A 144,179-nucleotide genomic window follows, 5' to 3' on the forward strand; every position below is an offset into this window, starting at 1 on the left:
CCGCACAAAAACCATGGCAGTTGCTCTCTCTCTCAATGTCGTCGGCCCCCTCACACCTAAAGCGGGATACAAATATATCATCACCTTCGTAGACGTTTACTCCAAATTCATCATCGCCTGCCCCGTTAAAGACCACAATGCCGTTTCAGTTGCTGATGCCCTAGTCCGCCACGTTTTCCCCTATTTCGGAATCCCACAGGCCTGACATTCAGACAACACACCAGAATTTATAGGAAAAATCTGGGAGGAACTCGCATCAATATTTGACTACCGCATCTCCCACTGATTTCCATACTGGCCACAGAGAAACAGCATCTGCAAGAGGAGTCATAGGTCCCTCCTAAACCAAGTAAGGACGAGAATTGTACAAACTGGAAATGACGATTGGCCGGTGCACGTCAAAATCGTGCAATGGGGTTTGAACAAGTTCCCCAGAGAGGACAGCATCACCCCCGACAAGCGAGTTTTCGGGGAAACCCCACTCCTCCTACCCCTCCACCACCACCTCCAAACTCCCGCCCCACCCTCCACCACCGACCCCCTACACCACCTCAAACGACGCCTCCATCACCTCCAAGCACAAGAGGACCTGCAACCTGACACTAACCCCTCCAACCCCTACAAGCCAGGAGATTCTGTGGCACGTCTGCCTACCCCCACCAAGACCTCCCCACGTCTTGATGGTCCCTTCACCATCATCAATGTCCCTAACCCCTATCAAGTCACGATTGACCACCAGGGACAACCACGAACCTACCGAAACAGACACGTGCGTCCCTTCTCACCCTTCAACAATGACCCCACACTCACCTGTGCCACACACCACCCACCGCGCAACTACCATCGCAGCGTCTTCCGAGAATTACCCCCCAGACACCTACTCCTTCTCACCCCCCCCTCCACCTCACCTACAGTCACGCCACCTCCCCCCACGCAAACATCTGACACACCGCCCCCTCTCCCCGACCCCAATCCCCCACCACCAACAATTCTCCATGCCTCTCCTACGCCCACCCTACCATCTCCAAACCCATCTCCAACACCACCCACAGCACCCACCACCCTGTCCATCCCCCACTAACCAACACAGTTCACGCCCACCCCCACCTCACCACCGCGTCCTACCACCCACCCACCTCACCCCACCCCACGCACTACACCTGCTGCCACACCGCCCTCCAGCCAACCACGTGCGCCCACACCACCTCTCGCACACACCACCCACACCACCACTTCTGCCCCCCCTTTACCCACTGACCATTCTTACTACACACGACGTGCCACACCACCGCCCATGACCTCCACCACCCACAGTAACACCCCAACACCACCATGTGTCCACCCACCCTCACCACCACGACCACCAGATCAGGACGCCTCTCCCGCCCTCCATCTAGATACACCCCAACACCCCCATCTCCTCCCAATCATGCTCCCCATTCCCCAACACATGCCACCCTCTCCCCAAACACCACCCCCATCACCCTCCCCCTCCATCAAGCAAGGTGGAAACTTTCCACTTCCCAATTCCCCAAAGGAAAACGCTCCTCCCACCAAACCATCCCCCATATAAACCCCAAGATCTCACTCGACAGCATACAGCTTCTGCCCCTGTACCAAGCACCACCACCGGAAATGAAGATTGAAAGAGTACTGTGGCGCCCCCACGACTCACCACCATCAGGATAAGGGTGACACACCAGACCCTCCGTCTCCTACGCCAGACCACCCAGCCATCGTCTCTACGCCTCACCCTCAACCCCCACCAGGAGCCAAACCTCACCATCTGCCATTGGACCAACCTCCTCAAACATCTCACACCGGCCCACCAGACTTCTAACGCAACAACATACCACCTCCAGTCAGGGGGCCGTGACTTCTCGACTGCGGAAGGCGGTGAAATACCAGCCGCTGCAGGACCGACCACCCCACCACGCCCCACCCTATCACCAAGCCACCGTCTCACCACCACCCCAGGAGGACACCACGGAGGGCCAGATCACCGAAAGGTCAACCCGGGGCAAGAAGGGCGCCGGTGCTCGCCTGTCCTAAGTCCCTCTGTACTCAACTGGTCCGACAGAAGCTATGCCGGCAAAAGACACAATCCTGCAGGCGGGGCAGCCTTCACCAGGTTTGGGGTGGGACTGAGACAGATTCAGTCCCAGACAACACCGCAGTAACAGCAACTGTACATGCCGGGGAGGGAGTGGCCACTGTACCCCCCTCAGTTGCTGCCCCCTGTAGCGCCGCCACAACGGCCACTGTACATGTAGGGGAAGGAGCGGCCACTGTACACCCTTCAGCTACAGCCACATCTGGAGACGGCCTCAGAGTGTTAGCTATTGAGCACACTCCTACTGGCAAAGGAAGGAGGAGTGGAACCACGATAACGGCCACTGTACATGTCTGGGAGGGAGCAGCCACTGTACACCCCTCATCCACTACCTCCTCCTCCTACGGGAGTAACACTGCGGTAACGTCCACTGTACATGCCAGGGAAGAAGTGGCCACTGTACACCCTTCAGTTACTTCCCGTGGGACAGGCAGACCCGTAGTAACGGCCACTGTACGTGCCAGGGAGGGAGCGGCCACTATACGCCCCTCATCTGCCTCCTCCTCCTTCGGGAGCAGCACCGCCACAACAGCCACTGTACGTGTGGGAGAAGGAGCGGCCACTGTACGCCCTTCAGCTGTGGACCTTAGGAATTGTGGAAACGCCACAAAGGCCACTGTATGTGTGGGGGAAGAAGCAGCCACTGTACGCCCTTCATCCATGATTCCTGAGGTCCTCCCGAAGAAGGAGGTCCCTTGCGCGGCCGGCCTTTCACCTCTCGGCTGCATGTGATGCCCCTCACTTACTGCCTCCAGGTGTGGTTCCCCGGGGGTGCTGCCGGAGTGGTGGCGCGGCCCTGTGTTGGTCCTGCCGCCTACCCCTGGTTGGCCGCGGTCCCTGACAGATGCCAGACAGAACAGGTGCCGCAGTCTGCCCCTGACAGTGCCCCTCCCTACAGGCGACCGCAGCACCCAGGCTCCCAGACCGGACCAGTGGGCCCCAGAGCCAGGACGCTTGGGCTCCACTCCCTCACGGCTCTCTGCCCGGAGTAAGAGGCGACAGGCCCGCCTCCTGCAGCTGTTCGGCCCCAGCCCCAAGGGCCGCCCTTCAGGTCGAGGCCCCCAGGTCGGAGGGCCTCCCTGCACCCCAATGACGAGGCTCCAGCACGAGGGTCTCTCAGGTCGAGGCCCCCAGACGGGAGAGCCTCCCTGCACCCCCCTGACGAAGAAGGCCCAGGCAGTGACACCCCTGTGGGTAGTGGACTGTCTCCTGCAGGAGGGCTCCCCAGTAGAGCCCCCTCCCACGCCCGGACGCCTTCTCTGTTAAGCCCAGGAAACAAGGGCAAGTAGTGAATTTAACGCATCTCGTGTGCCTTGAAAAACCTCAGAGACGGGAGTGAACAGTGACAGTGAAAGAGTAAGGCCAGAATAATAGGACACAGTGAGACAAATACCCAGGCAGAATAGAAAAGACTAGTAAACGGGTACAGAGACATACGGAAACAGTAAGAGCGCGAGGAAAAAACAAAAATCTGTGAAGAGTCTCCGCGACTAACTATCCCGAGTGTCGCGACTCGCGCTCTGACAAGTTATAGTAATATTCACTCTCTCGACCCCTGGCCCTCTTTACCCCTAGTGCCACTGGTTTAGACTATTAAATGCTAATTCTGCCTATGGAGATAATACGGGTATAAAGAAATTACAACTCACCATCGATGTATTATTGCACAACTCCACTCTCTGCTGTGGTGATACATTATATTGAGAAGCTAACTCTGTAAACCTGTTTCCATCATATCCTGTAACTCGTTGTTTTTATATTGTAGCAGTGTATTAAGACAATAGATGTGTTAAGGTGTACTGCCTAGTTTTTATGCCCTGCTTCTTTGTGAGTGCTTTATTTCCGGTCCGGAAAGAGGACCCCGCTCAGTCGCGGGCGTTTTTAGGACGAGGAGTCGGACTAAAAACATCCCGCATATCAGTTCTGCTGACAACTCTTGTTTGATTCATTAATGTAATGGCAGAAAGGACTGTTTTAAGTGTTTAACTAAACCAGGCCTAACCTACTGTAGCTTAACTGTACCTAATAATTTAACCTAACCTTACCTCCAGTTGGGAAACTGGGAAACGAAATTCACCTTCGAGTACGTTGTGTTTCTTCCATTGCGCTGGCAACAATCGTAGGAACCGGACGATAATAAGAGGTAAGAAATTTTACAGCGAGAAAAAGTAATTTACCAAACTTAAAATAATAAGAAAATTACAGAAACAAGCTGTAAGAATGTGAACTGAAGTGGAAAGGCCTTTCTGCTGTTGAAAGTTTACATTTTCCAGTAAATAAATCAGTCTAACAGTGCTTGTGTTTTATTTCCGCAGGATTAATTGTGATTTTGGACTATTTAGGCATCCCTTCACACCATATAACCTGGATAAAAGGGCTATCTCTGTACACTGTATATGTATATAGACACAGTGGAACAGTATCTCTCATATAGTTCTCTGAGAAATATACGTCAGAAGCAAATTTTTCATGGTTTTATTATAAGCATGAATTACAGTATAAAAAAAATGTCAAAAAATGGATTTCAGTTTTTCGTGGAAAAATTTTTTGGGGTGACTTAGTCATTCAAAGTTCCCCCAAAGTGAAATGGTTGGGATCCACAGGGTTTTGGAAATTTTAATGTATTTGAAACCTGGAATTCTTTATCCTTACCATTAGTTCTGGTATATGTATAAATATCTACTTGCTTGGCATTCTCATCTGTAATCACTGTATCCATTCTGTAATTTATCCTACAATAATAGTTTTGATGGTTCAGGTTCGAAACTTCTGCAATAAATGATGATGATTTTTCTGGCTTGGGTGACTCTAGATAAAATGCCCCCCGTGCCCGCCGCAGGACCTCCCACCTCACCACCCCCCACACCACCACCGAGCCGCCACCCCACCACCATCCCAAGAGGACACACTGGAGAGGTTAGTAGTTCCGGGCAAGAGGGTCATCGGGGCATCCCGGCCCTGAGCCCCTATTCCCCGCAAGTGCCCCAACCTCAGGCGTTCAGGGAAACTGAACTACTGTGCAGGCGGGATAGTGATCGTCAGACCAAGGGTGGGACTGAAAAGAATTCAGTCCCAGGTAACACCGTATTGACGGTCTTGTTACACCCCCTAGGGCAGGAGGCCCAAGGGCAGGAGGCCCAAGGCTACGGCCTAAAGAAAGAAAAAGTGATAGACATAGGCTACGGCCTAACACAGTGTGTAGAGGGGAAGGTGACCCCAGGCTCCGGCCTTAACACACTGAGGAGAGAGAGTTGCCTGTGTGCATCCCTCTCCAGTTGCTCTTTGGCTACGGCCAGAATGCGGTCCAGGGTAGAGAGACCCTGCTACCGTACGTGTAGCGCTACCCAATTACGGAAGCGGCGTCCCGGGGTCGGTACCTTGCCGCAACGGACGGGCGAACCAGTTCACCCGTTAGTCGCCTTCCGTACGGGCAGACACTCGGCTCCGGCCGGGGCACGTACCAGGGTGGAGAATTCCCTGGAGGTAGGATCTGTCCGTATTGGAGAGAGTGTGGCTTCTGAGCCTCTCACTCCGGCTTGTCCCCTACTGCGGGAGGAACACCACACCGGCGGTACCTTGCCACGGCGAAAGGGCGACCTCGATCACCCTATAGGTGTCCCCCGTACGCCGGGCAAGTTCACGGCTACAGCCAAGGTGCACAATAGGGGAAGGAGAGCCCCGACTCAGACCTATAGACACACTCAAGGGACCACGAAGAGCGTGAGTCTCCCTTTAGCCTCTTTCCCTTCGGGGAGCCCTTCGTCGCCATCCGGGCTTATAGGCCCGGAGAAGACACTAGAGTGGTGGCAAGGCCCGATAACGGACCTACCGCCCACACCCGGGAGTTCTTTGACCCTGCCGGAGCCCTGCAGGAGACGCTGCCGCAGTCCAGCCCTGACGGCGCCTCTCCCCCTGAGCACCCGCAGTCCCAGGACGCCCAGGCCCGCCGCTGCACTCTACAACGACGGAGATCCAGGCTCCCTCACTCCCCGGAGGCAGAGGAAGCAGGCCCGATTGCTCCGGCTGTTCGGCCCTAGTCCCGAGGGCCCCCGATCAGGTCGAGGCCCCCAGACCACAGGGCCTCCCTGCACCCCACCGGCGCGGCCCTAAGGTAGGAGCCGCCCCTCAGGTCGAGGCCCCAGACAGGTGAGCCTCCCTGACAGTAATTGAAACAGTGATCTAACAACCCAGGAAACAAGGGTAAGACGGTGACAGTGACAGTGATCCAGAGTACAGTGACAGTGCTTACACGGAAAATATATTAAACAGTGGCCTAACAGAAACTCGTGCCATCAGGGTAAGAAGTGTCTATTGATAAATAATTCAGTCCCTCCCCGCATCAAGGAGCCAGGGAGTTTTCTGTGAATCTAGAGGTAGGTGCGCGGGTGAGCCGAAAGGCAAGTGTATGTCCCCCCGCGACCTGGTGACAGCGTCGAGTGTCGCTATCCGCACCCTACCTCTATTATGGTAATATCCTCGAAACAGACTCCCAATCTCAGTGATCTTAAGTGAACAGCCCCAGTTTATTATTATCTTGAAGTGACATAATAATTAATTCAAACGAACAACCCCAGTTGCATAATTACCCTCCAGGTGACATTAAAGAATACCCGCGATCTCCCTGTGCCATAGTGTTAATATATATGTGATCATTCTGTGAAGCCGAGTGTAATCCTGTATCTCTGTTCCCCTATATGCTAAATATCATTGTATGTACACTGTAATGAGTAGGACCTAAGTAATAGATGCGATACGGTATACTGCCTATTTTTATGCCCTGTTCCTTTGTTAGTGCATTACATCCGGTCTAGCAAAAGGACCCCGTTCCAGTAGCTCCTGTTTTTACGATGAGAAGTCGCCTTAAAAACACAGCATTACACAGGTGGCAAGCGGTGGTTCTAGATCCGAGTAACGCACGGAGGAACGCAGAAAGGGAACTTACAATGGCAGCCAAACCACACATCCAATTGCCGAGGTTCAACCCGGACCAGTGCAACATAGATGTATATTTAGACATGGTCAAACCCCTCCTGGACATAGGGTTCGACTCAGACAGAGAAAAGATCGCAGTCACACTACCTAACCTGGGTAAAATAATCACTAGTGTCGCACCAAAAATCGTCCCAGAACTGTCATGGGACCAATTCTCACAAATAGTGAGACAGGCATTCACGCCATCAATAGGCCGAGTTGTCGCTCTCTCTCAACTCGACGCCCTCACCTACGACGGAAACCTGCATGACACATTCACCCAGGCTCGGCGCCTCGTCAGCACTGCCTATCCTGAGGCACCTCCAAATGCCTGGGATATCCATACATTCAATGCTCTATTGAGGATCGTCCCCAGCATAGTCAGGGAGCATTTCTCAATCTACGACCCCTCAGGGGACATGGAAAATGACCTACAACTCGTCCGACGTCTGCTCGCCACCCGCCCCGCACCACAGCCACTCCACGCGGTGACACGTTTTCCAACAAAGCAACACCCCCCCTCCAAACCTAAGCTGCCGCCTTACCAGCCAACTACTGAGCCGCCTCCCACAGTCCCTAGAGCTTACCCGCAGAAGAAGCGACCAAACCTCAGGGAACAAGGAAACCTCATCACTATTAATCCCTGGGAATTCACGGCTTGCAGTCGCACCTGCCCTCTACACGACATTAGGGAGCAGCTTAAAGCTAGCAGGCGCAGAACCTTTCAACAAGGGCGCAAGAAAGTCTCCTCCTTAGAACGACGCCCCGGAAGACGACGCACCGCCACAACTTTACTCGGGAACGGACGACGACGACCAAGAAGACACCACTCCACAACAGATGGATTTTTAGGCACGCCCCCGCACCTCCCCACGGTGGCGGGGGCCACCTCACAGAACTACAGACCCCCAGTTTACGACAAGATTTGGCTAAACGGGGTCAAGGCACGTCTACTAGTGGATACGGGAGCAGCCAGATCGTGCCTCTACTCCCACTTCTACTCCCGCCACATGGGTGCATTCGGCCCTCTCTTCCCCACCTCAGCCAACCTCGTCGACGCGGGGGACGGCCCCCTGCCTATCCGTGGGGAAACTCGGGCCCTTCAAACCCACACCCACCAGCAAATATCCACTAGCCACCCATTCATCATATTCGACTCGACATGCAGTCAATATGATGGATATTTAGGGCTGGACCTCCTCCAGAAATTACACGCCACCATTGACTGCCATCAACGCCGCCTCCACTTCAGTCCAGCCCACCCCAACCAACCAGCAGTCAAGAAGAAAGAAGAAGAAAGAAAAAAAAAAACAACATCGAAGGCACAACAAGAACACCCACCCTCACACACTACCATCAAACACTCACCTGTCCCATACCACACACACCTAAACCCAACCCAACCCCTCACACCACTAGACCCCCGTCACCACCACCCACCACACATCATCTGCATCCCTCCCCATCTTTTCCTGCCACTGTCGCCTCCTCTATCACCATTCCACGACACCATGAAGCTTGGGTAAAACTAAACAAACCTTCCCATACCTCCGTTCTCTTCTCACCATCCATCCCCACCGGACCACTCTCTTCCTGTTTAGTAAGCCCCACCTTCCTCCCCCCACATGCCCATCAAATCCGTATCGCCAACCTCGCTACTACACCACTAACCCTACCAAGAGGACTCATCATCGGCGATACTGAAGAAGCCGAACCATGCCAAACGCCCCCCCCAGACCCACCCACTCTCCCCGCCCTACCATTACACCTATCCCCGACCCAAACCAACAGCCTCCGACAACTCCTCCTGGATTTTCAAGACCTATTCTCCTCCGGCCCAACCGACCTTGGCCATACCACCTATCTCAGCCATGAGATACACACGACCGGACCTCCAATTTGCCAACCATCGTGACGAAAGAATCCTAAGCAACGAGAGGAAGAAGACCGGCAGGTCCAGGACATGCTAGATGCCGGCGTAATCTCCAACTCTACTAGCCCATGGTCCTCTCCGCTGGTACTCGTAAGGAAAAAAGACAGGACAATGCGTTTCTGTGTTGACTACCGCCGAGTCAACGATGTCACAATCAAAGATGCCACTCCCCTACCACACATCGACGACTCACTAGACTCGTTACATGGCTCGACATGGTTCTCCACCTTAAACCTGCAGTCGGGTTACTGGCAAGTCTCTGTACATCCCGACGACAAACACAAAACCGCCTTCTCCACATTGAATGGCAATCATTATGAATTCAACGTCCTCCCTTTCGGACTCTGCAACGCCCCTGCCACATTCTCCCGTTTGATGGAGTCCGTCCTTAGTGGATTAACCTGGGAGACTTGCTTGGCGTACCTCGACGACGTCATCGTTTTTAGTCGTACATGGACCGACCACCTTCATCGCCTCAAGCAAGTGTTTCACCGCATACGCCAAGCAGGACTAAAGCTGAAACCAACGAAATGCGTATTGGCGGAGAGATCCGTGTCTTTCCTGGGACATCTTATTAATGCCGAAGGCATCTCACCAGACCCAGATAAACTTCGAGCCATCGCAGACATCCCCCTGCCCCGCGACGTGCACAAAATCAGAGCCTTCATGGGGTTAACATCGTACTACAGGCGATTCGTCAAAGGGTTCGCTGACATCGCAAAACCCCTTCACGAGCTAACAAAAAAAGGTGAGCCTTTTGTGTGGACCGAGACAAGAAAAACGGCCTTTACCACCCTCAAATCAAAATTAACCACCGCCCCAGTAGTCGCGTTCCCAGACTACAACCTCCCATTCCGCCTGTATACTGACGTGTCCCTCATCGCCATAGGAGCTGTCCTTGCACAAGTACAAAATGGGAGAGAACACATTATCGCCTGTGCCAGTCGCACCCTGAATACGGCAGAGCGAAACTACGCGGCCACAAAGCGTGAGTGCCTAGGGATCATCTGGTCCCTACAATATTTCAAGTCCTACATCTCAGGCACCCACGTCATAGTCATTACGGATCACCAATCCCTACAATGGCTACGGCAATCAAACACCAACAATGCCCAACTGATACGCTGGCAAGAAACCCTCGAAGAGTATGACTTCGAAATCGCATACCGACCAGGCAAACTCCACACCAACGCCGATGCCCTATCCCGTCTCCCAATCAATGCCATCAAGACAGAACGCGACCTGGTCCAAATGTGGAACAATAAACAACGCCCCACCTGGATTCCACAGACCACATTCACTAAACACCACCCACACGGCGAACATCTCTTTGACCCGAAAGGACACATTGTCCTCAGCCCAGCCACTGCCCACGACACCATGCTCCACCTCCATGCCCACAACGGCATCCACCTGGGAGCGAAGAAGCTGCTACAAGTCTTTAACGATATGTACTGGACCCCAAACCCATCCACCATCGCAAAGAAGATCATACAATCATGCCGAGCATGCGCCCTTGGAAAGGACATCACCCGAACGCCAGACCCTACAGGAAAACTCACAGCACAAAAACCGTGGCAACTACTCTCCCTAGACGTCGTCGGCCCCCTCACACCAAAAGCAGGCTACAAGTACATAATTACCTTCGTGGATGTATATTCTAAGTTCATCATTGCCTGCCCCGCCAAGGATCACACCGCACTATCAGTCGCCGACGCCCTCACCCGACATGTTTTCCCTTATTTAGGGATTCCACAGGCCCTTCATTCGGATAATGCTCCAGAATTTACGGGAAAAATCTGGGAAGAACTAGCTAGCATATTCGGATACATCTCTCACTTATCGTCCTACTGGCCCCAAGGCAACAGCATATGCGAGACAAGCCATCGCTCCCTCATGAATCAGGTCCGCACAGGCATTATGCAAACGGGGAACGAAGACTGGCCTGCACACGTCAAGATCATACAATGGGGACTAAATACGTGCCCAAGAGAAGATGGAATAACCCCGCACGAGAGAGTCTTCGGAGAATCACCCCTACTCCTACCACTCCACCACCACCTACAACCACCCACTCCACCCTCCACCACCGACCCTCTCCACCACCTCAAACGCCGCCTCCACCACCTACACTCAAAACAAGACTTAGCACCTGACAACCCACTCCAACCCATACACACCTGGCCAGTCTGTTGTTGTTGCAAACCTGCCTACCCCACCGAAGACCTCCCTCCGATTCAACGGACCTTACAAAATTGTGCGAATACCCAACCCATACCAAGTCACTGTGGATCAACAAGGACAACACCGCACATATAGAAACCGCCACGTGCGCCCCTTCCACCCACCCAACACCACCCACCCCCGCACTAAGCCTACCTCCACCCCGGCCCGCACACCTGGCCAACCTGACCTTTCTCAGAATCACTCCCCAGACTCCTACTCCTACTCCTTCTCACCCCCCTCCTCAAACTCTCCAGCAACCAGCCCACCCCCCGATACACCACCACCACAGCCTGAAACCACCACCACTACTTCACAACCTGACATTCACCCACCGAACACCCCTCCACCCACCACCTCTCAACCCACTCCACTCAGGCCGGCCTCATCACCACAACCGCCCCCCCCCCCCAAAAGCCACACCACCCCCACACCCACCACCGCCCTTCCTCATGACCACTCCCATTATATGCGCCACACCGCACCACCAACCATCCCCCCCCCTCACCACCGTACACCCTCACCACCACCACGCACTCAACCAGCCTCACCACCCACACCCACCATAACCACTACCACCACCAGATCAGGACGACTCTCACGCCCACCCGCAAGAGACACCCCGACACCTCCACCCAGCACACACCCACCCGAAAACCCACCCTCCCCACCCACCCCCAACACCTCCCCCATAACCCTACCCCTCCACCAAGCACGTTGGAACTTTCCCAATTCCCAATTCCCCAAAGGACAACGCTCCTCCCACCAAATTAGCCCAAATAAAACCACCAACCTCCCATCACTCTCCAGCATTCAAATTTCATCTCCCCACCAGGCACCATTCCCCGAGATGAAGGTGACGAAAGTCTGATGGCAACCGTACAACCACCCACCAACCAGAGTCAGAGGCACCGACCACCTGCTACGCCGGACCAACCAGCCGTCCTCCCTCCACCTCACGCTCAACCCCCACCAGGAGCCCAACCAATTCACCACTCACTGGGTCAGTTTCACCCAACACCTTACCCCGGCCTACCAGACAGCCATCTCTACCACCTACCACCTCCAGTCACGGGGCCGTGACTTCAACGATGCGGAGGGTGGTAAAATGCCCGCCGTGCCCGACGCAGGACCTCCCACCTCACCACCCCCCACACCACCACCGAGCCGCCACCCCACCACCACCCCAGGAGGACACACTGGTGAGGTTAGTAGTTCCGGGCAAGAGGGTCATCGGGGCATCCCGGCCCTGAGCCCCTAGTCCCCGCAAGTGCCCCAACCCCAGGCGTTCAGGGAAACTGAACTACTGTGCGGGCAGGGTAGTGATCGTCAGACCAAGGGTGGGACTGAAAAGAATTTAGTCCCAGGTAACACAGTATTGACGGTCTTGTTACACCCTCTAGGGCAGGAGGCCCAAGGCTACGGCCTAAAGAAAGAGAAAGTGATAGACATAGGCTACGGCCTAACAGAGTGTGTAGAGGGGAAGGTGACCCCAGGCTCCGGCCTTAACACACTGAGGAGAGAGAGTTGCCTGTGTGCATCCCTCTCCAGTTGCTCTTTGGCTACGGCCAGAATACGGTCCAGGGTAGAGAGACCCTGCTACCGTACGTGTAGCGCTACCCAATTACGGAAGCGGCGTCCCGGGGTCGGTACCTTGCCGCAACAGACGGGCAAACCAGTTCACCCATTAGTCGCCTTCCGTACGGGCAGACACTCGGCTCCGGCCGGGGCACGTACCAGGGTGGAGAATTCCCTGGAGGTAGGATCTGTCCGTATTGGAGAGAGTGTGGCTTCTGAGCCTCTCACTCGGGCTTGTCCCCTACTGCGGGAGGAACACCACGCCGGCGGTACCTTGCCACGGCGAAAGGGCGACCTCGATCACCCTATAGGTGTCCCCCGTACATCGGGCAAGTTCACGGCTACAGCCAAGGTGCACAATAGGGGAAGGAGAGCCCCGACTCAGACCTATAGACACACTCAAGGGACCACGAAGAGCGTGAGTCTCCCTTTAGCCTCTTTCCCTTCGGGGAGCCCTTCGTCGCCATCCGGGCTTATAGGCCCGGAGGAGACACTAGAGTGGTGGCAAGGCCCGATAACGGACCTACCGCCCACACCCGGGAGTTCTTTGACCCTGCCGGAGCCCTGCAGGAGATGCTGCCGCAGTCCAGCCCTGACGGCGCCTCTCCCCCTGAGCACCCGCAGTCCCAGGACGCCCAGGCCCGCCGCTGCACTCTACAACGACGGAGATCCAGGCTCCCTCACTCCCCGGAGGCAGAGGAAGCAGGCCCGATTGCTCCGGCTGTTCGGCCCTAGTCCCGAGGGCCCCCGATCAGGTCGAGGCCCCCAGACCACAGGGCCTCCCTGCACCCCACCGGCGCGGCCCTAAGGTAGGAGCCGCCCCTCAGGTCGAGGCCCCAGACAGGTGAGCCTCCCTGACAGTAAGTGAAACAGTGATCTAACAACCGAGGAAACAAGGGTAAGACGGTGACAGTGACAGTGATCCAGAGTACAGTGACAGTGCTTACACGGAAAATATATTAAACAGTGGCCTAACAGAAACTCGTGCCATCAGGGTAAGAAGTGTCTATTGATAAATAATTCAGTCCCTCCCTGCATCAAGGAGCCAGGGAGTTTTCTGTGAATCTAGAGGTAGGTGCGCGGGTGAGCCGAAATGCAAGTGTACAGTATGTCCCCCCGTGACCTGGTGACAGCGTCGAGTGTCGCTATCCACACCCTACCTCTATTATGGTAATATCCTCGAAACAGACTCCCAATCTCAGTGATCTTAAGTGAACAGCCCCAGTTTATTATTATCTTGAAGTGACATAATAATTAATTCAAACGAACAACCCCAGTTGCATAATTACCCTCCAGGTGACATTAAAGAATACCCGCGATCTCCCTGTGCCATAGTGTTAATATATATGTGATCATTCTGTGAAGCCGAGTGTAATCCTGTATCTCTGTTCCCCTATATGCTAAATATCATTGTATGTACACTGTAATGAGTAGGACCTAAGTAATAGATGCGATACGGTATACTGCCTATTTTTATGCCCTGTTCCTTTGTTAGTGCATTACATCCGGTCTAGCAAAAGGACCCCGTTCCAGTAGCTCCTGTTTTTACGACGAGAAGTCGCCTTAAAAACACAGCATTACACTGGTGGCAAGCGGTGGTTCTAGATCCGAGTAACGCACGGAGGAATGCAGAAAGGGAACTTACAATGGCAGCCAAACCACACATCCAATTGCCGAGGTTCAACCCGGACCAGTGCAACATAGATGTATATTTAGACATGGTCAAACCCCTCCTGGACATAGGGTTCGACTCAGACAGAGAAAAGATCGCAGTCACACTACCTAACCTAGGTAAAATAATCACTAGTGTCGCACGAAAAATCGCCCAGAACTGTCATGGGACCAATTCTCACAAATAGTGAGACAGGCATTCACGCCATCAATAGGCCGAGTTGTCGCTCTCTCTCAACTCGACGCCCTCACCTACGACGGAAACCTGGATGACACATTCACCCAGGCTCGGCGCCTCGTCAGCGCTGCCTATCCTGAGGCACCTCCAAATGCCCGGGATATCCATACATTCAATGCTCTATTGAGGATCGTCCCCAGCGTAGTCAGGGAGCATTTCTCAATCTACGACCCCTCAAGGGACATGGAAAATGACCTACAACTCGTCCGACGTCTGCTCGCCGCCCGCCCCGCACCACAGCCACTCCACGCGGTGACACGTTTTCCAACAAAGCAACACCCCCTCCTCCAAACCTAAGCTGCCGCCTCACCAGCCAACTACTGAGCCGCCTCCCACAGTCCCTAGAGCTTACCCGCAGAAGAAGCGACCAAACCCCAGGGAACAAGGAAACCTCATCACTATTAATCCCTGGGAATTCACGGCTTGCAGTCGCACCTGCCCTCTACACGACATTAGGGAGCAGCTTAAAGCTAGCAGGTGCAGAACCTTTCAACAAGGGCGCAAGAAAGTCTCCTCCTTAGACGACGACGCCCCGGAAGACGACGCACCACCACAACTTTACTCGGGAATGGACGACAACGACCAAGAAGACACCACTCCACAACAGATGGAATTTTAGGCCCGCCCCCGTACCTCCCCACGGTGGCGGGGGCCACCTCACAGAACTACAGACCCCCAGTTTACGACAAGATTTGGCTAAACGGGGTCAAGGCACGTCTACTAGTGGATACGGGAGCAGCCAGATCGTGCCTCTACTCCCACTTCTACTCCCGCCACATGGGTGCATTCGGCCCTCTCTTCCCCACCTCAGCCAACCTCGTCGATGCGGGGGACGGCCCTCTGCCTATCCATGGGGAAACTCGGGCCCTTGAAACCCACAACCAGCAGCAAATATCCACTAACCACCCATTCATCATATTCGACTCGACATGCAGTCAATATGATGGATATTTAGGGCTGGACCTCCTCCAGAAATTACATGCCACCATTGACTGCCATCAACGCCGCCCCCACTTCAGTCCAGCCCACCCCAACCAACCAGCAGTCAAGAAGAAAGAAGAAGAAAGAAAAAAAAAAAACCAACATCGAAGGCACAACAAGAACACCCACCCTCACACACTACCATCAAACACTCACCTGTCCCATACCACACACACACCTAAACCCAACCCAACCCCTCACACCATTAGACCCCCATCACCACCACCCACCACACATCATCTGCATCCCTCCCCATCTTTTCCTGCCACTGTCGCCTCCTCTATCACCATTCCACCACACCATGAAGCTTGGGTAAAACTAAACAAACCTTCCCATACCTCCGTTCTCTTCTCACCATTCATCCCCACCGGACCACTCTCTTCCTGTTTAGTAAGCCCCACCTTCCTCCTCCCACATGCCCATCAAATCCGTATCGCCAACCTCGCTACTACACCGCTAACCCTACCAAGAGGACTCATCATCGGCGATACTGAAGAAGCCGAACCATGCCAAACGCCACCCCCAGACCCGCCCACTCTCCCCGCCCTACCATCACACCTATCCCCGACCCAAACCAACAGCCTCCGACAACTCCTCCTGGATTTTCAAGACCTATTCTCCTCCGGCCCAACCGACCTTGGCCATACCACCTATCTCAGCCATGAGATAAACACGACCGGACCTCCAATTCGCCAACCATCGTGACGAAAGAATCCTAAGCAACGAGAGGAAGAAGACCGGGAGGTCCAGGACATGCTAGATGCCGGCATAATCTCCAACTCTACTAGCCCATGGTCCTCTCCGGTGGTACTCGTAAGGAAAAAAGACAGGACAATGCGTTTCTGTGTTGACTACCACCGAGTCAACGATGTCACAATCAAAGATGCAACTCCCCTACCACGCATCGACGACTCACTAGACTCGTTACATGGCTCGACATGGCTCTCCACCTTAGACCTGCAGTCGGGTTACTGGCAAGTCTCTGTACATCCCGATGACAAACACAAAACCGCCTTCTCCACATCGAATGGCAAACATTATGAATTCAACGTCCTCCCTTTCGGACTCTGCAACGCCCCTGCCACATTCTCCCGTTTGATGGAGTCCGTCCTTAGTGGATTAACCTGGGAGACTTGCTTGGCGTACCTCGACGACGTCATCGTTTTTAGTCGTACATGGACCGACCACCTTCATCGCCTCAAGCAAGTGTTTCACCGCATACGCCAAGCAGGACTAAAGCTGAAACCAACGAAATGCGTATTGGCGGAGAGATCCGTGTCTTTCCTGGGACATCTTATTAATGCCGAAGGCATCTCACCAGACCCAGATAAACTTCGAGCCATCGCAGACATCCCCCTGCCCCGCGACGTGCACAAAATCAGAGCCTTCATGGGGTTAACATCGTACTACAGGCGATTCGTCAAAGGGTTCGCTGACATCGCAAAACCCCTTCACGAGCTAACAAAAAAAGGTGAGCCTTTTGTGTGGACCGAGACAAGAAAAACGGCCTTTACCACCCTCAAATCAAAATTAACCACCGCCCCAGTAGTCGCGTTCCCAGACTACAACCTCCCATTCCGCCTGTATACTGACGTGTCCCTCATCGCCATAGGAGCTGTCCTTGCACAAGTACAAAATGGGAGAGAACACATTATCGCCTGTGCCAGTCGCACCCTGAATACGGCAGAGCGAAACTACGCGGCCATAAAGCGTGAGTGCCTAGGGATCATCTGGTCCCTACAATATTTCAAGTCCTACATCTCAGGCACCCACGTCGTAGTCATTACAGATCACCAATTCCTACAATGGCTACGGCAATCAAACACCAACAATGCCCAACTGATACGCTGGTGAGAAACCCTCGAAGAGTATGACTTCGAAATCGCATACCGACCAGGCAAACTCCACACCAACGCCGATGCCCTATCCCGTCTCCCAATCAACGCCATCAAGACAGAACGCGACCTGGTCCAAATGTGGAACAATAAACAACGCCCCACCTGGATTCCACAGACCACATTCACTAAACTCCACCCACACGGCAAACATCTCTTTGACCCGAAAGGACACATTGTCCTCAGCCCAGCCACTGCCCACGACACCATGCTCCACCTCCATGCCCACAACGGCATCCACCTGGGAACGAAGAAGCTGCTACAAGTCTTTAACGATATGTACTGGACCCCAAACCCATCCACCATCGCAAAGAAGATCATACAATCATGCCGAGCATGCGCCCTTGGAAAGGACATCACCCGAACACCAGGCCCTACAGGAAAACTCACAGCACAAAAACCGTGGCAACTACTCTCCCTAGACGTCGTTGGCCCCCTCACACCAAAAGCAGGCTACAAGTACATAATTACCTTCGTGGATGTATATTCTAAGTTCATCATCGCCTGCCCCGCCAAGGATCACACCGCACTATCAGTCGCCGACGCCCTCACCCGACATGTTTTCCCTTATTTTGGGATTCCACAGGCCCTTCATTCGGATAATGCTCCAGAATTTACGGGAAAAATCTGGGAAGAACTAGCTAGCATATTCGAATACAACATCTCTCACTCATCCTCCTACTGGCCCTAAGGCAACAGCATATGCGAGAGAAGCCATCGCTCCCTCATGAATCAGGTTCGCACAGGCATTATGCAAACGGGGAACGAAGACTGGCCTGCACACGTGAAGATCATACAATGGGGACTAAATACGTGCCCAAGAGAAGATGGAATAACCCCGCACGAGAGAGTCTTCGGAGAATCACCCCTACTCCTACCACTCCACCACCACCTACAACCGCCCACTCCACCCTCCACCACCGACCCTCTCCACCACCTCAAACACCGCCTCCACCACCTACACTCAAAACAAGACTTAGCACCTGACACAACCCACTCCAACCCATACACACCTGGCCAGTCTGTTGTTGTTGCAAACCTGCCTACCCCACCGAAGACCTCCCCCCGATTCAACGGACCTTACAAAATTGTGCGAGTACCCCAACACATACCAAGTCACTGTGGATCAACAAGGACAACACCGCACATATACAAACCGCCACGTGCGCCCCTTCCACCCACCCGACACCACCCACCCCCGCACTAACCCTACCTCCACCCCGGCCCGCACACCTGGCCACCCTGACCTTTCTCAGAATCACCCCCCAGACTCCTACTCCTACTCCTTCTCACCCTCCTCCTCAAACTCTCCAGCAACCAGCCCACCCCCCGATACACCACCACCACAGCCTGAAACCACCACCACTACTTCACAACCTGACATTCACCCACCGAACACCCCTCCACCCACCACCTCTCAACCCACTCCACTCAGGCCGGCCTCATCACCACAACCGCCCACCCCCCCCGAAAGCCACACCACCCCCACACCCACCACCGCCCTTCCTCATGACCACTCCCATTATATGCGCCACACCACACCACCAACCATCCCCCCCCCCACCACCGTACACCCTCACCACCACCACGCACTCAACCAGCCTCACCACCCACACCCACCATAACCACTACCACCACCAGATCAGGACGACTCTCACGCCCACCCGCAAGATACACCCCTACACCTCCACCCAGCACACACCCACCCCAAAACCCACCCTCCCCACCCACCCCCAATACCTCCCCCATGACCCTACCCCTCCACCAAGCACGTTGGAACTTTCCCAATTCCCAATTCCCCAAAGGACAACGCTCCTCCCACCAAATTAGCCCAAATAAAACCACCAACCTCCCATCACTCTCCAGCATTCAAATTTCATCTCCCCACCAGGCACCATTCCCCGAGATGAAGGTGACGAAAGTGCGATGGCAACCGTACAACCACCCACCAACCAGAGTCAGAGGCACCGACCACCTGCTACGCCGGACCAACCAGCCGTCCTCCCTCCACCTCACGCTCAACCCCCACCAGGAGCCCAACCAATTCACCACTCACTGGGTCAGTTTCACCCAACACCTTACCCCGGCCTACCAGACAGCTATCTCTACCACCTACCACCTCCAGTCACGGGGCCGTGACTTCAACGACGCGGAGGGTGGTAAAATGCCCGCCGTTCCCGCCGCAGGACCTCCCACCTCACCACCCCCCACACCACCACCGAGCCGCCACCCCACCACCACCCCAGGAGGACACACTGGTGAGGTTAGTAGTTCCGGGCAAGAGGGTCACTGGGGCATCCCGGCCCTGAGCCCCTATTCCCCGCAAGTGCCCCAACCCCAGGCGTTCAGGGAAACTGAACTACTGTGCGGGCGGGGTAGTGATCGTCAGACCAAGGGTGGGACTGAAAAGAATTCAGTCCCAGGTAACACCGTATTGACGGTCTTGTTACACGCTCTAGGGCAGGAGGCCCAAGGGCAGGAGGCCCAAGGCTACGGCCTAAAGAAAGAGAAAGTGATAGACATAGGCTACGGCCTAACAGAGTGTGTAGAGGGGAAGGTGACCCCAGGCTCCGGCCTTAACACACTGAGGAGAGAGAGTTGCCTGTGTGCATCCCTCTCCAGTTGCTCTTTGGCTACGGCCAGAATACGGTCCAGGGTAGAGACCCTGCTACCGTACGTGTAGCGCTACCCAATTACGGAAGCTTCGTCCCGGGGCCAGTACCTTGCCGCAACAGACGGGCAAACCAGTTCACCCATTAGTCGCCTTCCGTACGGGCAGACACTCGGCTCCGGCCGGGGCACGTACCAGGGTGGAGAATTCCCTGCAGGTAGGATCTGTCCGTATTGGAGAGAGTGTGGCTTCTGAGCCCCTCACTCCGGCTTGTCCCCTACTGCGGGAGGAACACCACGCCGGCGGTACCTTGCCACGGCGAAAGGGCGACGTCGATCACCCTATAGGTGTCCCCCTTACGCCGGGCAAGTTCACAGCTACGGCCAAGGTGCACAATAGGGGAAGGAGAGCCCCGACTCAGACCTATAGACACACTCAAGGGACCACGAAGAGCGTGAGTCTCCCTTTAGCCTCTTTCCCTTCGGGGAGCCCTTCGTCGCCATCCGGGCTTATAGGCCCGGAGGAGACACTAGAGTGGTGGCAAGGCCCGATAACGGACCTACCGCCCACACCCGGGAGTTCTTTGACCCTGCCGGAGCCCTGTAGGAGACGCTGCCGCAGTCCAGCCCTGACGGCGCCTCTCCCCCTGAGCACCCACAGTCCCAGGACGCCCAGGCCTGCCGCTGCAGTCTACAACGATGGAGATCCAGGCTCCCTCACTCCCCGGAGGCAGAGGAAGCAGGCCCGATTGCTCCGGCTGTTCGGCCCTAGTCCCGAGGGCCCCCGATCAGGTCGAGGCCCCCAGACCACAGGGCCTCCCTGCACCCCACCGGCGCGGCCCTAAGGTAGGAGCCGCCCCTCAGGTCGAGGCCCCTGACAGGTGAGCCTCCCTGACAGTAAGTGAAACAGTGATCTAACAACCCAGGAAACAAGGGTAAGACGGTGACAGTGACAGTGATCCAGAGTACAGTGACAGTGCTTACACGGAAAATATATTAAACAGTGGCCTAACAGAAACTCGTGCCATCAGGGTAAGAAGTGTCTATTGATAAATAATTCAGTCCCTCCCCGCATCAAGGAGCCAGGGAGTTTTCTGTGAATCTAGAGGTAGGTGCGCGAGTGAGCCGAGAGGCAAGTGTATGTCCCCCCGCGACCTGGTGACAGTGTCGAGTGTCGCTATCCGCACCCTACCTCTATTATGGTAATATCCTCGAAACAGACTCCCAATCTCAGTGATCTTAAGTGAACAGCCCCAGTTTATTATTATCTTGAAGTGACATAATAATTAATTCAAACGAACAACCCCAGTTGCATAATTACCCTCCAGGTGACATTAAAGAATACCCGCGATCTCCCTGTGCCATAGTGTTAATATATATGTGATCATTCTGTGAAGCCGAGTGTAATCCTGTATCTCTGTTCCCCTATATGCTAAATATCATTGTATGTACACTGTAATGAGTAGGACCTAAGTAACAGATGTGATACGGTATACTACCTATTTTTATGCCCTGTTCCTTTGTTAGTGCATTACATCCGGTCCAGCAAAAGGACCCCGTTCCAGTAGCTCGTGTTTTTACGACGAGAAGTCGCCTTAAAAACACAGCATTACACTAGACTACTGCAGCACTTTGACAATATGGAGGTGACCCTGGAAACCAGCAATTGTATGGACTTTATATACGTTCGTTCAGTAAATATTGCAGTACTCCAGCTCTTGCACACTTCTTTAGGAAAACTGGCATTTTTGGAATATAGGGGGTGCTCACAATCCACTCACTGAATGTAGTGCTGCTCTCAGGTATCTGCTCTTTCCTCTCCTCGATCCTCTTCTGTCTTTCTTTTCCTTCATTTTTTCCTTGTCCTTCTGCCTAAGGGTGACTTTACACTCCCTCTTCTGTCTTTCTTTCCTTCTCATTCTGCCTGTGGGTGACTCTAAACTGAGTGACAAGCCAAACGGTTTCCTGTGCACCAGGAAACCATTTACTACGCTGGGTGGTAACCATATAACCCAATTTTGATGTCTGATGGTTTAGTGGGTAATTATTGCACTCCAATCGGATCTGAGCCAGTGAAGGTGAAGTTGTTCCCTACGCAGTCTGGCCGAACAACCTCGTCCAGTAAAGGTTTATATCCAAGGGATGGTTAAGGTTGACTGCTCATGCAATGCCACTCAGGGATGAGTGAGGCTGGTCACTCTCATCTTAAATGTCGGGATCAACTGCCTAGCCACAGGCTCCTATGCTTCTCATGGGGCAATGTAGGATTGGATGATGGATGGATAGGAATTCGGATTTTGGAAACTGCACGGTACTGAATCAAGCTTAGCAGCCAAAGCATTAACACAGTAACCTGTTTTTCTTCATCCTTTACTCATCTTGTACGTCATATACTGTTTATGTTATACAGGTACACGATCTTTTAATTGGCAAGCTTGGGACCTGACGGTTCCCGGTTTCAGGGACTTTCCAGTTTCTAGAATGAGCCCAAACTCTCATATGGCCAGTGGTGGGCAGCACAAACAAAAGAGGCCATTGCACAAGTGCAATGGCAGTCCACAGTTCACTACCTTGCGCAAGCGCAAATGCTCAATCTGACATATTTAGCTTGCGCAATGTCGCAAAGCACAAGCACAAACCATTTTCATATATTTGTGGGAATTACGGTAAAATACTGAGATTGTTATGCGGGGTGTTTTTAGTCCAACCTCGTCCTAAAAACGCCCGCGACTGAGCGGGGTCCTCTTTCCGGACTGGAAATAAAGCACCAACAAAGGAACAGGGCATAAAAACTCGGCAGTACACCTTAACACATCTATTGTACTAATTCAATGCACCTTACAATACAGAAACAGAGAGACACTGGATATGGTATGAACAGGAAGTCAGAGTGGGTTTGTTTACACACACTATACACACGAGAATGTCAAAGGCAGAATTCATACATATCTTACAAGTTAACAATCACTAGAGTATGGCATCGGTATTATGAATAGTGAAAAATTGTCATTTGGTGTTCTAGACAAGATGCACAGTACATACAGTAGTTGGAACAACGGGTCTGGTTGGCATATATTTGCATATATCTATTCTACCATGCGGCACGTCCTCAGGGATTGACACTTTGCCGCGGCGACACTGTTTTACTGGTTTCTGATCTCACCACTGAATTAGTTTCTCTACATTCAGTCACTTTATAAATATGTTCTCTGACCCTGATTCACTGCTTTGAGGTTCGTTACTATAGTGTATCACTTCACATTAATTTCCGCACTGTTTTACTGTCACTGTCTCTGAGGGTTGCACTTATACTTTACAGGCGAGATGCGTTGAGATCGTCACGAGTACCCGGTACCTGGGTTAGCAGAGGTGGCACCCGGGCGTGGGAGGGGGTCCTCCAGGGGAGCCCTCCTGCAGGAGGCAGGGGATTGCCCGCAGGGGCGTCGTCTCCCGGACTTCCTTCGTCCGGGGGGTGCAGGGAGGCCCTTCACTCTGGGGGCCTCGACCTGGTGAGAGGCCCTCGTGTAGGAGCCTCGTCGGTGGGGTGCAGGGAGGCCCGCCGGTCTGGGCGCCTCGACCTGGTAGGTGGCCCTCGGGGCTGGGGCCAAACAATTCTAGGAGATGGGCCTGCTGCCTCTTGCTCCTGGCGGAGGGCCATGGAGGAGTGGGGCCCAGACAGCCCTGCTTAGGGGCCTGCTGACCGGCACTGGAGGTCCGGGTGCTGCGGTCGCTTATAGGGCCAGGCGCCGTCAGGAGGGAACTGCGGCACCTCTTCCTTGGGGCGTCCATCAGGGACCGGAGTCGTCCAGGGGTTGGCTGCAGGAGTGGTACAGGACCGCTCCACCACTCTAGGAACGGCAGCACCTCCGGGGAACCACACCTGGAGGGACAGAGAGAAGGGCATCCCACGCAGCCAAGAGGTAGGGGGCTGGCCACGCAAGGGACCTTCCCCTCCGGGAGAACCCTAGGAACTGTAGATGAAGGGCGTACGATGGCCGCTTCTTCCCCCACACATACGATGGCCGTGTTGGTGGTTCCACAGCTCCTGAGGGTAGCAGCTGAAGGGCGTACGATGGCCGCTCCTTCCCCCACACGTACAATGGCCGTGTTGGCGGTGCTGCTCCCGAAGAAGTAAGAGGCAGATGAGGGGCGTACGATGGCTGCTCCCTCCCTGGCACGTACGATGGCCGTGTCCGCGGTTCTGCCTGCCCAACGGGAAGTAACTGAAGGGTGTACGATGGCCGCTCCTTCCCCCACACGTACGATGGTCGTGTTGGCAGTGTTACTCCCGTAGAAGGAGGAGGAAATGGATGAGGGGCGTACGATGGCCGCTCCCTCCCCGACACATATGATGGCCATGTTCGCGTTTCCACTTCTTCCTTTGCCTGTCGGTGGGCATTCAATAGTACTCCACCGAGGCCATCTCCAGATAGGTCTGTAACAGAAGGGCGTACAATGGCCCCTCCTTCCCCCGCACGTACGATGGCCGTGTTGGCGGTGTTACAAGGGGAGACAACTGAGGGGCGTACGATGGCCGTATCAGCAGTGTTGCTTGGGACTCTTTCTGGAGCAATCCCACCCCGAACCTGGTGAAGGCTGCCCCACTTGCAGGGTTGTTCCCTCTTCCTGTGTGGTCGCCGTTGAGTTGGTTCTGCGGAAGAGGGACCCAAGGTGGGAGCGTCCTGGCGCCCTTCTTGCTCCGGTCCAGGCTTACCTTGCCCTGGCCTGTCATGGTGTCCTCCTGGGGTGGTGGTGGGGCTACGAGTTGGGAGTGGGATGGGGGGTGGTGGGGTGGTTGGTCAAGCAGTGGCGGCGGTGTGTATTTTAGAGATATTTAAATTAACATACTTTTATTTATTATTTTCTATTATTTGTAATTTGCACAAGTGCGCAATCTAACATTTAGCTTGTGCAGTGTCGCCACCACTCTCGGTCATTTGAATTCCACACTCAGCATCTGGCTGCCACGACTGGGCAATACAACCGGTAAATTATTTGCTGTGAAATAAAATGATTCACTTGACACACTAAGTGACTAAGGCGGTAGGACTGGAGAAAGACGTTAACTCGTGGAAGTTTAAATAGAGGAGTGAGTGGAGTGGAGGACTGGAGGGACAGTGAAACAAAGGCTGTGATGTTGCTAGTTTTACTTTTATCTGCATTTTCTCAACACATTTTATTCAATAATTTAATATACACATACAACAGCATATGCAATGCCTTACAAAAATCATTAAAGCATATTATTTAAATCAAGTATCAACAGCCTAATAAATTATTATCCCGTGGATATCTGATTTAAATAATATGTTTTAATGATTTTTGTAAGGAAATACATATGCTACTCTTAATAAATAATGTATTTTTAATTGGTTATTATTCATTAATAATAATAACTTAAAAAATATTAAACAACATTATCTCTGTTGAGCATTTTAAGAAATGCTACTATCCTCCCGCCTCCCCCAACAACATAACCTCGTGACCCGCCCGAGCCTCCCCTATTCCTTGTCCAGCCATGCGCACAGCTCCCAAGACCACATGTCCTGTGGATTGCAATCTGCACAATTCACAGGACAGGTGCAAGGCAGGTGCACAAGTGCAAATTTAGTTGTGCAAGCAGAACTAAATTTGCACTTGCGCACCTGCCTTTCCATATGCAAAAGCGCAATATTGTGCAAGGTCTCGTGTGGTGTGCAATGCGCAAACGATTTTCACCGGAGCGCAAACGATTTTCACCAGAGCGCAACGGTGCATTGCGCAAGTCATTGCATGCCTGCCCAGCACTGAATATGGCAACAACAAATGTTCTCAGTAATTCAATACTAACAACTTGTAATTCAGCAGACTCATTGATAAAGCTTCTGTCACTTTTAAAAGTACAGGCAAACCCTGGTTTAACAATGCAATTGGTTAAGTAAAATGCTAGGTAGGGTATCGTAAATCAGGGACAATTTAACAGGTAAAGTGTACGGATGCATTTTTGAGTCTTGTTACCCCCCAGCAAAATCCTAGACCCACCCAAATGGGTAAAAAAAAAAAAAAAAAAAAAAAAAAAAGTTTAAAGCCAATCTAAATGGCCTAACAGCAGTAAAACAGGCTAACCTAGCCTAAAGCCAGTGCCCGTCTCGCTTGTACTCAGTCAAGATCACTGAAGAATGCAACCTTTGACTCATATTCACACTTGGTAGAGAAGTAGCAGCAGCACTGTATACAATCCCACCATCAGACAGTCCCGAGACAATTAAATAATTATCTGTTATGCATAATAACTGTATGAATGACGCAGAATCGTTCAAGGTGCGAATTGTTGTATTTTACTTAATTCTATTTTACCTAATTGTGATATACAGGAGATGAGCTACGCTTGTAGGGTCCCGTCTCTGTTTCTCAATGAGTCAAATTTAGCTTTAAACTCATTTAAGTTTTTAGACTGAACGATCTCTTTGTCCAGGCTATGCCACACGTCTATACATCTATAAGGAAAACAATATTTCTTGATATCTTTCAAGCAGCTTGGTTTCTTCAATTTCATTCCGTGTCCTCATGTTACTCTTTTATCCCATAAAAACAGATCTTTGTCAATTTTATCTACTCCCATCATAGTCCTGAACACTGTAATCATGTCGCCAAGACCAAGACCAAGAACTTATGTGTGAATGAAAAGTAGTTGCAGCCTGCAGGTGCTCCACTGCTGGTCAGTTTTCACAGGCATCTCGGACCCTCGAGTGAGTGCACTAGTACCCCAATCACCCAGTTGCAGATTATGTATCGATGTGATACGCAACACCTTTTAAACAAATTTAAGTTGATTATCGCACACGAGTTCAATGAAAGAGAGAAGAGGGCAACGGGGATAATTCCCGAGGCCAAAACTCAAGAGTATGGAGAGACCAGAGCCCACACCAGGACTGTGACAATATTGCTTCTTTTTCTGACCCATGTCAAATGTTTTCCAGGCACCCCAGGGCGCGGGCATAGCTCTCTACGGCCCTGCACACCGATGTTACGGCTTTTGAAAGTTTTTTAAGTTTTTCAACTTTTGAAAGGACGGTTTTGAAGTTATAATGTATGGTGTTGCATACTTTGTCAGTGCTATCGTACTCATGGATAACTATCTTCCTTATGTGAAAGCTGGCTTTCGGAAGACTAATTTTCACACTTCTCTCCGAGCTTTACCCGTGCCCAAACGTTCCATACACAACATATTCATCTTTCGTTTCTCGTGAACAGACGAGGGGGACTACCTATTTTTCAGGATAATTACAAGAAAGAAACTGAAGGGGTTTCGGGATACAAAGGTGGGAAGCAAAAAATATTCATAATTATAAAATATATAGTTTACTTCCATAAGCGCTCCAAATACTTCTTACAGTCATACCCACAATTTGTTTAAGAGAACAGTTTTCACTAACTTTCCTTCTTGAAAGGGGCTTCCATTCGAGTCTACTCACTGCCTGTCTTGCTACTACAGTTGATTTATCGGCCCCCAGGTGGCCCCCCTACTTTAGTGGGGCTAGAAATGCCACTGCGCCACATGGCCATGGCACCCTGCTCATAGATGAATAAATTGTATGAAATACGAGGGTGGCTGTGAAACACTACAAAATACTCTGATTTCTTCTAAAAAGGTCACAGAAGTCACTGCAGGTCTCCGTGAGAGCCATTTGGAAGCTCTGAAGGGTCATAACTCAAAAGGTTGGAAGCCTCTGGTGCCTAACTTGGCCCCTATCACTCCAAAATCCTGGCTATGCCCCTGTAAGGGAGGAAATATATTTACAAAATTTAATATATGTGAACAACTGAACATCTAGGTACAATATTCCTGCTTTCATTGCTTCACTGGCATGAAGAAACAAACATAGGAAAATAGAAATTTTTGTGGTTACATTTTCTGGGTGAACTAGCTAAACCTGTGGTGTACGTGTATGAAGGGTGAAGGACTGCATACACCATATACGTATATGAAGTCCACGGAGGTGAACAGAGCTGCAAACAGGCATGCGTGCAAACAGAGATTATCACTGTGAGAATGGCCACGTCATGCATGCTTTCTCAACTCCCACGCACTCTATCAGCGCTCGCAGGGCTCAGCTCATGCATCATCACCGTAGCGCTAGGCAGGCAGTATCTATTACCAGTACAACGCTGTATGCACACCGTGAATCGAATCAGCCATGATTTTTCTCCGTGTATGACAATAAAATTCCGACCTTCCCCACGCCACAATGTACTTTGTAATGCTGGTCTCGACCTGATCTCAAGCCAAAAATCCAAGACCAGAAGCTTAGAGACCAAGATCAAGACCAAGACCACATCAAACTGGTCTTGAGACCTACAACACTGATGTAAACACATGAATTATCAACATCACACTTTTCATCAATGCGGGAAATATTTACTCTTTAAGGCTTTTGTAATTATCAATATTTAAATAAAATTATTATTGTGTATTCCATGATAGGCTAGATGTTCGATGGTCAAACATGAAATATACTTTGTTGAGTCGCCTAGTTGTTCACGCTGTTTTGTACCTCGTCTGATGGGTGAGAATCTGTTCCCCAAATGACAGTGTTCACTCCACCTATGACTAAAACACATTATAATGTAAGTCTAAAAACAGTTTATAATTCAACCTAAACACAAAATTGAAGTCTGAAATATCAAAATCAGTAAAAAAATTAAAACCCATCATTAAACCGTAGCATGGCCATCATAAGGTGGGGTAGGGTGGTATTTCTATCTCTATCAGTATTTTGGGTTATCGCTTGTAGGAGTATCGTAAATCGGGGTTTGCCTGTACATAACCAATGTATTACTGTAATTATGCATTGCATCTTCCTTAATCTTTAGTCAGTTACACTTACGTAAGTGTTGCAGTCACCAAGCACCGTAGTTTCTACAGTCAGTACCATATTACATGAGTATCATTACCATACATAATTGCAACAAAGGTTGAGAAAACAGAATAGGCTAAACAGTTTTGAATACTGCATATTTTACTAAATTCCTGTGGAAATAAGTCAGGTAAGTCACAGTGTATAGGTAATGCATGCAGCTCACACCACTCATTTTGCCATCCCCTGCCTGGCTGGTGCAATGGATTACCAAATCAAAGGTCGTTTACTGAATCAGCACTTTTAATTGGAAAATATTATCATTTTTATCACTGTATAGGTTCATACACACCTAATTATCTGAAATCTGGTTAAAAAAAAAAAAAAAAAAAAAAAAAAAAAAAAAAAAAAAAAACACCACATTTAACTACCAGGTATTAATAAAAATTCAGGATTCTGAGCCAAAAATTGCCTTTAGCTTGAAGCTCGCCTTGACAGATTTCTGTTTTGCATAAAGACCAAATTTCAGATAATAAGGTGCGTATGTACCTATATGGTGGTAAAAATTATACTTTCCAATTAAAAGTACTGATTTGGTAAATGACCGCCAATTCAGTAATTCCTTGCACAACTGCATGGCCACCAACTCATGTTATGTTTCCTCCATCCTCATGCAGCCACATTACTCATCCCAACCACATTTCCAACCTAATATAATAAGAGCCACAATACATTACTAGGTGATAGTTTTCTTCATGTAATCTGAATATGAAAGACAGAATTGGAAATGGAAATGAATGGAAGAATAGGACAGTGTGATAATGTTTGGCTGTTTCCTTACCAAAAAAAAGTAGCCAAGTTAAAACGTAACCAATGGTTTGTAAATCACTGTAAGAGCTAATAGCACATATTCAGAGGTAGCCTTGATCTATTAAAAAAAAAAAAAAAAAAAAAAAATCATCATCTTCTGGACCTTCTTTCCCACCCTAGGGCAGGGTGAGGAATAGCAATGACCAGACAGCCCAAATTTGCCCAATCCAATGGTCCATGCTGCTAGTCATTCACCATTCAGGCCTCCAGAATCCTGGCTCTACCTGATACACCAAAAACATTCACCACATTCTGTTGCTTCATATAAATGTATCCAATAGTCAATCCGGACGCTGTCACATTAAAAAGGGGTGCCAAATCCCTGATCATGTGCTTCTCCTCACAATTTTCGTCCAGCCAGCTCGATCTCTTGTCAGTCCCCTAGCCTCACTGACTTCCAAACCTCTCTTTCTCACACACTGATCCACCATATCCCTCCACCTTCTCCCTGGCCTACCTTGTCTTCTCCCTCCTTCAAATTCACTCAGATATACGTTTTTCACCATTCCACTGTTATCCATTCTCTCCACATAACCATACCATCTCAGTACACTCCATTACATAGTGCTTTCACCGAGGCACCTGTCAAATTTCTTTAATATCTCCACCTTTTCATTATGGAGTGATATGTGCTTCCTCTATACACCACCAAGGCCCTCACTCTTTTCACCAAGTCTTCTAGGCACAGTGAATTGATGAATATTGACGAGATATGCAACGCTACATACTGGCAAACATGCAGCATCGTGACTCAAGCCTTGACTGAGGGAGTGGGAGGGAACAATTGAGGGAGTGGCTGAGAGGGGGGAAACAGAAGCCGCCCAGTGAATTAGGCAGGAAACACCACACCACCACCAAAACACAGTGGCAAATATATGAACTAAGAAAATAACAGAATCTTCCATTTTCCTTCAAACTTAAGTGTTTTCATTGTTTACCTGAGAAAATGGCTAGTCTTCAGAGAGACCTGGCTTTTGGCTTGCCGGTTAAAAGGTCATGCACCTGTAAACTGACAGTTTTTCTCCTCCAATTTCTTTTCCTAATATATTTCCATTTAGAAAGAACATGTTTTATCTAACATAGTAATGATAGTCTTTGTCTTAACAACTTTAATTTGCACAGAAGAATGCCCTCTACTTGTACTCTGAGAAACAGTGTGCACTCAATCAAAAAACTATTACTTTATTACCCAAATGACTGATGGTTTCAATTGAAGCACTGTTGTTTATCGTATTTTTTCTTTAAGTGAATACTTCTGAATTAACTGCTTATTTTATATGTTGCACATTGCTGTAATGACAAAATTACTAGCCATATACAATTATGAGTAGTTACTGGGGAGTATTTTCACAAGTTTCATCCACTGTATCAAAATGTAAAGACAGAAGGTTGTAAAGACAGTTTTTTGATCAACCTTTTATCGCCTAAATATGTAACTGATTCAGTGTCAAGGTATAATCTCATATGTTCTTGCTATCACTGGATGATTGTTTTCAGTTTAAGGAATACTTTTCTGACTGGAGGTCAGGTATATTGTAGTGTTCTTTAACCCTCTCACTATAGGAAATCTCCCCAAAGTTGAATAAGATTGTCTAGAAAACCAAAACTTTGCCATAACTTATTATCTTCATCACCACCCAACCCACTGTACCCTATACAAACATGAGCATAGGGGCCCAGGGCTAGGTTACTCAGTCCCAACATAGGCAAGGGCAACCAGCCTCACTGCCTGACTGGCATTACATGAGTAGTAAACCCCAACCACCTCTCATATGAAACCCTTACAGGTTCCATCTGGCTGGAGCATCAACCATCAAACCACCAGGCATCATTTGGTTATGTGGTACCACCGCGCGTGATAAACATAACCATAATGTAATTCATCAACAAACTGGTGGGGTTAATTATTCTGATGTAATTGTATAATCCTTACCACTGACACTTATCCCCAGAAGCTCCACAGGATTTCCCAATGGAACTGATAGTATACACTCTGGAGGGACTATTGGTTTAACATCCTCAGAGTCGAGGACTTCTTCTTTAATTTCCACAGCAGTGGGGACTTCTAATTTGACATCTTCAGCAGCAAACTCTTCTGGCTCAATGTCCTCAGGAGTGGTGTCTTCCAGCTGGACATCCTCACTAGTGGGAATTTCAAGCTTGATGTCCTCAGCAGTGAACTCTTCTGACTTGATGTCCTCAAAAGTGGTGTCTTCCAGCTGGATGTCCTCACCAGTGGGGACTCGTACCTTAAAATCCTCAGCAGTAAGGAATTCTGGCTGGGTACGTTCAGAAAATCGAGGGATTTTCTGGGTTACACACACTGGGCAGGAATTGATCTGAGAAGGTAAATTATTTTAGGCTATGACATCATATTAACTAAACTGTATTTAAATCATCATCATCATCATCCAATCCCATGAGAAGCGTAGGAGCCCGGGGCTTGGCAAGTTGGTCCTGACATTGAAGATGAGAGTTAGTGAGTAAATAACCTATATGCATTCTTCCAGTGGTGCTAATATAAGTGGGCAACTCCCCAACCTGGTTATACATATGTTAACAGTAGTATTTGTGTTTACAAAGTTAGTTTAATGATCTCTAGACTAAATTATAAATATTCACCACATATCCAAATAATAATAATAAAAAAAAAAAACTTACATATTCTCGGATGTGCTTTATCATGGAATCCCAGAAAAATCCCTCTTTAATATTCTTGATGGTAGCATTTATTCCATTGTGACGGCCTGACGCTTCATGGGCTTCCCGAATTGTATCCAGCACTTGCTCTGCTGTTGTGAGCACAATTTTTTTTTGCATGTCCTTGCCAATGTAAAAGATCCTTCCCCCTGAAAAATAATTAAAATAATGAAAGTTTGAGGGGTAAAGTGGGGGAAGTGGCTGAGGAATTGTGTAGGAGGTGGGTGTGGGATGTGAGCAGAAAATTTGGTATAGGGGAGGTTCAGCCGGAATGACTGCTGGGAGGGATTGTTATAATAGTAATCCCTCCAATATCCGACGTAATAGGGCCATAGGCAGGTCCAGATAGTGGTCCTGTCCGGATATTGGGCCCCAGCTTATGGAATTGTACTTATGGACCCTAACTCAAAGAAACACCTATACAACTCCCTCTGGACATGCATAGCACCTATATAAGACCCAAATCACACCAATAAGGGACATAAAAGACTGAAATAAATGCAAAAGAACCATAAAACGAGGTTTTAGAGGTGAGTTTATACAATATTAAACATTCTGGGTACTTACAAGTCCTGGCTCCTGGACTGGTTTGAACCGACAGTTTGCAGTCCACAGTTAATCCTCTGCACTCTAAATTCTAATTTCTTAACACTGCACAACACTGTATATTCCTGTGTGTTCTAGTGGTGAGGTATTGCAGTTTATTCACTGTTTATTCACAAAAAACAAGCACCTGTGGCTTGCACTGCTATGAACATCTGCTCTAGATCGGAGTTAAGCTGTGACTGTTGATGATGGCGGGGTAACAGAGTTGCCAGATCGCAACGGCCACATTACCAATCTCCTCAACTTTCATTACCTAATTTAACTTTTCATTACCAAATTCATAAAGATAGCATTTATTCTTCTCTAATTATACATACAAGTGGAAATACATGTAATCACTCTCCTTATAATTAACATCATGTTGATTATTTTCACACTATGTAGGGTAGCAGATTAATCAGAGAGAGCAAACAATCCACCATCTCCATCCTGTGTATCCTCATATATGTGAAAAATCCATTTGGTAATGCATTATTCTGATTCAATACCAAACGAATTTTTCATTACCAAATTGGCCCACACTTGGTAATGAAAAATACCAAATGGCAACCCTGACAGGGGAGGGGGGAGGGGGGAGGAAGGAAGGGGTGAAGGGACCATGGTGTAACAGCTGTTCGGCGCCAGGCGGCAATTTCAAATTACGGGTGGGAAAAAAGTCAGATTTTTTTCGGTTTTTGGCCCATTTTGGGAATACAGTAATCACTCTAATATCTGGACGCCCAATAACCGAACATCCCCACTACCCGGACATAATCATCCTGGGATCCAACATTCCCAAAATGGTCCGAAAACCCAAAAAAAATAAAAAAATAAAACGATTTTTTCCCGTCCGCGAACGGCGCGGGAGAGCATTGTTTTCGCGCGTCATTCCTCCGATGTCCGATACAGCGCCGCTGCATCCTCCCCACTTTTCGCCTCTCTCTCGCCGCGAGTGCACGCTCGTCGTAATGGCTGCCCACGTGATCGCTTTTGTGGTGGTGCCCTACCTGCTGCAGGGCCTCCTGCTGCTCTCGGGCCTCCTCTTAGTGTGTGTGATGATGGCCCCGCCACCTGAGAAAAGGAAGAGAGTGGTGTTGACTCTGGAGAAGAAACGGGAGATATTGGAGAAAGTAGATGTGGGGTGGTCTTCTTCCCGCATTCTCCTCGAGTTTAACCTGGCCCGGTCTACTTTGTTCAATATCAAGAGGTCCCGAGACAAACTCATGCAGTACACGGCTGACTTCTCGTCGAGAAGCAAACGCAACGTGGAAAGGAAGGTTATATTTACCCCAAAGTTTGCAGAAATCGACCGATCCACGCTGATTTGGTATCGACAACAACGTGCTGCTGGTGTGATGGTACGTGGAACGGAGCTGAAGGCTGCTGCTGAGAAGTTCCCCAGGCTTCACAATGCCCTAGACTTCAAGGCATCTGAGGGTTGGCTCTTCGCGTTCAAGTTGCAGCATGGCCTTACCAACCGTAAAGCACATGGCGAAGCATTGGACACTAACGAGGATGGAGTTGACGGGTTTCGGCACAAGGTGAAGGGCTTGATCGACAGGGAGGGCCTAACTCTCGGTCAAGTCTACAACGCTGACGAAACTGGCCTATTCTATCGCTCGCTGCCAACGAACACTCTAGCTGAGGAAACGGAGAAGCGCGTACCTGGCCGCAAGCTTTCCAAGGAACGGATATCTGCTTTGTGTTGTGCCAGTGCTAACGGCATGCACCGGCTTAAGCCCATTGTTATTGGCCGCGCAAAGCAGCCTCGGTGCCTTCGTGGGGTGATGGATGTCCTTCCTGTCGTCTGGTACCATTCTTTGAAGGCATGGTTCACAGCTGTGATCTTCAAAGACTGGTTTCACCGTCACTTCGTCAAGGAGGTCATCCATTACCAGACGAAGACACTGGGAATCCCGCGCGACCAGGTAAAGGTCCTCCTTCTTCTCGACAATGCACCTGCCCACCCGTGCGACAAGGACTTCGTTGCTGAAAATGGCCATATTAGGTGCATGTTTCTGCCACCTAATATGACTACTCTCATCCAACCAATGGACCAAGGAGTGATCGTGGCAACAAAGCGCCTATACTGTCGGAAGTTCCTGGACGAGGTGATGGTTGTTCTCGAGGACGAGGACGAGGACGAGCGCAGGGAGGGATGGGACACACGAGGCAAGCGGACTTTGGAAAACCTTCGCCGCTACAACATCAAGTCTGCACTGTACAACTGGGCTAGGGCATGGAAGGAAGTCCCTGTGAAGACTCTGGAAAATGGTTGGTCTCGTCTGCTTCTCGGAACGGATGTGGAGTACGAATTTCTAGGCATTGACGTGGATGACTTCCATGCACGGCTACGTACGCACGGCGACAATGTAGATGTGGACGATGTTCGTGAGTGGTTGGATGACGATGAGGGCGATCCTGGGTATCAGACGTTGTCTGATATCGAGATCGCGTCTTCGGTTGCAGGTGTCAGTACCGAACTTGAAGATTCCGATGCTGAAGGCGACGATGATGCGGACTCCTCTCAGCAGGACACTACTCCAGCCATCCCCAAGTTGAGCGCACTCTGGGAACATCTAGAGTTCGTCCTAGACTACCTGGAACACCCGGACTGCGACAGGGAGATGGGGCCCTTGGGACTCGTGGAGGAAGTGCATGTTTTCAGGCAGCGCATCATCAATCGTCAGAATCGTCGGTCATTGCGTCAATCAACCATTGACAGTTTTTTCAGGCCCGTGACCCCCGCTGTACCCAGCCCTGGCTCCACTCCATTGCCTCCCCAAGACAGGCCCTCATGCTCCGAGCCACAGCCCAGCACATCAGCCACGGTGGAGTCACCGCTGGACGTGAGTTTGCGGCTGTCTTCAGAGTCGTCTGCAGTGGGTACGCCATCACCACGACCCAGCGATGCACCCCTAGGTCACCTGCCAGTGATACTCTCGGACTCTGACAGTGAATAAACAGCAAGAACTTCTCCACTAGACCACACGGGAATTTAGAGTGTTGTGCAGTGAAAAAAACAGTGTGTTGTGTTAAGGATTTAAAGCTGTGAGAGAAAAGACTCAATAGAAACAAAATTTAATGTAAGTAGACTTGTTTGTTTTGGCTTTGGAAAATTATATGAATGGGAAAAGTTAAAGTGCAACACTTAGTAAGTTACAATGGAGCATTATTTAGACAAAAGTGCACACTGTGAAGAGAACAGACTTCTGTGTGTTACTGACTAAGTTCAATGCAAGACTTCAGGAACAGTGTACTGCAAGTGCTTCAGGAAATCGTTCTTACTGTCAGAGTCCGAGAGGAGGCGGTTATTCATTGAGGTGGCCAGGGACTTGCTGTAAGTATCCAGAATGTTTCATACTGTACTTTTTTCCATACTATACTTACCTCATTTCACTCTTTAATGTCCTTTATTGGTGTGAATAGGGTGTTAGTAGCTATGCATGTGCAGTAGGAATGTGTTTTTCTGAGTTAGGCTAGGTTAGGGTCCATAAGTACCAGAATGTTTATTAATGTATGAACATACTTCTAAACCCTCATTTTATGTTTCTTTTGCATTTATTTCAGTCATTTATGTGCCTTATTGGTGTGATTTGGGTCTTAAATAGGTGCTATGCAGGTCCAGAGGGAGTTGTATAGGTGTTTCTCTGAGTTAGGGTCCATAAGTACAAGTCCATAAGCTGGGGCCCAATATCCGGACAGAACCAATATCCAGACCTACCTATGGCTCTATTACGTCGGATATTGGAGTGATTACTGTATTGGATTCCAGGATGATTATGTCCGGTTAGCGGGGATGTTAGGATATTGGGCGTTCGGATATTAGAGGGATTACTTGTGATTTTCTGAGTTTAGGGTCAAAGACTGACGAAGAGAGTGTATGTGAGTGAGGTGGAGGGGGAAAGAGGGAGGGGGAGGCCGAGGATGAGGTGGAGAGATGGGGTGGAGAGGTATATGAGAGAGGGGGGTGTGAGTTGGGAGCAGGGGAGTGAAATGGCGGGGGACAGGGCGACTTGGAGGCGATTTGTTTGTGGCCACCCCAAACGGGATTGAGGCGTCTGGCAATAGATAGATAGATAGATAGGGTTGAGTTTGTTGAAAAAATGTCAACAAGAAGGTTGGCTTTTCCACATGGGTCATTTACTAGATTTCCATTGGGGGACTGTAACGGTGGAATGGAATAGGTGGTAGTGAAGTTAGTTTTAAATAAATTAAGGGTTGACCAGAATATTTTGTTATCATTTGGATTGTTTAGTAGTTTGTTAGCTTGTCTATGTAGAAAGTTTGATTTAGAAAGACTGATAATAGTTTTGGCATGGTTTCTGATATTATTATAATAGTTAAAGGCTTCTTTGGTTTTGGTCCTTGTATAAGTGTTATAGGTTATTATTTTATGTTCTGTTACTCTAGCACAATTGTGGTCAAACCATTTAGGAGAATTACATCTTTTTCTGTAACTATGATGGGGAATGAATGTTTCCATGCCGACTTTAATGAAATCCTGTACGTGGCCCAATGTGGAATTTGCATCATGGGAGAAAAAGGAGGTCCAAGGAACATCCATGGGAAAATTTTGAAGTCCCTCCCAGTCTGTCCTGTCGTAGTGGCATTTAGTCATCACGACAGGTTCAGAGCAGGAGGGTGTGGTAGGTGTGAAACTGGTGGCTTGAATCAGACAATGATCCGAGGATCCAAGGGGGGACTTCACTTCGACATTATAATTATCTGAATTGGTTGTTAGAAACAAGTCCAATAGGTGGGGATTTTGATCGGGGTTGTCTGGTACACGGTGGGTTGACTGCCTAACTGGATGAGATTAAATGATTCTGCAAATAGCTCACAATCAAGACCAGAGTCATGAGTTCTGGGTGAATAAGTGAGCTATTCGACATTATGGACATTAAAATCTCCCAGAATAGTCATTTCTGATGCAGTATTAATGTTGAGGACACTTAGTTGTGAAGACAGAGTCAAATAAACTCGGCTCTGAAGGGGCATTAGGGGAACGATAACACAACAGAAATACTTAATTTTACCATAAGAATTTACTTTGTATATGGAATAGTCGAAAAAAGGAAAATTAAATTTAGTAATCTCCTCCAGGGCAATTTCTGATTTAGCAAGGCAACATACACCTCCTTTGGATCTGAAATTTTGAATCAAGATATATCCAGGAAAATTAAATCTAGCTAAATCAGAGATGGAGCTTACTTGTGTGTCTGTCAGAAACAGCAGATCAGGGGATTCAAACTGGAGGAAATTTTGAACAGAGTTGATGTTGGAGTGAAGTCCCTTAATATTGCATAAGAAAATTTTACTGCACTGACGAGCAGATTTAGGGCGCCGCAACACTGAAGGTGGCACAGTCGCTTGATGACAACCGGGGAAGGCCCTGTGCAGACAACCCAGCCCTGCCGGTGGTGGTCACCCGAGAAACCACCGCACTAATTCCCAGTATAGCAGCAGCTATGGTTCTTTTTATGGGGGGGAGAACAAGGATGTGTTGTGGAATGAGTATGATATATAATGACAAGATTGTTGTTTTTTGGAGAGAGGATAGCTGGTTTAACCCCTAAACCGCGGGGTTGTTTTTGCCTGACTTGCGTGTCTCACGGGCATATTCGCGCTCTAACAGACTCTCTAAAAATATTTGCCAAAAAGCAGTTATTAGTCCTAGAATATTATAATTAAATATGCTTATGGCACATACCTTCAGCTTTCTCCTGGGATGTTTGTTCAGCCTTCGTCGAGTACCGTAGGACTTGTGGAGACCTCTGAAGTTGGGTAATGAAATCTTAACTTTACACTTCCCGACAACCCGTAATATGATTACACAGCCTGACATTATCACTAGAAACACTATTCTATGATTCTTAAATAGTTTGGAATCCATACTCCAAAAAAAAAAAAAAAAAAAACACTAAACCCGCCCCATCCCGACGTTTTTGGACCCTTTTTTTTTTTTTGGCTCAAACATCCGCTTTTGGTGAGAAACATCGAAAATTCATAGAGAAATCGCTCACCTGAGGTTTAAAATACCGGATTTAGGTGCGAGTACTTCCTTAACTGACTGGGTTTTCTAACAGGCTGGCACCAAAGAAAACGAGTTCTATGGGAGGGTAACTATTTTATCCACTCATAAACAGTATTTATTTATTTACTTGGTACGAATTTATATGTAGTACAAGAGTATATTGGTTTTCAAACAGTAATATACACATTATAAGCATTGTTTCACTCACTAACTCATTACCATTCATGACCTTTTTTTCCCACATTACCTGATCATCATTTCTGACTGTTTCTTCCTGTAATGCTGTGTAAACTTCGTCCTCCACATTGTCATCGATTGGGGAATCACTCTGGCTCTGAATGTCTTTATTGGCCAGGTCACTGGTAACAGGTGAATTGCCGAGACAATGGCGTGCAGGGGGGGGGAGAGATTATGCGGTGTAAGGCATTGTTCCTGCTCGGCATCTTGTAGAGGAATAGAGAAGGTGTCCCGTGTATACATGCCAAAAATCACTCGCGAAAATTGAAAATTGTGCAAATTAGGGACCTTGCAATGTTGCTGCGTTAATTCACGTCGCCGGGACGGCGCTGGTTAAAGCAATGAAAATTACGAGCGCATGTGACCTTCCCACTTGACATCATTCGCCGTTGGTGTTCTGTCATTTATTATTCATAAAAACACTCACAGTTTATATTTCTATTACTATATAACACTTATATATATCTACAGTCTTTATCCATAAGTTTCCTTCGGTAATAGTAGTTTATTGTCACTAAAGGCATTCAATTTCTCTTTCAGTAAAATACGTAGCATTCACTTTCTCGTCCTGTATACTAGCGTTGAGAGTGAATCTGTCACTTTCATTTTCACTTTCATAACTCATAGTATTCATACATGCTAGAGTGAAACTTTCACTTTCATTACTCCTAGTATACTGTATATACTCGTATTCTTATATTACTACTCGTTTACATTTCTATTTACATCCTCTATTTTATTTACATTATTTACATTTCTGTTTTATTTACACTGTGTTATGCAGTCACTTGCAGTAACTTACAAAACTATTTTCCACTGTTCACTTATATTTACATTCATTGCTTTCACTTGCTGTTTACACATTATTTACATTTCCACTTGCACCGTTTTACTCACCAGATAGATCGTAGTCACTGTCTACCGTATCATTTTCACTGACAAATTAGCCAGTTCACGTTCCACAGCAGTCATTTACCCCTTTACTTCTTTCCACACGAGGTTTAGTAGGGAGTAAAGGTCACGGGGCCCTTTGCATGGGGCTAAAAAGCGACGGAATTGGGCAGGAGCGAATCCAACCTGCTTTCACCTTGAAAGATGACAGTAAACTGAATACAGTATGGTGGCCTTCCTAGGGAAAGTGCAATGCTGCCAATGTCAGTGGGGTGAAAGCTGCTAATATATATGCTACGAAATGACTGGCAGGAAATCTAGACAATACATAATAAATTAGGTAGTTCCAGGTGAATGTAAATATCACTTAGGCTTCTCCCTTCCTCTCTTATATATATTTTTATTAAGAGAATAGATTATACGGCATATTTCAATGGGAAATAAACAGCGAAAATTAGCAAACGAGTGCACGTGAGGTGTTGTCAGGTGATAATTAGCCAATTCCAGGTGTATGGCACTATCACTTACCTTATTTCTTTCTTGTATATATTATTTGGTATAAAAATAGGGCATAGGGCTTATTTCAATGGATGAAATCAGTGGAAAATTCCAGGGAAGATTTACTTAGCGTAGCACGGCCGAGTAGGCGAGAGGAGAGGGTAATGGAGGGGAGATAGGGAGGGGAGTCAAGAACGGGGAGAAATGGCTAATTGTCAACGATGGATGGGAGTACAGATGAGATTAGGAGTGCTGACTAGTGCTGGACATTGGCAGTACTGATAGATGATACAAGCCACCACTTGAAAGTCCGGGTGAATTCAAAATAGCACAGAGTCACAAAAGTGACTCCCCACGGTATGATCCCTTGCTCCCAAGCGTCACGAAAGTGATGCCCCGCGGTTAAGGGGTTAAGGTAATGTAATATAATGTGGATGTGCATAATCAAGATAAAGTTTTCTCCTTTTAATTTTGATATAAATGAAAAAGGAAAGGAAGCCACCTCAATCAGAAAATACTGAAACTGCCAAAAGATAGTTAATCAGACGGGTAAACATACACTTAATTTAAGCAGCAGAAGCACCCTACAAAATCAGCTCTTCTTCCTGATAGTACATTCTTCTTATTTCTGGGGTAGTAAATAAATGTTTCTTTTTAAATCTGTATCCCCTTTGTTTTAAGCTATGGTTTGCTGTGTGAACTCTTGTCTGATTTGTCAGCATAATGGCAGAAGCAACTGATAGAACCTAACAGTTTAAACCTAACTTAATTGTATCTAATAATCTAACCTAACCTAACCTCCAGTTAGGAAATGGGAAATGAATCCAACTTTTGAGTAAGTTTCTTCCATTATGCTGGAAATAAACAATCACATGCACGGCTTGCAAGACGTGATTATAATAACTAGGGAAAAAAATTCAACAGGAAAAGGTCATTGACTTCCCTGAAAATAGTCACAAAAATACAGAAAACAAACTGGAGGAATATGAAAAGAATTAGTAAGGTCCTGCTGCTGCTCAAAGAAAAGCATACATTTACCATTAGAAGAATCAGTTGACAGGATTTCACAACAATGATCAAGTGATGTTTCCATTCATGACTGTGACATCCTGCATGGTGCTGAATGTCATGACCAGCATCTCGATGTAGAAAATTTCAAGGCTAGATCTGGTTGGCCTTGGCAGTTTCATCAGTGACATGGTATCAATAATAGGCCTGTGTGTGGTGAGAGTCTCAATGCAGATGTTGAAGCTATAGAGCCTTTTCATGAGAAACTGAATGAGCAAATTCAGCCTGCCGAACTTGAAAATTTTAAGTTTTACAATGCTGACCAAACCAAATTATTTTGTTATTCCAGTATTATGTTCTATGATTATTCATGGATTCTGTGCTCGTTCATATTTATTTACGAAAGTGGTTAATGTTTTATAGCAAATGCCATCGAAACATGAATGACATTGTTCATTCGTTCATTTTTGAAGGTTCCAACACGCTTGTATGCATTGGCCTTGGTCACCTATTGGCATAGTTACATGCTGCTCGATCTCAAGCAGCTTCCATATTCAGTCCCCTATCTCATCATCCCCCCTCCTCTCCACATACCCAAATCATCTCAATCTCCCTCTCCTCATCACAACATCAATACATTCCAGTCCCATCCTACCTCTCAACTCTTCCATTGTAAACCTAGTCCCCCCATGCCTCATTCAAAGACACACTGCACATTCACCTAATCAATGCCATTTCTGTACGTCTGAGCCTGCAAATATCATCTTCCTTTACTGCCCAAGTCTCACTACCATACAGCATTACACTCCTGACATATGCTGCATACAAAGATGCCTTAGCACAAATGGAGAGTCCTCTCAATGTCAGGAGAGGCAACAGCTCCCTGAACTTCTTCCAACCACTCCTCACTCTAGGAACAGAGCTAGCTCCAGCCCTACCTCCAGCACATAACATATCTCCTAAATAACAAAAATCTTCCACACACTCAAGGGACTCACCAACAAGTTCAATCCTTTCACACCTGACAATCTCCAACTGCTCTCCCCGACACACCGCACACATGAAATAAGCTTATCTCACGGTCTACCACTTATCACAAACACTGCACAAGATGGAATTACTTCCCAGCTCTTGTGGCAAATTGCACATGGCCGCTTTCCCTCTTCTTTGACAGTACCACCACCAGCCCTAGATTCCATCACTTTTGTTTTATCTGCATTTACCCCTAAGCTCTTGTGTCCCATACCATTTCTCCACTTCCTAAATCTTTTCTCCACCTCCATTTCATTCTCTGCAGTCAACACCAAATCATCAGCATACAACATCTCCCACGAGAGTCCATTTCCGAAGTCACATGAGAGGGCTTCAAGTATAGTACATCCTCACACAATGCCAATTTATGGGCATCAGAAACCCTCGCATTCTATGATTTCGCATTGTGTGAACCAAAAAACTTATGGGGAAAATGGTATGTGGTGAACAACTCACCAAGGGCTTGGTCTTCAGGTCCCCTTCTACCCTACTCTACCCTGCTAATACAGTAATACCTCGATATACAACACCCCTAGATGTGATACCCCGCCTTAACGATGGGGGTAGAAATACCACCATACCCCGCCTAACGATGGCCAAACCCCGGTTTAATTTTTTTTTTTTTTTCACCAATTTTGATGATATCTTAGACTAAAATTGTGTGTTTAGGTTGATTTATAAACCGTTTTTAGACTTAGATTAATGTGTTTTAACCATAGGTAATAGGCGACTAAAAGGGTTGGCGGAGGGTTAGTGCCCCTCCCTGGTAAACAACTAACTAAAAAAACAAACAAGAAGCCTCGGACAAGGACTGACCTAACGATGACAACCCAGGACCGGACAAAGGACTTGGTAATGGCTACATGGAAGGTAAGAGGAGCGAATGATGAGGTGAAAGAGAGAGAGATTGTCCAGGTGCTTGAGGGTGCGAAAGTGTGGAATAACTGAAACAAAATGGAGAGGAGAAAGTGTGAGAGAATGAGAGTATGGATGGGGTATATGTGCAGGAGTAGGTGTGAATGAGAAGGCAAACGAAGGAGTATGTATAGTTGTGGGTAAAAGATGGAAGAAGAGCATAAGACAGTATGGATCAGTTGGGTCAAGGATTGTGTGGGTAAAGTTGAAGGTTGGAATACAAATGAAGGCAATTGTGTGTGTGTATGCGCCAATGCAAGATCATGCTAGAAGAGTGAGAGAAGAGTTCTGGACAAATGTGGAAGTGTGCATGGAAAAGTTTGGAAGGAATGAGAGAGTGTTTTTGATCGGTGATATGAATGGTAAAGTAGGGAATGTGAAGGTGGATGGAATAGTTGGTGAGTGGGGTGTACCTGCTGAGACAGATGAGAATGGCAGTGCGTTAGTGGACATTTGTACTGGGAGGGGGTTGGTGATAGACAATACCCTCTTCAAGCATAAAATGATCCACAGGTATACATGGCGAGTGATGAGAAGGGTGGGTGGTGAACTGAATGAAAGGAGGGCAATGATTGATTACGTGTGTGTGGATGAAAGGATGCGAAGATGTGTAATGGATGCAAGAGCTTATAGAGGTTGGGGGAGTGGACTTTCTGACCACTACTTGGTGGTGACCAGAATTAGGATCCATGTAAGATGGAGAAACAGAAGAAGGGAAAGATGAGAGGAAGGAGTAGTTGCAAGGAGAGTGGAAAGGTTACAAGAGGATGAGAAAAAGGCAGAGTATAAGAGAGAAGTGGAGGAACGAATGGGCAAATACGAATTGGAGCAGATGGGGGACGTGGAAGGTGTGTGCAGGATATTTACAGAAGAAATATGCGCAGCATGTGATGTGGTGTGTGGGAGGAAGAGAAGACAGAGGGGGGTGCAAGGAACAGCGTGGTGGACTGAAGAGGTGAGACAGGCTGTGGCACAAAAGAAGAAAGCATACAATGTATGGATGAGAAATAGGGGCGTGGAAGAAGCTGAGAGGCGGAAGAGAAAGTTATATGTAGAAAGAAAGAGAGAGGTGAAAAGATTAGTAAGAGAGAGTAAGAAGAGAGTGGATGAGGAATTTGGAAGGAATTTGAGTGTAAAGTGGAGGAACTGTAAGAAAATGTTCTGGAAAGAGGTGAAGAGAGTAAGACAGGGTGGAAGTGAGGTTAGCAGGGGAGTAAAAGATAAAAATGGTAGATTACTAGTGGAGAAGGGAGAAAAAGTGAGCAGATGGAGAGAACACTTTAAGGAATTGTTGAACATACAGGATGGAAGTAATGCGAGTATAAGTGGCTGGGGAATGGCTGGGAGAAGGAGAGAGGTGAGAAGACAGGAAGAAATCAGTAGGATAGAAGTTGTGGAAGCAATGAAGAAAGTTAAATTGGGGAAAGCCCCAGGAATTGATGGAGTGTGTGGTGAAATGCTGAAGCATGGGGGAGAGATAGTAGTAGAATGGATGTGGAAGATGTGCAGATTGGCCTGGGAGGAAGGTAGAGTCCCGGAGGATTGGGAGTCAGGTATAATTATTCCCTTGTACAAAGGAAAAGGGGAAAAAGAACTGTGTGGTAATCATAGGGGCATTTGTCTTCTTAGTATAATAGGAAAATTGTATGGTAGGATACTTATTGACAGAGTTAGAGAAAGAACAGAGGAATTAGTTGGAGAAGAACAGGGAGGCTTTAGGAAGGGAAGAGGTTGTGTAGATCAGATATTCATTCTTAGATCTTTAGTGGAAAAGTTTCTAGAGAAGGGAAAGAAGTTGTATGCGGCTTTCATGGATTTGGAGAAAGTTTATGACAGGGTGGATAGAAAAGGATTGTGGAAAGTAATAAGAATATATGGAGTGGATGGGAAGTTGTTGAGTGCTGTGAAGAGTATGTATGATGGTGTTAAGGCTGCAGTGCGTGTGGATCGTGAACTAAGTGAATTTTACTCTTTGAAGGTTGGGATGAAACATGGATGTGTCATGTCTCCATGGTTGTTTAATCTGTACATGGATGGGGTAATAAAAGAGGTACAAGGTAGGGTAGTGGATGTTGGAGTGGCCCTGGTGAGAGAGGATAGTGTTTGGAAACTCCCTGTACTGTTGTTTGCAGATGATACTGTGTTGTTAAGTGAAGACGAAGGGGAGCTGCAAGGCTTGGTGGATGAATTTGGGAGTGTGTGTAAGAAACGGAATCTAAAGGTGAATGTAGGGAAGAGTAAAGAGATGGTCTTTGAGAGAGGTGAAGTCAGTGAATGTACAAAGAGATTGGATGGTGAGGAATTGGAAAATGTGAGTACGTTTAAGTACAGTCACTCATAAATGAAAAGACCCCCCCTGCCGTAGAGGCAATGTAACTCGGGGTATTCAGTGTTGGTAACAGTGTATTTGACGTCAGCCATAAGGGGGGATGAGGAGGGGTGTTTTAGAGGAGGGCAGAGTTAATCTGCACGAAACGCTGCTTCAATCCACATTTCGAGTCAAACATACTTTATATCTGACTTGTTATGTTGTCCTTCACACAAAATGAACTTTATGCTACAAGAACAAAGAACTTTCAGGCGATAACACAATCCCATACCCGAACATTTATGCATTAATGCCGCACATGATGCAGATGAAACCCCCAGCCTCAAGCGTTAAATGAATGGGCTCGACACACTTTGAATGAACTTTGAATGAACTTCCCCCAAACGCAGCTTCACACCCCCACACCTGACGTCATTTACAGTGTTACCAGGACCGATATCATATTGGTTGAAAGGTGTCTTGGCCGGGGGGGTCATTTCTTTTATGAGTGACTGTACTTAGGTAGTGTGATGAGTAAGGATGGAGGTCTGGAGGGCGAAGTGCTTGAAAGGATACAGCATGGAAGAAAGGTTCCTGGTTCCTTGAAAGCAGTGATAAGAAACAGGGAAGTGAGCATGGAAGTGAAAAAGTTACTACATGACAGTATTGTGATACCAACTCTAACGTATGGAAGTGAAGCTTGGACGTTGTTGGAAGGACACAAGTCAAGAGTGAGAGCAGTGGAAATGAGTTATTTAAGAGGAGCCTGTGGAGTCATGGAGCGACAGGCTGACGAATGAGGATATAAAGAAGCGTTGTGGTGTGGATGTGGATGTGACTGGAAGCATTATGAGGAACACACTGAGGTGGTTTGGCCATTTGGAGAGGATGGAGGGTGAGAGACTGACGAAGAGAGTGTATGTGAGTGAGGTGGAGGGGGGAAAGAGGGAGAGGGAGGCCGAGGATGAGATGGAGGGATGGGGTGGAGAGGTATATGAGAGAGGGGGGTGTGAGTTGGAAGCAGGGCAGTGAAATGGTGGGGGACAGGGCGACGTGGAGGCGATTTGTTTGTGGCCACCCCAAATGGGATTGAGGCGTCTGGCAATAGATAGATAGATAGGCTTGGGTTAGCTTCCTTGACAGCTGTTAGACCATTTAGATTGCCTTTAAACCTGTTTTTGGGCTTATCTGGGTGGGTTTTGGACTTGGTTTGGGGGGAAACCGAAGGCTGGTGAACGGTCCACATTGAAATACATGTTAAGTGTATCCCGATATATGAAACCCCGCCTAACGATAGGGTTTTACCTAACCAATTACTGTACAGTAGATCGTTAAACCGAGGTATGCCTGTACTTTTGTCTAATGTACTTCTATGTGGAACAACCAATAAAACAACAAATAGAACACTATGTACCTTTATTTAAGTGACTTCTGGGCTTGTTAAGAAGGGAGGGGGGGGGGTGTCCTTTCCCTTCCTGTTTCAGTTTAATAACCTAACTCTTCAACTCTAATGTGATCCTCTTGCTCTTACAATTCTTTGGTGGGGCCATGATGAACAGGTGGGTACTGCTACGATGCTAAAACGGACCACAGGATGCAAGGTACAACATGTGCTATGACGGCAATGTGGAGAAGTGTCTGTTTACCCAGGAAAGTCGGTAGATGGCACGCAGATAGCTGGCCAGCCACACGACATTTTGAATCTGGCTCATTGCCAGCCACCTGCCTTCATGTGACTGACACGCATTACCCACCTCAACACTCGTAGTAATGGTGGGAAGTCTATTTTTGCCTTGGAATCATACAGCTGATTCACATGTTGGGAAGTTAGATTTGTAGATTTCACAAAAGAAGAAAGCATATGGTGAGTGGATGAGAAACAGGGGCATGGAAGAAGTTGAGAGGCGGAAGAGAGTTAAATGTAGAAACGAAGAGAGAGGTGAAAAGATTGGTAAGAGAGAGTAAGAAGAGAGTGGATGAGGAATTTGGAAGGAATCTGAGTGTAAAGTGGAGGGACTGTAAGAAAATGTTCTGGAAGGGGGTGAAGAGAGTAAGACAGGATGGCAGTGAAGTTAGTAGGGAAGGGAAAGATAAAAATGGTAGATTACTAGTGGAGAATAAAGAAAAAGTGAGCAGATGGAGAGAACACTTTAAGGAATTGTTGAATATAGAGGATGGAAGTAGTGCGAGTATAAGTGGCTGGGGAATGGCTGGGAGAAGGAGGGAGGTGAGAAGACAGGAAGTAATCAGTAGGATAGAAGTTGTGGAAGCAATGAAGAAAGTCAAATTGGGGAGAGACCCAGGAATTAATGGAGTGTGTGGTGAAATGCTGAAGCATGGGAGAGAGATAGTAGTAGAATGGATGTGGATGATATGCAGATTGCCCTGGGAGGAAGGTAGAGTCCCGGAGGATTGGAAGTCAGGTAAAATAATTCCCTTGTACAAAGGAAAAGGGAAAAAAGAAGTGTGTGGTAATGATAGAGACATTTGGCTTCTTAGTGTAATACGAAAAGTGTATGGTAGGATACTTACTGACAGAGTTAGGGAAAGAACAAAGGAATTAGTTGGAGAAGAACAGGGAGGCTTTAGGAAGGGAAGAGGCTGTGTAGATCAGATATTCATTCTTAGATCTTTAGTGGAAGTTTCTAGAGAAGGGAAAGAAGCTGTATGCGGCTTTCATGGATTTGGAGAAAGCATATGACAGGGTGGATTGACAAGGAATGTGGAAAGTATTAAGAATATATGGAGTAGATGGGAAGTTGTTGAATGCTGTGAGGGGTATGTATGATGGTGTTAAGACTGCAGTGCGTGTGGATGGTGAACTGAGTGAATTTTTCTCTTTGAAGGTTGGGTTGAAACATGGATGTGTCATCTCTCCATGGTTGTTTAATCTGTACATGGATGGGGTAATAAAAGAGGTACAAGGTAGGGCAGTGGCCCAGGTGAAAGAGGGTAGTGTTTGGAAACTCCCTGTACTGTTGTTTGCAGATGATATTGTGTTGTTGAATGAAGACGAAGGGGAGCTGCAAGGCTTGGTGGATGAGTTTGGGAGTGTGTGTAAGAAACGGAATCTAAAGGTGAATGTAGGGAAGAGTAATGGTCTCTGAGAGAGGTGAAGTCAGTGAATGTACAATGAGGTTGGATGATGAGGAAATGGAAAATGTGGGTACATTTAAGTTCTTGGTAGCGTGATGAGTAAGGATGGAAGTTTGGAGGATGAAGTGCTTGAAAGGGTACAACAAGGAAGAAAGACTGCTGGTTCCTTGAAAGCAGTGATAAGAAACAGGGAAGTGAGCATGGAAGTGAAAAAGTTACTACATGACAGTACTGTGATACCAACTCTAACGAATGGAAGTGAAGCTTGGACGTTGTTGAAAGGACACAAGTCAAGAGTGAGAGCAGTGGAAATGAGTTATTTCAGAGGAGCCTGTGGAGTCACATGGAGAGACAGACTGACAAATGAGGATATAAAGGAGCGTTGTGGTGTGGATGTGATAGGAAGCATTAGGAGGAACACACTGAGGTGGTTTGGCCATGTGGAGAGAATGGAAGGTGAGAGACTGACGAGGAGAGTGTATGTGAGGTGGAGGGGGGGATAGGGAGGGGAAGGCCGAGGATGAGATGGAGGGATGGATTGGAAAGGTATATGAGAGAGGGGTGTGTGAGTTGGGAGCAGGGCGGTGAATGGCAGGGGACAGGGCGACATGAGGCGATTTGTTTGTGGCCACCCCGTACAGGATTAAGGCATCTGGCAATAGATAGACAGATAGATAGACATTTGATAAAAGTAATCATTTTCTGGGATGACCTCGCATTGTAGGTGATTTGCACTGTGTGAGTTCGCATTGTGTGGGGGTGCACTGTACCATGATAAACAACGATGGGCTCAAAACTGACCTCTGGTGCACACCAACATTCATGAAAAACTCATCACTCAAATCTCCATTCACCGTTACTTGGGTGAAAGCACCCACATACATGGCCATAACCACCCTAACCAACCACTCCTCGATCCCAGGATTTCTCATTGCCCACTTCACCACCTCTCTAGGGACTTTGTCAAAGACCTTCTCAAAATCAACAAATTCCAAGTACAGTTCCCTTTTCTTTCCTATATATTTTTCATGAAGCTGTCGAACAATGAATATGTCATGAGTGGTCCCTTTGCCTGGCATAAACCCAAACATCTCATCAATATTCACTCGCTCTAATCATACCTCCTAGAACTCTCTCCATTACCTTCATTATCTCGTCTAAAAGCTTTATACCTCTATAACTTCCTCTTTCCAGGGCATCACTCTTCTCCTAAAGATCATATTACATCTCTTGTAAAATCTGCTTTCAAGAGATTAGGTATGCTAAGCTGACTCCATACCTTCTTTACCCCTGCATGGTTGTTGACTTTATACACGGGTTCTACTCGCCCGTGTACAGTAAAGTACAACTCACACGTGTGGGGAGGTTCCCCACATACAGCTCTTCTCAATAGGCTGGAGTCAGAGGCTTTTCATCTCTTTAACCCCTTAACTGCAGGATTGTCAGGAATGCGCCGTATATGTCCCGTGGGGATAATCGCGCTACGACTGATTTTTAAAAAATATTTGCCAAAAATCAGTTATTAGTCCTAAAATATTACAATTATATAAGCATATGGCACATACCCTCAGCTGTCTTCTGGGATGTTTCCTGAGCCTTAGTCGACTACCGTAGGACTTGTGGAGACATCTGAACTTGGGTAACGAAGTCTCCACTTTACACTTCCCGATACCCCATAATATGGTTACCACTGCCTGATATTATCACTACAAACATTATGCTGAATTTCAAGTAGTTTGGAATCCATATTCCAAAAAAAAAAACACTGTGAAAGCAATGTAAATTATAAGCCATACAAGCTTTCCACCCATGCTTGTTCCCCAATGGTATTCTGAGGAGGAGCTGTCATTTATATTCATAAACACAATCACACTTTACATTCCTAGTACTTTATTACACTTATTTATATATACAGTATTTATCCATAAGTTTCTTTTAGTACTAGTAGTTTATTTTCACTCCAGGAATTCACTTTCTCGTTCAGTAAACTAGCGTAGAGAGCGAAGCTTTCACTTTCACTTTCATTACTCCAAGTATTTCTACACGCTAAAGCGTAGCTTTCACTTTCGCTTTCATTACTCCAAGTATTTATACTCATATTCTTATATTACTAATTATTTACATTTCTATTTACATTTTCTAGTTTATTTACATTATTTACATTTCTATTTTATTTACACTATGTTATGCATTGTCACTTGCAGTAACTTATAAAACTATTTTCCATTGTTCATTTATTTTTACATTCATTGCTTTCACTTGCTATTTACACATTACTATTTACATTTACATTTGCACTTAGAGTCACCAGAAAGATCGTAGTCACTGTCCATCATTATCATTGATAAATCTGCCAGTTCACGTTCTGCAGCAGTCACTTAGCCCTTTACTCCTTCCCACACGAGGTTTAGTAGGGGCAGAGGTCACAGGGTACTTTCCAGTGGAGGGTACTTTCCAGTGGACTAAGAAGCGGCGGAATTGGACAGGCGCAAATCCGACATGGTTTCACCTTGAAAGACGACATTAAACAGAATGATATGGCCTAAGGGCAGGGAAAGGTTGACAATGTCAGCGTGATGACAGCTGCTAATTTATATGCTATGAAATGATTGGCATGAAATCTAGACAATACATAATAAATTAGGTACAGTACAATCCCTGCTAGCTGGTATCCAGACAAACGGAATACTCAGAAAAACGGGAAAATGCAAGGGCTGGTGAATGTGTCAGTAAGTTATAGCCTAACTGTATGCCAATTTGAATGGACTGCCAAACCGCCGTTTTATCATGTCACGCGAGGCTGGGTGAAGTCGGACAAAGCGAGGCGAAGGCATTTCCGGCTAATGTAAATCCCTAGTTAATCCTTTTAACCACCCCTCCTCTCCCCCTGTTTCCCCTACTTGAATTCAGTCATCCTCCACACCCTCCATAACTCACCGGTCTGCTTTTTAACACCAGACAGTAAACAAGCTCTCTTGCTGTTGAGCTGCTCTGATAGACAGTATTTCTACACTCCAAAATGCCTAAAGAGCAAACTAAACATTACCATGTCGTGCTTACCTTGAAACAGAAGCTGGACATGTGCAACAGACTTGAAAAAGGCAAACACTATAAAACTGATGACTGAATAAAATGTAGGAAATTCAATGATTTATGATATTAAGGCCCAAGCATCCAAGCTCAATTAACTTTTCATGAAAAGCGAAACAAGTCCATTGAAAAAGGCATACTCTTCATCGTACGAGTGGTTTTGCTTAGCAAGCTCTAAGGGAGCACGTATTTCTGGTCCTCTTATACAAGAAAAACCAAGTGAGTTTCACAGTAAAATGAATATAGAAGTCGAAGTCGAGTGTGATTTCAGTACTGGATGGTTAAATCGTCTCAAAGACAGGCATGGAATTCTTAAACCAGACACCTCAGGAGAGCAAATCAGCAAACAGCAAACGCCGGTGCGTTTTTCTTCCTAATCGACCGACTCCAACTTGCACCATATTAATTCATCTTAGAACGAATGTGCACTGGCAGAGTTGAAAAAAAAAAAATGTCAATAGGAATGAATGTTTACTTTGTTGGAAGAAAAAAAAAAAAAAAATGCTTGCACTTTGTACATCATTTATTTTATTTTCTGCAAAACAGCTGATTGGCAAGTGAGGGGTGGAATGGTGGCGGTCAGGTGGGGAAGAAATACAGTCGGGGCCGGGACCATAAACAATGCTCATGTGGGGGCACAGGTGTCGTGATAATTCTACAGTGCAGTTTTAACATCAGTTCACCAATAAATGTTCAAGATTTTATTTCTGTATTTTTCCATTTTTATGAGTACAGTACATACAACGAATACTTCGGTAGTTAACAGAATGGCTCAAAGCAGGAGCTAACACACATCGCACACACAACTTAAACATCCTTCAGTTAAACATAGATGGCATAAACACCAAAATAAATGAACTCACACAATTCATCAAACAACAGAACATACACATTGCCATCTTACAAAAAACAAAACTACAAAGAGTACAGAAAACACCAACATTTCATAACTTCACCACCATTCGACAAGATCAGGCCGACAGCGGTGGCGGTGGACTCATCACCCTGATACACAAATCCATCAACTTTGCAGATACCAGCGCATACACAAAGTCATTTCTCCCCCCACATGACACCACAACAGAAATACAATCAATTAAAATACACACTGGTAACAAATCACACATAACAATTGCTAGCACATACATTCCCCTCAAATCATCCCCCACAGTACCACACAATTACTCTCCACAGATGCACCACATCACTAACATACCCATCATCATCCTGGGTAGTGATTTCAATGCCAAGTCGTCGGCCTGGCATGTCAACAACCCTGACACAGACAGAGGGCTGGTACTACATTCCCAGACAGATCATCTCTTCATACTAAACAGTCTAGACCAACATACCCATATCCCACATCAAGCCCTCTTCCTCCCATCATCTCCAGACATCACCTTCTGCTCCCCAGACCTTGCCCCCACTACATGATGGAGAGTGGTCAAAACCCTAGGTTCTGATCACCTCCCAATCATCACTACCAAAACCAGAATCACCCCAGCTGGCCACAAACACACATACACTAATTATAAGAGAGCCAACTGGGAGCCCTGTGTAACTGAAACAGAACAACATTTCGAAACACTAAACAGTACACACATCACAAACATCAACACCGCTGTGAACACTTTCAGTACAATCATACAAAATGCAGACAAAAGACACATCCCTAGAGGCAACAGAAAGAAACACAACCCCAACTTCACACCAGAAATTCAAGGCCTCATCAGACAACGGGACACACTGTGACACTCCCCAACACCCCATACACAAGACACCAAACAACAAATACAAGAACTCAACACTCAGATAAACAATAAAATATCAGAACAGCAAACACTAAACTGGAAAAATTACCTCCAAACACTTGACCACAAAACAAACATCAATAAACTCTACAAAACACTAAACAGCATCACACTTTCCAACAGCAACACCACACAATCACACGCTGCCATCACAACAACAGACACCATACCCTCAAACAAACAACAAGCAAACACTCGCATCAATCACTTTTCACAAGTCAGCCATCTAAACCCCCATCCCGAAGATCAACATATCATCCGACGTAAGAGACAGTTCCCCACAGACCCAGACTACGCACCTTTCACATACAACCAGACGAAGCACATCATTAACAACCTCAAGCACTCATCTGCCTGTGGACCAGACAACATAAGCAACATTCACCTTAAAAGCCAAGGATCACAAGGCATACAAGCACTCACCAACATATCAAACTACAGCTACTCACACAACATAATACCCAACATCTGGAAGCATGCCAATATCATCACTACCCCTAAACCCAACAAAGACCCCACGTTACCCTCTTCACATCGCCCCATCACATTCCTCTGCACCCCCTCTAAAGTCACTGAATGACTGGTACTACAACTAGTCACACCTCACACTCCCCTAGCCCAGCCACAACATGGCTTTAGGCCACTCCACTCCACAAACACCCTTCTTACAGACCTTACTCAGAGAGTTTTTGATGGCATGAATTCAGCTAGGCCACCACACAGAACGCTCCTATGCACACTAGACATTAGCAAAGCTTTTGATGCCATCCCTCGCCACAACCTCACAAACAAAATACTCAACACAAACATGCACAATAACACAAAATGATGGCTGGCAAACTACTTAGCAGGCAGATGTGCACACGTAACATTTGCTGGTCAGTCTTCTAACATCAGAAACTTCATAAACAGCGTCCCCCAAGGATCTGTTTTGTCCCCTACACTCTTTAACCTATACATGCACAACGTACCCACACCCCACACACCACAGATTCACATAGCTTCCTATGCAGATGATATAACACTTACATGTATGCACCAAAACGCAAACACAGCTGCACACATCATTCAACCTTACCTCAACACACTACACGAATGGTTCACCACAAACAGGCTCAAAATAGCCCCAGGCAAACCTACAGTGACTCTTCTCACAAACTGGACAGCAGAACACAGTCACATCCCACACCTCACCATAAACAACACCCCCCTACCCCCCCCCAAAATCCTTGGTGTAACATACAGTACATCAATGTCATTTAAACAACACATCACAAACATTAAAAATAAAATAACACCAAGACTCAATGTTTTGAGGTCACTTGCCCATACAACATTCGGACACAACAAAGAAACCACCACCACAGTATACAAACAATACATACGTTCAGTGATGAATTATGCAAGCCCTGCCTGGGCTTCTAACCTCACCAAAACACACTACAACACTCAACAGACCATACAGAACAAGGCTCTAAAAATAATCACAGGCTGCACAGCTACTACACCCACAGACCACCTACATCAAGAAACCAAAGTCCTCAAAGTCAAGGACCACCTAGACATGAGAGGCACCCAGTTTCTTGCTGCAGCCTCCACAAACCCACAACATCCACTACAGTACATGGCAGCACATCCATCCACACCAAGGAACATCAAAACAACACCCAGCACACGATACCATACACAAATACTGTCATCTCTCCCCCCCTCGCCCACCTCAGACCAGCTTCCAGATGCATATCCACACTCAGATCACTCACCGCTCCATTCAGTCACTTAAACACGACACACAGCTGCATGCACGGCCTCCTGACATCCATCCTTCTGAATCCTATCTTCCTCGTGAGGACAGGGTCCACCTGGCCAGGCTGAGATGTGGGCACCATCCAGCCCTCTTAAGCTACCAGAAGAGGCTGGATGACTCCGTTGCTGATGCCTGTCCAGGATGCAACACAGCACCCCATACTATTAAGCACATTATGGAAGACTGCATTGCACACAATCACCTACGCCAACAACATAACATACGCTCTTTGAGAGCTCTGGGAAAGCCCGATCTCGGCCATGGCCTTCCTAAGGGACTCGGGGCTGTTCGGCCAGACTGCCTAGGGAACAACTACTACTACTACTACAGCTGAGTGGTGGGTGAGGAGTGGAATGGTGGCGGTCAGTTGGGGCCGGGATCGTAAACAAAGCTCACGTGGGGGTACAGGTGTCATGATAATTCTACAATGCAGTCTTAACATCAGTTCATCAATAAATGTTCAAGATTTTATTTATTTTTCCATTTCTATAAGTACAGTACAGTACATACACCGAATAATTCGGTAGTTAACAGGATTGAGTTGTGGATTTTGCAGTACTGCTAGGCATTGCATGCACGTGCGTTATGACCATGTTGTGTGTTTACGAGGCTGTTTTTCAGGTGGAATCTCTTAGGGTGGCCCTTAACGTGAGTGGTGAATACCTGAATTGTATTTACTGCAGTGAGAATTATTGCCTTTGTACAGACTTTATTTGAATATCAGAAATACGGGAAAAATCTGTAACCGGGAAGGTAAACTCCCCAAGCCACCCAGTTAACTGGGATTGTACCGTAGTTCCAGGTGAATGTAAATATCACTTAGGCTTCTCCCTCCCGTTCTTATACAGTAATCATTCTAATATCCGGAGGCCAAATATCCGAACATCCCCATTATCCGGACATAAGAATGTTTCATACTGTAATTTTTTCCATACTATACTTACCTCATTTCACTCTTTAATGTCCTTTATTGGTGTGAATAGGGTGTTAGGAGCTATGCATTTGCAGTAGGAAGGTGTTTTTCTGAGTTAGGCTAGGTTAGGGTCCATGTGTACCAGTCCAGGAGCCAGTCACCAGAATGTTTATTATTGTATGAACCTACTTCTAAACCCTCATTTTATGTTTCTTTTGCATTTATTTCAGTCATTTATGTGCCTTATTGGTGTGATTTGGGTCTTAAATAGGTGCTATGCATGTCCAGAGGGAGCTGTATAGGTGTTTCTCTGAGTTAGGGTCCATAAGTACAAGTCCATAAGCTGGGGCCCAATATCCGGACAGAACCAATATCCGGACCTACCTATGGCTCTATTACGTCGGATATTGGAGTGATTACAGTACTCCCTCATTATCGACGTTTTTTTTATTGACGGATTTGATTATCGACTTTTTTCTTTTCTGCTGGGAGTTAAATTATTATTATTAAAAAAAATAACAAAATAAAGAATTGTATTGGCACCTCCTAGCAAGTTTGTGCGCCATCCCGCCAGGTGTCTCTGGCTGCTCGCGGCATGTTCCCCCCGACCCAACAAACAACAGCATCAGTACACGTTTGTCTGTTGTTCTCACTGTCTCACATCGTGTTCGGCCACATCTATCGTGCTTTCGCGATCATCATGGCTCCGAAGCGCCCTTGTAACACTCCAACTGGAAATAAGGCTGCTAAGAGAGCAAGGAAAGTACTTACCTTGGAGGTAAAGAACAAAATATTACAAAAACTTAGAAGTGGAATGAGCTATGCAGCAGTTGGTCGCGAGTATGGCATGAATGAGTCCAGTGTTCGTGGCATAAAACGGAGAGAAAAAGACATTAAAGACGCTCTGGCTTCGTGCACACCAGGATCGGCTAAAGTAACGATGCATGTGAGAGATGATGCCTTGGTGAGAATGGAAAAGGCACTGAATATTTGGATTGAGGACTTAAACCGTCGACACGTGCCGCTAGACTCCCAGTTCATCAGAAACAAAGCAAAACAACTCTATGCTCGGTTTGCTGGTGAAAGCAGTGGTGTTGGTGAAGATAATGGTGATGAAAGTGAGGCAGGTGAAAATAGTGAAGATGGTGATGAAAGTAATGACAATGGTGATAGGCCTAGTAATGCTGGTGCTTTTAGGCAAAAGAGATTTGCAGCCAGCAAGGGCTGGTTCGAGAATTTTAAGAAAAGGTATGGCCTACATAACATTAGGATGACTGGTGAAGCAGCTTCAGCAGGACTTTGGCGAAAGCTTTGCCATTGCACTTGACATCTCAAAGGCTTTCGATTGAGTCTGGCATAAATCTTTAATTTCCAAACTGCCCTCCTACGGTTTCTATCCTTCTATCTGTACCTTCATCGCTAGCTTCCTTTCTGGTCGTTCTATAGCTGCTGTCATAGACGGCCATCGTTCTTCTCCTAGATCTATCAACAGTGGTGTTCCTCAGGGCTCTGTCCTATCACCAACTCTCTTCCTTTTATTCATCAATGATCTTCTAAGCTGTACATCTAACTCTATCCACTCATACGCTGATGACTCCACCCTTCACCTTTCCATTCGGTTCCCGCAACGCCCATCTCAACAGTTACTTCAAGAAACAAGGGATGAGGCTATGGCACACCTAATGTCTGACTTGGCTCATATCTCTGACTGGGGTAAAAATAATATGGTTGTCTTTAATGCTTCTAAGACTCAGTTCTTACACCTACCAACCCGACAAAATCTTCCACAGGTATACCCACTAATGTTTAATAATATTCAGATTAATCCTGCATCATCCTTGAACATGCTTGGGGTTTCATTTACTCGGGACTTATCTTGGAAAGATCATATTGCATCTCTTGTAAAATCTGCTTCCAAGAGATTGGGTGTGCTAAGCCGACTCCGCTCTTTCTTTACCCCTGCACAATTGTTGACTCTATACAGGGGTTTTATCCGCCCCTGTGTGGAGTACAACTCTCATGTGTGGGGAGGCTCCCCACATACAGCTCTTCTCAATAGGATGGAGTCAAAGGCTTTTCGTCTCATTAACTCTCCTCCTCTTACTGACTCCCTTCAACCTCTGTCTCTTCGCCGCACTGTTGCATCTTTATCTCTTTTCTATCGCTACTTTAATGGTCACTGCTCCTCTGAACTGTCTGCTTGCATTCCTCCACCTCTACGACGGGCGCGTAGCACCCGTCTGGCAGCAAACTCTCATCCCTTTTGTGTCCAACTCTCTAATGCAAGAGTTAACCGTTACTCCCAGTCTTTCATTCATGCAACAGGTCAGCTCTGGAACTGTCTCCCTCTGTCTGTATTTCCTCCTGCCTATGATCTCCAGTCTTTCAAACGCAGTGTGTCCAGGCATCTCAAAATGATCGGATCTTGAATTTGGCTCTCTATTGTATTTTGTTTTTCTCTTGGAGGGAACTGTTACTGCGGGCTCATGGCCTTTGGTTCCTTCTTCCTCGCATAAAAAAAAAAAAAAAAAAAAAAAAAAAAAAGATAGCAGGAGAATCGTACCCACGTGACTTTGCTGAACTTATAAGGGAGAAAAGGGTACAGGCCTGAACAAGTGTTTAATGTGGACGAAACAGGCCTGTGGTGGAAGAAAATGCCTAAAAGAACGTACATTTCGAAGGAGGAGAAAAGTGTGCCAGGCTTTGAAGCAGCAAAAGATCGTGTGTCTGTGCTGTTGTGTGGTAATGCAGCAGGACTTATGATAAAACCCATGCTCCTGTATCATTCCAAACGTCCACGTGCTTTAAAAAATAGAGACATGAACCTCTTGCCTGTGTTTTACCGATCAAACAAGAAAGCATGGATGACAGCTGAATTGTTTCTTGATTGGTTCCACAACTGTTTTGTCCGAGAGGTGGAAAAATATCTGGCAAACCTGGGAATGGAATTTAAAGTTTTACTTGTTTTGGACAACTGCCCTGGGCATCCAGAAAATTTAAAATTTGCCCACCCCAACGTTGAGGTTGTCTTCCTCCCCAAGAATACAACCTCAATTTTGCAACCAATGGATTAGGGAGTCATCGCCGTTTTCAAAGCAAAATATGCAGAGAAAACATTTGCCATGATCAGGGAGTCTCTTGATGAAAAAAGTGAGGCCACGAGCAGGGAAATATGGAGGCAGTATAATATCGCCCAGTGCATAGCTTTCATTAAAGAAAGTCATGACGAGTTGACAACAAAATGTGTGAACTCGTGTTGGAGAAAATTATGGCCTGACGTCGTAAATGATTTCCAAGGATTCCCCTCTGTTGTTCCCCAGTTACTCAACATCGTGAAGCTGGCTCATGAAGTTGGTGGTGACGGTTTTTCAAATTTACGACCTGAGGAGATAGAAGATGAACTTCTGGGACATGCTGGTGAAGCCCTGACAGATGAGGATCTAGAACAACTCATCGAGGTTCGAGAGCAGGTTGAGGATGAACTAGAAGAGGAACAGCTCCCCACACTTACTCTGGAAAACCTAGGAGAAGTGTTAAGAATGACACGGGCCCTCACTGATCGTCTGTTTGAAATAGATCCATCGCTTGAGAGGTCTCTTAAAACAAAGAGGTTGCTGGAAAGTGCCATGATGCCCTACGTGGAGATTCAGCGATCTATGAGGAGGGAAATATCTCAGACCAAAATTGAGCACTTCTTCAGACCAGTCTCCAAAAACTGACAGCACTACAATAAACTGAATGGTGAGCAGAATTACATTTCTGTATAGTTTACTGTTTAAGATACAGAATTTGTTATAATGTTAAAGACGAGTTGGATTTTTTGTCAATAAAGGATATTTCTTGCAAAAGTTAAGCAGAGATTAAATATGAAATATACAAACATAAGGAAAGTTGAATTTTCCTAAAAGAAGATCCTAGCGAAAGCTAGGCTAAGATTCATCTTTGATAGCATAAACTGCCATACAGTCGTGAAAATTTAGGTCTGGGAGAAATGGAATACAAGAATGAAAGGAAGCTCTTGAGAATGAAAGTAAATAGGGGAGCGTGGTCTCTCTGGTATGAGCTAGCAGCACCACGAGTGTGTTGTGAAGATCGGTGCGAACAGCTGATCTAACGTAACACTTGCCTCACACTCTCAGTTATTAGAACGTATGAATGACCACCACTGCTGCTTTCGTTTCTTTTTTTTTTTTTTTTTAAACACTCGGTTATGTAAACGTATGGATGGCTACAACTGCAGGTTTCGCCTTTTATTTTTAGATGGAGTGAGGTGTAAGTGGAGAGAGAAGTGACGATACAGCAGCCATTACAAGTTGAGGTCCAGTGTACTACCACTATGCATCAACATCAGAGATTATGCTATTTTTTCCATAATTCTTTACTTAATATAAGTAGTTTTATTATGATATTCAGTTTTTCAATTGCCTAACTAATTTATTTCTAAGAAACACTAAAACTAAACTGCATATTACATACGAGTGATTGAAGGGATACTAAAATATATAAACAAGGGGTACCTGATCAGACGAAAATCGGTATCGACGGTTTTAGGCATCGACGGGTATCTTAGGTACCTAACCCCCGTCGATAATGAGGGTGTACTGTACTGTATATATTTTTATGACGAGAATAGGCCATCCGGCATATTTCAAGGGGAAATAAACAGGGAAAACTAGTGAACGAGTGCATGTGGCGTGTTGCCAGGGGATAATTAGCCCATTCCAGATGTATGGCAGTATCAATTACCTTTTCTCTTTCTTTTATAGATTATTTTGTATAAGAATACGGCATAGGGCACATTTCAATGGATAAAATGAGTGGAAAAATCCGTCAAGGATTTGAATAGCGCAGCGAGGCTGGGCAGGTGGGAGGAGAGGGTAATGGAGGGGGAGTCAAGGACAGGGGAAAAATGGCTAAATTGTCAACAGTAAATGGGAGTACAGATGACATCAGCAGAACTGACTATGGCTGGACACTGGTAGTACCGATAGATGATACAAGCCACCACTTGAAAGCCCGGGCGAATTCAAAATAACACAGAATCACAAAAGTGACGCCCCCGGTATGATCTCTTGTGCCCGAGTGTCACCAAAGTGATGCCCCGCAGTTAAGGGGTTAACTATCCTCCTCTTCCTGGCTCCCTTCAACCTCTGTCTCTTTGCTGCACTGTTCATCTTTATCTCTTTTAGATCGCTACTTCAACGGTCACTGCTCCTCTGAACTGTCTGCTTGCATTCCTCCACCTTTACAACGGACACGTAGCACCCATCTAGCAATAAACTCTCTTCCCTTTTCTGTTCAACTCTCTAATGCAAGAGTTAACAGTTACTCCCAGTCCTACATTTACGCAACAGGTCAACTCTGGAACTGTCTCCCTCTGTCTGTATTTCCTACTTTCTATGATCTCCAGTCTTTCAAACACAGTGTATCCAGGCATCTCGAAGTGAACGGATCTTGAATTCGGCTCTCTGTTGTATTTGTGGGCTCCTGGCCTTTGGTTCCTTCTTCCTTGCATAAAAATATAAAAATATAATAATATATATATATATATATATATATATATATATATATATACAGGTAAGCTCTTAATTCACGCGATGGTTACGTTCCCAGACCCTTCGTGTATGTGGTAACTTCGCGTATACATTCTGCCCTTGTGTGCACATAATTACGCATGTCTACTAAGTATATTCCATCTGAATAATACTGTTTATGCATTACATACACCTTATAAACTAGCATAAAGTATGAAAAACAACAAAAATATAAGAAATTTAACACTGAAACCTGACAAGCACAAGCGTAGGTGGAGACACTTCAGCAGTCTGGTGCACAAACCCTCACTGCCTCCCATATGCTACATTCTGCCTTCTTTATTGTCCAAACAGTTGACTCATTCACCCCAAACATACGGTTCCAAGCCAGTTCACAGGCGTATGTGGAGACACTTCAGCACAGTCTGGTACACTAGCCCTCACTGACTCCTGTATGCTACGTTCTGTCTTCTTTATTGTAAGAACAGTTGACTCACCCCAAACACACAGTTCAGAGACAATTCACCACGAAGTCAATTCACCACCAAAACATGGACAATTCCGTCATTCTATAATTATACTTATTATTGATTAATTAATACTTTAATAACTCATTTTCAGGTAGATTATATCTCATATAAGTAAAAAACTAGTGTACAGTACTGTACTTGCTAAATAAACTGGTATGTAAATAAATGACGGGGAATCGTCCTGACGGGGAATTGTCGCCGACATTCCTCCCTTAAGTTTGTCCAACACTTTAACTTTCTCTGTCAGCAACATCACTTTACGAGTCCGTTTTGGTGTGTTACCACATGCACTAAGCTTAGGCCCCGGGTTGGCAGACAAGGCAAGCAATCACTGGAAGGCAGAAAAATAAGCCACAAATAATGATTCACGAGTCATGCATGGTTCGACCGTCGGATTCAAACTGACTGTGTGGACCGACCTTCCACACACACACACACACATACATATATGCATGCACACAGGCAGCAGGTAGGCATCTTTATATTTTATTAATTTCTCTTTTATATTAAAATTATTTATTTGAATACTATAATTTTATGTTTTAAATATTGTACGAAAAATTCGTGGATAACCGAAATCGTGTGAAAAAAGTTCGCGTGAATAAAGGGCTTACTTGTATACGTTAATCACTCTAATATCCGGACGCCCAATATCCGAACATCCCCACTATCCGGACATAAGAATGTTTCATACTGTAATTTTTTCCATACTATACTTACCTCATTTCACTCTTTAATGTCTTTTATTGGTGTGAATAGGGTGTTAGGAGCTAGGCATTTGCAGTAGGAAGGTGTTTTTCTGAGTTAGGCTAGGTTAGGGTCCATAAGTACCAGTCCAGGAGCCAGTCACCAGAATCTTTATTATTGTACGAACCTTCTTCTAAACCCTCATTTTATGTTTCTTTTGCATTTATTTCAGTCATTTATGTGCCTTATTGGTGTGATTTGGGTCTTAAATAGGTGCTATGCATGTCCAGAGGGAGTTGTATAGGTGTTTCTCTGAGTTAGGGTCCATAAGTACAAGTCCATAAGCTGGGGCCCAATATTCGGACAGAACCAATATCCGGACCTACCTATGGCTCTATTACGTCGGATATTGGAGTGATTACTGTATATATATATATATATATATATATATATATATATATATATATATAGATATATATATCCATCATCCAATCCTATGTTACCCCAGGAGGAGCACAGGAGCCCGGGGCTAGGCAAATTGGTCCTGACATTTAAGATGAGAGTGACCAGCCTCACTCATCCCTGAGTGGCATGACGTGAGCAGTAAACCCCAACTATCCCTTGGATATAAACCTTCACCGGCTCAATCTGATTGAAGCGCCATAATTACCCACTAAACCACCAGACGCCATAACTTTGTTATATGGTTACCACCCAGCGTAGTAAATGGTTTCCTGGTGTACAGGAAACCATTTGGTTTGTCACACAGTGTAGAGTCACCCACGGGCAGAAGGAAGAGGAAAGAATGAAGGAATGAAAGACAGAAGAGGTATATATATATATATATATATATATATATATATATATATATATATACAGTAATCCCTCTAATATCCGGACGCCCAATAACCGAACATCCCCACTAACCGAACCTTATCGTCCTGGGATCAAACATTCCCAAAATGGTCCGAAAATCCAAAAAAATTGGAAAAAAAATCGATTTTTTGCCGTCTGTAATTTGAACTTGCCGCGCGCGCCGCGTGAGAGCATTGTTTTGGTTCGTCATTCCTCCGACGTCCGATAGAGCGCCGCTGCATCCTCCCCACTTCCCGCCTGTCTCTCACCGCGACAAGACCTACGCTCTTCGCCATGGCTTGGGAAAAGTTAATGTGCAACACTTAAATTTAATGGAACATTATTTGGACTAAAGTGAACACTGTGAAAAGAACGGACTTCTGTGTGTTAGTGACTAAGTTCAGTGCAAGACTTCAGGAAGAGTGTAGTGCAAGTGCTTCAGGAAATCGTTCTTACTGTCAGAGTCCGAGAGGGGGCGGTTATTCATCGAGGTGGCCAGGGACTTGCTGTAAGTAGCCAAAATGTTTCATGTTGTACTATTTTCCATACTATATTTACCAGAATGTTTCATATTGTATTTTTTCCCATACTATACTTACCAGAAAGTGTCATACTGTACTTCTTTCCATACTAAACTTACCTCATGCATGTGCAGTAGGAATGTGTTTTTCAGAGTTCGGTTAGGTTCGGTTAGGTTAGGTTCGGTTAGAGTCCATAAGTACCAGAATGTTTATTAATGTATGAACATACTTCTAAACCCACATTTTATGTGTCTATTGCATTTATTTCAGTCATTTATGTGCCTTATTGGTGTGATTTGGGTGTTAAATAGGTGCTATGCATGTCCGGAGGGAGTTGTATAGGTGTTTCTCTGTGTTAGGGTCCGTAAGTACAAGTCCATAAGCTGGGGCCCAATATCCGGACAAAACCAATATCCGAACCTACCGATGGCTCTATTGATCCGGATATTGGAGTGATTACTGTATATATATATATATATATATATATATATATATATATATAAGTTTTCCTAGACAATTTACACATCCAAAGCACAAGACAGAATAATTCTGATGCTGCAGTTTAGTGCTGCCAAAAAGTAACAATTTCTTAACACATGTACTGTACATAACTAGAATATTAAAAAGGGGGAAATTTGAACAAGAACATATTTTAAAGTAGAAGTTCAAGAATAAATTTTAGATAAGAAATCTTTCTTGTCACTTTTTATTAGTCTTCTTTCTTTTTCAGGTGGCTTTACATTGAGTGACAAGCCTAACAGTTTCTTATAAGTCAGGAAACCATTTACAATGCTGGGTGGTAACCATGTAACCAACCCATACATGTTCCCCAGTTGCCAACAAGTAGGTTGGCAGAGGGTTAGTGTCCCTCCCCATAAGACAACTACAGTAAAACCCCGATATAACGAACTTCAATAGACCGGAATTCGCTTTTATCAGACTCGAGGAGCTACCGGACTAAATTCCTATACAGGTCTCTCTTGTTTTACGAATGGTATGCGTTCCTAGAAAGGCAATCATAAACCGAAATATCATAAAGCGAAATAAAGGTTTACTGGGAAAAATAGGGATGCATTCCTGGACTCGTGTATAAGGAACCCAAGACCCATACAAGCGCTCTAATATGCAATAATAATGATGTTCTATGTATTGTAGTGCATCTGGATCACATATGTATGTACATCTGCAAATGCAGAGACATGAAATAGCAAAAACAACAATGTGAAATACAGCTGTACTGTACTGTACTGTTATGTACCCTCCTACTGTACTGTAGCTCCGTCCACCCTCAGTCCCCCGAGGCTGGAGGACGTAATGCCTCAATGTCTCCTCCGAGGCCAGGAGACATCCTGGGCCAAAACCCATCACTCAACACGAGAGATGGAGAGGAAGGAAGCAGGGGTGGTGGAGGTTTGGGTGACAGGGGTGGATGACTCAATGGTAGGGGAGGCAGATGGAGTGGAGTAGCAATGGGTTTGAAGAAGCTGGAAATTGTTGTTTGTTTTGCCAGCCTCCTCCTGGCCTCGTACATCTCCTTGTAAACTTTTAGGGCTTGATCCACACCATGTGTAGCTGTTGCACTACGAGCTGGGTTGCAGTCACGTTCCCTGAGAAGTTCCATGCCCTCTCTATGCTCTCAAACACCTCTCAAAGTGCTTTCATATCAAGGCCCTGTTGTGGATCCTTGTCCTCATCCTCATCGTCCTGTTCAGGAAAGGCCCTCTCCTGCTGCAGCTGCATGAGGTCCTTGTTTGACAGAGGTTCATCATGCGAGTCCAACAACTGCTGGATGTCATCCTCATCCACCTCCTTGAACTCTTCAAGGTGTGAAATCCTCACAATATCCTTCCATACTGTGTGCATGTCAGGGAAGCCAGTGAAGTCTGCCACACACTCCTCCCAGGTCTTTCTCCAACTCCCATTCATGGCCTTCTGTGTTACCTCCTTTCATGCTGCATCTATGTTGTCAATGGCCTTCTTGATGTTGTATTTTGCCCAGAATTCTTTTATGCTTAACTTGTCTAGGGTGTCGGAGGCAGCGGGAAGTTGCGACATGGTGTGACGTTGGTAGTAGGCCTTGATTACAGAGATTATGCCTTGGTCCATCAGCAGAATTAATGCAGTAGTGTTGGGTGGATCACCTCTATATTATCTACCCAGTCTTGCATGACAGATGGATGGCTAGGTGCGTTGTCTAACAGCAGCAGAAAACGGTTGTCAAGATTATTTGCTGATGCATACTGACAAAGCCTGAGAGATAAATAATCAACAACATAACTTTGGTTGAGTGCTGAGGTCATCCATCCCTTCCTGTTCGACTTCCAAATCACAGGCAAGTAATAATGATAATAATAATCTGGCCTTTTGTTTCTCAAAAGCGCTAGTTCTTCCTTTTGGGAATTCACTAGCGCTCGTTATTTTTACAATTACAAGAATTGTGACATTTCTTGTACATAATACAAGCTACATCATATATACATGAAAGTGGCAAAAATTAAATCCTATAATCATCTGTCATAGTACCTCTCTCCAGGTCGTAGCATTTTGAAAAAAGAAAGGCTTTCAGCTGTCTCTTAAAGGATTCAACAGTAGAGAGTTGTCTTATGGACAATGGCAATCTGTTATATAATCTAGGGGCTCTATATGCAAAAGAACGATCAGAGAAAGATGACTGGTGAATGGCTCCTGGCTCATCAAGACGCAAGGAATCATCTTCACCGCGTAACATCACACCCGGGCGTGTCGATGGGAGTTTTAACAATTCAGCAAGATACTTCGGTTCACCAAACTTAAGAACCTTGAATGTAATAAGACACAGTTTAAATTCAATTCTAGCCTTTACTGGTAACCAATGCAACTCAATCAGAAACGGGGTAGTTGAGGTTCTCGGGGGAAGACCAAAGATAAGCCGTGCCGCCCTGTTCAACACAGACTGAACTTTTGTTAGTATATTATTTGGAAGACCAACCCACAGTGAATTACAATAATCAACACGAGACAAGACCACTGCATGGACCAATGTTAGGAGGCACTGTCTATTCAGGAATCTTCTCACAGAATACAGATTTCTGATATGCAAGTTACACCCTCTTACAACCTGATTAATATGTTCTTTGTAATTTAACTTAGAATTAAAATTAACACCCAAATTTCGAACAGAACTGACTGGATGCAGCTGTGACACGCCAATGTTCAAAGCCAGGGCATTGTCAGTGTCATCGCCCCTTCTGTTTTCTCTGATGATGATGATCTCAGTTTTACCATCATTCAGCTTAAGTTTCCTCTTAGCCATCCAAATCACTTTAGAGATTCAAACTTTACCTTAGTATCGTTGATATCTGACATCTTAACATAGAGCTGGTAGTCATCAGCATAAAAATGATAGGACACATCATGAGCATCAAGTAGAGACGATAAACTACTTGTGTAGATAGTAAATAGAATTGGACCCAAAACTGATCCTTGAGGGACTCCAAATAGAAGAGGAGCAGAATCAGAGCTAGCTTTGATTAATCCTTTATGTGCCCGGGGATTTTCAGAGTGATAGATGAGCATAGGCTTCAGCTTAAGGTTGCCAGCTGCATTGCCACCCAGCAGTAGCATCAGCCTATCTTTTGACACCTTGAACCCTGGTGCTGTTTTTTCTTCCTAGGAAATAAATGTCCTAGAGGACATTTTTTTCCAGTATAGGCGAGTCTTGTCAAAATTTATAACTTGTTTAGAGGAATATCCACCTTCCTCTATCTGCTTCAAAAGGGCTGGCTTGAATGCGTCAGCAACAGGCTTGTCGGAATTAGCAGCCTCACCAGTCATCTTAATGTTGTGTAGGCATGCCCTATTCTTGAAACGTTCAAACCAGCCTTTACTTGTGGTGAATGATATTCCCTCCTTAACCCGCGCCGTCCCGAGGACGTACTTCCACGTCCTCACGTTTTGTCACAGCCAGTCCCGAGGACGTACTTCAACGTCCTGCAATTGCAAGGTTCATAATTTCCACAAATTTCAAAATTCGCGGGAGATTTTCGTTTCGCCCGGGTACCCAAGCCTCCCCTACCTGCCGCCAGGCGGGCAGCGTCCTAGACCCCGCGTGACCCGCGCTCGCCCTTGTCTCGGTCACTCACCTGCCAGCAGTGACCCAGGTCAGACATGGCGCGGAAAGGTCTCTCAGATGAGCAAATTGCATCCGTCCTGGAAGCCTTCACTGGAGACAGTGATTCTCCACTCGATGATGATGTGGTGGATCGCGATTACGTCCAGCCAGAGGAAGAAATAAGTAGCAGTGATGAGGAGGTCCCTTCGCCCCGAAAATCGCGGTATGTGACATACCGTAAGGCAAGGGAAGGCCAGGCTGCTCCCCAACCACGTGCACAGCTATCTCTCCATCACGATTCTGATCAGGACGAGGATGAGGACGATGAGGATGACGGAGGGCTAGGACGTGATATCGCCGAGTGGTTGGGAAAGGAAAAAATATCACCACGTGGATCAGAAGGTGGGGCGAGACGACACCTAAGGTATGGTTCAAGTACTTTGTCTGGGGAAGTAGCAAGTGGTGTGGTGGGATTGCTGGGAGAAAGGGAAAGTGTTGTGGCGGCAGCGCGGGGTGAAAGTGAGAGTGGTGTGGGGTAGTGCGGGGTGAAGGGGCCATTGGTGGGAGGGAGGCAGCACGAGCACGTGGTGCTCGTAGGCCTAGGGGAGAGGAGGTTGAGTCACTCCCCAGCACTTCTTTCACCCCTGAATATGCCCAAACTTCCTCCCCACAGCCCCAGGATGTGGGGAAAGGAAAGAAAGGGAAGGGAAAGGGTAAAGGAAAAGGGAGAGGGAAGAGAAGTGCGAGTGATGAGAGGCGCCGCTCTCCACCTCCCCAACCTCCCCCACCACCCTCACCTCCCCACCCTGACGAAGGGGACGATGGTGACGTGGCTGGAGACGGTGGTGTCACGTGGAACTGGGAGGATGGGAGTAATTTTACTCCCATCATTCACCAGTTCACTGAGGAGTGGCGGTCAGGTTGCACGGCTCCAGGTGTAAATGCTGGGTCGTCACGTTTAGATTTTTTCAATTTGTTTTTTGATGAGGCGTTTGTTGGGCCCATAGTAGAAGAGAAAAATATATTTTCACAATCCCAGCGCCTTGAAAGTGAACGCCTAGGAACCACTAGCAAGCATGCAGAACAGTATGACTTTCCCGTGACTATATCAGAGATGTTCCTATTTTTGGCCCTGGTAATCTTGATGGGTGTGGTGAAGAAAAATCAGATTCCTGCCTATTGGACAACGGACCCAATCATCCTAACACCTTTCTTTGGAAAGGTGATGGGTCGTAATAGATTTCAGTTTATTCTCGACCGCCTCCACTTTTTTGATGCAGATGATCCAGCCAATGCAAATAACACCGATAAAATGAGGAGAATTAGGCTGGTATTTGATCATTTACGGGAAATGTTCCGCTCCTCATTTTATCCCTACAGAGACCTCGTCATAGACGAGAGTCTTGTGTTGTGGAGAGGCAATATTTCCTTTAGGCAGTATATACCCAGCAAGAGACACCGTTTCGGGTTCAAGATCTTTGTTATGTGTGACTGTAAGACCGGTTATGTGCAAGACATAGTCTTGTACACGGGCGCACAGACAGATATAATAGAAGATCGGAGTATAGGACTCTCTGGGGCCGTGGTGAAGACAATAATAGAAGAGTACCTTCATCGTGGTCATGTTTTGTACCTGGACAACTGGTACACTAGCCCTCTTCTCGCTAGGTTCCTCCACCAACACGACACCGGAGTCTGTGGTACAGTCAAGAGAAACCGTCGCCATATGGTCAAGATAGGGAGGAAACTTGACAAGAATGAGGTGGTTTTCTTCCAGGCCAATAATATCCTTGCCACCCTGTGGAACCACAACAGGGAAGTTTGCCTCCTATCAACTGTTCACAGCCCCCTGATGCACCGCACAGACTCCGTGGATCACCGTAGCGAGAGGAGGCGCAACGTATGGAAACCAGAGTCTGTACTTGCCTATAATCTGAACATGAGGCAAGTTGATCAGTCAGACTCGATGATTTCAAGTGTTGACTGTGCCAGAACAACGATGAAGTGGTACAAGAAACTCTTTTTCCACTTGCTCGACATCACGGTCCTGAACGCCCACTACCTGCACGCAATGACCACCGGAGTATCCGAGACCTTTGAGGGGTTTGTGAGGGAGCTGGCACGTGAAATAATCGCCAAGCATGCCCAGGAAAGACCCCCACACCGCCCCCGCGCCCCCGTGCTGCTCAGACTCCCCTACGTCTTGCAGCCCGCCACTACCCCAGCGCAATCCCTTCCGAACCAAACCGTCGTAAACCCCAGCGTCGCTGCCATGTATGTAAGCACTCGACAGTCAGACCATCAACGCAGAGAAAAGACACAAGATACGAGTGTGTCGAGTGCAATGTTGCGTTGTGCCTTCAGCCTTGTTTCAAGGAATATCATAATCTCGTACACTTCTGAAACTGTGTGGGAAGGCGAAATGACGCTCATGATAATGGTAAGGCCAGTCAGTAGGTGCTAAGTCAAATATAAAGTTGAAACGGGTGTTATTTTTTCAGAAAAGTAATGTATAAGATGAGAATTAGTGTAAGTGGAAAGAATTATTATCAAAACTACACCCACTGTGTAAATCTGGTCAGTAAATATGTGATAGCAAGGAAATAAAGTGGAAACGGGTGTAATGTTAGCATGAATAAAACGTATAAGTTGAACATTACTGTAAGTTGTCATAATTGATGTCACGAGTACACCCACATTCTGGTCAGTAAGTATGTGATAGGAATTATATACAGTGGATGATGTTGTAATGTTAGTAGTAAGGTATTTTATAAGTTGATTACTTGTGTAAGATGAAACAAATGATATCGCGATAACACTCCCTGTGTAAGTACGCGCAAATATGACGCTAAGTTCCATCGTACGTTCAGAAATGATGTAATATCAATTATATCAAGTGTTCACATGTGCAATGTTAGTGTAGAATAATTATATAAGTAAAAAAATAGGTTGTAAGTTGAATTAGTTGTCATAGCGACTTCACCGTGTGTGTTACTATGCGCTAATATTACGCTATATATTTACGTAAGGCCTGAAATAATCTCAAAACAGTTATATAAAGTTGAAAAGTGTATAATAATATTAGAAAGGTATTATGTTAGTAGAAAAAGCACAATACGAATTGAAACATCAGTCACAGCGAGTTCACTCACTACGTAATTTAGCGCTAGCATTACGCTAAATGTTATCAAAAGGCCTGTGAATACGTAAAAACAGTTCAATATATTGTAAAATGGTATAATGTTATTGTAGAAGTATTATGTAAGTAAAAAAAATTATATGTATCATGATTTTAGAATGTTAGCGATTCATCGGAACCAAGTTGGCCGATTTTGCTCGTTTCTCACGATGGTACAATGGTTATTTCTGCTCTATTTTTGTATAAAATCCAATATACTCTTTTATCACATGTTTTTATGTTTGTAATAAATTCATTTCTACTTACTTTCATTGGTTTCCCAAACTTATAATACCATAGAAAACGTTTGATGCTCACACCGCATAGGGAGAACACGGGACCAGGTGGGACGAACGCATACCTGGTTAAGCTAATTAGGGACCCCAGGGACCACTTTCTTTGCCACCGGCCATTGTTTCTGACCAAAAGCGAAAGTTTAAGCAAAAAAAAAAAAGGTCGAAAATTGCCCGGGATTGGGGGGTACCAGTGGTCGAAAAGTTGCCGGGACGGGGCGGGTTAAACTTGTAGCCCTTCTTGCACAGGTCATCCCAAATAGACAAGGCCTTGGTAGTCACAAGGGAGGTGGATAGGGGCATGCGGCGTCGAGTTTGGTCATCCATCCAAAGTTTAAGCAGCTGCTCCATCTCCTCACATATGGGTTCCTGTTGGCGAGTCAGCATCTTGGCCATGAGAGTCGTGCTTGTCTTCCCGGCTTTCTTAACGCTGACAGCATTCCTTATAAAAGTTGATACAGTCGACTGTGCAAGACTCATGGAACGAGCGATGGAGTTTGCCCCCTTACCTGCTTCGTGCCGCTTCACAATATAAAGCTTAGACTCCAGGGTTAAGGACGTTCTTACTTTCTTTGGCTTCATATCACCAGCACCAGATGTTGCAGGGCATTTACAAGACATCACGGTGGTGGCACTCGGGGATGAAAAATATGAAGAACAGGAAAAATAGTAATATCCTGGGCACTGATGCACACAGACGCACAGAGGTTGTAGGCTGAACGAGCACGCGGGTGAGACTGGCAAAAGTACGGGAAACTGTGTGGGCGGGGCGGGTATGTCACGCAACTCTCAGCTGATCCGCCTGTGTGGGTGGGTTTTCTTCACTGGCCCAATGGTAAATGCGAGGGAACTCAGTCGTAAAATGAACACTTGGCACTAAAGAAGAAGGATCGTAAATGCGAAATATTGTAAAACGATACAGTGTAAATCGAGGGAGACCAGTATATCAGAAAAAGTCTGATAAAGCCAAAAGCAGTCTGGGTTGCCTGACCAGCTATGTTCACCACAATAAGGTGCAGAAAAGACATGTTTATCAGTGTACAGTACAGTGTTGTTTTGTATATAATACCAATTGAGTCATGCAGTGAAGTTATAACACAGTACAATACCGCAACGGTAGTCAAAACAGTTTAAAAACCTTTCATGCGATCTGGACTAATGTGTGATATATCGGAAAAAGTCCAGGTTAGCAGGGGGAAGTCCGGATGTCGCTTTTATCGGAACAGACGTGTTGTCAGTTATGGGTAAACATGACAAGTGTACTCTGCCATGTACTTAGAAGCTTATGGTATATGTATGTTTTATCATTTGCACCGATCAAGACGTGATAACTTTAATTCTTTGTGGCTAGAGGGAAGCAGCCGCCATGTTGGTGATGACGTCAGTATTCATACTGCAAACGATGATCCAATCCATCACACAATACCAGTAACAGAGATAATAGTTGTACCTACATGGCCACCATAGATCCAAACTACCCCCTTCAGGTATGCTGTGAAGGAATATTTTTCATGGTGTAAATGAGTGGTACCTGTTAGGTGGGTAAAATGGTGAAATTGTGCAGAAGTAGCTTACAACTACACAATTCCTGAGAGGTGCTCGTACCACGTTAGGTGGAAAGCGTTTAATGTATGGCGTAGAGTATCAGCTGTATGAGTTTATAATAGTATTATGCTCATGAATAAATAATATTTGGACACTTCATTACTGGTTTTCTGAATGAACAGTTTCAGTGGGTGAACTTGACTGTAAGCACCTTCAGGAGAGTTCGACAAAATACTGTACCAAATCGGCAGTCATTTACCAAATCAACACCAAATCGGCATTTTTTATTGGTAAGTGTTATAGATTTTATCACCATATAGGTTCATACTCACCTAATTATCTGAAATCCAGTCAGATTTTTGTATTAAACTTTACTTTTTAAAAAATCCGGATTCACAGTGAAAACGTGCTAAAATCAACGGAAGTGTTTCTCCTTTTGCTCAACAGCTTGCCTTGGCAGACTTATGCTTTGTATAAATACAATATTAATTAAAGACACAAATGCATTTATTTGCATTTTAAATCAGTATTTATGAGAAATGGAAGTCTGTCAAGGCGTGTTGGCAATCTAAAGTTGAAATACCTGCTCACCTTAGCACGTTTTCGTTCTGAATCCCAATATTCTATTAACAGTTAAATTAATCGTTTTTTTTTTTTTTTTACCGAATTTCAGATAATTAGGTATATATGAATGTATATGGTGAGGAATATAGTATTTTCACAACAGTAAAGACTGCATTCCAGCACTGGGAACTTCTGACGAGCAGCCACACCACTCCTTTCGTTCATTGTTATTGGCTGGTACACATGGGAATAATTTCCCTGGTGTGCTTTTGTCAGTGCACTTATACACTGGAACGAAACATTAGCAATTATTCCTCATGTCATTGGGCATTCTTGGAGGTCAGAAATATGACGAATGAAGAAGTGAAGGAACGTTGTGGGGTAGATGTGGATGTGGTTGAAAAGATTAGGAGAAATACACTGAGGTGGTTTGGACATGTGGAGAGGATGGAGAATGAAAGACTGACTAAGAGGGTGTATGTAGGTGAGGTGGAGGGAGGGAGAGGGAGGGGTAGACCAAGGATGAGGTGGAGGGATGGAGTTGAGAGGTATATGAGGGAGGGGGGGGGAGTTGGGGGGAGGGGAGTCAAATGGTGGGTGACAGAGTGACTTGGAGGCGTTTTGTCTGCGGCCACTCTTTGCGGGATTAGGGCGTCGGGCTATAGATAGATAGATAGACAGAAATATGCACAATGTATGCAAGCTAAATGTAAACAAAGCAGACTATGCTGCCTCAGTGTAGGTACAGTTAGTGACGTCACGACAAATCAGAGGCCGTTTCAGAGTCACGTGATTTTTCAGCTACTTTATCTATTATTTTTTCGTGTTTCTGCACAATTTTTTTGGAAATAATGGTTGACATAGTTATTTTCTGCACATTTTTTACCCACACAGGTATTATAGTTCAAAAAAATTTTGACAGAAAACTCGTCTTTCGCATTTTTTGGAATGGTTTGGTCCCCAATTAGTCCATTATAGTGAGGTCTTACTGTAACTTAACGGCCACCCCTTATGGGATTATGATGTAAGGCTATGCACAGACAGATGGAATACATACTGCCAGTCTTGAACTTCACACCAGTAAGCATGATACACCCTTCTGTACACTCTTCTTGGCAATGACTCATGTTTTTCCTTGCCATGGAGTGGTTGCATTCTCTGTGCTCTACTGACATTTCCCATTGTCCAGCATTACGTGTGGCACAGAAAATGGCATCAGTTGGTGGCAGCTAGTGCAAGTCCCTTATGACAAAGAAGGAAATGGTATAGCACTCAGTTAATGGTGATTATATGTGCCACTGCTAAAATTATTGATGTGAGTGAATCAACAGAGAACTACCGTACTGGAAAGAACTGTGAAGGTTCTGAGTGTGTTCTAAGGTTAGGCACCAAAGTGGTCTGTGAAGAAAGTTGGTGGTCAATCCAGTTAATAAAAAATAAAAAGTACTGTACATACTGTATATGGCCCTCAATAGCTAAATCTGCCCCACTTCATCATCCATCCTGAGTTGTAACAAGAGATTAACATGAATGTAATGCTAGTCACCAAGATGTGCCATGGAAAGAATGTAAAGCAGTAGCATTTTCTTTTCTTCACACTGGGCTTGGTGAATAAGCTGCAAAAGGAAGGAAATTTTTGGGACAAGTTAAGATGAAAGAAGTATAAGACCAGTTATGGTCATGGCATTCCCTACATGCTGTTTTGGGGTGCATAACATTCACCATTACCGTGTGCATCACAGCATAACCTACCATAACAGTATATGCCATGCTCTCTGATGCCTGTGGTTTAAGAAATATGATAGGTTATGACATTCACATGATAAGCACTGTAAAAAAGTAGTTATGGTAGGGGGAAAAAAGAAAAAAGTCTGGTTTTGATTATTAAGAAAAATACAGCTGAAAGCTTCCCCAGTGAGTGCTGTATCGAGAGACTAATGCTTTTACGACCAAGAAGTACATCACTTTAGTTGGTTTCGTGGGTCAAACTTAGAATCGGCATTTACTTTCCTCAGAAATAAAATTGTGCTCTCAAAGAGTGTGTCTGGTTTTTGTGATTGCTGTTTTGTATTCATGGAAGAAGTGGTGAAATAAATAGACTGAAACTTAGATGAAACAAAGTTAATGGTAGAGACCCTAAGGTTGCAATGTTTTATTATGAGAGTTATTTGACTATTTCTGTTACTGGTACTGTATTGTGTTGCTGTTAGTGCTGAAGTATTTTATGAGTTGATGTGTATTTGGAGGAGTCGAGTAAAAGCACTTAAGAGAATGACAAATGACAGTGAGAACCTCTGATGGCCACTTAACATGACTCCATAGGATTGTTGGCCAGAAATTGACATCTCTCCACCTTCAGTGCTGAGTTGTAACATACATTAACACTGAAATATGATGCTAGTTGTCAAAAAGTGCTATGGAAAGGACACAGAGCCACTGCACTGTCATCTCCAGCCACTGAACTATGTGAAATGAGCTGCAGGACAAAAATCAGGGCCAGGTTGGAGTAAAATGTTAGGAGTTGCTGTATGATAGCTCAATATCAATTACTAAAGAACTTGATGCAACTCCATTAGATAGTAGGCAATACCTGTACAGTATTTACATCCACCCAGCAAGCACATAGTGCTGACCAAAGCAGCCATGAACCTCCCCTAGTGCTGACCAAGTTGCTGCTTTCCAACTTGTTAACTTATTATGTCACTCATTTGGTTTCTCATCCTCGCATGGACAGGAAAATTACTCCCAAACTAAGTTGTTGACATTACAATAAAAACCAATGCAATGCAAGTCAGCTTAAGTTCTGCCTGTTGAAAACTCCACTTGTTATTTTGATCTATTTTTACTGTCTCCTCTGGCATGCTACAAACAGGTCAGTACTTCCCACTTTGATAACTCAAAAACTGTACAGTATTGTTACTACACAAAGTTATACCTGCCTTCAACTAAGCAGGCAGTAGGCTGTGTGTGATAATCATCACATGAAATCTTTATTGTGGTTATAAATGGGGAGGTAGATATACTAAATTGTTATAATTAATTTACGTAGGACTGTGTGGCACAATGGCTTGGTATGCATTTTGAAAGTATGGTATTATTCTCATTTCAGTTCACAATCAGTCCGGTTATTCTGTGAGTGTTCTATACGGTAATTCCTTGATTATATGTACAGTCCATACCCGGTCATGTACCGTATCCGTTCATTAGGCCTTGGCTATAACTGTAACCGTATTTGTCCGTAACCAGACATAAAAGCTCCGGCTTCAGCGGCCGGCCAGCCAACAGAGTAAAAAAAAAAATTCGTTCCGCAACTAATCTGCCTCTCTGTCCATGCACGGGTAATAAATCCTAACCCACAAGGTGAGTGAGAATGGCTGTACGGATCCCTAGTGTATGGTCAAAGTTAACTGGCCACCTAGGCCAGCTTACAAAGTGAAAAAAGTACGTTGGCTGGCTCAACGGCCTCTCTGTCCACACGCTTGTAATGTGAATGAGAATGGATGTACAGATCCCTAACATATGGTCAAAATCACCCTGGCACCCTAATCAGCATATCGGCAGCATGCGAGGAAAACAGACATAAAGTACAAGGTGAGCAAGAATGGCTGTACAAGTCCCTACCGAATGGTGGAAATCCCCCGGCCACCCCCATCACCGGTGACATTCCAGAAGCGCGCAAGGAAGACAGAGTGTAACCCACAAGGTGAACGAGAATGGCTGTACGGAGCCCTACCATATTATCGAAATCCCCCCGGCAGCCCAGAGTAGTCGGAAACTCCCGGCCACGCACGGCCATCCGCCCCCTTACTGAATGGTCAAAGTCACATCGCCCTCCGGATTACTCGGCGACTCCATAGGCCTATGATGTATGGGGACCTAGTGTTTCTGCCACACTGCGAAATTTGACTGTGTGAGCGAAAAGGACCCTTGTGCTCATATGCCAGTGTGCAGTTTTTGTTGCATGCTCACAACAAAGTGTAGGTAGATACATGGCAAGACCGTTCACTCCAAATCACTACCGCACTTCAGTTCCCACCTTTATCCCTCTGCATGTGGATGTTCTTGCTGAGATTTTACAATAGCAGCTTCCACTGTTGTATTTATGGTGGTGCCCTACCTTCAGAAGGCCTTAATTCTCCCCTGTATGTTCCTGTGTGTGTGATGATGGCCCCAGCACCACCCAAGAAATCCAAGAGGAGGGTTTTGACTCTGGAGAAGAAGTGTGAGATATTGGGCAAGGTTGAAGTGGGCTGGCCAACTTCACGCATTCTGTGTGAATTTGACTTGCCCTGCATGACTTTGTCTAATCTCAAGATATCACGGGAAGAGTTTAGTATGGTCAGGATTACGGTAATACAACAAGGAAAGGCGACCGGAAGGTGATGTGCCAGCCCCACTACGCCATCATCGACTAGTCGACTTTGGTTTGGTTCCGCCAGTACCTGGGTACCAAAGTGCCTGTACTTGCGACCAAGTTAAAGGCTGTGTCCAAAAAGTTTGCATGCCTGCACAACATGCATAACTTTAAGATATCTAAGGGTTGGCACTTCCAGTTCAAACTTTGACATGGACTTACTGGCCATAAGGCACATGGAAAGGCTTTGGACACAGCCGTGGAGGATGTTGACCTGCTTCGCCAGAAAGTGCAGTGCCTGATTGACAAGGTGGGTCTTGCTCTCGGACAGGTGTACAGTGCTGACGAAACTGGCCTGTTCTTCCGCTACGTGCCCACCAACACCCTGGCAGAAGTGATAAAGAAGATTGCCTGGTCGGAAGTTATTCAAACAACGTTTCAGTGTTGTGCTGTGCCAATGCTAACAGGATGCACAGTCTCAAACCTGTTACTGTTGGTCATGCAAAACAGCCACGTTGTCTCTGGGTTGATGGATAGCTCGCCTGTTGTGTGGTACCATTATGTGAAGGCCTGGATTACCACAAAGACCTTCAGAGACTGGTTCCACAGACACTTTGTCATGAAGGCTGTCCATTATCAGAGAAACCTGGAATCCCTCACAGCCAGGTGAAGGCTCTCCTGATCCTCGACAATGCCCCTGCGCATCCGTCAGAGATGGATTTGGTTCCTGATGACAGGCAGATTAGATGCATGTTTCTACCACCTAATACGACTGCACTCATTCAACCTATGGACAAGGGTATTATCATGGCAGCCGAAAGACTGTACCGTACCGTTGGAGGTTCTTCGACAAGGTGACGATGGTGCTTGAGGACGAGGAAGGGGTCGACGCACATGGGCAGTGGACCTTGGAGAATCTGCGGCGTTACATCAAGTCAGCGATTTTCCACTGGGCCAATGCTCGGAAGGAAATTTCCATTAAAACCATGGAATGTGGCTGATTTCATCTCCTTCAACGATACGAGGTCATGCATGAATTTGAAGGATTTGGCGTGGACGATTTCCACCTTTGGCTATGAAACGCAGGCGAGGATATGGATGTCGACGACGGTGGCAATTCAGGTTATCAGACGTTGTCTGATGAGGAAATCGCCACTGCTGTCTCTGCGGGGTTGACAGATGAAAGCGATGAGGACAAGGATGAGGACCCTGGCCACCCCGCCACTCCATTACTCCCTCGTCCTGGTGCGCTGCAGGCCAGCATTGAGCTGGTGCTCAAGTATGCCGAGCACCCTCAGTGCGACAAGGAGTTGGTGCCACTCAAGTAGGCCGTGGATATGCAGGCAGTCAGGGAAGCTGTCATCCTCCAATCAAATCATCGCATCTATTGTCAGACAAAGATCGGTTCCTTCTTCAAGCCTGCCACCCCCATGAGTGCCAGCCCCTTTTCCCCACCACGACCATCATCACCCACTCAGCCCCAGTATTCACTCTCGGACCCACAACCATGCACATCAACAGCTGCTGAGTTGTCGTTACACATGAGCTTGCAGCTGTCTTCAGAGAGTCCTGAGGTGGGTAGGGAACCATCACCTCGCTGCGCGTCCCCGCTCATCGGCTGACTTCAGCAGGTGGAGGAGAAGGAGGAGTTCTTTGACCTTTGTCAGGTCGTTGTGTTAGCCGCTAGACCATATCGGATACCCATACACTTGCTGCAACCTGGTGGGTTATGACGCCTGTCTGCCATTCACTGGGTGGTAAGTGTACCGTTTTTCTTTCCTTTTTTTTTTTTTTATACAAATATTATTGTTTATGCTTTCATTTCTAAATGCTTAGGATTACATCGCATATTGCAATGTGTGTTCTGATGTCTAAAAACAGTCAAACGACTGCAGAACACTGCCAAAATTATGAAGGGTAGCAGCTGGAGAATGTGACTGCAATCAAGTACTTGGGTAGTGCGATAAGTCAGGATGGAAGTTCTGGGGATAAAGTGCTTGAAAGGGTACATCAGGGACAGAAGGTTGTTGGTTCACTGAAAGCGGTGATGAGAAATAGGGAGGTGAGTATGGAAGTTAAGATGTCCATCCATTGCCAGACGCCTCAATCCCGTTTGGGGTGGCCACAAACAAATCTCCTCCAAGTCGCCCTGCCCCCCGCCATTTCACTGCCCTGCTCCCAACTCACACCCCCCTCTCTCATATACCTCTCCACTCCATCCCTCCATCTCATCCTTGGCCTCTCCCTCCCTCTTCCCCCCTCCACCTCACTCATATACACTTTCTTCGTCAGTCTCTCATCCTCCATCCTCTCCACATGGCCAAACCACCTCAGTGTGTTCCTCATAACGCTTCCTATCACATCCACATTCACACCACAATGCTCCTTTATATCCTCATTTGTCAGCCTGTCTCTCCATGTGACTCCACAGGCTCCTCTTAAATAACTCATTTCCACTGCTCTCACTCTTGACTTGTGTCCTTCCAACAACATCCAAGCTTCACTTCCATACGTTAGAGTTGGTATCACAATACTGTCATGTAGTAACTTTTTCACTTCCATGCTCACTTCCCTGTTTCTTATCACTGCTTTCAAAGAACCAGCAACCTTTCTTCCCTGCTGTACCCTTTCAAGCACTTCACCCTCCGAACCTCCATCCTTACTCATCACACTACCCAAGTACTTAAACGTACTCACATTTTCCATTTCCTCACCATCCAACCTCGCTGTCCATTCACTGACTTCACCTCTCTCAAAGACCATCACTTTACTCTTCCCTACATTCACCTTTAGATTCCGTTTCTTACACACTCTCCCAAACTCATCCACCAAGCCTTGCAGCTCCCCTTCGTCTTCACTCAACAACACAGTATCATCTGCAAACAACAGTAAAGGGAGTTTCTAAACACTATCCTCTCTCACCAGGGCCACTCCAACATCCACTACCCTAACTTGTACCTCTTTTATTACCCCATCCATGTACAGATTGAACAACCATGGAGACATGACACATCCCTGTTTCAACCCAACCTTCAAAGAGAAAAATTCACTTAGTTCACCATCCACACGCACTGCAGCCTTTGCACCATCATACATACTCTTCACAGCATTCAACAACTTCCCATCTACTCCATATATTCTAAACACTTTCCACAATCCTTGTCTATCCACCCTGTCATATGCTTTCTCCAAATCCATGAAAGCCGCATACAACTTCTTTCCCTTCTCTAGAAACTTTTCCACTAAAGATCTAAGAATGCATATCTGATCTACACAACGTCTTCCCTTCCTAAAGCCTCCCTGTTCTTCTCCAACTAATTTCTCTGTTCTTTCTCTAACTCTGTCAATAAGTATCCTACCATACAATTTTCCTATTATACTAAGAAGACAAATGCCTCTATGATTACCACACACTTCTTTTTCCCCTTTTCCTTTGTACAAGGGAATAATTATACCTGACTTCCAATCCTCTGGGACTCTACCTTCCTCCCAGGCCAATCTGTACATCTTCCACATCCATTCTACTACTATCTCTCCCCCATGGTTCAACATTTCACCACAAACTTCATCAATTCCTGGGGCTTTCCCCAATTTAACTTTCTTCATTGCTTCCACAACTTCTATCCTACTGATTTCTTCCTGTCTTCTCACTTCCCTCCTTCTCCCAGCCATTCCCCACCCACTTATACTCGCATTACTTCCATCCTCTATGCTCAACAATTCCTTAAAGTGTTCTCTCGATATGCTCACTTTTTCTCCCTTCTCCACTAGTAATCTACCATTTTTATCTTTCACTCCCCTGCTAACTTCACTTCCACCCTGTCTTACTCTTTTCACCTCTTTCCAGAACATTTTCTTACAGTCCCTCCACTTTACACTCAAATTCCTTCCAAATTCCTCATCCACTCTCTTCTTACTCTCTCTTACTAATCTTTTCACCTCTCTCTTTCTTTCTACAAATAACTCTCTCTTCCGCCTCTCAACTTCTTCCACGGCCCTATTTCTCATCCATTCATTGTATGCTTTCTTCTTTTGTGCCACAGCCTGTCTCACCTCTTCAGTCCACCACGCTGTTCCTTGCACCCCCCTCCGTCTTCTCTTCCTTCCACACACCACATCACATGCTGCACACATTTCTTCTGTAAATATCCTACAGACACCTTCCACGTCTCCCATCTGCTCCAATTCATATTTGCCCAACCGTTCCCCCACTTCTCTCTTATACTCTGCCTTTTTCTCATCCTCTTGTAACCTTTCCACTCTCCTTGCAACTACTCCTTCCTCTCGTCTTTCCCTTCTATTCCTCCATCTTACTTGAATTCTAATTCTGGCCACCACCAAGTAGTGGTCAGAATGTCCACTCCCCCAACCTCTATAAACTCTTGCATCCATTACACATCTTCACATCCTTTCATCCACTGTATGATAATACTGTAATCCCTACCCTGAACATGGAAGTGAGGCATGGGCCTTGCTAGAGAGGAACAAGTCAAGAGTGAGAGATGCGGAAATGAGTTACCTGAAAGGAGCATGTGAAGTGACATGAAGGGACAGGTTGACGAATGAAGAAGTGAAAGAACGTTGTGAGGTGGATGTGGATGTGACTGAGAAAATTAGGAGAAATACACTGAGTTGGTTTGAATATGTGGAGAGAAAGGAGAATGAAAGACTGACTAAAAGGGTGTACGTAGGTGAAGTTGAGGGAGGGACAGGGAGGGGGAAGACCGAGGATGAGGTGGAGGGACAGAGTTGAGAGGTATATGAGGGAGGGGGGGTGAGTTGGGGGGAGGGCAGTCAAATGGTGGGTGACAGAGCAACTTGGAGGCATGTTGTCTGCAGCCACCCTTTGCAGGATCAGGGTGTTGGACTATAGACAGATAGATACAGTGCTCGTCAGAAGTATTCAGCGTTGTCCGCCAGGCGCGCAATACTTATGGCCCAAAAAGAATCACCCATTCTGGGGGGTAAGAATTGAGCCACAAGTTTGAGCTCCGAGTATGACGTCACGGTAGCCTGGGGCCTTCCGAAGCGCTGGTTGGTTCCCGCCTCAGTCGCCCACGGGCTGCCTGAGAGAGAGGAACTCCGCCGAGTGTCCCTCTCAAATTGCGCCATTTTTTACCGAGTGTCCCGCAGTGTTCTGGCCTTCACAACTTTGTTATGGCACCTACCCATGAACTATCGAGTGAAATCATATCCCAGATCATTGCTCTAAAGGAGGCAGGCCACCAGACAAAGGAAATTAGTGAATTGGTTGGTGTGGCACGATCGACAGTGCGTCGTTGGTGTGCGCGGTTTCGGGAGGAAAACAGTGGTGCAGTTCCCACAAAGAAACCGCGGTCTGGTAGGCCTAGGAAAACTTCCCCAAGGTCTGTTAATGTTTTAAAACGTGCAGTGGAGTTTAATCCTCGTGTGAGTGCAAGGAAAATTAAGGAGAGCAACCCGGAAGTGTTTGGTGAGGTGTCAGTGAGAACAGTGTCTCGTAGGGTGCATGAGCTTGGTTACACAAGTCACAGGCCTGTGAAAAAGCCTCTTCTCACCAAGAGCCAGAGAATTCGTAGGCTTTCCTTTGCTAATAAATATCTAACCTGGGGTGAGGAGCAATGGTTGTCAGTGTTGTGGTCTGATGAGGCAACGTTTAGTGTTACCTGTAACAGAGGAGCACGTGTGTATCGACGCAAAGGTAGTGACCCACTTGACCCACGGTATGTAGAAAGCACAGTTAAACATCCTGATTCACTCATGGTATGGGGTTGTTTCTCAGGGAAGGGTTTGGGGAAGCTTGTTGTACTTCCCAAGAACATCAGAGTGAATCAGGATGTTTACCTGGAGCTTCTGTGTGATCATTTACCAGACTCCTTCGAGCTAACAGGTGCACGAGTGTTTCAGCAGGACGGTGCACCTGCTCACAAGGCCAAATCGGTCACCAATTGGCTTCGTGATTGCGAGGTATCATTCATGACAGACTGGCCAGGAAATAGCCCAGACCTCAACCCCATTGAAAACCTCTGGTACCTCGTAAAGAAGAGTCTCCAAGGGAAAGACGTGAGCTCTCTGCCTAAGTTGGAAGCCGCCATTCGTGACTCCTGGGACAAAATACCCCTCCAGCACCTCAGGAGCCTCGCCCTTTCACTTCCAAGACGTCTCAGGTCCGTGAAGAAACGTAAAGGCTACCCTACGAAGCACTAAAGGTAAATAAAATGCATTATTTATATGTTTTTCAATGTTGAAAGGTTTGTTTCTCAGGAGGGACGCAGGGCGCTCTATACTTCTGACGAGCACTGTAGATAGATAGCTACTGTACATATAGGTTTGGTATGGGCACAGCAGAGGATACTGCTCTGTATCCGGTCATTGCCCATATCCGGTCATGCCTTAGGCTCTATTATGTGCAAACACCATTTCTATGGCACATCCTTCCTTTGGAAATCAACAATAACCTAGAAAACTTTGCCCACGCTACCTGGTGATGGACCTGTGGGGAGGCATGGCATGGGTTCAACTAGCTTAGTTTTGGGGACCAGGTTGGGATATGGATTCAGATCTGTGCAAGAGGGTACAGGGCAACGGAGTTCCCAGGCTGCCCCTTCCATCCAACAGATAGGAGTCTGAACCTGGGAATAGCACAGTGGGTGTATAGTGGTGGGGCAGTTATAGGGGTATCACATGGTACCTCATATGAGGTTTGCCAAGAAACGTGAGTAAATCGGCATGATATCGCAATAAATGTCAACAGTATCCTCGGCAAGCTTGAAATCCGTTTGGACGGATTCTCACCCATCATGTGAATTACAAAACAGTGTGACCAACTAGGCGACTCAAAAGAGAATATTTCGTGTTATTGCACTTAACATCTATCATACAATACTTAATAGTATTTTAAAATAAATATTAATAATCAAGAAAGCCTTAAGGAGTAAATATTTCATGCACTGATGAAAACTGTGATGATTTCAATAAAACAACCTGAGCTGGGCACCGCAATCTAAAATTCAACTCCACAATCACAATTCCGCAACCTCTGACCCTTACCCTACGCTATCGCAATTCCGCAATAAACTTGAAATGTGCAATTCTGTCACCTCAATACTGCAACTGCAATCCAGTTTCACAATTTTCAATACAAAGTGCACAAATAGGGTGTAAATCAATTGGTAATGTAGTGAATTATTGTATTTATAATCTATTTATAAGATTATTTTCCCACAGTGACAGTCACTACGAACTCACTACTCACTAGTGACTCCGTTCATAACTTCACTCGGACCACTTCTCTGAGTCCTCATTGACTCAGAAGTTCAAGTTCAGAAGTTCACACTTATGACACTTGACACTTCTTCACACCCCTACAACACAACTGTGAATGATTTGCTATGCGTGCCACAAAATTTACTGCCATGCTGGCTTATAGTATCGTATTGTATCAAATCACTTCTGGTATCATCCATCCCTACTGCTAACTGACGCTGCGATGCCTCGCCTGCCCCCGCTGCTGGCTGAGAATCCTGTTCAAGCTTGATATTCGTGAGTCATGCTGTAGCCTGTACTAACTAACTGACACTGACCGCCACGGGGGAGATTGTGGACAGGACTGCAATTGCGGATGTACTGTACTTCCACAACGCAATGCTGCAAGTTTCGGATGAGTCTGCTGCAATCGCAATTCCGCAACTGAAATCGTGCTGTCCGGTACTGTGGAAATTGTGGATTGCGGAAGTGACTGAGGAGGTGCCCACCTCTGAAAATAACCACATGTTTACATCTGGGGACTTTGCTACCAGATTAACATGAGGCGAACACAACTCAGGAGAGCAGTAATGTACCTCTGTGCAATAGAATATCTACAGCACCCGCACAGCTTCACCAGTGAAAATACGATAGCTTCTGCTCAAATTTCCTGGACCAGGGCTGCTGAATTCACCCTCAATGAAAAACTGAGGCAATTTCCTTGCCTTTGGTATCACAGAGTTTATATGCTCCACAAGAGAACGTTACAAGTAATTTTAACCGATGGGGTCCCTGGACAATTCTGTCTGTTTGAATACAATGCTGCATCTCGTTCTTCCTACCGAGTCAGTGATCGCATTCTCCAGTAACACTGACTGGGTACAAGCAAGATGGGCAATGACAACAGTGCGAGAAGCGTCGTCCCTGACAATCCAAGGAAAGTGGGTGAAAGGGTCTGTGCCTGGTTCCACAGAACTTTTCCCTGGTAAACCTTATATGAGGTACCGTGTAATACCGTCTTTAGAGTGCCAAGGTGCACTCGGAGGGTGACCCTGTAGCTGTCATAGCAGGGTGCCCAAAAGCCACTAGTCATGGGTGGTGGCTAAGGGTCCCAGGTTCCATGCCTGGGCTTGGAACTGCATGGGTGGGTGGGGCCTGTGGTCTGTCTCATCCTCTATTTTACCGACTTATGACAAAATGAGATTAAGCAATAAAAACAAGTCTGGAAATTAAATCTCCCAAGAGGTTCAGAGTAGCGTCATGGAATGTAAGTAGTTGGAAGAGTACAGAGGGTAAGTGGCAGAGACACAGAGTAGGAGGTGGATGAAAAGTTGCTTCTATGCAGCAGGTCAGATATAGAGGAAAATCAACCAAAATAATTGCTAAGAAGGACTGTAGGCATAAGCTATCTTGGCAAAGAAGTGTAAACTGATATGGTGGTGTGGGTGTGCTGGTTATGGAAAAATAGTCGGAAGTGTCATGAATGTTGTGAATGAAAGAACTGTAGCAGTAAAAATATTGCAGGAGGAAGAAAAGAAAAAAAAAGGGGTGGGGGGGAAGAATATGAGAGAAATGGAGGAGCAATTTGGTAGCTACGATATGGAGCAGGTGGAGGAGGTGAAATGCAGGGTATTCACAGAAGAAATCTGTGCAGCATGTGAGCTGGTGTGTGGGGTCTGGGGTGAAGATAAAGATGAAAAGGGGTTCAGGGAACAGCATAGCTAGTGGAATGAAGAGGTGAAACATGCTGCACCGCAAAAGAAGAAAGCATACAGTGAGAGGTTGGGAAGTAGTGGCATGGAAGAAGTTGAGAGACAGAATATTGAGTTTTATGTAGAGAAGAACAAAGAAGTGGCAAGATCAGTAACAGAGTAAGAAGAGAGTGGATGAGGGGTTTGGAAGGAATTTGAGTGAAAAGTGGAGGGAATATAAGAAAATGTTATGGAAGGAGGTAAAGAATGTAAGACAGGGTGATAAAGACAGTAGTGGGGGAGTGAAAGATAAAAATGGCAGATTGCTGGTGGAGAAGGGAGAAAGAGTGAGCAAATGGAAATACAGTGCACCCTCACACAATGCGAGTTTATGGGCAGCAGAAATCCTTGCATTCTACAATTTTGCAGTGTGTGAACCAAAGAACTTATGGGAAAAATGGTATATAGTGGACAGCCCACCCAGGGCTTGGCCTTTGGGTCCCCTTCCAGCCTACTCTACCCTGCTATTACTTTGCCTAATAGTACTTCTAGTTGGACCAACAAATAAAACAACAAACAGAACACCATGTACCTTTAAGTGACTTCTGGACTTGTTAAGAAGGGAGGGGAGGTGGGTATCCAAGGCTCGGGGCGTCTATTCTTGCCCCACGGGGTGGGGTGCCCCGTTGTCATTGTTACTGTCACTGCTGTGGTCTCCTGGAGGTGCCATAAAACCTTCAAAGTCGACAACTGAGACCATGATGAACAGGTGGGTACTGCTGTGATGCTAAAACAGAACACAGGATGCGAGGTACAATGTGTTCTCATGGAAATATGGAGGAGAAGTGTCTGTCTACCCAGGAAAGTCAGTAAATGGCATGCATATAGCTGGCCAGCTGCCCGCCATTTTGAATCTGGCTCGTTGCCAGCCACCTGCCTTCATGTGACTGACTCGCATTGTCCAGCCTGACACTCGTAGTAATGGTGGGAAGTCCATTTTTGCCCTGGAATCAAACAGCCGATTCACATGTTGGGAAGTTCGATTCACAGATTTTGCATTTGATAAAAATATGTATTTTCTGGGTTGACCTCAGATGTAAGTTACCCACACCGTGTGTGTTTGCATTGTGTGGGGGTGCACTGTAACATGTAAGGAACTATCAAACATTGAAAATGAAAGTAATGCTAGTATAAGTGGCAGGAGAATGGCTGGGAGAAGGAGGGAGGTAAGAAGGGAGGCAGAGATCAGTAGGATGGAAATAGTGGAAGCAATGAAAAAAGTCAAACTAGGGAAAGCCCAAGGACATGATGGACTGCAGTGAAATGCTGAAGCAAGAGGGAGAGAAAGTAGTAGAATGGTTGCTGAAAATGTGGATTAATTGGCCTGGGACGAAGGTACAGTCCCAGAGTACTGGAATTCAGGTATAATTATTTCCTTGTGCAAAGGAAAAGGAGGAAAAAGAAGTGCATGGTAACCGTAAGGGCATTTATCTTCCGGGTGTAACAGGAAAAGTGTAAGATGGATACTTATTGACTGAGTTTGGGATATAACAGAGAAAGTAGTTGGAGAAAAACAGGGAGGTTTCAGGAAGGAGAGGTTGTGTACTGAGTGACAAAATGATGGTTTCCTCTACACTAGGAAACCATGTACAACACTAGGTGGTAACCATATAGCTAACCAACCATTACGCGTTCCCTCTGTGTCAGCAAATGGGTTGGTGGAGGGTTAGTGCTCCTCCCCGTAAAACATGTAAGTCAAGTCATACGGCCACCCCTTACGGGATTATGGTATCTGGGCAGACAGATAGATAGACAAAGGAAAAAGGGAAAACGAAGTGTGTGGTAATCATAGGGCAGTATAGCTATGGTTGGATACGTACTGACAGAGTAAGGGAAACAACAGGGGAAGTAGCTGGAGATGAAGACGGAGGTTTCAGGAAGGAAAGTGGTTGTGCAGGCTAGATTAGATATTCATCCTAAGGAGTTTAGTGGAAAAGTTTCTAGAGAAGAGAAAGAACTTGTACAATATGATGCCTGCATAGAATTTGATAAAGCATGTGACAGAGTGGATATACAAGGAATGCTGTAAATTTTACATACTGGTATATATAGAGTAAATGGGAAGCTACTGAATGCCATGAGGAATATATATGAGGGCACTAGGGCTGCAGTGCAAGTGGATGGCAAACTGAGTGAATTTTTCTATCTAAATGTTGACTGAAAAAGAAATGTGTCTTGTTTCCATGTTTGTTCAATTTGTACATGGATGAATTATAAATAAGATACAAGGTAAGGCAGTGGAAGCTGAAGCGGTCCCAATGAGAAAGGGCAGCGTTTGGAAACTTCCTTTTCCGTTGTTTGTAGATGATACTACTGTACATTGTTCAGTGAAGATGATGAGGGAACTGCAAGGCTTGCTGAATGAGTTTGGGATAGTATGTAAGAAATGGAATCTAAAGGTGAGTATAGGGAAGAGTCAAGTTGTGGTCTTCAAGAGAAATAACATCACTGAATGCACAAACAGGAAATGGAAAATGCTTGTGCATTTAAGTAACCTACTTGGGTGGCATCATGAGTAGGGATGGAAGTTTGGAAGATGACGTGCTTGAAATGGTACAGCAGGGAAGAAAGGCTGCTGGTTCTCTAAAAGTAGTGACAGGAAATATGAAAGTGAGCATGGAATTAAAAAACTCACTGCATGGCAGTACTGTGATCCCCACTCTAAAGTATGGGAACGAAGCTTGGACCTGGTTGGAAGGACACAAGTCAAGAGTGAGAGTGGTGGAAATGAGATATCTGAGAGAAGCATGTGGAGCTGCATGGAGAGACAGACTGAAAAATGAGGAAGTGAAAGAGTATTGTGGTACGGATGTGGATGTGAGAGATGGTGTTAGGAGAAATACACTGAGGTGGTTTGGCCACATGGTGAGGATGGAGAGGAAGAAACTAACTAGAAGTGAGTGAGATGAAGGTGGGGAAAAGGAGGGGGAGACTGAGGATGAGATGGAGGGATAGAGCAGGGAGGTATATGATAGAGGTGGGTGCAAGCTGAGGGGAGAGCAGGAAAATGGCAAGAAACAGGGTGACATGGAGGCAATTTACTTGTGGGCAACCCTTATGGGACTAAGCATCTGGCTACAGATAGGCAGACAGAAATCAGATGATGTGGGAAAACAGGGATATCATAGGTGAGCAGTGTGTGAAGAATGATGAAGGAAAGGTAGTAGTGGAGAGTGAGAATATTAGATGCCTGGAAAGAGCACTGTAACCAGCTTCTGAATAAAGAGTTTGGCTGGAACATGGAAGGTCTGGAGTCAGCAGTTCCACAGTTTGGCCCTTCGCCTTTGATTCATGCTGTTACTGTGAGCAAGGCAATAAGCTGGATGCAGTTAGGGAAGGCAGTAGGTGTGTCTGGGTTGGCTGCTAAAATGCTGAAGGCCTCAAGATGTATTAGGAGTGGGTTTAGTTACTACTGACTTGATGAATATGATTATATATGAGTGTGCTGTGCCAGATGACTGGCTGAAACATGTGACTGTAAATGTGTACAAAGGGAAGGATGATGCCCAGGAAAGAGGAAATTACATGATAAAACTTTTGGACCAAATAATGAGGGTATTGGAGAGTCCTAAAAGGCATGAATAGGGAAGGAGTAAACTCTGAAAAGATGCAGTTTGGGTTTATGCCAGGCAAAGGGACTGCTGATGCCAAATTCACTGTCTGACAGCTTCAGGAAAAATATACAGTATATGAAAAAAAAAAAAGGGGAACTGCAATTTTTGTTGATTTGGAGAAGGCTTTTGACAGAGTCCCTAGGGAGGTGGTGAAAAGAGCAATGAGAAAGCTTGGGATCGAGGAGTGGCCAGTTCGAGTGATTATGGCTATATATGTGGGTGCTTGTATCCAGATGAGAGTGAATGGAGATTTGAGAGATGAGTTTTCCATGAATGTTGGTATGCATCAGGGGTTAGTCTTGAGCCCCTTAGCAACTGATTGTCATGGTGCTTGGAGCTCTCTACTGTGGCTTCAGAAATGTTATATGCTTATGACTTGGTGTTGACTGCAAAGAATGAAAAGAGAGGTAAGGGAGTGATTCAGGAACTGGACAGAGAATGGGGTACAAAGGTTTGAGAGTAAATGCAGATAAAACAAGTGATGGTATCTAGGGCTGGTGGCGATACTGATGAAGCAGAGGGAGTGGCTACGTGCAGTCTGCCAAAAGGATGTGGGAAGTAACTCCATCTTGTGCAGTATGGTACAGTAGTGATAAGTGGGTGCAAAAGATGTGTAGTGGTATTGGAGATGGACTGCAATATAATGCTAATGTTGTGTGTGTAGTGTGTCAAGGACAGCATCTAGACATCGTGTAAAAGGATTAATTCTGCGAGTAAGTCTCTCGAGTGTGTGGAAGTTTTATTGTTAGGGGGACTTGTAAGGGGCTAGGATAAGGAGTGGTTGGAGGTAGTTCCAGAAGCAGTTGCCTCTCCTGACACTGAGAGGGCTCTCCCTCTGTGGTTAAGGATTTTTGTAAGTGGTACGTGTTAGGTGTAATGCTGTATGGTAGTGAGACATGGGGAGTAAGAGGATATTTGTATGCTCAAATGTACAGAAATGACAATGATTAGATGGATATGTAGTGCTTCCTCGAATGCAAGGCCTGAGGGGAGCTAGGCTTATGGCTGAAGAGTTGAGAGGGAGGATGGGAGTGGATTGTATTGGTGTTGTGAAGAGGATGGGTAGACCGAGATGGTTTGGGCATGTGGAGGGCATGGATGAAGACAATTGGGTACGGAAAGTGAGAAGTGTGAACAACGGGGGTAGGGTTCTGGAAGGCAGATCATTAAAGACCTGGGATAAGGTCACAGTGACACTTCAGGGATAAGGGACTGATTTGGGAAACTGCCAAAGATCAAGCAGCGTGGAGTGCCGCCATTGGATGACCAAGGCTGACACATTTAAGCATGTTGGAGCCTTTACAAATTAGCCTATACAATATGAGAGAGCATTCTTAATACAACCTGCTGGTGGCTGGGATACGAGTAACATGGTTTACTCTATGATGGCTTAATTGCTGCTTGACAGTATCATGACCTCTGTGGGTAACACTCTCCCCTTCCTGCACTTGTTTTTCAGTAATGAGGCAGATAACTAAGGTATATTAGGGTCAAATTTGGTATTTTCTAAATTTCCCCATAAATGTCCAGCAGTTAATCTAGTTCCCTTAATGACATTTTCTCATTACAGCAGGGGGTGGAGTAGGCTTCCCTATACCATTAGAAATGTGTGCTATATTAAAGATCATTATCACCATGACTAAGGCACAGCGATCCACTCCGCATTACATGCAGATGATGATGAGGGCATTACATGCAGATGACGATGAGGAAACAGCCATTGCATAACTGCCTACGGGAGGTGGCTAGTGTTGTTCCGAGTAGCCATCACAGTTAGGTTAGGTCAGGATGTTAATATCACGGGGGAGTTCTGAGGGGCATAGCCTCCCAATTAGGTACCTGCTTACATTTCCATGTTTTTCAACTGATTTTTTTTTTTTTACTGTCCTTTTTGTTGGAAAAGCTTGTTTTTTGGGGGCACAAGGGGGGGATCAAACATGGCAGAATGTGGCATTTTCGATAAAAATCTATCTAAAGCCAAATGCCATAATCCCATAAGGGGTGGTCGTTTGAATTAGTTGTTTTAAGGGGAGGGGCACTAACCCTCCGCCAACCCATTTGTTAACACACAGGGAACATACTGTATATGGGTTGGTTATATGGTTAGCATCCTGTGTTGTAAATGGTTTCCTGGCTTACAGGTAACTATCTGGCTTCTCACTCACTGTAAAGCCACCTGAAATGGGAAGAGGTGAAATAAAAAGCGACCAGAAAGATGAGTGAAATAGGAAGAGGGAGAGGACATACACTGAAAATGTGATAAAGGTGAGGGAAGAAGTTGGCAGCATTACATCAATTCGGTGGGAGATGGTCACCACCACCTACCACTGATAACCACAATAAAGTTTTCACTTGAACCTCCCATCCCCCCACAAAGAAAGAGGTGAGTTAATGTAACAAAATTATTCCATCTGTTTTGGTTAGGACTTAATTGCTAGGGGTCTTGGTTAGGTTAGGTGGGGTAAAGGTACCGTACTGGTAAGTTAATGCTTAAAACTGCTGGTAATATACTCATCTACGGAGGGAGAGGTAAATTTTTACAAGTTGCCAATACACCCCCCCCAGGTCGTGCAGTATATTTTTCTGGACCTAACCTAACCTAACCTAACCTACCCTACCATAACCTACCATAACTTGTTGCAGTGTAATGCTTACCAGTACCTTATGAGTTACGGTAGGTATCATACTATGCTTTTATGGTGGTAATATCCCTGAACCTCATATTGGCAACCTGTAAAATAATACCAGGGGGATATTGCAGAACTCATCACTGTGACGAAAAAAAAAAAAAAAAAAAAAAAGGAATGCACTTTATAGCCAAGTCGATTATTGGCTGAAACGAGAAAACTGCCTAAAGTACAGAAAGTGCATAAGGACAGTGGGCAAACAGTGCATTCTATCATGCACTACTGATCATAAAAAATTCCCACATGCAGTTTAGTAAAATAAACCATAATCTGAAAATTACGAAGTTCTGTACGACCATATTCTTACCCATTAAACAATAGTACCGTTGGTATTTACGTATATTCCTCGCCTTGTTATCACTCAGGCCAGGGTGATGTTTGCCCTTTGTCTGTAAGTAAAGGATATAATCCACCTTTTTTGAGAATTTTTTCATGTCTCCATCCATGTTAAACACTAGGCCCAAAAGGCCCGACAGTGTTCCCAGATGAAATTTTCCTCAAACGCTAAAACTTAGCAAAAGAAAAAAAAAAAATAATAACAATAACAATGCTAAACCTAGGTGTATTACAATCAAATCTTGCATAGCGTAATACCAGTTATCTGGAGTTGAAAGTGATATAACATCATAAAATACAAGGTCGCTGTTGTCAAATGTTCCCGAAGAATTTGGAAATTACTTAAAACACTGGTTTGATCAACTGACTGAAATTTTGTTGTAAAGGTATACAGAGTACTTACGCAACAAAAGGTGGTGTCTTGCCACACACATTCAGCAGATACAGTTTTATAGGTAGTGGTTATAAATTCCTGGGGGTAGCCCATTGAGTTCTTTAGTATGGAGGGGTATCTCCGCAGCGAGCGTGTGACTTTGGCCGCCACATTAAAACACCCGCACTCGCCGCCTCTACACTGTTCTTAGCTTGATGGTTCTGTTTCTCTGTTGCATACATAAGTTAAGCAGTGGACCATGGCGCTATATTTTAGCTGCGCAGTAGACCATGTTAAATGCGCGCTTCCGCCGCCGGGCCCCCTCACCCCGATACTGAGCCGCAGCCCTACCCCAGACCAAGGAAGACACCACGGGAAGCCAGGTGAATGCGACACTGGCCCAGAGAGGGACGGGCTCAGGTGCGCCCTGACCTTGTGTCCCTCTTCCCCTCAACCTACCCAACCACGACGTCGCAGGAATGCGACACTACTTCTCGGCCAGACCAGCCCTCGTCAGGATCGGGGTGGGACTGTTCCAGAAACAGTCCCAGGAAGCGCTGCGGTAACGGCCACTGTACGTACTGGGGAGGGAACGCCCGCTGTACGTCCCTCAGCTGTTTACCCCTGCAGCCCCGCGACGATGGCCACTGTACGCGTCGGGGAAGGAGCTGCCACTGTACGTCCTTCTGCTGCAGCCACATCTGGAGCCCGTCTCAGTGTGGCACCTATTGAGCGCACACTGACAGGCAAAAGCAGGAGGCGTGGAGCCGCGACGAAGGCCACTGTACGTGTCGGGGAGGGAACAGCCACTGTACGTCCCTCATCCACCTCCTCCTCCCGGCCACGCGGTAACAGCCACTGTACGTACTGGGAGGGGAATGGCCACTGTATGTCCCTCAGCTATACTTCCCGTTGGGCAGGCAGACCCGCGGTGACGGCCACTGTACACGCCGGGGAGGGAACGGCCACTGGATGTCCCTCATCTGCCTCTTCCTCCTTCAGAAGCAGCCCCGCGGCGACGGCCACTGTACGTGCCAGGGAAGGAATAGCCACTGTACATCCTTCTGCTGTGACCCCAGGGGGCTGTGGACCCGCGACGACGGCCACTGTATGCGTCAGGAAAGGGATTGCCAGTGTACGCCCTTCATCCACAGTCCTGAGGGTTTTCCCATAGGGGAAGGTCCCTTGCACGGCCCACTCTATACCCCTCGGCTGTGTGGGATGCCCTTCTCTCTCTCTCTTTCTCTCTCTCTCTCTCTCTCTCTCTCTCTCTCTCTCTCTCTCTCTCTCTCTCTCTCTCTCCAGGTGTGGTTTCCTGGAGGCGCTGCCAGTCCAGGAGTGGTGGCGAGGTCCTTTCCCCAAAGGCAGGGTTCGCACCCTACAGCCTGCCCCTGGACGATGCCGGATCCTGACAGACGCCCCGCGGGTGAGGTGCTGCGGCCAACCCCTGATGGCGCCCCAACCTAAAGGCGACCGCAGTCCCAGGCCTTCCAGGGCCAGCGCACAGACCCCAAGGCGGGACTGCTCTGACCCCATTCAACGTCAGCCCTCCGCCAGGAGCAAGAAGCGGCTGGCCCAACTCCTGATGCTGTTCAACCACACCCCCAGAGGGCCCCTTACCAGGTCGAGGCCCAAACAGAAGAAGGCCTCCCTGCACCCCAGATCAGACACATGTCCGGGCAGCAACGCCCCCGAGAGCTGTCCCGTGCCTCCTACAGGAAGGCTCCCCAGAAGGGCTCCCTCCCACTCCCAGGCGCCAACTCAGTTAAACCCAGGACTCAGCAGTCCAGCGAAAACGCCCCCAAATCCCAGTGTCGTGTTAAAGACTTAATAGTGAAAGTGACTGCGAGTGATATAAAGCAGAGAGACAGAAACTCTATCTCTAAAAGTCTCTGTTCCAGTATATCCAGTGTACTATGTTTATGTCTAAGCATCCCAGAACCAGAGAATACCCTAGAGTGTGACCAGAGAGGCCAACTTACTACATACAGTCCAAAGAGACCGAGTGTATAAACAGTGTCCCCACGGCTGTGTGATATTCTCTTGTGTATTGACTCAGGCGTAAACACCATGCCCATGTGATATGTGATGCTAGTATTAATTACCCTGTCACTTTATCTCATCCATAATCAGTGTATCTTTGTATGAATACTGAAAGGGAATTGAACTAAGACAATAGATGTGTTAAGTTATCCTGCCAAGTTTTTATGCTCTGTTCCTTTGTAGGTGCTCTACTTCCGGTCTAGAAAGAGGACCCTGCTCAATCGCTGGTGTCTTTAGAATGAGAAGTCGGTCTAAAAACACCCAGCATAACACATGGCACTATAATTTCCGAATTCATCGGCTGATTTCAGCACCGTCCTGGGCCCTTGGTGGCGGACACACAAACTACCTGGCACTACCCATGAGAAAGCCTCTCCAATCTCCATGCTATAGAGCTCAGTGAGGTAGCCACACACCCTTTAGCAAATATTAGTGTTATGCTGGCGTGAACTTGGTTTCCCTGGGTTCTTCAAAACAGATCTGAAATATCAGCTCGGCAGAGCGAGCCAGACACCACCATCCCAAGAGGAGGGTACAGGGAGGTGACCTCCACCCCACAAGGAGATGATGGGGAGGCTTTTCTCCGCTCCCAGCAGGAACAGCATATCTTCCCCATGACCCGATGCCCCTCTTCCACGCAGCTGGACCACCAGGCAGTATGCAGTTTGAGTGCACTACACTCCGACGGAGAGAGCACTTGCCAGAAGCAGGGTGGGACTTGCAACAGCCAAGTCCCAAGCAGGCCCTCGGATGCCATGTCCATTGGATCAGCCTCTAAAAGAGGAGGGGACTCCACCGGAGCCTCACGTCCTGCAATACCCCAGGGGAGCAGCAGCTCATTAGCATCCACCGTACCTACTGTGGGAGAAGTGACTACCGGTTCTCCTCCCTCTGCCACCCAGCTTCGGGACCCAGCACATTGGCACATCTCTCAGACGACCTTCGCTGGATCTCACCAGGAGGGCAGCAAGACCAGGGGTAGTGTCCACCGGATCTACCTCCGGGGGGGCAGACCACCGGTCATCCTCCAGCTGCACCATCCCCCAACGGCAGGAAGGCAGAGTCCACCGGACCTGCGGCACCAGCCAGGAAACTCTACGGGCCTCCCCTTCCGGTCGTCCCTGGGACGAGTGGTAGTGTCCACTGGATCTCCTTCAGCTGCTGCCCCAGGTAGGAACCTAGGCAGTGCCTACTGGGTCTGCCTGGGCGAAGGGGTGCCCTTTGGGCCTCCCTCTTGCGCCCCAGTACAGGGTTCTGTCAGGGATCGTCAGGCCCGCCAACGTGGGAGCAGACCACCGGTTGCTTCCCCTTCATGACACCAGGGGTTCCAACCAAGGGTGACACTTCTTGCTCGACCCACCCCTCCTGCAGCAGAGCAAGGCACCCCTCTCCCCTCTCCTTCTGTACGGAGGGTGGGAACTGCTCCCCTGCAGGTACCCCACCAGAGACACGTCAGGGCAAGACCACCCCGAGACCAGGCATCCTGTCACTGCGGCACTGTCCTCTCCACCGACAGCCACTGCCGGACTCCCTCAGAGTGAGCGGCTGCAGATCACCCCTGACGGCCTCCTCCCCAAGGCAAGACCGCAGCCCCCAGTGCCAATGAGCCGCCCCTGCAGCTGCCGGACTCCTCCCGGCATAGGCAGCTGCAGCCACCCCTTGACAGTTGCCTCCCCTAGACATGACCACAGCATCGGAAGGGCACCGCCCATCTCACAGCTGACCCTTGGTCCGGGCTTGGCCAGGTCTGCCCCCAGGACACCCACCACAACAAAGGACAGGTACCATGCTGCACACTTCCTGGCCCTGTTTGGCCCTAGTCCTGAGAGCCACTCCTCTCCCAGGGCCCCTAATGAGAAAGGGCCTCCCACCACTCCGCCCTTCAGCTCCACCAGGACCCATGGCGATCCTGACAGCAACCTACACCGGGAGCACATCCCTGACGGCCTGCCCCCAACGCCCGGCTGCCACCTGAGGCTGCCAGTGTAGTGGGCCCCTGGTGCGCCATAGCGCCCCTCACCACCTGTACCTGTGAGTGAAAAGACTCTAAGACTGTTGTCACATCCCCTGCCAGTGTTCCTCCCTTGTGAGCTAGTGTACGACTCAGTACAAAGTAAACTTCACCCAGTGCCCCCTAGTGATGTTCCTGCCCCATGCTTGTGCAGTGACTTAAGAACCTAACAAAGAGCTCACATGGAATATTAGTGTTGGTACAAAGGCACAAGGCCCCGGCCGCCTCCCAGATGTGTGACCCCCCCATGCAATACATAGTGAACTCCCTAGAAACATCAGTGCTGTGCCTCTGTCCCTGAGTTGTTGTACACCCTCCCCACTCCCACAGTGTTATACCATCTATGCTGAGTGAGTGTATCAAGGGTATTACTCTGTGCGATGATGTCACACGAGAATACCGTGCAAGGGTAGCTGTGCAATGATGTCACACGAGAATACCGTGCAAGGGTAGCTGTGCAATGATGTCACACGAGAATACCGTGCAAGGGTAGCTGTGCGATGATGTCACACGAGAATACCGTGCAAGGGTAGCGCCTCCTGTCCCTGTCACGCGAGTAGGTAATAAGTGATATATCCCACGTCCCATGTCACGCGAGTGTAACATAAGGCAACTTATAGCTCTTCTATGGCACGCGGGTGTACTATAGTTGATATAAGATTGCGTCTATGTTACGCAAATGTGTTATGGAATGAGAGAATATTTCTGTCCCTGTCATGTGCTTGTGTATATATCGAGAGAGACTGTGGCAGAAGTGTTGTGTTAACTCCATCTCTATATATGTACTAGAGAGACACACCTGGTGTATTGTAAATGCTATACGTATACTGCATTGTGGGATTACTCTTTGTAAGTGTGTGATTTATTTCTTTGTATTGACTAATGTCCTGTATTGTTTAGGTTTGGTCACAGACCCTAGTGTATATTGTCATACTGATTTTGTACCTTGCTTTATAGTTAATATACGTGTGTCTTTGATCAGTTGGTGTTTGGGCTTCCCCTCATTGTCTGCATACTCTGGCCCGGTTGGGAACAAAGAACCTAAGGCCTGCACCGTACCTGGACCCGAGAAGTCGGGGCCAGACTATGCTGCATAACAAGACTGCCACTTTAATGGGGTGCTTTCAAAGCTAGTATTCCGGTAGATGTCACCACCACTGGGACAAACACAATCTCTACGCTGTTTAAAAAGCATATTTTTCTTTGTTAAATACCTACACTGTTGTGTGAAACTGTGAATCGTAGTAATGTCTTATACCGTAAAATGCGCACTCCCGCCACCGGACCCCCCACCCAGCTATGGAGCCGCAGCCCCACCCCCACCCCAGGAGGACACCACAGTGGGCCAGGTAAGTGAGACGCTGGCCCAGAGCGAGACGGGCTCAGGTGCTCCCCCGACCTACTGTCCCTCTTCCCCTCAAACAGACCAACCACATCACAGGGATGCGAGACTACTTCTCGCCCGGACCAGCCCTCGTCAGGATCGGGGTGGGACTGCTCCATATAGAGTCCCAGGCAGCACGCGGTAACAGCCACTGTACGTACTGGGGAAGGGATGGCCATTGTACACCCTTCTGCTGTTTCCCCCTGCAGCCCCGTGGTAACGGCCACTGTACATACTGGGGAAGGGATGGTCACTGTACACTCTTCTGCTGCAACCACATCTGGAGACCGCCTCGGTGTGACGGGCACTGTACTCGCACCGACAAACAAAGGAAGGAGGAGTGGAAGGGCAACGACGGCCATTGTATGCTTCAGGGAGGGAACGGCCACTGTACATCCCTCATCCATCTCCTCCTCCTCCTCCTATTGGAGTAGTACCGTGGTAACGGCCATAGGATGTACCTGGGAGGGAACGGCCACTGTACGTCCTTCAGCTACTTCCTGTCGGGCAGGCAGGCCCACGGCAATGGCCACTGTATGCACTGGGGAGGGAACTCCCACTGAACGTCTCTCATCTGCCTCTTCCTCCTTCGGGAGCAGCACCACGGCGATGGCCACTGTATATGCCGGGGAAGGAACGGGCACTGTATGTCCTTCTGCTGCTAGCCCAAGGGCCTGTGGAATCGCAACAACGTTCACTGTATGCGACGGGGAAGGGATGGCCACTGTATGCCCTTCGTCCACAGTCCTGAGGGTTCTCACGGAGGAGAAGGTCCCTTGCCCTGCCCACTTTCCACCCTTCGGCCGTGTGGGACGCCCCTCTGTCTCTCCCTCCAGATGTGGTTCCCCGGAGGTGCTGCCATTCCGGGAGTGGTGGCAAGGCCCTGCCGGTGAAGGCGGGATCCATTCCCTCCAGCCTGCTCCTGGACGAAGCCGGGTCCTGACGGATGCCCTGCGGGAGAGGTGCCGCAGTCAACCCCTGATGGCGCCCCAACCTAGAGGCGACTGCAGCCCCAGGCCTTCCTGGGCCAGCCCTCGGACCTCAGGGCGGGACCACCCTGGCCCCACTCACCGTTGGCCCTCCACACGGAGTAAGAAGTGGCAGGCCAGACTCCTGACACTGTTTGGCCCCAGTCCCGAGCCCCTCACCAGGTCGAGGCCCTGACAGGAAAGGGCCTCCCTGCACCCCAGAGCAGAGACACACCCGGGCCGTGACGCCCCCGAGAGCTGTCCCTTGCATTCTGCAGGAGGGCTCACCAGTAGGGCTCCCTCTGACTCCCGGGCGCCTCCTCAAATGAGCCCTGACCTCGACTGCCCAGTGACGACATAGTGGGGCCCCAGTGTCATATTAGAGAATAGTGACAGTGACTGTGTGTGGTACAGAAACAATGAGACCGGAACACCACCTGTAAAGTGTCTCTACCCCAATCTACTCAGAGTGCTGTGTTAGTACCTAAGTTCCCAGGACTAGAGCAATATACAAATGTAGGGCGATACCCGAGTGCATATAGACCAGTGTACTACGCAGAGTCCACGGGACCGCGTGTATGAACAGTGTCACCATCCTTATGTGATATTCTCTTGTGCAGTAACTCAGGTGTAACACAGTGTCTATGTAACTTAGTGTACCAATTTTAACTAACCGGTCACTATACCAATTCCACTTTCAGTGCCCCATTGTATGTATATTGTAAGTAAGTTGGATTAAGGCAACATGTGTGTTAAGGTGTCTTGCCAAGATTTTATGCCCTGTTCCTTTGTAAGTGTTCTATTTCCGGTCGCTGGTGTCTTTAGAACGAGAAGTTGGACTTAAAACACCCAGCATAACACTGGTGGCAAGCGGTGGTTCCGGATCTGATTAGAACACGGAGGAACAAATAGGGAAATCTAGCACAATGATGGCCAAACCACATATCCAACTGCCTAAGTTCAGCCCCGAACAATACGACATCGATGTGTACTTGGATATGGTAAAACCCATATTAGACATAGGGTTTGAAAACGACAGGGAGAAAATTGCCCTCACACTGCCTCACCTGGGCAACATCGTGGCAAACATAGCCACGAAAATTGTCCCCGAACTAAAATGGGACCAATTCACACATATCGTGAAACAGGCAGTTACGCCTTCCTTGGGCAGGGTTGTTGCTCTCTCACAACTAGACGCCCTTATATACGACGGTAGCCTCGATGACACATTCATCCAGGCATGGCAACTCATCACCGCCACCTATCCCAAGGCCAGCACAGTCACTGGGAATCAACATATATTCAATACCCTGCTGAGGATCCTCCCGAGCACAGTCAGGGAACACTTCACAATTTATGATCCATCGGCAGACATGGACCAAGACCTGCAGCTTGTACGATGCCTCCCTGCAGCCCGCCCCACACCTCAACCAATAAATGCAGTCACTAAGTTTCCCACGAACAAGGCGGCACCACAAAAGCAACAGACACCCCCGCCACAACCCACAACGGAGCTGTCACCTGCCATACCCAGGGCAAACCCTCCAAAGAGATGCCCCAACCCCAGAGAAAACTCCAACTTGATATCCATAAACCGGTGGGAATTTACCGCCTGCAGTTGCAGCTGCCCTCTGCATGACATACGCGAGCAGCCTAAAGCCGCACGATGCAGGGCGGCCTCACAAGGGCGCTGGAAGGTGTCATCCTTGGAAGACGATGCACCGGAAGATGATGCTCCACCTCTCTCTTATAAAGACCCCGGGGAAGTGGAGCCTGACGAGGAAGGCACCGTACAGCAGATGGATTTTTAGGTCCACCCTTGCACCTCCCCATGGTGGTGGGTGCCACTTCACATAAATACAGACCCCCAGTCTATGACAAAATGAGGCTGAATGGGGTCAAGGCAAGACTATTGGTTGACACGGGAGCAGCCAGATCCTGCCTCTACTCACATTTTTACTTCCACCACAGCTCCACCTTTGGAAACCTTCTCTCCACCTCAGCCAACCTTGTAGTTGCGGGGGACGGCCCCCTGCCTATCCGTGGGGAAACCCGGAGCCTGCAGACTGAAACCCACTAACAAGTAGCCACAAGACACCCCTTCATCATCTTTGATTCTACTTGCAGTGCATATGACGGCTACCTGGGGCTGGACCTCCTACAGAAACTCCACGCCAACATCGACTGCCACAAGGACCGCCTCCAGTTTCATCCAGCCCCCCCCCCCGACCACCCACGCAGCACGTGCACACTTCCACCCCACACACACCCCTTTCCTCCCCACCCTCAACCACCCTGCATGTGCACCTCCCCTCCACCCTCACTCCTCACGTCACCCAGCACTACACCCTCCCACCTCCATTCTTCTTCTTCTTCCTCTCCTACCTCCCCTCCCCCTCCAACTTTTCCTGCCACCCTTGCTTCTGCTATTACCATTCCCCCCCACCACGAGGCTTGGTTGCAGTTAAACAGGCCCAGCAGTACCTCCGTACTATTCTCACCCAGCTTACCATCCGTGGCCCTTTCATCGTGTTTACTGTCTACCACATTCCTCCCCCCCCACGCCCGAGCAGTGCGAATCGCCAGTCTCGCCGCCACACCACTCACCCTCCCTCGATGATTAGTAGTAGGGGATATGGAGGAAACCAAGGCTTGTGAAACACCCTCCCCCTCTCCCACCACGCTACCTACTCTACCCGACCACCTTTCCACCCACCAAGCAAACAGCCTCCAACAACTCCTCCTGGACTTCCAAGACCTTTTCTCATCTGGTCCAGCAGACATCGGGAACACCACCAACCTGAGCCATGAAATTCACACCACGGGACCATCCATCCACCAACCCTCACAACGAAAGAACCCTAGGCAGCGGGCAGAGGAAGACAGCAGGTCCAGGACGTGCTAGATGCTGGCGTCCTTTCCCCCTCCACCAGACCCTGGTCCTCACCTGTCATACTCGTTAGGAAAAAGGATGGCACCATGTGGTTCTGTGTCGACTACCGTAAACTCAGTGATGTCACCACCAAGGACGCCACTCCCCTACCCAGAATAGACGATTCCCATGACTCACTACACGGCTCTTCATGGTTTTCCACCCTCGACCTACAGTCAGGGTACTGGCAAGTCCCCGTCCACCCAGAGGACAAACAGAAAACAGCCTTCTTCGGCAAACTTCACGAATTCAACGTCCTCCCTTTCAGATTTTGCAATGCCCCAGCCACGTTCTCCCGTCTAATGGAGTCAGTCCTTAGCGGCCTGACCTGGGAGATCTGCCTGGCGTATCTGGACGATGTCATCGTGTTCAGCCGAACCTGGGCTAACCACCTCCACAGCCTCAAACAGGTATTTACGCGAATACGCCTGGCCAGACTAAAAATCAAACCTTCAAAGTGTGTCCTAGCCAAAAGGTCCGTCTCCTTCCTAGGACACGTGATTGGAGCCGAGGGCATCTCCCCTGATCCTGACAAATTGTGTGCTATCGCTGACCTCCCTCTCCCTAAGGACGTCCATGAAATGCACACCTTCCTCGGACTGACCCCTTACTACCGGCGTTTTGTCAAAAGTTTCGCCAACATTGCTAAACCCTTGCACAATCTCACAAGGAAAGGCGAGCCTTTTGTTTTGACCGATACCTGTGTTGCAGCCTTTAACACGCTAAAAAACAAACTCGTCTCAGCCCCGATTGTCGCTTTCCCCGACTACGACTTACCGTTCCGTCTATAAACCAATGTTTCCCTGGTTGCCATCGGTGCTGTACTCGCGCAGGTGCAGGACAGGCGGGAACACATCATTGCCTGCACCAGCCGCAGCCTCAACCAGGCTGAGAGAAATTACACTGCCACTAAACGTGAGTACCTGGGCATCATTTGGGCATTAGACTATTTCCGCACATATATTTCAGGCACCCATGTAGTCATCATCACTGACCATCAATCTCTCCAGTGGCTGTTACAATCCAACACCACCAGTGCACAACTAATTTGATGGAGAGAAGTGCTTGAGGAGTTTGATTTTGAAATATCATACCGACCCGGGAAGCTGCACACAAACACAGATGCTCTCTCCTGCCTACCCATCAACTCCATCCGCACCAACACAGACCTCATCCAAATGAGGCAGGCCAAGCAACGCCCCCCCTGGATACCACTGCACACCTTCGCCAAATTATACAAACACGACGAACACCTGTTTAACCAAGATGGCCACATTGTTCTAGACCCCAACGCCACACACGACACCATGGTTCACCTCCACTCAAAAACAGCATCCACCTCGGCACCAAAAATTTACTACAAGTTTTCAGTGATAATTATTGGACACCCAACTCCTCCACTATTTCCAAAAACATCATCCAAACATGCCGAGCCTGCTCCTTGGGTAATGACATCACGCACAGCAGGACCTGTGGGAAAAATCACCGCACACAAACCATGGCAATTACTGTCAATCGACGTAGTCGGGCCCCTAACACCCAAAGCAGGCTACAAATATATCATTACTTTCGTTGATGTATAACCCAAATTCCTCATCGCCTGCCCCGCAAAAGAACACAATGCAGTGACAGTAGCTGACCCATTGGTCCGCCACGTATTCCCTTATTTCGGGATTCCCCCGGCCCTACATTTGATAATGCACCAGAATTCACCGTCAAGGTCTGGGATGAATCAGCCACTCTATTCGGCTACCAAATATCACACACCTCCCCATACTGTCCCCAAGGAAATAGTGTGTGCGAGAGAAGTCATCGTTCTCTCCTTAACCAGGTACGGGCCCGAATTATACAAACGGGCAATGACGACTGGCCAGCCCATGAGAAAATCGTTCAGTGGGGCCTGAACATATGCCCTAGGGATGATGGGGTCACCTCCCATAAGCGAGTCTTCAGGGGAAGCCCCGCTCCTTCTGCCCCTCCACCAGCACCTTCAACCCCCTCCCCCACCCTCCACCACCGACCCCCTACACCTCTTCAAGAGGCGCCTCCACCACCTCCAACAACAATAAGATTTACAGCCCGACACAATCACCTCCAACGCCTACAAACCAGAAGACTCTGTCGTAGTGACCCGCCTACCTACCCCAGACAAAGTATCTCCCCGATTCGAAGGCCCCTTCACCATCATCAAAGTCCCCAACCCATACCAAGTTATCATTCAACATCATGGGGAAGTATCGTAACCGACACGTGCACACCTTCCAACCCACTGACAATAACACCCCGCCAAACCGCGCACCACACACCTCCCACCTCGCTGCACTGCCCTCTCCTCCACCCACTGACTCCTACCCCTACTCCTCACCTTCCCCCTCCGCCTCACCTGCCACAACCCCCTCCCCCACTGCACCCTTACCTGACCCACCACCAACCTCCTCGGATTCCAGAACATCTCCAACCTACCCCCCTAGCACACCCCACACTGCCGCCTCACCATCACCTCCTCCGCCAACCCACAACTTTCCATCACTGACCCATGCCCCTACCAACCCACCAACAACACATCACTCCGCAACAACTCCCACCCTAGCCACCACGGAAACAACCACCCACACCACACCGCCATGACACACACCTCCCCCCACCTCTGCTCTCCCGTCCACACCTCCCACACTACCTCACCTATGAGCTCTCCACATGCAGAAACACCACCCACCACCCACACTGCCCACACACCCTCACCTTTCCACTCCTTACCCACTGATCACGCCCACTATACATGCCACTTCTCACCACATGCTCCACCAACCTCCCACACCCTAAACAGGACACCCACACCACCACGTGGCCTCACAGCGTCACCCCCCACGCCCGTCCTCACTACCACCACCACTATATCCAGATGCCTCTCACGCCCATCAACCAGGTACATCCCTACACCCACTCCTTCATCACTGACATAATCACACGCACCTCCACACGTGACACACACCGCCAATACTACCCCCTTCACACTCAGCCTACATCAGGCAAGGTGGAAAATTCCACCGACCCAATTCCCCAGGGGGAGCCGCTGCTCCTGCCCTAACCTCCTCCATAAAAGCCCAAGGACCTCACCCCTAGCCAGCATACAGCTGCCAGCCCCGCACCGAGCATCATCACCAGAGATGAGGATCCAACGTATTGTAAGGCATCCCCAACACAGACCTGGACAGAGAATACAAGGGACACACCAACTCCTCTGCAGCCTCCGTCACACTTCACACACTTCCATGCCCCACATCACGTTCATCCCTCACCAAGAACCCAACCACATCACACAACACTGGACCACCCTCCTCCAACACATCACACCTACGCACCATACCTCCACCACAAGCACATACCACCTCCAGTCACTGGGCCGTGACTTTTTCACCACAGACGGTGGTAAAATGTGCATTCCCGCCGCGCGCCGGACCCCCCCCACCCCAGGAGGATACCACAGTGGGCCAGGTAAGCAAGACGCTGGCCCAGAGCGAGATGGGCGCAGGTGCGCCCCAACCTTGTGTCCCTCTTCCCCTCAACAGGACCAACCACAACGTTACAAGGATGCGAGACTACTTCTCGGCCGGACCAGCCCTCGTCAGGATCGGGGTGGGACTGCTCCAGATACAGTCCCATGCAGCATTGCGGTAACAGCCATTGTACGTACCGGCGAAGGGACGGCCACCTTCCCCCTGCAACACCGCGGTAATGGCCACTGTACATACCGGGGAAGAGACGGCCACTGTACACCCTTCTAGTGCAGCCACATCTAGAACCCACCTCGGTGTGATGGCCACTGTACGCGCACCGACAGGCAAAGGCAGGAGGAGTGGAACTGCAACGATGGCCACTGTACGCGTCGGTGAGGGAATGGCCACTGTACGTCCCTCATCCACCTCCTCCTCCTCCTACGGGAGTAGTACTGCGGTAACGGCCTCTGGACGTACCGGGGAGGGAATGGCCACTGTACGTCCCTCAGCTACTTCCTCTTGGGCAAGCAGACCTGTGGCAACGGCCACTGTACACGAAGGGGATGGAACGGCCACTGTACGTCCCTCATCTGCCTCTTCCTCCTTCGGGAGCAGCACCGCGGCGAAGGCCACTGTACATGCCGCGGAATGAACAGCCACTGTATGCCCTTCTGCTGCTAGCCCAAGGGCCTGTGGAACCGTGACAACGGTCGCTGTACGCGTCGGGGAAGAGATGACTACTGTATGCCATTTGTCCACAGTCCTGAGCGTTCTCCAGGAGGAGAAGGTCCCTTGCGTGGCCCACTCTCCACCCTGCGGCCGCGTGGGATGCCCCTCTGTCTCTCCCTCCAGGTGTGGTTCCCCGGAGGTGCTGCCGTTCCAGAAATGGTGGTGGGCCCTTGTTGCTGAAGGTGGGGTCCATGCCCTCCAGCCTGCCCCTGGACGAAGCCGGGTCCTGACGGCCGCCATGCAGAAGAGGTGCCGCAATCAACCCCTGATGGCGCCCCAACCTAGAGGCGACTGCAGTCCTAGGCCTCCCAGGGCCAGCTCTCGGACCCCAGGGCGGGACCGCCCAGGCCCCACTCACTGTCGGCCCTCTGCCCGGAGTAAGAAGTGGCAGACCCGACTCCTGACACTGTTTGGCCCCAGCCCCGAGGGCCCCTCACCAGGTCGAGGCCCTGACAGGAAAGGGCCTCCCTGCACCCTAGACCAGAAACACACCCGGGCCGTGACGCCCCTTGCCTTCTGAAGGAGGGCTCACCAGTAGAGCTCCCTCCGACTCCTGGGCGCCACCTCGAATGAGCCCTGACCTCGGCAGCCCAGTGACAAAGTAGTGAGGCCCCAGTGTCGTATTAGAGACTCAATAGTGACAGTGACTGTGTGTGGTACAGAAACAGTGAGACCGGAACACCACTCGTAAAGTGTCTACCCCAATCTACTCACAGTGCTGTGTTAGTACCTAAGTTCCCAGGACTAGAGCAATATACAAATGTGTGGCGATACCCAAGTGCAAACAGACCAGTGTAGAACGCAGAGTCCAAAGGACCGAGTGTATGATCAGTGTCACCACCCCTATGTGATATTCTCTTGTGCAGTAACTCAGGTGTAACAGTGTCTATGTAACTTAGTGTACCAGTATTAACTAACCGGTCACTATACCCATTCCACATTCAGTGCCCCATTGTATGTATATTGTAAGGAAGTTGGATTAAGGCAATATATGTGTTAAGGTGTCTTGCCGAGCTTTTATGCCTTGTTCCTTTGTAAGTGTTCTATTTCCGGTCTAGGAAGAGGACCCGGCTCAGACGCTGGTGTCTTTAGAACGAGATGTCAGACTAAAAACATCCAACATAACATACTGTAATATAATTAATACAAATAGAACACGCATATATAACGTAGCGTGAACTGTTTATATTTATGATAAATTGGAATTAAAATATCATTGATGGCATGTGACAGCAACCCGCCATTTCAGTGGTCCTATATCATTTAATTTCAGCTACATTTGGTGCAAGTTAGGTTCATAATACAAAGTTTGTTCGGACTGTTAATTACGTTTAGTAGGTATCTTGACTCATTCAGTCTCTATGTGGGCAGAAATTAAATGTTGAGTACATACTGGAACCCAACATTTTGCTCATTCCCTTCACGCATACGCACAAGACAGTTCAGTGTTTAAGTTATTCACAAGAGATTTGTATTCAAAACAAACGCACGAGGACTAATGCTTAAAATAATACAAATTAGACCACGTTAGGTTAGATAAAGTAAGGTATTGTAATTGCTTTGGAGGGCCTGATGGGACAACAACACGGTCTCCTCAAACCGTGGCAACACGGGTCTTGTGGTGTGCATGGGTGAAGGGAGTGAGGGAAATGTTGAGTCCTAGTATTTATTCAACATTAAATTTCTGCCCACATAGAGACTGAATGAGTCAAGATACCAACTAGGCGCAATCTACAGTCTGAATAAACCACGTGTTAAAGATCTAACTTGCACTAAATGTCGTACAAATTAAATAATATAGGACCACTGAAAGGGCGGGTTGCCATCACATGCCATCAATGATATTGTAATTTCCGTTTATGATAAATATAAACAATTCACGCTACTTTATATATACGTGATCTTTTTGTATTTGTTATGCTGGCTGTTTTTAGTCCGACCTCTCGTCCTAAAAACGCCCGCGACTGAGCGGGGTCCTCTTTCCGGACCGGAAATAAAGCACCAACAGAGGAACAGGGCATAAAAACTCGGCAGGACACCTTAACACATCTATTGCATTAATTCAATACACCTTACAATATAAAAACAGAGAGACACTGGATATGGTATGAACAGGAAGACAGAGCGGGTTTACTGACACACACTATACACACAAGAATGTCAAGGGCAGAATTCATACATATATTATATGTTGATAATCACTAGAACATGGCATCGGTATTATTAAAATACCTGCCGTCGCCGGACCACCCACCCCGCCACCCCTCATCCCGCCACCAAGCCACTACCACACCGCCACCCCAGGAGGACACCACGGCGGGGCTATTGACCCGGAACAAGAGGGTCACCGGGACATCTCTGTCCTGAGTCCCTCTTCCCCGCAACTGTTCCAACACCAAGTAAGCGGGAAGAGGCAACGACCCTGCAAGCGGGGCAGCCTTCACCAGGTTCGGGATGGGACTGATCCAGAGTCAGTCCCATGCAACACCGCGGTACAGCCACCGTACGTACTGGGGAAGGAGCGGTCACTGTTCGCCCTTCAGTTGTTTTCCCCCTGTGACACCGCCATCACGGCCACCGTACGTGAGGGGAAGGGAGCGGCCACCATACGCCCTTCAGTCACAGCCACCTCTGGGGACTGCCTTGGGGCGTTAGTTATTGAACGCGCCCTGACTGGCAGAGAGAGGAGTAGTGGAACCGCGATCACGGCCACAGTACGTGACGGGGAGGAAGTGGCCACCGTACGCCCCTCATCCACTATTTTCTCCTACTACGGAAGTAACAACGCGTTCACGGCCACTGTACGTGATGGGGAAGGAGCGACCACCGTACGCCCTTCAGTTACTTCCCAAAGGGCAGGCAGGCCCATGGTTACTGCCATTGTACGTACCAGGGTAAGTAGACCCTCGGCTACGGCCTCTGTACGTACCGGAGAGGGAGCTGCCCCTGTGCACCCCTCTCCTGCCTTTTCCTCCTATGGGAGTAACACCACGTTCACGACCACCGTAATTGATGGGGAAAAAGCAGCCATCGTACGCCCATCAGTTACTTCCCGGCAGGTAGACGGCCCCACGGCTACAGCCACTGTGCGTGCAAGGGTAAGTAGAGTCTTGGCTATGGCCTCAGCACACACCAGAGAGGGCGCTGCTCCAGTGCACCCCTCTCCTGCCTTTTCCTCCTTCGGGAGCAGCACCACCAGCACTGTCTCAGTACGTGCGGGGGAAGGAGCGGCCACCGTACGCCCTTCAGCTGCGAGCCCTAGGAGTCACGAAACCACGTTCACGGCCACGGTACGTAACGGGGAGGGAGTGGCTACCGTACGCCCCTCATTCGTGATTCCAAAGGCCCTCCCTAAGCGGGAGGTCCCTTGCGCGGCCGACCCCTTTCCTCTCGGCTGCGTGGGACGCCCTTTGTCTCCCAACAGGAGCGGTTCCCTGGAGGTGCTGTCGGAGTGGTGGCGTGGCTCAGTCCAAGCCCTACCACCTACCCCTGGGAGGTCCCTGTCCCTGACGGACACCCGACGGAGGCGGCGCTGCAGTTCACCCCTGACGGCGCTCTCTCCTGTAGGCTGCTGCAGTCCCTGGACTCCCAGGTCTGGCCGGCAGCCCCTAGGCCCAGACAACCTGAGCTCTCTCTCTCCTCGGAGCCAGAGGCACCAGGCCCACCTCCTGCAGCTGTTTGGCCCTAGTCCCAAGGGCCACCTCTCAGGTCGAGGCCCCCAGACCGGAGGGCCTCCCTGCACCCCACTGACGAGGCCCCAGTGCGAGGGCCTCCTCTCAGGTCAAGGCCCCCAGACAAGAGGGCCTAACTGCACCCCAACGACGACTACGACCTGGGCAGTGATGCACCTGTGGGCAGTGCTTTGCCCCCTACAGGAGGGCTCCCCATAGGGCCCCTCTCTCATGCCCCGGACACGCAGCAGGTGATGCCCAGGAAAATACGGGTATACAGTGACTCTAATAACGCTAGTGCCGTGAACAGTCAAGATGGAAGTGCACAGTGATAAGTGACAGAGAGAAGGCCCAAGTAATATATAAGTGACTAAAGTTACCCATAGTGTATGGAGACCCGATACTTGGCAGAGTAGAAAAGATCAATAACTATATACGGGGGGACTTATAGAAATCGTGGGTTAAGATCAGTGGTGTGCGGGAATCATCAGAAACCTGTGAACGAGTGCTATTGTGACTAAGTGACTTCCGCAAGTGTCGCGACCCGCACCCTACCCACTTATGGTAATATTCCCCCAGCTCTTGGTCAGGTCCTCTCCTGGTGTACCGAACTTAATATATAAAACGCCAACTCTGCCTAGAAACCATATACGGGTATTGTAATATTAAAACCCAGTATTCATTTATAAGTGAAGAGTGACATATTTTGAGTGTAACTATAATCATTTGTATTTGAAGGCTAACCCTGAGTTTCCTGTCTCCAAGCATATCCAATATCTCTTGGTGTATATTGTAACGGCATAGGAATTGAGACAATAGATGTGTTAAGGTGTACTGCCTGGTTTTTATGTCCTGTTCCTTTGTGGGTGCTTTATTCCGGTCCGGAAAGAGGACCCCGCTCAGTTGCTGGTGTTTTTAGGACGAGTGGTTGGACTAAAAACACCCAGCATAACACTGGTGGCCAGCGGTGGTCCTGGATCCGAATAAAGCACGGAGGAACGATAAAGGAAACTTGCACAATGGCAGCCAAACCTCACATCCAATTGCCAAAATTCAACCCTGAGCAATATGACATTGACGTATACTTGGATATGGTCAAACCCCTCCTAGACATCGAGTTCGACACCGACAGAGAAAAGATAGCCGTCACACTACCCAACCTGGCCAAAATAATTGCTACTGTAACTCCGAAAATCGTCCTGAAACTAAAATGGGATCAATTCAAACAAATTGTGCAACAGGCAGTGACGCCATCTCTGGGCACAGTTGTAGACTTATTGCAACTAGACATCCTCACATATGACGGAAGGCTCGATGACACATTCATCCAGGCTAGGCGGCTCGTCACCGCTGCGTACCCGGGCACAGACGCAAAAACCCGGGAACAACTTATATTCCTCAAACTCCTCAGGATGCTCCCCGGTTTCATTAAAGAACATTTTATAATGCATGAACCGACCTGAATAAAGAAATCAAATTAATAAGGTGCCTTCTAGCCGTCCACTCCTCCCCCCAGCGCATCGGCGAAATCAAGCAATTCCCCACGGATCTCATCGCCGTAAATCCGTGGGAATTTTCTCCTTGCTGCCCTGAGTGTCCAATCCACAACATCCGTGAGCAGCTAAAAGCTGCCCGACGCAGCAAAACTACACAAAGGCGTCTACAAGCCTCCCCACCAAATGCCGATTGCCCCAAGCCTCAGGGAAGGAAAATACGATGAAGGCACAGAGGGCGCCCCCCCACTGCCCCTGCATCCAACCGTAATGACGGGGGCCACCTCACATCTCCCCCAGTTTATGACAGGGGGAAACGTCATGTTTCCTTATCCTCCCCTCTCAGTATCTCTTCTATTTTGCCTTACCCTATTCCTACCCCTATTCCTAACCTTCCCACCTCACACACCACTCTCTCCACTACTACCGCCTCCCCCCTTCCTATTCCTCCCCAACACAAAGCCTGCCTCCCCCTTCACAGGCCTCCTAGAACCCTTACCTCATCTTCCCCTAACCTACTTCCCAAAACCGCCTCCTCCTGTCTACTGCCTCCCACCTATCACCCCGCACCACCCACCACCATCACTTCACCGCCACTCATCTTCCTCACCAACATGGCCAACTCATTTGCCTTCCCTATCACACCATCCTCCTCCTCACTCTCACCTGCCTCTCTTTCCTCGCTCACCTCCCCCACCCCACCCTCAACCTCACCATACCCACAAACCCTTTCCCCCACTTCACCTTCACCGAACCCACCACCACCTTCCTCCGATTCTGATCCTTCACCAACCTCACCTCTGCCTGCATCTCCTACGGCTACCCCACCTCCTCCAACCCACCACTCTCAATCACTGCCTGCTACGCCTACCACCAACACCCCACGCAACATATCACCCACAAACTCTCCACGTGCACCAACCCCACCTGCCACCCACTCCACCCACTCATCCACTCCTGGCCACCCATTACCCAACGACCATGCCCGCTACACAAGACACCCCACACCACCACCAACAACCGCCCACAACCATGACGGGAAGCCCATGCCGCCACGTGCCCAACCACAATCAGCACCTATGCCCACCCTCACCATCACGACCACCAGATCAGGACGCCTCTCCCGCCCACCATCTAGCTACACCCCCACACCTCTATCTCCTCCCCATCCTGCTCCCCATTCCCCAACACATGCCACCCACACTCCAAACACTGCCCCCATCACCCTCCCCCTTCATCAGGCATCGCGGAAACTTCCCACTTCACCACCAGAGATCAAGATTAAGAGGGTACTATGGCGCCCCTACGACCGCCCCACCATCAGAATAAGGGCGACACACCAGCTCCTCCAGCTCCTACGCCAGACCACCAAACAATCGTCCCTACGCCTCACCCTGAACCCTCACCAGGAGCCAAACCTCACCAATCGCCATTGGACCAACCTCCTCCAACACCTCAAGCCGGCCCACCAGACATCCACCACCACAACATACCACCTCCAGTCATGGGGCCGTGACTTCTTGACCATGGAGGGTGGTAAAATACCTGCCGCCACCGGACCACCCACCCCGCCACCCCCCATCCCACCACCAAGCCACTACCACACCGCCACCCCAGGAGGACACCACGGCAGGGCTATTGACCAGGAACAAGAGGGTCACCGGGACATCCCTGTCCTGAGTCCCTCTTCCCCGCAACTGTCCCAACACCAAGTAAGCGGGAAGAGGCAACAACCCTGCAAGCGGGGCAGCCTTCACCAGGTTTGGGGTGGGACTGATCCAGAGTCAGTCCCAGGCAACACCGCAGTACGGTCACCATACGTACTGGGGAAGGAGCGGTCACTGTTCCCCCTTCAGTTGTTTTCCCCCTGTGACACCGCCATCACGGCCACCGTACGTGAGGGGTAGGGAGCAGCCACCGTACCCCCTTCAGTCACAGCCACCTCTGGGGACGGCCTCGGGGCGTTAGTTATTGAATGCGCCCCGACTGGCAGAGAGAGGAGTAGTGGAACCGCGACCATGGTCACTGTACGTGACGGGGAGGGAGTGGCCACCATACGCCCCTCATCCACTATTTCCTCCTACTACGGGAGTAACACCGCATTCATGGCCACAGTACGTGACGGGGAAGGAGTGGCCAATGTACCCCCTTCAGTTACTTCCCAAAGGGCAGGCAGGCCCACGGTTATGGCCACTGTACGTACCAGGGTAAGTAGACCCTCGGCTACGGCCTCTGTACGTACCGGAGAGGGAGCTGCCCCTGTGTACCCCTCTCCTGCCTTTCCCTCCTATGGGAGTAACACTGCGTTGACAGCCACCGAACGTGACGGGGAAGGAGTGGCCACCGTACGCCCTTCAGTTACTTCCCAGCAGGCAGGCAGGCCCACGGCTACAGCCACTGTGCGTGCAAGGGTAAGTAGACCCTTGGCTACGGCCTCAGCATGCACTGGAGAGGGCGCTGCCCCCGTACACCCCTCTCCTGCTTTTTCCTCTTTCGGGAGCAGCACCGCCAGCATTGTCTCAGTACGTGCAGGGGAAGGAGCGGCCACCGTATGCCCTTCAGCTGCGAGCCCTAGGAGTCACGAAACCGCATTCACGGCCACTGTATGTGATGGGGAGGGAGCGGCCACCGTACGCCCCTCATTCGTGATTCCGAAGGCCCTCCCGAAGCAGGAGGTCCCTTGCGCAGCCGGCCCCTTTCCTCTCGGCTGCGTGGGACGCCCTTTGTCTCCCAACAGGAGCGGTTCCCTGGAGGTGCTGTTGGAGTGGTGGTGTGGCCAAGTCCAAGCCCTACCACCTACCCCTGGGAGGTCCCTGTCCCTGACGGACATCCGACGGAGGTGGTGCCGCAGTTCACCCCTGACGGCGCTTTCTCTTGTAGGCGGCCGCAGTCCCCGGACTCCCAGGTCTGGCCAGCAGCCCCTAGGGCCAGAAAACCTGGGATCTCTCTCTCCTCAGAGCCAGAGGTGCCAAGCCCACCTCCTGCAGCTGTTTGGCCCTAGTCCCGAGGGCCACCTCTCAGGTTGAGGCCCCTAGACCGGAGGGCCTCCCTGCACCCCACCAACGAGGCCCCAGTGCGAGGGCCTCCTCTTAGGTCGAGGCCCCCAGACAGGAGGTCCTCCCTGTACTCCAACGACGACTATGACCCGGGCAGTGACGCCTCTGTGGGCAGTGCGTTGCCCCCTACAGGAGGGCTCCCTGTAGGGCCCCTCTCTCACGCCCTGGACATGCAGCACGTGATGCCCAGGAAAATACGGGTATACAGTGACTCTAATAACGCTAGTGCCATGAACAGTCAAGATAGAAGTGCACAGTGATAAGTGACAGAGTGAAGGTCCAAGTAATAATAAGTGACTAAAGTTACCCATAGTGTATGGAGACCTGATACTTGGCAGAGTAGAAAAGATCAATAACTATATACGGGGGGACTTACAGAAATCGTGGGTTAAGATCAGCGGTGTGCAGGAATCATCAGAAACTTGTGAACTAGTGCTATTGTGACTAAGTGACTTCCGCGAGTGTCGTGACCCACACCCTACCCACTTATTGTAATATTCATTCCCCCAACTCTTGGTCACGTCCTCTCCTGGTGTACCGAACTTAATATATAAAATGCCAACTCTGCCTAGAAACCGTATACGGGTATTGTAATATTAAAACCCAATATTCATGTATAAGTGAAGAGTGACTTATTTTGAGTGTAACTATAATCATTTGTATTTGAAGGCTAACTCTGTGTTTCCTGTCTCCATGCATATCCAATATCTCTCTGTGTATATTGTAACGGCGTAGGAATTGAGACAATAGATGTGTTAAGGTGTACTGCCTGAATTTTATGTCTTGTTCCTTTGTGGGTGCTTTACTTCCGGTCCGGAAAGAGGACCCCGCTCAGTCGCTGGTGTTTTTAGGACGAGAGGTCAGACTAAAAACACCCAGCATAACAATTAAGAACAGTGAATAATTGTCATTTGGTGTTCTGGACAGGATGCACAATATATGGTTGGAACAACGGATCTGGTTGGTTTATATTTGTATATATTTGTTATAGCACGCGGCACGTCACCAGGGCCTGTCACTTTGCCGCGGCGACACCTGTACTGGTTTTCTTGTCTTTCTACCACTAAGAGAGTTTCTTCACATTTAGCCACTTTATATATATGTTCTCTGACCCTGATTTACTGCCCTGAGATTCACTACTATAGTGCGCTACTTCACATTAACTTCCGCACTGTTTCACTGTCACCTTTGTCATTGTCTCTGAGTGTTGCACTTATACATTACAGATGAGATGCGTTGAAGTCGCCACTCAAACCCAGTACCTGGGTTAACAGAGGTGGCACCCGGGTGTGGGAGGGGGCCCTCCAGGGGAACCCTCCTGCGGGAGACAGGAGATCGCCCGCAGGGGTGTCGCCTCCCGGACTTGCTTCGTCCGGGGGGTGCAGGGAGGCCCTTCAATCTGGGGGCCTTGACCTGGTGAGTGGCCCTCCTGTAGGGGCCTCATCGGTGGGGTGCAGGGAGGCCCACCGGTCTGGGGCCTCGACCTCCAAACAACTCCAGGAGCCGGGCCTGTCGCCTCTTACTCCTGGCAGAGGGCCGTGGGGGAGTGGGGCCCAGACGGCCCTGCTCAGGGGCCTGGTGACCGGCACTGGAGGTCCGGGTGCTGCGGTCGCCTATAGGTCAAGGTGCCGTCAGGAGGGAACTGCAGCACCTCTTCCATGGGGCGTCCGTCGGGGGCCGGGGTCATCCAGGGGTTGGCTGCAGGAGTGGAACAGGACCACTCCACCACTCTAGGAACGGCAGTACCTCTGGGGAACCACACCTGGAGGGAGAGAGAGAAGGGCGTCCCATGCAGCCAAGTGGTAAGGGGCCGGCCACACAAGGGACCTTCCCCTCCGGGAAAACCCTAGGAACTGTAGATGAAGGGCGTATGATGGCCGCTCCTTCCCCCACAGGTACGATGGCCGTGTTGGCGGTTCTGCAGCTCCTAAGGGCAGCAGCTGAGGGGCATATGGTGGCCGCTACTTCCCCTACACGTACGATGGCCGTGTTGGCGGTGCTGCTTCTGAAGGAGTAAGAGGCAGATGAGTGGCATACGATGACCGCTCCCTCCCTGGCACTTACGATGGCCGTGTCCGCGGTTCTGCCTGCCCAGAGGGAAGTAACTGAAGGGCGTACGATGGCCGCTCCTTCTCCCACACGTACAATGGCCTTGTTGGCAGTGTTACTCCCGTAGGAGGCGGAGGAAGTGGATGAGGGGCGTACGATGGCCGCTCCCTCCCCGACACGTACGATGGCTGTGCTCGCGGTTCCACTTCTCCTTCCTTTGCCTTTTGGTGTGCGCTCGATAGCTACTTCACCGAGGCCGTCTCCAGATAGGTCTGTAACTGAAGAGCATACGATGGTCGCTCCTTCCCCCACACGTACGATGGCCGTGTTGGCAGTGTTACAGGGGGAAACAACTGAGGGGCATACGATGGCCACTGCCTCCCCAGTACGTACGATGGCCATATCCGCGGTGTTGTTTGGGACTGTTTCTGGAGCAGTCCCACCCTGAACTTGGTGAAGGCTGCCCCACTCGCAGGGTCATCTCTTCTTCGTGCTTGGTCATTGTTGGGTCGGTTCCATTGAAGAGGGACTGAAGGTAGGGGCGCTCTGGCGCCGTTCTCGCTCCGAGTCAGTCTTACCCTGCCCTGGCCTGCTGTGGTGTCCTCCTGCAGTGGTGGTGGGGCTGGGAGTTGGCAGTGAGGTGGGATGTGGCAGGGTGGTTGGTCTGGCGGTGGCAGAGGTGTGTATTTACCACCTTCCGCGGTCAAGAAGTCACGGCCCCGTGACTGGAGGTGGTATGTGCTGGTGGTGGACGTCTGGTGGGCCGGTTTGATGTGCTGGAGGAGGGTGGTCCAGTGGTAAGTGGTGGTGTTTGGCTCTTGGTGGAGGTTGAGGGTGAGCCAGAGCGACGAAGGTTGTGTGGTGTGGCGTAGGATACGGAGGAGTTGTTGGGTTCCCCGTAGTCTGACGGGTAGGCGGTCGTGGGGGCACCATAGTACCCAGTCAATTCTCATCTCTGGTGATGGTGCTTGGTGCACTTTCCACCTTGCTTGATGGAGGGGGAGCGTGATGGGGGTGGTGTTGGGGGTATGGGTGGTATGTGGTGGGGAATGTTGGGTACTAGGGCGGGTAGGGATTGGTGTAGGGGTGTATCTAGATGTTGGGCGTGAGAGGCGTCCTGATTTGATGGTAGTGGTGGTGAGGGTGGGTGTTGGTGGTGAAGGTGGGGAGGCCGTGGTGGTGTGGGAGTTCTAGTGTAGTTGGGGGCGGTTGTGGGTGGCGGTGTGGGGTGCCGTGTGTAGTGAGAATGGTTGGTGTGTAAGAGGTGGCCAGGAGTGGACGAATGGGTGGAGTGGGAGGCGGGTGGGGTTGGTGCACATGGGGCGTTGATGGGTGATGTGTTGCGTGGGGCGGTGCATGCTGGGGTGCGGGTGGGGTGTGAGGTGAGTTGTGGCGGTACAGTGGTGGTGGTTGTTTCCGTGGCGGTGAAGGTGGGAGTTGGTGCTAGGTGGTGTGGTGCGGTGTTGGTGGTGGGCGTAGTGGGCGGTGATTGAGAGTGGTGGGTTGGAGGAGGGGGGGTGGGCGTAGGAGATGCAGGCAGAGGTGAGGTTGGTGCAGGATCAGAATCGGAGGAAGGTGATGGTGGGTCAGATGAAGGTGAAATGGGGGAGGGGGTCGGTGGGTATGGTGAACTTGAGGGTGGGATGGGGTAGGTGAGCGAGGAAAGGGAGCTGGGTGAGGGTGAGAAGGAGGAGGGTGTGATAGGGAAGGCGAATGGGTTGGCCGTGTTGGTGAGGAAGATGGGTGGTGAGGAAGTGATGGTGGTGGGTGGTGCGGGGTGGTAGGTGGAAGGCAGTAGACAGGAGGAGGTGGTTTTAGGAAGTAGGTTAGGGGAAGATGAAGTAAGGGTTTTAGGAGGCCTGTGAAGGGGAAGGCAGGCTTTGTGTTGGTGGGGAATAGGAGGGGGGGAGGCGATAGTAGTGGAGAAAGTGGTGTGTGAGGTGGGAAGGTGAGTAGTAGTAGGGGAAGGTAAAACGGAAGAGATAGTGAGAGGAGAGGAAAAGGAAACATGACGTTTCCCCCTGTCATAGACTGGGGGAGATGTGAGGTGGCCCCCGTCATTACAGTGGGATGCGGGGGCAGTGGGGGGGCGCCTTCTGTGCTTTCTTCGTGGCAGTTTCCGTCCCTGAGGCTCGGGGCAATCGGCTTGTAGGCGCCCTTGTTTCGTTTTGCTGCACCGGGCAGTTTTTAGCTGCTCACGGATGTCGTGGATTGGGCATTCGTGGCAGCAAGGAGAAAATTCCCACGGGTTGACAGCGATGAGATTCGTGGGGAATTGATTAATTTCGCCGATTCGTTGAGGGGTGGAGTGGACGGCTAGAAGGCGCCTCATTAAATTGATTTGTTTATCCAGGTCTCCTGTCGGTTCATGTATTATAAAATGTTCTTTAATGAAACCGGGGAGGATCTTGAGGAGTTTGTGGAATATAAGTTGCTCCTGGGTTTCCGCGTCTGTGTCTGGGTACGCAGCGGTGACGAGCCGCCTAGCCTGGACGAAAATGTCGTCCAGGCTGCCGTCGTAGGTGAGGGCGTCGAGTTGTGAAAGGGCGATAACTCTGCCCAGTGAAGGCATGACAGCCTGTTTCACAATGTGTGAGAATTGGTCCCATGTCAATTCGGGGACGATTTTTGTGGCTACAGTAGCAACAATTTTGCCCAGGTTGGGCAGTGTGACTGCTATTTTCTCTCTGTCAGTGTCAAATAAATATCTAAGAGAGGTTTTACCATATCCAAGTAGACGTCAATGTCATATTGTTCAGGGTTGAACCTTGGCAATTGGATGCGAGGTTTGGCTGCCATTGTGCAAGTTTCCCTTATTGTGTTCCTCCGTGCTTTAATCGGATCCAGAACCACCGCTGGCCATCACTGTTATGCGGGGTGTTTTTAGTCCGACCTCTCATCTTAAAAACGTCCGCGACTGAGCGGGGTCCTCTTTCTGGACCGGAAATAAAGCACCAAAAAAGGAACAGGGCATAAAATCTCGGCAGGACACCTTAACACATCTATTGCATTAATTCAATACACCTTACAATATAAAAACAGAGAGACACTAGATATGGTATGAACAGGAAGACAGAGCGGGTTTACTAACACACACTATACTGTACACACAAGAATGTCAAGGGTGGAATTCATACATATATTATATGTTGGTAATCACTAGAACATGGCATCGGTAATATGAACAGTGAATAATTGTCATTTGGTGTTCTGGACAGGATGCACAATATATGGTTGGAACAACGGGTCTGGTTGGCTTATATCTGTATATATTTGTTATAGCACGCGGCACATCACCAGGGCCTGTCACTTTGCCGCGGCGACACCTGTACTGGTTTTCTTGTCTTTCTACCACTAAGAGAGTTTCTTCACATTTAGCCACTTTATATTTATGTTCCCTGACCCTGATTTACTGCATTGAGATTCACTACTATAGTGCGCTACTTCACATTAACTTCCGCACTGTTTCACTGTCACCTTTGTCACTGTCTCTGAGGGTTGCACTTATACATTACAGACGAGACGCGTTGAAGTCGCCACTAATACCCAGTACCTGGGACAACAGAGGTGGCGCCCGGGTGTGGGAGGGGGCCCTCCAGGGGAACCCTCCTGCAGGAGACAGGAGATCACCTGTAGGGGTGTCGTCTCCTGGACTTCATTCGTCCGGGGGGTGCAGGGAGGCCCTTCAATCTGAGGGCCTTGACCTGGTGAGTGGCCCTCGTGTAGGGGCCTCGTTGGTGGGGTGCAGGGAGGCCCACCGATCTGGGGGCCTCAACCTGGTAGGTGGCCCTTGGGCTGGGGCCAAACAACTCCAGGAGCTGGGCCTATCGCCTCTTACTCCTGGCGGAGGGCCATGGAGGAGTGGGGCCCAGACGGCCCTGCTTAGGGGCCTGCTGACCGGCACTGGAGGTCCGGGTGCTGCAGTCGCCTATAGGTCAAGGTGCCGTCAGGAGGGAACTGCGGCACCTCTTCCATGGGGCATCCGTCAGGGGCTGGGGTCATCCAGGGGTTGGCTGCAGGAGTGGAACAGGACCACTCCACCACTCTAGGAATGGCAGCACCTCCGGGGAACCAAGTCTGGAGGGAGAGAGAGAGAGAAGGGTGTCCCACGCAGCCGAGAGGTAGAGGGCCAGCCGAGCAAGGGACCTTCCCCTCCGGGAAAACCCTAGGAACTGTAGATGAAGGGTGTACGAAGGCCGCTTCTTCCCCCACAGGTACGATGGCCGTGTTGGCGGTTCCACAGCTCCTGAGGGCAGCAGCTGAAGGGCGTATGATGGCCACTCCTTCCCCCACACGTACGATGGCCGTGTTGGCGATGCTGCTTCTGAAGGAGTAAGAGGCAGATGAGTGGCGTACGATGGCCGCTCCTTCCCTGGCACATACAATGGCCGTGTCCGCTGTTCTGCCTGCTCGAAGGGAAGTAACTGAAGGGTGTACGATGGCCGCTCCTTCCCCCACACGTACAATGGCCGTGTTGGCAGTGTTACTCCCGTAGGAGGAGGAGGAAGTGGATGAGGGGCGTATGATGGCCGCTCCCTCCCCGACACGTACGATGGCCGTGTTTGCAGTTCCACAGAAGGGTGTACGATGGCCGCTCCTTCCCCCACACGTACAATAGCCGTGTTGACGGTGTTACAGGGGGAAACAACTGAGGGGCGTATGGTGGCCGCTCCCTCCCCGGTACGTATGATGGCCATATCCGCAATGTTGCTTGGGACTGTTTCTGGAGCAGTCCCACCTCGAACCTGGTGAAGGCTGCCCCGCTTGCAGGGTCGTCTCTTCTTCCTGCGTGGTCGTTGTTGGGTCAGTTCCACAGAGGAGGGACTCAAGGTAGGGGTGCCCTGGCTCCCTTCTCGTTCCGAGTGAGTCTTACCCTGCCCTGGCCTGCTGTGGTGTCCTCCTGAGGTGGTGGTGGGGCAGGGAGACGGCAGTGGGGTGGGGGGTGGCGGGGTGGTTGGTCCGGCAGCAGTGGAGGTGTGTATTTTAGTATTATTTATTGTTATGCTGGGTGTTGTTAGGCCAACTTCTTGTCCTAAAAACACCAGCGACTGAGCGGGGTCCTCTTTCTAGACCGGAACTAGAACACTTACAAAGGAACAGGGCATGAAAACTCGGCAAGACACCTTAACACATATATTGCATTAACCTAATTTCCCTTGTAAAATACACACCTCCGCCGCCATCGGACCTACCACCCAGCCACCCTCCACCCCACTACCGAGCCGCAGCCCCACCACCACCCCAGGAGGACACCACAGCAGGCCTGGTCAGGGTGAGACTGACCCAGGGCGAGAAGGGCGCCGGGGTACCCCTACCTTGAGTCCCTCTTCTGCTCAACCGACCCGACAACAACTAAGCAGGAATGAGAGACGACCCTGCGAGTGGAGCAACCTTCACCAGGTTTGGGGTGGGACTGCTCCAGGAGCAGTCCTGAATAACGCCAAGGTAACGGTCACAGTATGTACCGAGGAGGGAGTGGCCACAGTACGCCCCTTAGTTGTTGCCCTTTGTAGCACCGCCACAACGGTCATAGTACGTGTGGGGGAAGGAGCGGCCACAGTACGCCCTTCAGCTACAGCCACCCCTGGAGACAGCCACGGAGCATTAGCTATTGAGCACGCTCCAACTGGCAAAGGAAGGAGGAGTGGAGCTGCGACAATGGCCAGAGTATGTGTTGGGGAGGAAGCAGCCACAGTATGCCCCTCATCCACTAACTCCTTCTCCTAAGGGAGTAACACCGTGGAAACGGCCACAGTACGTACTGGGGAGGGAGCAGCCACAGTACGCACCTCAGTTACTTCTCGTTTTGCAGGCAGAGCCGCGATAATGGCCACAGTACGTATTGGGGAGGGAGCAGCCACAGTACGCCCCTCATCTGCCTCTTCCTCCTTCGGGAGCAGCGCCCCCACAACGGCCACACTACGTATGGGGGAAGGAGCGGCCACAGTACGCCCTTCAGCTGCTACCCTTAGGGGCTGCGAAACTGTCACAATGGCCATAGTACGTGTGGGGGAAGGAGCGGCCACAGTACGCCCTTCATTCATATATCTCTAGGGTTCTCCCGGAGGAGAAGGTCCCTTGCGCAGCCAGAACACTACATCTCGCCTGTGTGGGACGCCCTTCCCTCTCTCCCTCCAGGTGTGGTTCCCTGGAGGTGCTGCCGTTCCAAGAGTGGTGGCGAGGTCCTGTCACGGTTCTGCGGCCAACCCCTGGACGACACCGGCCCCTGACGGACACCTGGCCAAGGAGGTGCCGCAGTTCACTCCTGACAGTGCCCCGCTCTGTAGGCGACTGCAGCGCCCGGACTCCCAGAGCCAGTCAGCAGGCCCCAGAGCAGAACTGCTTGGGCCCCGCTCCCCTACGGCCCTCCGCCCGAAGTAAGAGGCAACAGGTCCACCTACTGAAGTTGTTTGGCCCCAGCCCCGAGGGCCACCTACCAGGTCGAGGCCTCCAGACAGGAGGGCCTCCCTGCACCTCCCTGACGAAGCAGGCCCGGGCGGTGACGCCCCTGCAGGTGGTACATTGCCTCCTGCAGGAGAGCTCCCCAGAAGGGCCCCCTCCCACTCCTGGACGCCACCTCTGTTAGCCCAGGAACCAAGGGCATAGTGGCGACTTCAACGCATCTCCCGAGTCGCTCCTAAGTGAGTGAGAGACAGTGATAGATGGACCATGAAAATATAATATAAAGTGACGAACAGTGTATATCCATACCAGGGCAGAAATCAAGGGTCAGTGAGCACGGATTGTAAGCCAATTGTGATATATAGAAAATACTGTGACTATATTAGTGGCACCCCGAAAAAGACTAAGTCCAACCAGCAGAGGCTAAACCAGTAAAGTAGTGTCGCCGCAGCTAAGTGACAATTCCGAGTGCCGCGGCTCACGCCACATCGAAAATATAGCAATATCAACCCAAATGACCCTTTATTCCATTCCCATGTAGTGCATCAAGCAGAATATATCAAATGACAATTATACCTAAAAACTAACACCTATGCCGTGCTCTAGTGACTGACAAAATCTGTACAAGTGATCATCATTATAATCTGCCCCCGACATCATTGTTGTGTTTGTGCACTTTGTATCTGAAACCAAACTCTGTCACCCTTCCATTCTGTATCCAGTGTCTCTTTGTTTCCAAATTGTAACGTGTGTTGAATTAAGAAATTAAGACAATAGATGTGTTAAAGTGTACTGCCGAGTTTTTATGCCCTGTTCCTTTGTTGGTGCTTTATTTCCGGTCCGGAAAGAAGACCCCTCTCAGTCGCGTGCGTTTTTAGGACGAGAGATCGGACTAAAAACACCCAGTATAACACTAGTGGCAAGCGGTGGTTCTATATCCGATTAAAGCACGGAGGAACACAATAAGGGAAACTTGCACAATGGCAGCCAAACCTCACATCCAATCGCCAAGGTTCAACCCTGAACAATATGACATTGATGTCTACTTGGACATGGTGAAACCTCTCTTAAATATTGGGTTTGACACCGACAGAGAGAAAATAGCAGTCACACTGCCCAACTTGGGCAAAATAATCGCTACTATAGCCACAAAAATCGTCCGAGAATTGACATGGGACCAATTCTCACACATTGTGAAACAGGCTGTCATGCCTTCACTGGGTAGAGTTGTCGCCCTTTCACAACTCGATGTCCTCACCTACGACGGCAGCCTAGATGACACTTTCGTCCAGGCACGGCTCCTCGTCACCGCCGCCTATCCTGAAGCAACCACAGCCATTCTGGATCAACATACATTCAACACCCTGCTGAGAATCCTCCCAAGCACAGTCAGGGAACATTTCACTATATATGATCCCTCTGGCGATATGGAACGTGATATGCAACTCGTACGATGCCTCCTCGCCGCCCGCCGCACGACCCAGCCTATCCACACGGTGAGCAAATTCCCAATGACCAAGGCCCCACCACCCAAGCCATGGCCGCCACCCACACAACCTAGTATGGAGCCATCAATCACCGTCCCCAGGGCACACCCCCAGAAGAAACGCCCTAACCCCAGGGAAAACCACAACCTCATTTCAATTAACCCCTGGGAATTTACGATCTGCAGTCGCACCTGCCCACTGCACGACATCCGGGAGCAGCATAAAGCAAACCGACACAGGGCGTTCACTCAAGGGCGCCGAAAGGTACCCTTCCTGGAAGATGATGCCCCACAAGATGACGCCCCACCCATAACATACCCGGAGCCAGGTGATGAGGAGCTCGACAAGGAAGACCACGCTCAGCAGATGGATTTTTAGGTCCGCCCCCCCACCTCCTCACGGTGGCGGGGGCCACTTCACATAAGTACAGACCCCCAGTCTACGACAAAATATGCCTGAACGGGGTCAAAGCAAGGCTACTGGTGGACACGGGAGCTGCCAGGTCATGCCTGTACTCACATTTTTACTCCCGCCACAGTTCCGCATTCGGCCCCCTTCTCTCCACCTCAGCCAACCTCGTAGATGCGGGGCATGGCCCCCTGCCTATCCGTGGAGAAACACGGGCCTGAGGACTCAAACTCACCAGCAAGCTTCCACCAGACATCCCTTCATCGTCTTCGATTCCACCTGCCGTGCATATGATGGGTACCTGGGGCTGGACCTCCTGCAAAAACTACACACCACCATCGACTGTTACCAATGTCGCCTCCACTTCTGTCCAGCCTCCACCATCCCCCCAAAAAAAAAAACATCATAACCTTTCACCCAACACGTACACACCATCACCACCCACCAGTCATCTCCCCCAACCTCTCTGCACATGCAGTTCATCACCCCCTTCACCCAACACCTCACCTCCTCACCCACACACCTCACACTTTCCCTCACCTGTACCACTTACCCCTTCAACTTTTCCCGCCACCATCGCATCTGCTATCACCATTCCACCCCACCACGAGGCTTGGTTACAACTAAACAGACCCTCCGGTACCTCTGTCCTCTTCTCCCCAACCCTACCAGCCGGACCTCTTTCGTCATGTTTAGTTTCCCCAACGTTCCTCCCTCTCCATGACCATGCAGTCAGCGTTGCGAACCTCGCTGCCACACCACTTACCCTTCCACGAGGGCTAATCATAGGCGACATGGAGGAGGCCGAGCCCTATGAAACATCTCCCTCCGACCACCCCACTCTATCTACTCTACCTTCCCACCTCTCCACCTCCCAAACTAACAGCCTCCAACAATTACTCCTGGACTTCCAAGACCTTTTTTCATCAGGCCCAGCAGACATTGGCCACACTACCTACCTCAACCATGAAATCCACACCACCGGGCCACCCATCCGCCAACCCTCATGTCAGAAAAACCCTAAACAGCGTGCAGAGGAAGACCGGCAGGTCCGGGACATGCTCAATGCCGGCGTTATTTCTAAATCCACCAGCCCGTGGTCCTCCCCCGTCGAGCTGGTTAGAAAAAAGGATGACACCATGCGGTTCTGTGTGGACCACCGCAAACTCAATGATGTTACCATCAAGGATGCAACGCCCCTACCCAGAATCGATGATTCCCTCGACTCACTACACGGCTCATCATGGTTTTCCACCCTCGACCTACAATCGGGGTACTGGCAAGTCCCCATCCACCCAGAGGAGAAACAAAAAACGGCCTTTTCCACCTCCAATGGCAAGTACTATGAGTTCAATGTCCTCCCTTTCGAACTTTGCAATGCCCCAGCTACATTCTCCTACCTCATGGAGTTGGACCTAAGCGGCCTGACCTGGGAGATCTGCCTGGTGTATCTCAATGACGTCACTGTATTCAGCAGTACCTGGGCCGACCATCTCCACTGCCTCAAACAAGTCTTCATATGTATATGCCAGGCCGGGCTTAAACTGAAACCCTCCAAATGCGTTCTAGCCGAGAGATCCGTCTCCTTCCTAGGACACGTGATCGGAGCCGAGGGCATCTCCCCCGATCCCAACAAACTCCTGGCCATAACCGACCTCCCTCTACCTAGGGACGTCCACAAAACGCGAGCCTTCCTAGGCCTAACCTCATACTACTGTCATTTTGTCAAATGCTTTGCCGACATAGCCAAACCATTACAAGACCTAACATATTAGGGTGAACCTTTCGTGTGGACAGATACAAGGACAGCATTCGACACACTCAAATCGAAGTTCATTTCAGCCCCCATTGTAGCCTTCCCAGACTACAACCTCCCCTTCCATCTTTACACTGACGTCTCCCTCATTGCCATAGGGGCTGTACTTGCTCAGGTGCAGGATGGGCACGAACACATCATCGTCTGTGCCAACCGCACCCTTAATCAAGCTGAAAGAAATTACGCTGCCACAAAACGTGAGTGCCTTGGAATGATCTGGGCGTTAGATTATTTTCGTTCTTACATCTCCGGCACCCATGTTGTCATCATTACAGATCACCAATCACTCCAATGGCTATGTCAATCCAACATCACCAATGCCCAACTCATTCGATGGCGAGAGGCACTGGAAGAATTCGATTGAAAAATATCTTACCAGCCCGAAAAAATTACACACCAATGCCGATGCCCTTTCCTGCCTCCCCATCAACGCTATTCACCCCAAGCCTGACCTTATGCAAATGTGACCAAATAAACAATGCCCCACCTGGATCCCGCCACACACCTTCACCAAACTACACCAGCACGGCGAACACCTGTTCAACTCAGACAGCCACATCGTCCTCGACCCTGGCACCGCACATGATGCCATGCTACACCTTCACACCGACAATGTCATCCACCTTGGCACAAAGAAGCTTTTACAAGTCTTCAATGACATTTGTTGGACACCAAACCCCTCCACCATCACCAAAAACATCATTCAAGGGTGCCGAGCCTGTTCCTTAGGCAAGGATATCGCAAGCACACCTAGACCATTGGGGAAACTGTCTGCACAAAAACCCTGGCATCTACTCTAGGTTGATGTAGTTGGCCCTCTCACACATAAAGTGGGGTATAAATACATCATCACCTTCGTTGATGTTTATTTGAAATTCATCATTGCCTGCCCCGCTAAAGACCATAATGCCGTAACAATCGCAGATGCCTTAGTCCGCCACGTCTTCCTCTACTTCGGGATTCCCCAGGCCCTACATTCAAATAACGCCCCAGAATTCACGGGCAAGATCTGGGAGGAACTCGCAACATTATTCGGTTATCACATTTCCCATTCCTCTCCATACTGGCCACAGGGAAATAGTGTAGTCAAAATTGTGCAGTGGGGCCTTAACACATGCCCCGGAGATGATGGCATAACCCCCCATGAGCAAGTCTTCAGGGAAGCCAGCTCCTCTTGCCCCTCCGTCAACACCTTCAACCCCCTCCCCTACCCTTCACCACCGATCCCCTACACCACCTCAAAAGACGTCTGCACCACCTTCAATCCCAACAAGACCTCCAGCCTGACATAATCCCCTCCAACCCCTACAAACGAGGAGATTCCATCATCATGGCACGTCTGCCAACTCCCAGCAAAACGTCTCCATGATTCAATGGCCCCTCACTATCGTCAAAGTCCCTAACCCCTACCAGGTCACTATCGATCACCAGGGACAAACATGCAAATACCGCAAAAGACACATGCGTCCCTTCCAACCCACCAACAATGACCCAACACCCAACCGCACGCCACACACCTCCCACCGCGCACCACTCACCTCAGCATGTTCTGAGAATCACCCCCCCCCCCGATTCATATGCCTACTTCTTCTCACCTGCCTCGTCTAACTCACCCACCATCACGCCTCTGCCTCCTACATCCACACTTGACCCAGTCCCCCGATTCTGTTCCTGCATCAACCTCACCTCCGCCTGCATCTCTTACACCCACCCCACCTCCTCCGACCCACCACTCTCAACCACCGCCCACTATGCCCACCACCAACACCTCACCACACCACCCAGCACCAACTCCCACCTTCACCACCACGGAAACAACCACCACCACCGTACCTCCACGACTGCCCCCACACCCCACCCGCATCCCCCCACGCACCACCCCACGCACCACCTCACATGCACCAACTCCACCTGCCACCCACACCATCCAGTCACCCACCCTTGGCCACCCGTTACCCACCGACCATGCTCACTACACACGACACCCCACACGACCACCCACAACCGCCTCCAACCACGACGGGATGCCCACGCCACCACGTGCCACCCCACCTTCACCACAAACACCCACTCTCACCGCCACTACCACCAGATCAGGACGCCTTTCCTGCCCACCATCTAGATACACCCCTACACCAACACCTACCCCACCTATTGTCCCACAATCCCCCTCACATTCCGCCCATACCCCCAACACCACCCCCATCACGCTCCCCCTCCATCAAGCAAGGTGGAAAATTCCCAATTCCCAATTCCCCAAAGGACGATGCTCCTCCCACCAAATCCTTCCCCATAAAAAGCCCAGGACCTCATCCCTTGCCAGCATACAGCCCCTACTCCCGTACCAAGCATCACCACCAGAGATGAGAATCGACCGCATAGTATCGCGCCCCCACGACCGCCCGGCCGTCAGACTGTGGGGAACCTACCAGCTCCTCCGTAACCTACGCCACACCACACAACCTTCTATGCTCCGGCTCACCCGTAACCCTCACCAGGAACCAAACACCGCAATCTACCACTGGACCTCCCTCCTCCAGTACCTCACCCCGGCCCACCAGACAGCCACCACCAGCACATACCACCTGCAGTCACGGGACAGTGACTTTTTCATCACGGAAGGTGGTAAAATACACACCTTCGCTGCCACCAGACCTACCAATCCGCCACCCCCCACCCAACTACCGAGTCGCAGCCCCACCACCACCCCAGGAGGACACCACGACGGGCCAGGCCAAGGTGAGACTGACCCAGAGCGAGAAGGGAGCCCAGGCGCCCATACCTTGAGTCCCTCTTCCGCTCAACCGACCCGACAACAACCAAGCAGGAATGAGAGACGACCCTGCGAGCGGAGCAGCCTTCACCAGGTTCGGGGTGGGACTGCTCCAGGAACAGTCCCAAACAACGCTTTGGTAATGGCCACAGTACGTACCGGGGAGGGAGCGGCCACAGTACTCCCCTCAGTTATTGCCCCCTGTAGCACCACCACAACATCCACAGTACGTGTGGAGGAAGGAGCGGCCACAGTACGCCCTTCAGCTACAGCCACCCCTGGACACAGCCTTGGAGCGTTAGCTACTGAGTGCGCTCTGACTGGCAAAGGAAGGAGAAGTGGAGCCGCAACAACAGCCACAGTACGTGTCGGGGAGGAAGTGGCCACAGCACACCCCTCATCCACTACCTCCTCCTCCTAAGGGAGTAACACCATGGTAACGGCCACAGTATGTACCAGGGAGGGAGCAACCACAGTATGCCCCTCAGTTACTTCTCTTTGGGCAGGCAGAGCCGCGATAATGGCCACAGTACGTATTGGGGAGGAAGCGGCCACAGTACGCCCCTCATCTGCCTCTTCCTCCTTCGGGAGCAGTGCCACCACAACGGCCACAGTACGTATGGGGGAAAGAGCGGCCACAGTACGCCCTTCAGCTGCTACCCTTAGGGACTGCAAAATCGCCACAACGGCCACAGTACGTGTGGGGGGAGGAGCGGCCACAGTACGTCCTTCATTTGTAGTATCTAGGGTTCTCCAGGAGGAGAAGGTCCCTTGTGCGGCCATCACACTACCTCTCGGCTGCGTGGGACGCCCTTCCCTCTCTCCCTCCAGATGTGGTTCTCCGGAGGTGTTGCCATTCCAAGGGTGGTGGCGAGGTCCTGTTGCGGTCCTGCGGCCAACCCTTGGACGACACCAGCCCTTGACGGACGCCCAGCCAAGGAGGGGCCGCAGTTCACTCGTGATGACACCCCGCTCTGTAGGCGACCGCAGCGCCCGGACCCCCAGGGCCAGTCAGCAGGCACCAGAGCAGAACCGCTCGGGCACCACTCCCCCACGGCCCTCCACCCGGAGTAAGAGGCAGCAGGCCCACCTACTGAAGCTGCTGTTTGGCCCCAACCTCGAGGCCCACCTACCAGGTCGACGCCCCCAGACAGGAGGGCCTCCCTGCACCCCACCAACGAGGCCCCAGCACGAGGGACACCTATCAGGTCGAGGCCCCCAGACTGGAGGGCCTTCCTGCACCCTCCTGACGAAGCAGGCCCTGGCAGTGACGCCCCCGCGGGTGGTACATTGCCTCCTGCAGGAGGGCTCCCCAGAAGGACCCCCTCCCACGCCCGGACGCCACCACTGTTAGCCCAGGAACCAGGGACATAGTGGCGACTTCAATGCATCTCCCGAGTCGCGCCTAAGTGAGTAAGAGACAGTGACAGTGGGACCATGAAAATATAATATAAAGTGGCAAACAGTGTATATTGTTACGGAACAGAGAGAGATAATGAACACTTCAAGTGAGAATACTAAAATCACTACTGTCCCGCAAAGTTCCAGGTTCAAAACAAAAGAGTTAGGTAAAATTACAAGTTAAAGTTTAATGCTCAAACTAACAACTAAACATTCAGGACTCATAAGGACAATGTAATGGCAAAATCTATCTATCTATCTATATACCTAGGCTGCTTCCCCCAAGGAAAGGGAGGTAGCCGAGACAGGACGACACACTCCCCATTTACTCATCCATTCAAACACATTCATTCGCAATAGCCTCTGCAATAGCCTCTATTAACATGAATTTAGCAAGAGAAAATTTATCTAAGTCAGCCCTGATAAATGAGAAAACCGGATAATGCTCAGTTAAAGTAAGATATATTATTACAGATACAAAATATTATTAATAATGGCTGACATCAAAAACTCTACATGAATCACAAAAAACCTCACCAGGCCTACGAATTAACGCCTTAGGCCATACAGTACAAGAAAAATGGTAACAACACTTATACTCAAATTATACAGCAGCTAGATGGCTGGAGACTTCCTGAGCACTCACAAAAATAATAATACAGTATACAGGGGAGGACAGAGATGTGAACAAAATGAGGAGTATATCTAAGTGGCAGTTAATGCAGAGACTGAGCTCATTATATAGGGGCCGGCAGAACTTGATACAACTTGTAAGAAGGACGCGCAAATGAAGCCATAGGGGACAAAGAGTTGACAATCCTGCTCTGAACAACAGAAAGAACGACATTACTCTACTATAAGGGGGAGAAGGGGGGAGTGAGGCAGAACACGCAAGCCTGGTCACTATGGAAGCCACGAGGCGAATCGTGATCAAACATGCAGCATACTGTACGTTAGAATTATACAAAGGATGATGAAATCATAGGCTATGTAACAATATCCATACCAGGGCAGAAATCAAGGGTCAGTGAGCACGGATTGTAAGCCAATTGTTATATGTAGAAAATACTGTGATTATACTAATGGCACCCCGAAAAAGACTAAGTCCAACTAGTAGAGGTTAAACCAGTAAAGTAGTGTCGCTGCAGCTAAGTGACAATTCCGAGTGCCGCAGCTCGCGCCATATCGAAAGTATAGAAATATCGACCCAAATGACCCTTTTTTCCATTCGCATGTAGTGCATCAAGCAGAATATATTAAATGACAATTATGCCTAAAAACTAACACCTATGCCGTGCTCTAGTGACCGACAAAATCTGTACAAGTGATCATCATTATAATCTGCCCCCGACATCACTGTTGTATTTGTACACTTTGTATCTGAAACCAAACTCTGTCACTCTGTCCATTCTGTATCCAGTGTCTCTTTGTTTCCATATTGTAAAGTGTGTTGAATTAAGACAATAGATGTGTTAAGGTGTACTGCCGTGTTTTTATGCTCTGTTCCTTTGTTGGTGCTTTATTTCCGGTAGGGAAAGAGGACCCCGCTCAGTCGCGGGCGTTTTTAGGACGAGAGGTCGGACTAAAAACACCCCGCATAACACCTTACAATATACATACAGTGTGCACTAGATGTGGAAAGTGTATAGTGACAGGCTAGTTAACAATAATACATCACATCACACAGACACTGCGATAATACCTGAATTATTGTACAGGAGAATAATACAGAGGGATGGTGACACCGTTCATACAGTCTATCTCCTCAGTTTTTGTATAGTACACTGGTCTGCTGAACTTAAGTATCGCCACACACACTTGTATATTGCTCTAGTCCTGGGAACTTAGGCACTGACACAGCACATTGAGTATGTTAGGTTAGAGACATTCTTTACTGGTGGTGTTCTTGTCTCACTGTCTTTAAAATATACGAGCACTGTCACTTCTAAGTCTCTGATACAACACTTGGATCTCACTCGGTTGTCACTGGGCTGCTGATGTCTCGGCTTAGTCAAGGTGGCGCCCGGGAGTCGGAGGGAACCCTACAGGTGAGCTCTTCTGCAATAGGCATGGGACTGCTCCTGGGGAGGTCACAGCCTGGGCGCATTTCTGGTCCAGGGTGCAGGGAGGCCCTCTCTTGTCAGGGCCTCGATCTGGTGAGTGGCCCTCGGGGCTGGGGCCAAACAGTGTCAGGGGTCGGGCCTGCTGCTTCTTACTCCGGGCAGAGGGACGATGGTGAGTGGGGCCAGGGTGGTCCCGCCCTGGGGTCCAAGGACTGTCCCTGGGAGGCCTGGAACTGCAGTCACATCTAGGCTGGGGCGCCGTCAGGGGTTGGCTGCGGCACCTCGTCCATGGGGTGTCCATTAGGACCTGGCTTCATCCAAGGGCAGGCTGGAGGGCATGGATCCCGTCTTCAGCGATCGGGCCCTCACCACCACTCCTGGATTGGCAGCACCTCCGGGGAACCACACCTGGGGGGAGAGATAGAAGGGCGTCCCGTGCAGCCGCCGGGTGGAGAGTGGGCCGCGCATGGGACCTTCTCCTCCGGGAGAACTCTCGGGACTGTGGACGAAGGGCGTACAGTGGTTGTCTCTTCCCCGATGCATATAGTGGCTGTCGTCGTGGTTCCACAGGCCCTTGGGATAGCAGCAGAAGGATGTACAGTGGCCATTCCTTCCCCGGCACAAACAGTGGCTGTTGCCACGGTGCTGCTTGCGAAGGAGGAAGAGGCAGATGAGGGACGTACAATGGCCGTTCCCTCCCCGGCGCTTACAGTGGCTGTTGCCGCGGTTCTGCCTGCTCGACAGGAAGTAGCTGAGGGACATACAGTGGCCATTCCCTCCCCAGTACGTCCAGTGGCTGTTACCGCGGTGCTACTCCAGTAGGAGGAGGAGGAGGTGGATGAGGGACGTACAGTGGCCGTTCCTTCCCTGACGCATACAGTGGCTGTCGTCATGGTTCCACTCCTTCTAGCTTTGCTTGTCGGTGTGCGTACAGTTGCCATCACACTGAGGCAGGCTCCAGATGTGGCTGCAGCAGAAGGACGTACAGTGTCCATTCCTTCCCCGACACATACAGTGGCCTTCGTCATGGTGCTGCAGGAGAAAACAGCTGAGGGACGTACAGTGGCTGTTCCCTCCCCGGTACGTCCAGTGGCCATTACCACGGTGCTGCCTGGGACTGAATCTGGAGCAGTCCCACCCCGATCCTGACAAAGGCTGGTCCAGCCGAGAAGTAGTCTCCCATCACTGCTATATCGTGGTTGGGCAGGTTGAGGGGAAGAGGGACACAAGGTCGGGGCACACCTGAGCCCGTCTCGCTCTGGGCCAGTGTCGCACACATGTGGCCCACGGTGGTGTCCTCCTGGGATGGGGGTGTGGCTGCGGCTCCGTAGTGAGGTGGAAGGTCTGGCAGTGGGAGCGCACATTTATTTTCATTTATACTGTGGTACATGACATTACTACAATTCACAGTTTCACACAACCGTGCAGGTATTTAACAAAGAAAAATATACTTTTTAAACAGCACGGAGACTGTTTGTCCCAATGGTGGTGACTCTACTGGAATACTTGGCTTTTCAGAAGCACCCCATTGACTCAACAGTCAGTGAGTCTGAATTGTCAGAATGTTTTTATTTAAGGCCAAATAACGGTTAATGCGAAGAGGAGACCTCCTAGTCTTGCTCATGATAACGAGTGGGAGAATGTACATCAAGTGGTGGTTCCAAAACCCTATAGGTAAAAGACTGTCTATTGCTCATGACCCGTCTTTAGCAAGGGTGAGGAAGACTCTCTCCCTCATCTGGCAACACTTTTACAGGCCTGGAACTGTCGAGATGTTTCCCAGTGTTGCAGGTCATGTCACACCTGTCAGCTCGTCGGTAACAGCAATAAGCCCATCCTTGCGGCTCCCTTGATTCCTCTACCTGTGTTTGAGGCCCCATTCACAAGAATCGTTGTGGAAATTGTTGGCCCTTTGCAAACCCCCTCATCCACCAGTACAACCTCACAGTGTTAGACACGGCCACTAGATATCCCGAAGCCATTACCTTCAGAAATATTTCAGCTGAATTGGTTGTAAAAGAGATGTTGAACTTCATCCGTTTTGGTCTCCCAAAGGAAGTTCAGTCAGATCAAGGCAGTAATTTCAACTCTTGACTTTTCAAACAAACCCTTCAGGAGTTAGGAATCTCCCAGATCACTTCGTAAGCTTATCATCCTCAGGGTCAGGGTGCATTAGAGAGGTATCATCAAACTTAGAAGAGTATGCTTAAAAAGGTTCGCATTAATGAAAAGGAATGGGACAAGTGTTTGCTCTTCCTACTTTTTCCAATCAGGGAGACACCGAGCGAGTCATTTGACTACCCATTTCAATTAATTTTTGGCCACGAAGTAAGAGGTCCTCTTAAACTACTTAAAGAACAATGGGTCAAGGATGAAGACCGAATTAACTTGCTAGAGTATGTGTCAAAATTTAAAGAAAGACTGGCCTATAGTATAAAAGTAGCCAGGGCACTCTTGGGGTCATCTCCAAGAAGATGAAGACGTGGTATGAAAACTCCAAGAAAGTCAGGAACAGATAGTTTCACCCAGGAGATCAAGCTCTTATCTTGCTTTCCAATCATGGTCGGCCTCTTCAGGCAAGTTTCGCAAGTCCTTATGTAGTAGAGAAGAGGGTAGGTGGACTAAATTATGTCATCTTAGCCCCAGACTGGAGGAAGGAACGAAGATTGTGCAATGTGAATATGTTAAAGAAACACCACAGGCAAGACGTGGACCACCATAGTGATGCATGTGCGGTGTCAGCTATCGAGTTTGTGGAGGACAAGGGCTGCTGCCCTTTGACTTTGGAGCAGATGACTAGTTGGAAAGAAAACCAGGTGGCATAGAATACATTAACTAAAAAACTCTCCTATTATTTGACAACAGAGTGGTGTGCCGAACCTGTCACCCTTCTCAGGAAGTTCCCTGGTGTCGTCCGGGTTATGCCAGGACGAACAGACGTGGCACAGCACGACGTGGATGTTGGAGATGCCAGTCCTGTAAAGCAGTTACCCTACCGTGCCAGTCCTCAGAAGCAGTCCATAATCGAAGAAGAATTCACTTACATACTGTATGTGGCAGCAGGGATTAACTGAGCCATGTCAAAGCGAGTGATGCTCCCCGGTCATAGTGGTCCCCAAACCCGTTGCGTCATATCGTTTCTGTATTGATTACCGTAAAGTCAACTCCCTTACCAAGACTGACACCTACTCACTTCCTAGACTGGATGACTGTGTAGATGCTTTAGGCAATGCAAAGTTTATAGAAAAGCTAGATTTGATGAAGGGATATTGGCAAGTCCCACTCACAGAATGGGCCCAAGAAATTTCCTGTTTTGTGGTCGGTGGCAATACTTATAAATGTAAAAGCATGTCCAATGGTGTGAAGAATGCTCTCGTCACCTTTCAGAGGCTGACGAATAATCTCACAAGGGATCTTAAGGGATGTGTTACTTATATCGATGATGCAGTTGTTTTTAATGACTCCTGGGAGGAACACTTGAAACAACTAGATGCCTTGCTGCAGAGACTGTCCTCTGCTAATTTAGTGTTTAATTTAACTGTGAATTTGTAAACGCTGAAGTACAGTACCTCAGCTATCTGGTAGGATTAGGCCAAGTAAGCCCACCTGATGTTAAACTTCAGGCCATTGTTAATTCCCCCCAACCCAAAAATAAGAGAGTTGCAGATGTTCTTGGGTACGGGAGCGTATTATGGACGTTTTGTCGTGAACTTCTCTGATCTTGTGGGCCCCACCCCACTAATTTATTAAGGAAAAGAGTTAAGTCTGAGTGGAAGTCAGAATTTGAGGATGCCAATATTCTAAAGCCAAAGTCATTCTATCAAGTCACCCTGTGCTTCAAGTTCCAAATTTTAATAAACCCTTTAAATTAACTGTTGATGCCAGTAGCCTAGGGGCCGGTGCAGTATTGCTTCAGGAAAATAATCAAGGTTTTGAGATGGTGTGTGCTATTTTAGCAAAAAATTCGATAAGATGCAGAGAAATTATTAAACTCTTGAGAAAGAACTCCTTGCACTCATACTTCTCTGCAACACTTCTCCGTTTCTGTTGGTCCAGGGTCAGGTGACGTGTTAGTGTACACTGATAACCGGCCTCTGAAGTTTTTGTCCCAATTTAAAGACAAAAATCTCAGACTGACCTGCTGGGCCTTATTTCTCCAAGAATACTCCCCAGAGGTTCGACATGTAAAAGTGATTACTAACGTTCTAGCAGATGATCTGTCCAGGACGTAACTTTGGACAATACCCAGAAATTTCCCCTTGGTAAATTTCTTGAAATGCGTGCTCCCGCCGCCAGACCCCCCACCCAACTACGGAGCCGCAGCCCCACCCCCATCCCAGGAGGACACCACAGTGGGCCAGGTGAACGCAATGCCAACCCAGAGAGAGATGGACTCAGGTGCGCCCCGACCCTGTGTCCTACTTCCCCTCAACCTGCCCAACCACGACGTTGCAGTGATGGGAGACTACTTCTTGGCCGGACCAGCCTTCGTCAAAATCGGGGTGAGACTGCTCCAGATTCAGTCCCAGGCAGCACCGCGGTGACGGCCACTGGATGTACTGGGGAGGGAATGGCCACTGTACGTCCCTCAGCTGTTTCCCCTTGCAGCACCACAATGACGGCCTCTGTACGTGTCAGGGAAGGAACGCCACTGTATGTCCTTCTGCTACAGCCACATCTGGAGCCAGCAAAGGTAGGAAGAGTGGAACCACTATGACGACCACTGTATGCGTCGGGGAGGGAACGGCCACTGTATGTCCCTCATCCACCTCCTCCTCCTCCTATGGGAATAGCGCCGTGGTAACGGCCACTGGACGTACCGGAGAGGGAATGGCCACTGTACATCCCTCAGCCACCTCTTGTCAGACAGGCAGACCCGCAGCGACAGACACTGTATGCGCCGGGGAGGGAGCGGCCACTGTACTTCCCCCATCTGCCTCTTTGTCCTTCAGGTGAAGCACCGTGGCGATGGCCACTGTATGCACTGGGGAAGGAACAGCCACTGTACGTCCTTCTGTTGCTATCCCAAGGGTCTGTGGAACCGCGACGACGGCCACTGTACGTGTTGGGGAAGGGACGGCCACTGTATGCCCTATGTCCACAGTCCTGAGGGTTCTCCCGGAGGAGAAGGTCCCTTGCACAGCCCACCCTTCACCCGGTGGCCATGTGGGACGACCTTCTGTCTCTCCCCCCAGGTGTGGTTCCCCAGAGGTGTTGCTGTTCCAGGAGTGGTGGCGAGGCCCGATCGCTGAAGGCAGGATCCACGCCCTCCAGCCTGCCCTTGGATGACATCAGGTCCTGATGGACGCCCCATGAACAAGGTGCCGCAGCCAACCCCTAATGGTGTCCCAGGCCTCCCAGGGACAGTCCTTGGACCCCAGGGCAGGACCGCCCTGGCCCCACTCACCGTCGGCTCTCTGCCCGAAGTAAGAAGCAGTGGGCCCGACTCCTGACGCTTTTTGGCCCCAGCCCCGAGGGTCCCTCACCAGGTCGAGGCCCTGACAAGAGAGGGCCTCCCTGCACCCTGGACCAGAAACGCACCTGGGCTGTGACGCCCCCAAGAGCTGTCCCGTGCCTACTGCAGGAGAGGTCACCTGTAGGGCTCCCTCCGACCCCTGGGCGCCACCTTGACTAAGCCCAGACATCGGCAGCCCAGTGACGACCCAGTGAGATCCCAGTGTTGTATCAGAGACTTAGAAGCGACAGTGCCCGTTTATTCTAAAGACAGTGAGACAGGAGCACCGCCAGTAAGAGTGTCTCTAACCCAATGTACTCAGTGTGCAGTGTCAGTGCCTAAGTTCCCAGGACTACTTCGTAGAGCAATATACAAGTGTGTGTGGCAATACCTAAGTTCAGCAGACCAGTGTATTATACAAAGACTGAGGAGATAGACTGTATGAATGGTCACCATCCCTCTGTATTATTCTCCTGTACAATAACTCAGGTACTATCACAGTGTCTGTGTGACGTGATGTATTATTGTTAACTAACCTGTCACTATACCCATTCCACATCTCGTACACCATTGTACGTATATTGTAAGGGATATTGGATTAAAGGAATATATGTGTTAAGGCGTCTTGCCGAGTTTTTATGCCCTGTTCCTTTGTAAGTGTTTTAGTTCCGGTCTAGAAAGAGGACCCCACTCAGTCGCTGGTGTCTTTAGGACGAGAAGTCGGCCTAAAAACACCCAGCATAACATTTCTTTTCCTCAGGAAGGGAGGTGTCACTGTAATGGGTGTATAAAAGCCCACGCTGATTAGAAACAGCGGGGATCCTCTCTTTGGCTTAGTGGTAATGTGCGCGCCTATGAAGCGCGAGGGCCTGAGATTGAATCTCGGCCAGGACAGTGTGATTAATTTGTTAAGTTTCAGTCTAATTATTACAATGGTTGGCAGCAGTATGGGATGTGAGGCAAGGCTAGGTTGGCATTTGATGTTCCTTGGTTAGCTGGCAGTGTCCTAGTCCTTACATCCCGGGGATGAGCTGTTTGGTGTGGTCCACAGTGTCCCCAATGGTGGCCTTCGATGCTATGCTACAATGTGTTCAAAACTGACCAAGGGGAGAAAAGAGTTATGTAATGAGGTGTATAAATGGCCCACATTGTTTAGAGGCAAAGTGGGGATCATCTGTTTAGGTCAGTGGCAAGGTGCGTGCCTATGGACCATACTATAAAAACCCAGAGTTTGGCTGGTTCAAATAGGACGTTCAGTCGTCAGACGTTCCTATAAAAAATCTGGACTGTCACTCTTGGCGAAACCCAGTTTAGGAGTTTGAATGTTGCGACAGTCGCTAGATTGGGCGAGAATGCACTGCATGGGCACTAAGAGCGCGCAAATTTTAAATAATTCTTTTGTTTAATAAACCAGACACTTCGCAAACCCATACTAAGCTGTTGTTTTCAAGAAGGAAATATGTGTTTATGCACTAGAATTAGTAAAAAATTACGGTAGAATGCATAAAATGGATGCATTCATGAGCAAGTTACAGTACCGGTGTACTGGCAAGGCTGAGCATGTATTATTATTTATCCTCCTTTGCCATTATTTGCAGGAAATGGTTAGTAAATATATCTAGTGAAATACCTGCGCAGCGGGGTGAACTAGACAGCACCACCCCAGGAGGAGAGTACAAAGGGGTCATACCCACCCCACCAGGAGATGACAGGGAAGCTGGCTTACCTGACATACCTTCCAGGCAAGAGCAACTTATCTCCCTCGTGACCCGATGCCCCTCTTCCCCCCAGCCAGACCACCCAGCAGTGTACAGGAAAAGTACACTACACTCCAGCGGAGGGAACACTCACCAGAATCGGGGTGGGACTTGCAGTAGCAAGATCCCAAGCAAACCCTCGGATGCCGAGTCCCCTGGATCAGCCTCCTATTTGGCAGAGGACTCAGGAGGAGCCTCAAGGATTGCTATTCACCCAACGGAGCAGTGGCACAGTAGTACCCATCAGGTATACTGTGGGTGGAAGGACTGTCGGTCAGCCACTCTCTGTCAACCACCTTCAGGAGCCGGCACGTTGGCACGTACACCAGACAACCTTCGCTGGTACTCCCAAGGAGGAAGGCGGGCCCTGAGGTACCCTCTGTCAGAGGCACCACTCAGAATGAAGCATCACCATCCTCCAGTGCTGTCTCTGGAACAAGAGTTCCAGACCCTGCAGCTGGAATGCAGTCTCCGTCGGAGCCATGGCAATAGCCGGGAGTGCCTGTCGAATGCCTTCTTCCTGCTGCCAGGGTCTGTAGTGCCTAGAAGAGCCTCCCCCAACTCCTCGTGCATCTCTGTCCCTCGTAGGAGCCCAGGCAGTGCCCAACGGGGCTGCCTGCTGGAGGGAACATCCCCCAGACCTCCCCCGCACACCCCGGACCGGAGTTTCGGCAGGGCCTCCTCGCCCCGCCAGCTAGGAGAGCCGGCCCTTGGCCTCTTCCCCTCCGCAAGTCCCCAGGCTCCTACAGAGGAAGTTGCCTCTTGCTCCGCCCATCCCTCCTGTGGCAGAGCGAGGTGCCCCTCTCCCTGCCTCTCTCCTTGAGAGAGTGGTTTCTGCTCCCTTCCAGGAACCCAACCAGAGGCCAGACTGGGCGTGATGTCCCTGAGGCAAGGTGTCCTGTTCCTGCAGCCCCTCCCTCCCCAGGTGCAGTTGGACTCTGCCAGAATGAGAGGCCACAGTCCAGCCCTGCCAGCCTCCTCCAGCCAACAAGACCGCAGCCCCTGGAGTCAGCGGGCCTCCTTTGATGCCTGATGCTGTAGCCGGGCCTCCCCCAGCACCAATGGCCGCAGGCCCTCCCTGATGGCCGCCCTTGCAGGGCAAGACGGCAGCTCAGTCCGGGTGCCGCCCTCCCCACAGCCTACCCAAGGCCTGGGCTGCCTCAGGTCTGCCCCCAGGACACCGACGACAACTAAGGCTCAGTGCCGACCCTAGCCCAGGGAGCCCTGTCTCCTGCTGGTCTGTTGCAGTTAGGGAGCCGCCCAGCACACCACTCACCTCCAGGGCTTTTGGTGACTCTACGGACCACCTTCCCCTGTACTACACACCGGACGGCCCACCCTCCACACCCAGCCACCACCTGAAGCTCCCGGCATAGGCCCTCATGCCACCTGTGATCCGTATCCTCAACTCTGCCAGTAGCATGGGTATGAAACCCTAAGGTTGTGCCTTCCCCAGTGCTTGTGAACCCCACCCCAGTGAATTAGCCCCTGCCCCTTCCCTCTATGCTGTTGTGCTCCCCCAGTGTTGACGAGCCCTACCTCAGTAAACTAGTCCCTACCCCTCTCCTGGTGGACCCAGTGTTCCCCCCCCCCATGTACTATAATAAACTCTAACGCTTGCAATCGTACACGTGGAGTGTGCAGCGCCTGCTCACGGGTCGGTCCCGGATGTGAAATCCTCCCCCAGTGTCATCCACAGAACATTTTATGCCAGTGCAACCCTCCCCAGTGCAGCCCCCCCCAGGCCCCGAATCCCCCATCCCGAGTATTCCGTCTCACCCCAGACTTACCGTCACCCCC

General features: G+C 48.8%; 1 protein-coding gene across 1 annotated transcript; it reads right to left on the reverse strand.

The window, feature by feature from the left end:
- Positions 1 to 31,077: 31,077 nt before the first annotated feature.
- On the reverse strand, positions 31,078 to 94,718 carry LOC145411329 (uncharacterized). The gene is made up of 3 exons (XM_080281358.1): positions 94,583 to 94,718; positions 32,582 to 32,769; positions 31,078 to 32,259 (listed from the first exon to the last, which is right to left on the reverse strand). The coding sequence occupies exons 1-3, from the start codon at positions 94,707 to 94,709 to the stop codon at positions 31,825 to 31,827; spliced, it is 750 nt and encodes a 249-aa protein (XP_080137484.1). The 5' UTR covers positions 94,710 to 94,718; the 3' UTR covers positions 31,078 to 31,824.
- Positions 94,719 to 144,179: the final 49,461 nt, after the last annotated feature.

The sequence above is a fragment of the Coenobita brevimanus genome, chromosome 89 (assembly GCF_032717465.1).
Source record: "Coenobita brevimanus isolate Jiangsu-jjx chromosome 89, ASM3271746v2, whole genome shotgun sequence".
In the NCBI taxonomy this organism is placed as follows: Eukaryota; Metazoa; Arthropoda; class Malacostraca; order Decapoda; family Coenobitidae; genus Coenobita; species Coenobita brevimanus.

Coding starts and splice junctions, on each gene's coding strand:
- LOC145411329 (XM_080281358.1), bottom strand. CDS start 94,709: ATGAAAAAATTCTCAAAAAAGGTGGATTATATCCTTTACTTACAGACA. Junction 32,770..94,582: donor ACGGTACTATTGTTTAATGG/GTAAGAATATGG, acceptor ATTATTTTTCAG/GGGGAAGGATCTTTTACATT. Junction 32,260..32,581: donor TAAAGCACATCCGAGAATAT/GTAAGTTTTTTT, acceptor TTACCTTCTCAG/ATCAATTCCTGCCCAGTGTG.